The sequence below is a fragment of the Pelmatolapia mariae genome, linkage group LG18 (assembly GCF_036321145.2).
Source record: "Pelmatolapia mariae isolate MD_Pm_ZW linkage group LG18, Pm_UMD_F_2, whole genome shotgun sequence".
Taxonomy (NCBI): Eukaryota; Metazoa; Chordata; class Actinopteri; order Cichliformes; family Cichlidae; genus Pelmatolapia; species Pelmatolapia mariae.
In genome coordinates, this window is record NC_086243.1 from 16,460,097 (window position 1) to 16,579,621 (window position 119,525).

The window sequence follows — 119,525 nt, forward strand, 5'->3', positions numbered from 1 at the left end:
TGGCCCTAGATGGAAATGTGATCATCAGTGCTTATCAGTCTTTCAGCCCTGTGCTCAACAGACAACCAGGGTGTACACCACCTCTAACCCTATGACAGCTGGGGTAGGCTCCGCCCCTGAACGACCCTGAATTGAAAAAGTCATTCGGTTAATAGACAGAAAATGGAGGTATTTATGGAGTATGGTTTCCCAGCATAAAACATGGTATAAATTGACATGGCAGGTGTCTGAAGCTTAATGCTTTTCTTCTCAGTGCAGATATATCATGTCCGTTTACGTGCTCTTCATATTCCTACAACTGGCACAAACGAATTGTGCAATAAATGTGGAGTTTATTCAGTATTGTGCAACACTGCACTGCATATTGGGTAATATTAGACATTACGCTACCAACTTTGTCACTCACTGAATACCTTTGGCATACTTTATTAGTTTGTGGTTTAAAAACATGATTTAATAGTTTCAGAGGATTTTTCAGAGTATTACATGATAATTATACTTATTATTATTGTTGTTGTTGTTGTTTTCTTATAGATTTAACTTGTGTTTTTTTACATTTATTTGTTAAGTGCTAGAATAAACCTTAGCATAATATATGTCTTCTCCATATTTTAGCATTTATTCCACAAAATGAGAAATATTTAGGGGCTTTTAGAGGTTTAATGTTTAAACGCGTGTCAGAAGGGAAATAAGACCTAATTTGGTTTATATAAATAAACACATAAAACCAAAATTGGATGGGGAGTAAAAGATAATCTATCTGAAGTTGTTTTGGATGGTACTTCATGATTTTAGGAACCGATAGGAATGTTGTGTTATTACAACTTCCATTAAAGAGATAAGGAAACAGTTATCACGCCTTCACTGTTAACACATATCATAAAGATTTTTCAAGGAGTTAACTCCCTCTGTGGCAGCTTGTTTTTCTGCCTGTCAGCCTGTTTGCAAATCAAAGAATTTCTAACAGTATCATCCATTATCTTCGTGATGACTTTCAGCTTTGGCATTACTACCAGTAAGTGACGATGATTCAGCTGTCAGATATGTTAATGGTAGCAACTCCAGGCCTGGACGTGTCTGCTGACACACAGAGGCTGTATTGTGTTGACTAAAAGAAGGCCATTGTCTTATTTTGCACAGAAAGTCTATTTTTAAGGCTGAATGGAGAAGCGAAGGGGGGGAAATATCTCCTCCTGTGATGAATTTAACTGGTCAGAAATATGCAATGGAAACATTTTGACTCTATTTAAACTTCATGAAATGTCATACTGTGCATTGACCCAGATAGATAAAGCTGTGAGCATCAGCTGTGCTTGCACTGTGTTGTTTATACTCTCTCTCTCAAAAAAAAGGTACAATCTGTAACATGTTTGTCAGGCTGATTGAACGTTATTACGTCTGTCTCCATTATGTACATATTTACCGAGTCTTTCAGCGATGTGGGCTTAATAATTTGAACAGAAACAGACTTTTTAATCTAATCCTAGCTTACATTCACGTTGCTTTACTTTGGAGAAACTTCATTCCTCAGTCTTTCAGTTTATAACACCGAACCAGGTGATCACTTAGCTGTAAGAATCACTAACATTTACTATATAACACCTAATTGTGAATGATCCTTTAGAATGAGTCTCAAATATGTCTGCTTCTTTAAACCTCCAACCAGCTGCACTCGCTTGAATTTACTTGGAACAAGTCCTTTAACCTATAATGCAATTTTCTCCAAATGTGCCATATGACACTGAGATTATGTTTGTGTTGTGATGACCTTGTTTCAACTCCTAAAGGGCTTTTTTGGAGGCCTGGGAGCTCTCCCTGTTGCAGACATTTAAGAACTGGTGTCTGTAATTATAGTTTGTTCAAGTTTGGGGAAAATCACATAAATCTAACTTTGAAATTCTTTAGATAAGCCTTTTTATCCCAGAGGTTTTACGGTGATTTATATTTTCTAAACGTGGAGGCAGCAGAGTAAACTGTAAACATAACGTGATTTTCTCACAGCACCGCGAGTTTAGGATCAATATTCACTCGCTTTTTAACTCCGAAATGTTCTGCTGTGTTTACAAGTTTGCAGCAGACTATGTGTATTTTACTCACTTATGCTTGACTCATGCTTTATAATGGAGTTTTTCAGTGTGCTGAACCAAAAATGTAAAGTTGTGAACCATAAACAAAACAAAGGAACTGTGGCTTTCTCTCAATTTCTCATGTAGCGATTTAGATTACATCTCTAGTCCTTTGTGGCATTGGTAAATCATGCAGCACTGCTCTCTAATCTCCTGATAGCCCTTCTATTGGCAGGTCTCACCAAGAGCTCAGTAACACGTCCAGGCAGCTGTTTTGAAGCATCTATTCAAATTAATGATGAGAAAGACATAAATGATTATGTCAGATTATGGATATAGTAACCAAAGATACTTTGTAATTACAGTGTGCAGCTACTAATCCAGCCAGGGGGGCTGATAAGCCGGTGTACTCCGGTGTACTTGCAGTTCCCAAGCGGGACAGATAAATGGGGAAGACTGCATCAGGAAGGGGATCCAGCATAAAATCTTTGCCAAATCAAACAAGCTCATCATCAAGAATGAGATTTCATACTGAATCTGCTGGAGGTCAGGTTAACAATGACCAGCTGTGGTGCTGTTGGCTAACAGGGTGCTAATGAAAACTCCTACTGCTGGTGTAGGACAAAGGACGAAGAGAGAGAGAAGGAAAGGCAGGACTGTGGAGGTGAGAGTGGTGACTATGTGAATGTAGGGCTCATGACTGGTAAAGGAAACAAACTTAGAGAGCCAAGGTGAATGTACAGAGGGGGGGTAGTTGATGGATGAAAGATGTTGACTATGTAGTGAATCAGGCCATGCAGGAAGATGCCATGGATACGGTAAGATGGAGATAGATGATCTGCTGTGGCGACCCATAAAGAAGAAGATATGCCTGCCACTACTCAGAATGGATGATAAACTGTGCATGCTTTATCACTGGCTTGCCTTGTGATTGACAAGTTGAGTGTTTTTATTCTGTGCTTAAGCATCTAAACTAACATTCATATACTCAGACGAACACTCTGGGGGCACTTCAGGGATTGGTATCTTGCTCAAAGGTACAGCAACATGCAAACTGGAGGAGTCAGGGATTGAACAACCGTCCTTCTGATTGGTAGATAGCCCTCAGTTTCTTAAGCAGGGACAAAGGTGTCTCTGTGCACTAAACACATAAATAATCACTCCTGTTATACTTTCTACTGAAAGTAGGTCCAAAGTGTAGTTAGTGAAATGTAATGTTGTGTATCCATGGACTGGTCCAGTGATTGTGAAATGTACAACACTTAGACCCAATCAGACACTAGTGTACTTCTAGACCAGGGGTTTCCAATTCCAGGTCTCGAGGGCCGGTGTCCTGCAGTTTTTAGATGTGTCCTTGATCCAACACAGCTGATTCAAATGGCTAAATTACCTCCTCAACATGTCTTGCAGTTCTCCAGAGGCCTGGTAATGAACTAATCATTTGATTCAGGTGTGTAGACCCAGGGTGATATCTAAAACCTGCAGGACACCGGCCCTCGAGGCCTGGAGTTGGAGACCCCTGGTCTGGAGCCAGCTATTACAATGCCCTCCTCGCTTGTAGCACCCAGATTGAAACCCATGGGATGGCAAAAATGCTCAGCTTGAGACTTCCCAGTGGTATCTTACTAAGCAATAGGTGACTCAATTCTTGTTGTGTATGGGTAAAATGATCAGCTTATTAGCAAGTTGCACTAGCTGGAGGAGCTGAGGGACATCTTTTAGTATAAAAGAGACAAAACATCACCCCCTTTTCACCCAAAGTGAGTGCTCATGTCATCAGTGCTTTTAATTAAAAGAAGTCAGGCCATGAGTATTCACTTTTAAGTATTTTTAAACAAGTTCAATAGATATTATTTTCATCCACAACACTCACATGAGCAAAAAAATAAGAGCAAACATTAACAGCAAACATTTTTCACTGGGTGCAGCACGTGTCACCAATGGCCAGCTCACAGTGTGCAGAGGAATGCCCAGCATCTGTTCCCCTTCTTTCTCCCCCATATAATTCTCACTCAGGAGGAGTTAGTGATCACAGGAGACTCTGTTAGCACTGCTGTCCCAAAGCAAGAATGCAAACAGCCGAAGCGCTCTTCCAAGAATCCCCAGTTGAGGACATTTCTGGAATGTCCTAACGAGCCTTCTCCGCTGTGTTTACAGTTCCAGACCGATGGAAACCCTGCAATCTGCCCCCCCAGCATATCATTATCTGGCCTCCTCAGGGGACACGCAGAGGAAAAGCAACAGTTTGAGAAGTTTTCTTCATCCTAACCAAGGGTTCAGATGTTTTCAGAGCTGACCATACTACTCTAAACAGAACAAGCGAGACAGAGATGAGATTCAACCACACATACTGACTTCATGAATTTTAATAAATTGCTGCAAACCGCTTCAAATTAGTGAGACAATAAGTAAAAATAGCTGGACGACCAGGAGCATGTCAGTTTTAATTCTTGTGTGTCGTGGTTGCTCAGCATGTTAGCTGCTTTGTGCACAGGAAAAAAGAAATGGCATTGTTTCAGTGAAGAAAAAAGGGCAAAGAGATCATTGTTTCTGACTTAAAACCACTATTAGGTTACAGCTCGAGCATCACTCAAACCAGGAAGGAAAAGTGGCCATGACATTTAACTAAGAGTGGAAACTTCATGTCAGGAGGGAGAAGGAGGCAAATTTATCTTGGCAAAATTGGAGAGGCATGTGATACAGCTGCTTGTGTGTGTGTGTGTGTGTGTGTGTGTGTGTGTGTGTGTGTGTGTGTGTGTGTGTGTGTGTGTGTGTGTGTGTGTGTGTGTGTGTGTGTAATAGCGTGCTCTGATCTACCTCAGAGAATATCAGAAAACAAATAAGACTTTTTGACTTTAGACTCCTCTTATGCAACACAGGAATGTTGGACTGAGACCAGCATCAGAGAAATTGAAGTAACAGAAAACTTTTATATTTACTCTAATCAAACAGATGTATAGTAAGTACTCGTGAGGTTTTTCACATTATAAACTACTTATGATAGCACACAGAGGACTGAAACCTGTCAGGTTGCAAGTGGTGCCACTATTATCTTTTTAGACAATTTAGACAGTCGTGTTATTTTGTAGATCCACAGTGTTAGAGTTGATTAAGTATTGATTTAGTATGAGTATTATTAATACTTAAATAATATTATTGGGTTATTATTGGTAATGAAACATGTAAATTGCAATTTAGTGTTTTAGCTGGTTCAGGCAGACATTTTTTAATCCATCCATCCATCCATCTATCCATCCATCCATCCATCCATCCATCTATCCATCTATCCATCCATCTATCCATCCATCTATCCATCCATCCATCCATCCATCCATCCATCCATCCATCCATCCATCCATCGCTCATCCAATTCAGGGTACCAGGGGGCCTGTGACAGGTGGAGTACATGCTGGACAGATTGTCAGTAACAATTCCCTATGAACAAGCTCTTGGCAATTGTGGGAAAAAAGAACTTCCTGCAAAACCAGGCTCCTGGAGTGTGGAGTAGAGGAAAAACAAGTTTTAAATGAACACAAGGCCCCTGAAGCCACCAACGAACAGTCATTGGTTTCATTGTGGTTAATGTAAGCGCCGCATTTTGAAAGAAGAGTTTCTATAACAGAAAAATATGATTTCTGTTACTCTGTTATCAATTTGATTCACCTGTGGGAATGAAGTTCAGCACCACTTTTAAACAAAGGTCAGCCATCTAAAAATGATTATCCACACTTACAAAAGCCCATCTAGTCCACAAACAAGCTCCACATAACAGCCTTACCGCTTACAGGATCAAAATCATGAAGAGAAAAACTCAACCACAGTTGCAAATGTAATTGACTTCTCCCTCCATTACTGTCATATCTCTTGAGTGCTAGTCTTATAGCTACCCAGCTGTTGTGCATTTAAATACATGTATAACTTTTTATTAGAACCTTCTGCTTTATGCAGTCATAAATCAGACGTTTTTCCCTGTGTGCAAAACACGGTAGAGAGTGAAGGATTACATTTCAGTGCAGAAAAGGGAAGTCCTTTCTCTCTTTAACTAGCTCATATGTGGTGAAAAGTAGACCCTCGGCTTTAGATTTAACCCAAGAAAGGACAATATTTAACTTGTTTAATATATGTGTGAACACTGCAATCACTGGCCACTTTTTTAGGTACACCTGTTCAATAGATTGTTAGTGCAGATATGTAATCAATCATTCATATGGAAGAACCTCAATGCATTTAGGCATGTAGACATTGTTACAACGACCTGCTGAAGTTTAAACTGAGAATAAGTATGAGGAAGAAAGGTGGTTTGAGTGATACTGAATGTGGCATGGCTATTGGTGCCAGATTTGAGTATTTGACAAACTGCTGATCTACTGGGATTTTCCCACACATTCATCTCGGCGGTTCAAAACAATATCTGAAAAGTAGAAAATATCCAGTGAGCAGCAGTTCCCTGAGTGAAAATACCTTGTTGATGCCAGAGATAAGGAGACAATAGCCAAACTGTTTTGAGCTAATTGGTAGGCAATCGTAACTCAAACAACCACTTTTTACAGTCAAGGTATGCAGAAGAGGCTCTCTGAAAGCCAGAGGTGGGAAGTAAAGAAGTACAAATACTTTGTTGTGGTACTTAAGTAGAATACTGTACTGTAATTTGCTTGAATATTTTTTCCTGACTATTTTTTATTTTTACTCTCTAAACAAATATCTGTACTTTCTACATTTTCAAAACAGGCTTGTTTCTTTTGGTTTAACCCACAGGCCTTCAAACATTAAACCGATTTAAGTCTGAACAGTAACACATGAAAGGCAGTCCTGTTCGTGTTTTAATCACCAGAGGATGTCATATAAAAAAAAAGAGATCAAAGAGGCACAAGCCTTTGCTAAAGTCAGGGGTTAAAGTGGTTCGTGTTGTCTTTTTTCTTTTTCTTATTTTGGCACAACAGTGGTGTTACTTCAGCATCTCACTAGCCCTACAGAAAATGAGTGAGCATAAAGGGAGAGAAGGGAGGGAGAGGGAGAGAAAAGAAAGACGCTAACTTCACTCAGAGATGGAGAAAGATAAGAAAGACAGGACAGGAGAGGAAGAAACGAGGTTAGATTTAAAGGTAAGGACTACTCAGTGGAGTCTGATACACTAGAAATGTAAGTTCTCATGTTTTTAAATCAAATATTGGGTCTGTTTATGTGACATTTTGGCAAACTGAGGTAGATTAACTGTGTTATTTAAAGGTTGTATGAAAAATACTCAGCAGGTTAGTGCAGCATAAATAGGTTAGTTTGCTGTATTGTAATGCAGCGGTCCCCAACCTTTTTTGCGCCACGGACCAGTTTATGCCCGACAATATTTTCACGGACCAGCCTTTAAGGTGTCGCGGATAAATACAACAAAATAATTCTAGTACCGGTACCGAAAAAAAGAAGATTTATTCATAACACACCTGAAAAGACCCAGGAAAACCGAGTTAACGATAAAAACGATAACAAAATAACGCTGAAAACCAATAAAAAAAAACCTGAAAACCATACATTTCACACCTGACCCTCAACTCTCGCGGCCCGGTACCAAACGACTCACGGACCGGTGCCAGTCCGAGGCCCGGGGGTTGGGGACCGGTGTTGTAATGGATTTAAAGTAAAGAACTGTGTGTGAAACATCTGCTTACACCTTGTTAAATTCAGATGTATAAATCTGTAAAGAAGAGCAGCTGATCACAACTGATACATTAAGAGCTCTCAATAGAAATTATTGTTAGTTCTTTTCCTCAGGCTGAGCCATTAAAACTGATTTTAGAGTTCCCCCACCCACCGAATCCCACTGTAACCCCTGACTGTACACATTTTCCTGTTTAGTGGCAAAGAAAATAGAGCTTCTTTTTTTTAAATTGTCCTACTTTTTCTCTGCTCTGCTGTTCTACTAAGTGATTCAACCTGAGTAAATTTATTAAAATGTAAATTTAGATTGAAATAAAGTATTTATTCCCATCTACTGATACTACTTTATTATTACATTAATACATTAATATATCACAAGGCTCAGTTAGCTTTGCACAACAATAGCTAGTAGAAATGTCCTCCAAAAAGCTGCTTTTAACTTTTTTTGAGTACATTTCAGAGACTGTACTTTTTGGATACGTCCTGCTTTGCATCAACAATTTAGCCTGCTGGTGGGGTAATGTGTGGCACACATATTGTGCCCCATTACACCAAATCAACATTGTTTAAATGTCACAGCCTACCTGAGTATTGTTGTCCTCCCTTTATGACCACAGTGTGGCTACCTTCTGACAGCTGCTTCCAGCAGGATAGTGCACCATGTCACAAAGCTCACACTGGTTTCTTGAACATGACAATGAGTTCATTGTACTCAAATGGCCTCCACAGTCACCAGATCTCAATCCAATACAGCACCTTTGGGATGTGGTGGAACAGGAGATTCTTATCATTGATGTGCAGCTGGAAAAACTGTGTGATGTTATAATGTAAACATGGACCAAAATCTCTGAGGAATGTTTCTTTGTTGAATCTGTGCATGTAGACTTAAGACAGCTCTGAAGGAAACAGGGGGCTCAACTTGGTAGTAGCAAGTTGTACCTAATGAAGTGGCCAGTGAGGCAGAAAATCACTAATCAGAGGGCAGAGCTTACAGCCCTAGCAGTCCATACAAATGAAAGACAATGAGAGTTTGCGATTGTAAAAAAAAATGCCTGTGGGGAAGTTAACACCTATCAGAAGATAACCTATGGGTGTTTAGGTCTATATACACAACTATGACCCACATTCACGTGGGTCATAGTTGTACAATCTTAGTTTAGTCATTTAAAAGATTGCTCATTACTCAGTGTGTTAAAATGGTTTCTTTTATTCGCAGTGGTGCTGCTGTTACTCAGGGTTTTAAAGAAGTAGCACATTCTGCTCCGAAGTTTCATGCCAAACCTGAGCAGGGCCCCTTGCAATTTCCTGCCCATAACAATAGTGCGAATAAAGAGCGAAGGGTCATGACTGGAAGTCGCAGAGGCTTCAGCTCTTTAGACCTGGACTGCCGTGGCCCAGCAGGAACACACGCTGGAAAGCTGCCCACAACTTAAACTTCTCCAAAGAGAGAGGATGCCCAAAGCGTGGGAATTTCACTTATCATATTTTTCCAAAGAATTCCTGGCCTGTGATGAACGTAGTTGTAACAGGATGCGTGTGTTTAGACAATTTAACCTTCTGACTTCACACTGACTGACACAGAAAAGTGGGTGTAGACATGATTCTTGCTCCTATTTGTTTTTTTAATCATTGCTCAACCACTTTCAAAAACGTAAAACTCTCATCTGAGAAACATCCAGTCTCGCCAAATAAACGCTAAAACATTCCCATACAAGTGTGATGAAACAGTGACACAATTACAGCAGCTTAGAATAAAGAAACATCTTTAATATTTGTTTAGCTTGCTACCAATAGCAAAACAATGATCCAGTATTTGAGGTTTTTGAGGAGCAGACATAATAAGGCCATGACCTAAGCCTTAAACAACACATTGCTAATACTCCCGATAGCGTCTGTGACCTCTCCTCCTCTTTAGACATCATACAGGAATGCCGTGAAGCAAGAAAAATGGTATGTAAAACTTGAGAAGAGATATGATGCAACACAGGAGGTGAGACACAATCAGACCATTATAACACAACACTACTCAGTAGATAACAGACACACCAAACATCTGTGTGATTTTACACAAAAACATGACTTCTTAGCAGATTTCTGCCTCTTAAATTACACGGAAAATTTACATGTAATCCTGTTATTTAAATTTTGGGCATGAATATTTCTTGAGTTCGGTGGCCTGAGGTATTTTCAGTGTCTGAAACAGCAGAAAATGTTTCACAAACTCACCATGCACCTTTCGTAATGCTGATTTTACAAGTCACCAACAGTTACAGCTGTGACATAAATAGAATCAACAATAGAGTATCTCCATCTGAAATCTATTTCTGCTGTAATGTTATCACTTGTATGGGGAAATGGTGCCTTAGCCTAAGATCAAATCTCGGCAATCCCCACTTCACTACAAGCTCAAACATTGTTTTGTGGGAGAAAATAGCCTACTTCCTGCTATCATGCTGCGGTGAGAATTATGTTCCCATACAAAGCCTCAAAAACAGGTGGGATCCACCTAGTGGCGAGAAGGTGTTTTTTTCCCCCTCTGGACTGAAAAGCTCTTTGAATGTTTTATCAGTTTCTTCCATGTGGTCTTTTATGTGGCTTGCACCCACCCCCAGGAGGATGGTGTGTTAGTAAATCTCAAGTAAAAACATTACTTACACTGTAAAAATTAAGACAGAAAACCTGCAGCAGTGCCAGAATTTGACATTGCCAGGCATAAAATATTTCTCTGTTTTCTCCGCAAACTTTTTCTCTTCTCCATGTCAGATACTGACTTCCCTACAAAGGCACAGAGGCCTCAAGTATGCAAGATGTTTCATGAACCATTTGGAAAGCAGGCTGATAAATAAACAGAGCTGTACGTTCACAGATACACACACACACTGCAAAGAACATGTTTCTCATCCTCTGTTTTGGGTCTGTAGGAGCTCTGAGCCATGGCAACCGAATACCGAGGGGAGAAAAATTTGCCTGGCTGAGCTCCATCCTTCTGGCAGTCATGCTAAAACTCATGAATAGCATGACAAAAACAACATTCCTCATTGAAGTGATATAGTCCTGAAGGAATTCCTGTTAAATAGAGGCATTTCTCAGCGTGCATACCTCATTGTATTGAAACCATGTGGCGTAACGTGTGAATGTGAATTCTACTGCAGATCCAAAGCAGTGAGAGAAAATGATTTTGGGCACATGCAGACATTTACATTGTCTGTTTTTCTTTGTGTTTCACCACTGTGCATGTGTGCATGTGGGTATTAATTTCTTATAACACACTTTCTTCTTGGATAAGCACATCTGTCTGTGATTTGCAGGAAAAAAAGGTGCTGAGACTTGAAATTAGCATACTATTGTCTAGTTTCCCTGTGTGTATAAACACATTAAAGTACAGCACCTGTGGTTCTTTAGAGCCAAAATGCACACACTTGTGTGTATGCAGATACGTATGTGCGTATGACGAGTCTGACAAACAGTTGTTAGGGTCAATCTGTATGAGCAGAGATATCAGTGGCCCATTGCCATGTCTCCCACGCAAGTGCTGAGTCGTGAGGTTAGTATGCAGGGAAAATAAGACTGAGAACTTAAAGATTAAAGAGTAGGCAAAGCATTACAGAAAGGCTGGTATTGGTATTTAACTATGTAACTACATTTATTTTATCAGTTAAGACCAAGAGTAGCTAATGCAAGAGCAGCATTACAAGCTAATTTTGCAGCTGTAACTTGTCACAGGTCCAATGTTAAATCAGGAGGTTCAGGCCAGTGGTTTTATTGCACAGTGCATATTTTCCATCAATAATCACAATAACGCATTATGTCATTAGAGAAGTGCTGGTTGCACTGAAATTCATGGAAACTTGGAGGCAAATGGGTGCATACACACAGCACTGAGGTCAGTGAGCTTGGCTTGGGTTATATACACTCATTGACCACTTTATTAAGTGCATTTGATTAGGCAGTACTTGGCTGGACCCTTTTTTTTGCCTCAGAACTGTTTTAATTCTTAATGGCACAGATTTAGCAAGGTGCTGGAAACATTCCTCTGAGATTTTGGTCCATACTGACTTGATAGTATCACATAGTTGCTGCAGATTCGCGGGCTAAACATCCATGATGTCTCAAAGGGGCTCTATTGAATTGAGATCTGGTGCCTGTGGAAGCCATTTGAGTACACTGAGAGCATTGTCATGTTCAAGAAACCAGTTTGAGGTGATTTGAGCTTTGTGACATAATGTGTTATCTTCCTGGAAGCAGTCATCAGAAGATGGGTATGCTGCAACTAAGCCAACAGCAATACTCAGGTAGGCTGTGATGTTTAAACAAGGTTCAACTGTTCATAAGGGACTCAGTGTGTGCAAACAATGTCCCCCAAACCATTTCACCACCACCAGCAGCAGCCTGAACTGTTACATGGCAGGCATACAAGGCAGGAGGGATGCATGCTTTATTGTGGTTTACCCCAAATTGTGACTTCATCATCTAAATGTTGCAGAAGAATTCGAGACTCATAAGATGAGGCAATGTTATTCCAATCTTTTGTTCAATTTTGGTGAACCTGTGAATATTGTAGTCTCAGTTTTCTGTTCACAGCTGACAGAAGTGGCACCTGGTTTGGTCTGCTGCTGTAGACCATCTGCTTCAAGGTTCAGCGTGTTGTACATTCAGATCTTCTGTATACATGATTAGGGTTCAACTATACATTTCTATACATTTCATATTATGATTTATTCTCACATAACCTTTCATATTTTTTTGGGTGGAAAACATGACTCATGTATGAATCATAGTATGAAACATTCAATCAAAAGTCTCCAAATTGTTTTAACAAGCAGTGAGAAAGAAGCAAATAATCAGCACCCATATTTAGTGAGCTCATTTTAATCAGCTACACATTGATTTCATCATTGCTGATTTACAGTGTTGCATTCCTGGTTCTCTGTCACTGATAGCATCCCTGAGAGCCTGGAAGAGGACGAGACATGTTATGGAAAGCCCACTGTAAGATGCCATCAATGGAGCTCTGCTGCAGTGAAGAGAAGAAAACACAATAGGATTAACTGCTGCACACCTATTTGTCTATTTGTCATAAATTTAGTAACATATTAGGTAAATATAAATCCTTTAATCAATCAGTCTGCCATCTATAATGCAAACCTTCTTAGAGTTCACTGTAACTCGAAAATTTAGCTTCTGAATTGTAAATTATTTAAAACATCAGCAGGTAGGGGCTAAAAACAGAGGCACCCAAATCAAGACTGTGAGCCCAGTGAAGCCAAGAAGAACTCACACATCTGTACACATCTGTAAAACATCTGTACACATATTTCAGGCCAAAATCACAGCTAACAACATCAGGACAAGCTGCTCCAAATCGCCTAATGTTTTGTCCTCGGTGCTTTTTGTTTACCCCGACAGCTCACTGACTGTCTCTGTGATAAGGAAACAGTCATCTTGTGTCTGACGTGAACTGTTGCATCCTGCCTGCATCTGTGATATCGACATGTAACTGATCTCCACTCACGTCTCCCAGGATGGAGTCCAGTTCATCTTTATGGAGGATGGGCTCAGAGAGGGAGGCGCTTTGATCATGACTAAGTGTGTTTTGAACCAGCGGGGCAAGCTGAAGACAAACACAGACACACACACAGGAGAGATTACATAGAGTATTCGGTGGTATTAAGATAATAAAGGTTGTAAATTCTTTTTCAAGGTGTGTACATGTGGAGACACACCTGCCCGCCTCTGGATTCAGCCTCTTTCTCAGCAGAGCTGCCCCACAGTCTGGAGCAGGACAGGCAGATGGACCTCCCTCTTAGAAACACACAAATGCTTTGAGTGAACATTTCCGTGGTGTACAAGGTTTCTCTCAATCAATACGTCATTTCTGACACAGGAAGCCGTTCAAACCCTTCCAGCTGGGAAAATAAACTGTTTACATGAAACTTGGGGTCCTAATTAATTAAAAAAGGGAAGCTTTTTCTTCTTATCGTTTGGCTTTTTATGTATGTATAACATAAAAAGGAGCCACGAGAGCTTATCACATGGATTCGACTTTAATTTGTTGTATCTGTGTTATCGTTGTGTAAAATCATTGTGAACCTCGCTCACATTACTCACTACTCAGCTGCAAGGGCTCCATTTACAATCCATTAGCCACCATTATCCCAAGAGAGATTATTGAAAGCGCACACCCTTAATGCACACTGGTGGTCAATACCAACATACAGGAAGTTCTCAGAGAGCCCCGAATGTTTTTTTTCTTCTAATGTAGATGATGCTGAGATTAGGATTTCAGGAGCTCAGGGGAAACACTCTCTGTCGTCTCCTAAAAATCTTTTTTCTTCAGTCAGAAGAAGAAATTAGTGGTTTTCTTACTTGGAAAAGTGGCAGTTTACATGGAAATGCTTCAGACACTGAAAGCAGTGGGTCAAATCTCCTCCTCCGAGGTGGCAAACACCGCACACCTCCCTCACGCCGACCAGCTCTCCACCTGAGCACTGGAGACAAATTTATACATGCATCAAGTGTGACTATTTTTACATGTTGCAGAGGCAGAAAAATGATGAGGCTGATGGAAGCTGAACTGATTTTAAAAAAAATGGTTGAATGATGTAGAAGGTCACCTGGTTTCTGCCACCTGACGCACTCATCGTCGCCGTGACGCTTGTGAGGGAGGATGACAGCGATGAGTAGAATGAGACATCGGTGATGGAGTTACTGCAGTTTGTGTTTGTTTGCTGAGGCTGAGCTGAGAGTGCCTGAATGCAAATATTTAGACTATGATCAGTTCTAGAAAAAGCATCAGTGTTTACCAAAGCCCTTAAAACTTTTTTTTGTAAACAAGTCTTTAAGTTTTACTGTGACTTATTATCCTGAACTACGTAAATACAAATTACTAAAGTTGGAAATACCAGACAGGGTGTGAGAACCATGAGTTTTCTTTTACACATGAAACGTACTGAGAATATAAGTTGCTATGAGCAGAAAGATTCTCACATTTAAAAATGACCACACAGTACTAGTCAGTACTAGGGGTGACTCAGAGGCTTGGGCCGCTGCTCACTTCTTTATGTTTTTCTCCCAAGACTCCCAGACTTTCTAGGAATGTTTTAAAGTGGTCTTGAGCAATAGCTCTCCAGGCTTTCTGAAGGTCTTTTAAAGTTTTCTTCAGCTGCTTTTTGTTTACTCATTTTCAGTCCAGTCACATAATTTGTTCATTTCTTTTGCTGAATCTATGAAAAATGCTGAAGATAGCACATTTTTGTACCAACAAGATGATTCCCAAAGAGCTACTAGCCAAAAACCAGGCATATCTCAGCATGGTGTGCAGTGTGTCCTTAAAAAGAAATTGACAAGTGGAGGACAAAAGAAAAAACGTCAGGCCCCAAAAACTATCTGCAGCAGATGCAAACGGTCTCAGTGGAAGGGTGGCTGTCAAGAAGCAGTTCTTAAGGAAGGGAAAAAGAGAGTTATGCTAAATTATTTTTTTTAATGACAGAAAGCCAAAGACCTGGAGTGATCCAAATCTAAAACTTCTGGTTCACATCATGTACAGAGGTCAGGATAGAGGTACAACAATGTGTCTATAGCCATCTGTAAACAGTGTTGGGAAGGTTACTTTTAAAATGTATTCCACTACAGATTACAGAATACATGCCCCAAAATGTATTTTGTAACGTATTCTGTTACTTTACTTAATAAGAATAATGTCTTCTGAATTCATTGGATTACTTAATATATTATCATGCTATTTACAACTACATGAATGTACTATTCCTGTGTGATTTACTACTATTACTGAAGGTTACTCGCCATACCAATACCAACTAGAGTTTTAATCTTAATATAAAATGAGTAACAGTAGGATGGACATTAGGTAAGGCTGCACGTTTTGCAGCGATTTTGTATAGAAAACTATTCCGCGCATATATAAAACAGGTCCGCGGCTCCGAACTGTAAAGGCATAAAACTGTAAAGGGACCTCTGGCTAATACGTCGGGTTGCGTGTTGGGCTTGTTTGGGTTTCCACCGGCGTGGAATTACCAAAACTAGAGAGGGCATAGCCTAACATATGAAACAGGAAAAGACCACCGTGTAATCCATTTATTTCAACAAAGTAAATGTATTTTGAATACCACCCTTTAAAACGGTAACTGTAACAGAATACAGTTACTCATATTTTGTATTTTAAATACGTAACAGCGGTACATGTATTCCGTTACTCCCCAACACTGCCTGTAAAGCATGGTGGAAGCTCTGTCATGGTTTGGTGCTGCATTTCAGCTAGTGGTTTTGGGGATCTCGTCAAAAATGATGAAATCTTGAATGCAGAAAAGTAGCAACAGATTTTGATCCAATATGCAGTGCCATCTGGAAAGTGTCTGATTGAGAAAAAGATAATATTTCATCATAACAATGATCCCAAATGATCCCAAACACATTGCCAATGCAGTGAAAGCACACCTGGATAGAAAAAATCACACAATGGAACATTATCAGTCATGGATTAGCCAGACCAGAGCCCGGACCTCAGTATTGCTGAAGCACTGTGGGATCATCTTGACCTTCAAGAAGAACTTTTGGAGAACTATTCCTGAAGACTACTTAAAGAAAATACCACAAAAGCTGGCTAAGAGAGTTCAGAATGTGTTGAAGAATAAAGGTGGTCATACCAAATATTGACTGCATTACAGTATTTCTATGTATGTTTGCTCATGTTTTGATAAATTGCTGAAACCATTTCCCATTTTCCTATCAAAATATAAAGAAATGAGGGTCGATGAAGACTTTTCACAGTACTGTAGGTTATTCAGTGGATTCAGTATGTGCACATTTCCTGCTTCCTTCCTTCAGGAACTTACTTGTAAGGGTAGCTGTGCTTTCTCTTTTTTCACCCTGTGTCCACGGCACCACTCACACTGCCAAGAGCCACTGCAGATAATGTAAAGTTATAACCTCTTTCTCAAAGCAAGACTTAAAAAAACCCCATCTCGGAACACCAGCACATTATTCTTCACCTTGGTATGGACGAGAGTGGAGGGTCAAGGCAGGCCAGATGAAAAGCTCGAGGGCACCCGTCACAGCAGATCAGCTCCCCTCCATCCCTACACACTGTACACTCATCATCATTGTAATGAATCTAAACAAAAACAGATAAATGTAACATAGATAAGCAGACACCCACATTCATATAAAGCACAAGTAACTTTAGTTAAGAGTGAGTGGATTACAGCGTCTACCATGCTTGTGGCTGTCTCCCCCTGGTGGTGAAATGTGCTCTTAGCAGACTTGGACTTTGACGCGTTTGTCTCCTCTGACGGACCCCCACCAGCTTTAGTGGACTCTCTGGTGGCCCCTGTTAAATGACAGTGGGTTTTAAAGGGGAAAATCTTGCATAAAGGTTAAAGATTATTCAGGTCTGTGTTTTCACATTCATAGTTTGATGTTGCTTCAGTTTTCTGAAAATAGAAGTTCACATATTTATTATATGACTTACCTTCCAAACAATATGCCTGCATAACATGGACCTTTTCTTGGTTATCATGGCTGACTGGGGGATCCGTGGAGGGAGCCGAGAAGGAGGAGGATGAAGAGGGCAGGTGGACTCCTCTCTGGATTGTGGAAGACAGTACTTGCACACCTGAAGCAGAATTTGGGTTGGTTATGTATTTGTGGCATAAAAGTATTTAATATATTTATTTATTTTTTGATAATTACTGTTTTCAGATGGCAGCTTGGAGCCAGGAGCTTCACTCTTCACTCTGTAGAGCTTCACTTTACTTCCTTAAACAGAGTAGATAAGACTTTATAATGAAGACAGCACAGTCATGTGCGTTTTAGAATATTCAAGTTAATTCTTAGTGAAACCTATGTATCTTTTGATTGTCAAAATAAGCCTATTATGCTTTGCTTATTTTTTTGTCACATATACTTTAACAATAGTGGATACTCATTTTAAACATGCTCCAAACACTCTTCAGAGAGTTTTTGCTACTCTTGGGAGAAGGGATATCCTCTCAACAACTCTGGGGCTGAGCACAGATGTCCCACCCACCTGCAGTTCAAGGCTTCTGGGGACGGCCAATCAGAAGAAAGTGATTAAGGTCAATAAGGATTATTTGAGCTAATTAGAAAAGATTTGTGACTATAGTTAAGGGGAGCATGCAAAGAGTAAGGTGAGAAGGAGGCAGATGACCCCTAAAGGGAGCAGCTGATTAAATGAATAACGGAAAATGATTCTAATCCAAGAATAGAAAAATGGGATGGACGTAACAGGTCCTATTTTATCTTGTAAAAAAGTGGTCTGCAGTGTCTGATAGAGAACAGATACAAAGCAAGTGCAGTATGGGAGATGACCTCCTCCATCGGTTGTCTTGGCGTGATACTGTGACCGCTGGGAGCTCGATTCTCGATCCGCATGGCTCCTCTTCTTACTGTGAGGAGGTTTGTGACCTCCAGATGGTCTGTTTTCATGTTTGGAACCTGCAGTCTCCCTTCCTGTCAAACAAAATCAGCAACAATGTAAACCATTAGAGTCTAAATGTGACAGAAAATTGTCCTGAGAGACTGTTTTCAGCTCTGGTGCAACAGATGCAACTGAGGTTTTATTGCTTTTGTAAATTAATAAGAAAAAATAGAAAAAGGCTGAGGAATGTCAGTTTGTGCTGAATGTTATTTGACATTGGTACAGTAATGTATTCTTCTGAGGATCCTCAGACGCTTATCATGGGCAGGAACGTCATAGAATTTTGGTCTTTTCATGATTTCTTTGAACTGTTCTTTTAACTGTACATCATCTTTATTGACTCTAAACAAACAAATAAAAAATCTAAACAAGAATAGTGAGCACTAGAAACTATTTATTTATGTTTCTCTAATTCACACGGGTTCAAAAGTATACATACAGGCCAAAATACATGCATACACTCACTAAAGGCCTATTAACTGGTTGACTAGTAGTTCTCTTTGCCGTTTAAAAAGGATTTGTTTGACAGCACTCATTGTATTGGCAATATGACTGGAAAGTCCAAGGAACTCAGTGAAAATCTAATAAGGAGACTATTAGATTTACACAAGTTGTCTTTTGGAACCATTTTTAAACAACTGCAGATTCCAAGATAAATTCAGACAATTGTAAATAGGGACAAGTTATTCGGGTGTGACCACTTTACTAAGGTCTGGCAAAAGACAAGACAAAGATTGAGCTACTTGGCCATAGTGACAAGAGGTATGTTTGGAGGAGTAAAGATGAGGCTTTCAAACCTAAGAACAAGCGTGGTGGTAGCATCATGTTCTGGGGCTGTTTTGCTGCCAGCGGTAATGACAGATTTCAAGAGTGGATGGAATAATGAAGAGGAGGACTACGTCCAAATTCTTTGACTCCACCTCAAATTGGGAATTAGATGGTTGAAACTTGGACGTAATTTGATTTTCCAAACACACACACACACACACACACACACACACACACGTGTGTGTGTGTGTGTGTGTGTGTGTGTGTGTGTACGGGTTTCTACTATCCTGGTGGGGACCACAACCTGACATTTACTATACTGGTGGGGACTTTCTGCACCGTGGGGACCCAAGTCCAGGTCCCCACGGGGTAGAAAGCAATTTTCACACTCAAAATGTGGTTTTAGTGTCAGGGTTACAATTAGGTTATGGTTAGGTTTAGGGTAAGGGTCAGGGTTAGGCATTCATTTTTGATGGTTAGGGTTAGGGTAAGGGGCTAGGGAAAGCATTATGTCAATGGGATGTCCCCACGAGGATAGCAAACCCGCACACACAAAATGGTTTTAGCATAGATCAAACAAGCTAACATTAAGATACTGACCTTCCAAAATTCCCAACAAATTTGTGGGCTAAGCTTAAAAGCCGGGTCCATGCCAGGAAACCAGCCAATTTTAATAAAATCTTCCAAATTTGCCAAGAGCACCATTCAAACATCCCATCAGAATTATGCCAGATGGCTTCCAAAAGCATCTGGTCGAGGTGCATCTTGCTGAGGGGCACTTATTCAAATATTAATGGGGGTGTACGGATCCATATATTTGAGCCTGTGTGAATCTAACAAAAAGTAAAACTTGTGCACTCAATTCTTGTTATTTTGAAGTCACAATAGATGTATGATGTACAATCATTCCACCATGGAAGAACAATAGTTCATTCCTTAACAGGAATCATGAACTTATCATGTCAATCACCATGACAAAATTATTACGACATTCATGCCTATAACAAGTGTATAGATGTAGATTTATTTATGTGTGACAAATGTTTTGTCGTAAACTGTGTGTCACATACGGGAATCCAGGTTAGTGAGCAGGGTCTGCAGCCTGGGGTAGCTGTCCAGATTATAGTCTTTGGATAAGTTGTTCAAGAAGGCCTGGACAGTGGATCTGCTCTGCTCCAACACCCAGGACAGGAGGGAGTACATGGCCTTGTGGATGCCTTCTCTAGCCTCTTTCTCCAGAGTCTCCTATAGACACAACATTAAGTTTATGAGTTTGAAGACTGAAAATTCAGCACTGATATCCTTTAATGGAAGCAGCCAGATGCAACAAATATTCTTTCAATTATAAGCAATTATATTTAAAAATAATACTAATTTGTCAGGTTAACTCAGTATATTTGTAATGTTGGATAGTGCCGTACCCGATACTTGCTTAAAATAACATAAAAAAAAAAAATTTCAAATCAAAATTAACGTTTACACAATTAATACCGATATCTAATCTCTGTTCAGTTTCTTACCTTCAGCAGTTGCTCTGTGATGATGTTTTTATCCGCCAAACCATAGACCAGGGGGAAAGGGTCATCCACAGCCATAGCGATGTCAGTTCGCAGCTCCCTCAGCAGCGAGCGGAGGTTTGTGTCCCTAAACGCCTCGACTCTTGACATGATCTTCTTTTGTGTGCAAGTGAGAAATGACCTGACACAGTCTGAGATCATAAATGAAGAATTTCAGATGTGGGGGGTGTGTCCCTCACAGGGAAGGTGCACTGCTTCATGCTGACTGCATACATGCATAAGCCATATCTTAAAAACTCCTGTATTTTTTTTTCATCCTGTGTTTGTGCTTTTAATAACGCATCTATGACTCTATGGAAAAAAATGAAGCTACCAGCCTTCCATTTCTGAGACTTCCCTCCAGGGAGGCCAGCCCTGGACCTTTTGTCTCTTTTGAGTTCATTTGTCCACTAACAGCACTAACGGCCTTCATCTAGGGGAATACCTGTCCTCTTACATCAGGAGATCAGAGTGAAGTGACCTGATGTGCGACAGTTTTCTTCTTAAAAGGTTCTTTCCACCTCAACTTCCCCTCACCTGTCAGGTTTTCACACACTGACTCACCACAGGGAACTCCGCATTAGTGTGATAATTATGACTTCGCCATAGGCAGGAGAACATTAACACTGTAGACAGTTTAATGGCTGACAGACTGATTGCATGACTGGTAGCCTACTATGCTTTATGACTATTTTCCTCAGTTGTTATTCTGTTAGTTTGTTCCTCTAATTCTCATTATTCTACTAAAAAGGCCTAAACAAAGAGGAACCGGTCTCTCCTCCAAATACACAAGAGATTGATAAAATAAAAATCGTCTAAGGTTAAGGCTTGGGGCTTGCCATTTACTAGAGAGCATTTGCCTGCAGTTTCCACTAATTCAATTTCATGTCATGTAAATATCCATTAAGTCTAAATGCTAGACTATCCAATTACTTTAACTCATAAATAAGGTTAGGAAACAACTGGGTAGCTTGAGAAATATGCTCACTAAGTCCCTTAGTTCACTGCAAAGCCAAAGCCAGAAGATGGCCAACTAAGTTAAGCATTAAAAAAAAGCTACTGCTTTAGTAGCCAAAAAAATCATCTGTGGTTTGTGTGCCAAACCATATGAGATGGAAACGGTCATCCAAAAATGTGACAAGGTCAGTATAAAATCTCCCGCAGCAAAGAATTCAAGTTTTAGATTCTTTAAAAGTTCGTTTGTAAATGAGATACAGAGACCTGAGGCCTGTATTATGAAGCAGGATTTAATCTTATCTGGGTGACTTCAGGATTAACCCTGAGTTTACAGTACTGTGAAGGTGGATCATTTCTTACCAGGATATATGGTAATGGCTAAGGTGACTTATAGTAAACATGATATGCTACCTGTAGTTTCAGGTTAGAGATCAACTAGTACCTAATAACTGCTTGCTGCCCAATCAGTTCGCCAGAAGAACTTTCCGACCTGTGGGATAGTAGGACCTAACGTTTTTTTTTTTAATATCATCAAAAGTCTTTGTGCTTCCCCTGGTGACCATCAGTACTGCTATAGAGTCTTAGGCAACTTAGTTTATTGGGTTTTTTTTCCTGTTGGTTGCAAACAATTTGACAACAATATTATTGTTCCATAAGCAATATATGATCCTAAAACAGAGCACCTGACTTTATACGAAATTTGTGCATCGCTTAAGTCTAAGTTTGTATTTTATTTTTGTATTTATTCTTTACTTTCAGGCCTTTAAACACCATTGAGGGTTCAGCTGAAAGAATAAAACTAGAACTACCTTTTAAACATTAATTTAATGAAATACTTTTTATAATCCATCAGGTTCTCCCATCTCTTAGTGATAGAGCTGCTAATATTGATGAATCTGTTAACTTACACAATCTGCATTTTCACCGGCTTTCGTTCCTGGAAAAACTTTATTAATATTGCTGCTCTTTTCCAGTCTTACAGACTAAAGCACTTAAGCCGCATACTGTTAATATGATATTACTCTGGGGTGTTTTTTCCTCTCATACACACTGTTGTGTTGCTTTCAGACTTCATATTTTCTCATCTGTTTCATCTTCCTTTGAAAAACCATCTTCATGTAGCGGCTTATCCTGATTGCCAATGTTAGGCTAAGTGATTCCAGATAACGGAGAGACACCCTGAGTATGTTGAGCTAATGCGTAATACAGGCATCTGGAAGAGTCTGAGATTATACTGGTCCAGTCTCTTATTCTCAGAGACTACTGTTGTTCATTTTGATTTCATAGTTGTGAGGAAGTTATGAATGTTTTCATGTTTTAGGAATGGGCCATAACTGGTATCTTTCCCAACCAGTTAGACAATTAAGCTAAACTGTAGCTAAAATGTCAATTGAGGTTTTCTATGAGGTAAAGCAAATATAATTTCAATTTATGTCACCAGGCAATGTCACGAAATGGTACTCATAAAAAACATCAAACTGGTGAGGCTGCACTTCTTAGTGTTTTTTACTTGGTTGTTAATGTTAAGAGTTAGATAACAGCTAAAATGGCTAGCTACCAGTTAACAACTGATATCTGCATAAGCACACATGAAGTGCTCGTTACATTTTCATATTTAGTTATTAAAAACACAGAAAACATGGCATACAACATAACTAAACAATAAATATTGTAAGTAAATGCTGCATATCTAAGGTCAGATTGTGTTCATAGCTTTAGCTTAGATGCTATCAGTGTCTTAGCGTATCTTACCCGGTACTAACCCATTTGTTCCCAAGAAAAATATGTGCTGTGTAAATGAAGCTGCGTATTTTATTCAATTACTAATTATTAATCACTTTAAATATATTCTGTCGTTTTCTATTTAATGTAACTAGTGTAGTGGTTTAAGCCTGCTTGTGCAAACTCCCAACAACTTGCCATATCTCACATTTTCTCAGAAAAAACAGAAAGTAAATAAAATAGAAGAGTAGATAATTTTGCTACCAGGTAAATGTTGATGGTTAGGAGAGTGAAGCCCTTTAATCTGTAATTTATTAATCATTAAACATTATTACATTATTCATACTGGTGAACAAGGACCACTTCTACAGAGGGACGTTCACAACATACATATTACATTATTATATACAGTGCGGTGCATTACAGTGGATTGTTATATGTGTATTACCGGGATGGAGGGATGGGGAGACTGGAAAGACAGAAGGATAGCGGGAGGAGAGAAGGAAGAGGAGAGGACTTTTAGGAGGGTTAGGGAGTTGTGATAGTAAGTTGTCTCTTTATTACTTCTTTTTTAACCACAGTACAGTTTGTTCTATAAAAGTTAAACCCATAGAGAGATAGAGTGCCACATTTTCACAGCTACTGTTAGGTGATCCTACTGGAAGTTGTGGGAATATCAAATGAGATACGTCTTGTCATGAGATGCTATAGAGAGATGCTATAAAACATTCTAAGATAGTCAGCCTCCTTCCAGAGCACGGAGACCCTGTAGGGCAGGCCAAAGGTCAAAGATCAGATCAGCGTGCATGCGTGCTGCAGACATTCAGACATGTTCAGCTATTTAGAAAAATGGCCGACCCTCCTGCTATTTCTCCTTCTGTGTTTAGGCATCATTTTTGGTGCTTTCCCTTTTTATATATAAAAAATACAAAACATAACAGCGAAAAGAACTCCATTGGTTTCCTCATTTTTCTCCAAACTGTTTTTTTTCAGTGTGTGTGTGTTCATTTTCATTGCAACAATTGTTTTCTTCCCTTTTCTCCTCCAGTCACTTACATATTGACAAAGTATACAATATTTTACAACTGAACAAGACTGAAAGATAACATTTGATTTGTCCAATCAGATACAAGGCCCACATCCTATATCCAATTGGAGAAGTCAACTGGAAGCTAACCAGTATTAAGCAACACAACAAGCCTATGGTGTGAAGGGAGCTGTCCAAGTGCAGCTCTGCATTAACATGAGCACCCGCCCTCGGGCACAGCTGGTTCCGCTGGTTTGTCCAGCTTGATGTCAATCACTGGAAATTGGCACGTTAAGGAAAAGTCACATGGCGAAGTAAACTACTTGGCCTAGACATGCCACAAATGACAGTCAAAGATTCCCGTAAGCTAATGTGGACTCAGGCCCTGTATGCTACAATTGCTTGTTTCTATCTCCTTCCCCTCCATAGTTGTAGTTTTTTGTCTGATCCAATGTTATGCAGCTCCATCTGAGGCCCCAAAAACTTTGCCCCATGTTTTCCCCACAATCCTCAAGACCTGCAGACAAACCAAAATATGTTGAGCTTCATAGTAAAGTATAGACAAATCCATATGTTATACTACAATTTAAGGGCACTTCTTTAAAGTTAAATGTTTCTTGGTTTGTAAGTTTCCATATAATAATTCCCATTTATTGATAAGAATCCTTCACCTTCCTTACACAACCATCCTCCATCACACACCCTCCTCTGCCGTCATTTCCCTGTCAGCCACTATGTGGTGCTGTGCCTGTGCATCCACACCATCTTCCTGGCTCTGTGTATTCCTCCTCTATTAAGCATAAAAGGTTTAATGGCTGATTCCTCGGCAGTCTATCTGTAGGTGTGCCAGCAGCCACTAAGAGATTAAAAATAAGCTGCCTATTGCTGGGCTGTTTGGCTATCGGCATGGTGAGTCACGGCGGCTGTAAAGGATACTGCCTTCAGGATTTGCATCGTCCAGGCTTTCCATTCCAGGTAGGGCTGCTGCAACTCGACGAAACAGCTAGGAGGAGAACAAGAGGGAGGAGGTTAAAGAGCAGGAGGCAGCGGGCATGAAAAAAATGGTAAAACGTAAAAATGGGGGGGGGGGGGGGGGGGGGGGGGGGGGGAGTGCATTACAAGATGTGTGAAGAATTATTTTTAGGAAGATGGGAGCTTTTTTGTATCATGTTACCCCCTGACTAATACTAGGCTTGATGTTTACTTAATGTATATGCTGAAGGTGATGAAGGAAGTATTGAATAAAAGTAGCAATGCAACACAAAAATGTCCACTAGCGCTTGTTGAAGCTGGCCTGATTTGAACTTTTATACTCTTGAGGAAGATTTACTTTAAAATGTTGAATTTCTAAAATATAACTACAGCAGTAAGATCAATCTATTGAAGTAAAAAGTTTGATATTTTCCAAAATTGTACTGGATGTTAAGTGGTATAGCTAGTAACATTAAATGTTAGTGCCTTCGATGTGTGCTTCAGTGCAGTAGTTGAGTAAATGTACTAGATAGATATCAGTAAACTAGCTTTTGTTTTTTCTTTTCATTCATCTTTAGCCAGCAAGAACTAAATACGGAATGCACATTTTACCAACATTGTACATATTTAAACATTTGATTTATCCACACTGGGTCTGTGTGGTGGCGTGATCACCTTGGAGGGATTTGGGGATTGGCAGAGACTCTGAAATCAAGTGATGGCAAAAATGCTGTGAAATCTGGTAAAACTGCAGGGATCACCTGTTTGACATTGCAGCCTGTCTTGGCACTGGTCTCGATGAACATGACGTTCAGTTCTTTGGCTCTCTGCTCTCCTTCCTCGATCGTGATTTGCCTGCAGGAAAATCAAGCCAGACTCAGCATCTCGGGCTAATTTATTCGGCATAGACGTGTTGCTTCAAACAGCTTTTTTGCTCATTAAACGAACAAAACCTCCATGTCGAAGACTGTAGCTAAGTGTTAGAGATGATTACGAGCCACCATCTTTACCTTTTCTCTTCCAGGTCTGTCTTGTTGCCTACTAGCATGATGATGACATCACTTCCTCTCTCTGTCCTGACATCGTCAATCCATTTGCAGGTCTGCTGGAATGAATTTACATCTGTGGAGCCCAGAGTTTCCTATTACATACAGCTTTTTTGTCTCAAAAACCCAACAGAAAATTATATATTTTTACTCAAGTGTTTGTCTGTTTAACACAGAAATACACAAGTGTATCACGTATATCATACACAGGCTACAGCTTTCCGCTTACTTGTAATGTCATAGACAACCACAGCCACCGTCGAGTCTCGTATGTAGCTCGGAATGAGGCTCCTGAAACGCTCTTGTCCAGCTGTGTCCCACAGCTGCAGCCTTACCTGCATGTGTACACACACACAGACACACACAAACGCCTTCAGCATAAACTGCCACACCACACACAGCCTATAAGTACACTTCCAGGAGGATAAGCCAGTATCAGCTCCTGTGCAGGCTGGCAGAGCACAATAATATCCTGACAAAGAAAAAGTATTAATACTGGCTAAAGCAGATGATCCATGGGTAAGGCTCTGAGTTATTAGGGCCAGAAAAGTCAGCTCACCAAAGCTGTTACTACCAGAAATAACCATAACATAATCACATTAGTGTGTGACGGAAGGGAATAATTAAGCAAATCTAATCAAGGATTAGTCAAAGCAGAGGAGAAATTGGGCTGTTTCCTACTTAAAACCTCAAGTCATCTGCGCATGTATTTAGAAATGAGAATTTTAAAAATGAAGATCAAGGTTTCCTACTGTCCGGTCCTCCAGGTACATTGTCTTCGATAGGAAGTCAATTCCAATGGTCGCCTGTGGAAAGGAAAGAACAAAAGAGGGGGAGAAAATCATCAGCAAAAACCCAGACATTAAAATTTAAATGTTTCTCTGCACCATCTGTTGTCTCTAGCAGAGTAATTTTTGTTCAAATACATAAAGCTGTTAAGAAAGGGGGGGAAAAAGGGAGCCAACAAGCACAGAAATTGAATCAGACTGAAACACTAATTTAATTTGTGCTGCCCTCAGGGCCCAATCCTTCAGACTTGTTATGTACCAAACTTCTGAGAAAGGCGAAGGAGGGAATGATATATTTTCTCTTCTTAAAGAAACTAATAGTGCTGCAATGCTGTTCCTGATCATGTTTGAATAAATGGCCTGATTCAGATCAGGACATAATTCATGAAAATCTAATATACTGAGTGTTTTTGACCAAAAAGCACTCACTACAATAACGGTCCCATATTAACCTTCAACCTTCAAAAGAAAAATTGAATTTCTTTTACAATTATAAGCAATACCACCAATACCTCTTTCATATAGATGCTAATCAGCAACGCCATCAATCAATGCTGCTTAATAATTTAAAATTGTTTTTAGGTTCTGGATCTGTTCCAGATCTCACCTGATATGTGTTGTCGAAGCTGTCATACATGAATCTAGTGATGAGAGACGTTTTCCCCACTAAAACAGAGCACACACAGGTTGGTTTCAGGGTCCGGACACATCGATATATGATCTCAATCAACATAATGAAAATATGCTTCATTGATGTGACAACACCACAGTTATATATGAATATTTAACCAGTGCCAGCTATCAAGCCAGTAAAAATGAAAAGAAACGAAGGAGGGGGGAGAAAAAATCCATGACTCACTGGAACAAAATCTGCCCGGTAATTCACCAAAAATATGCCTGAGTTAATATGTGATTATGAATCAATGAATAGCTCAAAATAAGGGCAGCAAAATGGATTTCAGTTCAAAGTAAGCAAGAAAAATCTGTTATCTTAGATTTCCTGTTATCAAATGTGTAAATGTTCCTCTTCACAGAAACATGTACGCCTCTAAACAATGCAAATAATTAAAGTGAAATTCAAATGTTATTCCACTTCAAGGGTTCAGATAAGAACCAAAATCCCAAAGTAATGTTGCGACGTTGTTTTTTGTGAAATGTCTGTATGTTTTGTGCTAATCGTTTATGTGTTTTCCCATTTAGTCATGATTTATGTGTGTATTTTCTTCGCCTTCTCTTTCTCCTTTGCATTTTCCTTTCTTTTTTGTGTATTTCTGTCACTACTCAGTGCTATAGTTTTACCATACAACCAAAGGTGAACAATTTAAATACAATAAGTAGTCTTCCCCCTCCCATCCTGTCTTTTATCCTTGAAAATAATGTGAGAGGTGACTGCAACGAAAACACAAACTGTGTCCAGAAATGTGACCACGGTAACAAAAAGACCGGCTGTTAATGCTCACTGGACTGATGCCGAAGGAGACTTGATCTCCGAGGATCAAGGTGAGCCTAGTGATCTCCATTTTTATTTACATCCCTCCCAGCAGCACCATTTTACATCAGATCCGCACATGAGTGAGGACAGGACTTTTTTTTTTTTCTTTCCAGAAGGGCCTCATGCACAGTACGCAGACAGCAGTACTCCTGGAGCCAGCGATGGGCAGTGGCCACACCAGGCCTCCTTTCAGCACCGTGGACAGCAACATTGCAGTACAGGCCACGCAAACACACCGTGAGGCTTTTTTCAGTCGACACACAGCTCTGTCTTAGACATGCAGCACACACACACGCACACACACACTAAAGCATCACAATGTAAGACACAAACAGGCCAAGCTGCTGTAATATTAGGCCTAATTATGTGTTTTTCTAGTCTTTGCTGGTGCTTTTGATGGGATAAGGGCTCATCTGCTGCCACTCTGGATGTCTGATGTCTGAACACGTATTCGGGCAGCTTTACAGCGCTAAACCATTATCGATCCGCTCCTCCTGAATTTGTGCCATCACATCAACGCACATACACAGCCGATCACACCCTGAATACACGGATTATTGAATTAAATAACCCTGGTATAATATCGTGGCGCTGTCAAGCTCTCGTTTTTTTTTCTTTTATTTGATTATTTATGGGACCGAATCGGAGACCGCGAGGTTTAGAGATGTTACAGACATCGCCAGCCTAGGGTGTGTCCCGAACTGACACATGGGGGACCGCTTATTATCTTCTTCTTTAAAAAGAAAAAAATAATAGCCATCGAGTGGTGGGGAAATGTTAAACGCTGTCATATAACACAATAAAGGGTCGTTTGTGTCAGAAATAAGCGATGTATGGGGAAATATAGCGTTATCTGGAAAAGGCTGGGCATATTTGTTGGTCACTGCAGCACATCAAAACACCACAATTCCCAGCGCCTGCTTCCAATGATGGCACTTTGCGGCAAGTAAAAAAAAACAACAACAAAAAAGCCCTCTAGGTGATATACAAGAATTTGCGTTTATATCCGAGCCATTTCTCTTTCTTTTTCTTAAAAGGTTAATCAAAATTTCCACAGCTACAAATTATGCCAGGGGCAACATGGGCGTCTAATATAGCAAAGCCACTAGAAACATCTTCTGGATTCACTTTAAACTTCCCAAAATGATCACGGATTGCATACATGGCCCTCGATATATGCGCATATTTGATAAGGATGACCCAAACCCGCCCGAGCTCTGACTCACCGCTCTGCTCTCCCAAAAACACGAGTTTAAATTTCCTCAGGGGGTTCCCCAGGTCTCCTCCAGCGGACATGGTGGCAGATAAACAGCTCGACTTGGATTATTTTTATATGTTTTTATCGCTCGTTGTCTCGTCCGCTATGCCTGCGCAGGGGGATCCTCCTCTCCTCACAGAATGACGGGAATGCAGCTCAGCATCCTCCTGTCAAATTAGGGAGCTTGTGCGCCTGCGCGACCTCACCTATCTCAGTCCCTCACCTTTCTATTGGGCCTGAAGCTGTACTATGTTTTGGTTTTTTGTTTTTTCTTGGACATAAACTAATTAAAAACGCCCATGATTTTTAGTTTAAGGTAAATAAGAGAAACCCCTAAGAGACGATTTTAAAAAATACATTTATTTAATAAATATTGTAATTTTTATTTATTCACCTGCCATATAAAACAGTTAAACGTAACTTTAAGGTATATTCAGTATCATTTCCTAAAATGGGATGTTGGCATGAATGAAAATGCCCAGCAACACTACTAATGACTAGTTCTGAGTTCTAAGAAGTTAATGATCAGTTATCCTGTTTGAAACATCATAACCAATTTTATTAATTTTTGAAACAAAAACATGAGAAATTCGTGTGTTACGACTTCTCCTGTGAGAAGATTGTAGTCTGTTGTCATTTATGACACTAAACTTTACACATTTTGTGCATTTGCTCCATGCTCCTCTATTATAAAAAATTAAATGCAATTCATTTACTCACAAGTAAGTATTTATATATCATAGTACAGTTTCTCATGTTCTCCTTCTTTCCTCTTGTCCCTTCAGGGGTCGTCAACACAGATCATCCACCACCCATTTAACCCTATCTTTAGCATCCTCTTCTGTCTCAACAAAACTCTGTGTGTCCTTCTTTACTACATCCATGGATCTTCTCTGAGGTGTTCCTCTTTTCCTCCTGCCTGGCAGCTCCATATTTAACACCCTTAGTCCAGTATAGCCACTGTTCCTCATTTTGCACATGTCCAAACCACTCAACCTGAGCTGTCCCTCTGATGTACTCATTTCTGATCTTGTCCATCCTGCTCACTTCCAGTGAGAATCTCAACATCTTCAGCTCTGCCACCTCCAACTTTGCCTCTTGTCTTTTTGTCGGTGTCGCTGTCAAAAAGAAAGGAAACCTTGCCTTTCATACTTGCTGCTATCCAAATCCACAAATCACCCCTGACCCTTGTCTTCACCCACTCTAACCTGCCTGCACTCTCTTCTTCACCTCTCTTGTACACTGTCTGTTGCTTTAGACGGCTGACCCCAGGTATTTATTAATGTCATCTACTTTCACTACCTCTACTCCTTGCATGTTCAGCTTTCCACTCATTCACACACATGTATTCTGTCTTGCTTCTGCTGACATTCCTCTTCTCTCCAGTGTATACCTCCAACTCTCCAGATTTTCCTCTTCCTCCTTCTTATGCTCTTTGCAGAGCACAGTATGGTCCATGAAGACTCCTGCCCTAAATAGTATGAAGATATTGTTACTTTAGTATTTGAGGGGTTTTCCATCATTGTACCTTTGATATATTAGATCCAAATTAATAAAAATCACTTCAGATTAAAAGCCGAATAGCTAATGTAAAATGTGTTAGGGGCACTCTGTCTATAGCATCACGTTTGCACATAGAGTCGTGGTAAAAAGAAAGTCCAGCGTCTGTCATTTGTAAGGTTTTACCTATCGTGACATGACTAAAAATTTATCTGGTGATAAAACGAGGTAAATACAAACTGAGATGAACAACAACACTGGGCATACTGCAGGGTGTTATTGTTTATTTAATTTAAAAAAGTCAAATTGTAGAAACAGTATGTGAAAAACTGAGTCAAGCCTATGATTCAGTAAGAAGCTGAACCACCTTTAGCAGCAACAAGGTGAAGTGCTTTCTTCTGTATGACATTGTTGTGGGGGGATTTTGGTCCACTTGTCTTGCATTTCATTGCATTTTACATCTATTCATTTATTCACAGCTCTTTTAAGGTCCCACCACACAACTTTTGGGTCTGTTCCCACAAACCCCGCTAGTTCTAGAGACTTATTCATCATGAAAGAAAACAAGGCAACAGCGTTCGATCGATTACTTGTGCAAGGGAGGCCTCTCATCTGTGTCCAGCAAGACAATGAAACCCCATGATGGCCTCCTCTCGCTGCCTTTTATTGAGAGACAGTTCACACAAAACACAGCAAAGCAACGCCCCCCGCATTGTATGTATATGTGTGAACTTCTATATGTAAGTAGGAATGTGTGTGTGTGTGTGTGTGTGTGTGTGTGTGTGTGTGTGTGTGTGTGTGTGTGTGTGTGTGTGTGTGTGTGTGTGTGTGTGTGTGTGTGTGTGTGTTGCTGATCAAAGGGTCATAAACTCAGGAAGCTTAGATCAAAAGAAGTAGATCCTCCAGATAGGATGTATCTGCAATAAAACCTTACAGCCCCCTACCCAGAACCCCGAGAATCTGGGGGGAAGGACAGTGGAATCCCTTTCATCAAAGTTGGCAAGCATAAAAATGACAAACATTTAACAATCCACTCTAACAACAACCTTTCAATCAGGTTGAGGCTTGGACTTTGATTTAGCCATTGCAACATCTTGATTCTTTTCTTTTTCAGCCATTCTGTTGCAGATTTGCTGCTATGCTTGGGATCATTGTCTGTTACGTGACTCCAGTTTTAGCCAAGCTTTAGCTCTCAGGCATACAGAGGATTCACAGTCAGCTCAATCCCTGCAAGATGCCCGTGACTTGTGGCTATGAGACAAGTCAGGTCAAGTGGCTTTTTATTGTCATTTCAACCATGTAAAGTGGTACAGCACAGAGTGAAACGAGACAATGCTCCTCCGAGACCATGGTGCTACATATGACATATAACAGACAATCAGCACAGGACTACATGTAAGTGCAATGAGCAAAAATTGCAAAAAAAAACCCAAGACAGTCCAACACTAGACATAACAGGACAATACAGACACAAGACAGTGCAGTGGAAATGTGCAAAATACTGAGTATTGTGCAAAAGTAACTTGGTGTCTGAAGGTGTGTGTGTGTGTGTGTGTGTGTGCGTGTGTGTGTGTGTGTGTGTGTGTGTGTGTGTGTGTGTGTGTGTGTGTGTGTGTGTGTGCGTGTGCGTGTGTGTGTGGGTGTGTGTGTGTGCGTGTGTGCCCAAGAGAGAGATTCTGCAGATAAGTGCTTGTAGTGACATGTATGAAGGTGTGCGTGTATGTGTGTCATTCCAGTCACTGAGTGTTCAGAAGTCTGATGGCTTGGGGGAAGAAACTGTTCCGCAGTCTGGCAGTGAGGGCCCGGTACCTCTTGCGAGAAGGCAGCACGGTGAAGAGTGTGTGTGAGGGGTGTGTGGAGGTTGGTGTTGAGGGACCAGGAGAGGTTCTCCGCCAGGTGGACACCAAGGAGTTTGGTGCTCTTGACGACCTCCACAGAGGATCCATCGATGTTAAGTGGACAGTGATCTCTGCGTGCTTTCCTGAAGTCAACAATCATCTCTTTTGTTTTGTCCACACTCAGAGACAGGTTGTTGACTCTACACTAGTCCGTTAGCTGTTGCACCTCCTCTCTGTATGCTGACTCGTCGTTCAACCCAGATGTTTGTGCTGCTATCCTGTGTTTGGTTTTTGCCGAACGTGGTGCTGTGCATTATGGTGAAACATCTTCACTCATCGGTCCTAAGATTATTGTTAAAGATACAACTCTGCAAACCTAAGCCATGCAGCCATGTTCTTTTTAAGGAGAGGCTTTCTCTTGACAACCCTTTCTGCAGTTTGACCTTGGGCTGTATTTTCTCGAACATCCACTCCTGGGAAGATTGGCTGTTTGGAAAAGGCCTTAAACTAACACTTCCCAGATTGATGGGCAGCAACAGTTGCTATTCTACGGTTACTGCTTATTTCTTTCCTCTTTGGCATTGTAATAACAAACACCTCAAAGCTCAATGTTCCAAAGCAGCAGACTGCCAAAACTTCTGCTTTTATAGAGGCGCTCACACTGGCTGATTATCAGTTAATTAAGTGTATTTGATTAGTAGCACGTGACTGCTACTTAACCTCTTAATTCCATTGAAGATGGTGATAGTGTACTACATTTCTCCTGCATCTTGGCTTAATGTTTACAGTGTAATGTGTCATGTTTTGTATTTCTCTATTAAGTCGCAATACATAAAATCATAGAACTGACAGGAGATGCACTTCTATTCTAACATAACTGCGGTTTGAGAGGCACATGCATCTTTTGCAAATACATATTTTATCAGATCCTCCCTGCCTTTCAAACTCAGCACTTTCTGGTTTCTAACACAGGGTAGCCGACTTTTACACAGTGTGTGTTGTTAATAAGAGATGCTGTCACTTTACACAGCCGAGAACATATTGTTTTCATGTGCTGGGACACATTTAACATGATCATCAAACTCCTTTCGATATGTATTTTTACTCCTTTTAAATAGGGTCCAAACAAATTGCAATGACCCCTCAAATTATGTAAACTGCAAACAGTATCTAAACTGTATGAAATGTTTGCTGTAACTTTGTCAGTGTAACAAAATGGAAAATCACTTTTTTTTTTACATTATTTTCTAGCTACACAATAACTACATCTATTTATCAGTCACACCTTTTAATACTGCTACAACGCATTCCGTATCAAATTTTATTAGTTCAACAAAACAAACACACCAACATCAATCTGTGCAAAAGCATCACGTTTAACAAGCAGACTTAATGTTCAAAGTCAAACAGCTCTGCCTCCTTCTCTTTCCAGAAAGCAAAACTGCGGTCGATATATTTACAAATGTCTTCGTTGTGGAAGCAGGAGAAGTCTGTATCACTGCAGCGCTCATCCAGAGTAGCACTTTGAACTATAACTTTGGGTACCAATTTGGAATCTGGCAGCAATGATGATGATGATGGTGGTGGACAGTGGCATGGATTTGAATCACCAAAGAAGTGAAATTTGATGTCCTCGAAGCCGTCGCTCCACTGTCGCCTCCCAGCCTGGATCTCCTGGAGGACAGCCTTATGGAAGTCCCGCACCTTCTCCCAAGGAAAACTGCCAACATGGTCAAAGACCTCGAAGCAAAGGAGGTGTCTCATCTTCCTCTCCTCAGCTGACAAATCTTGCTCTAAGATGTGAAAGTAACCCAGCATAAAGAGATCGAGGGTCAAGGTGTCGTGGCTCACTGCAACACCATCCACACCTGGAAGGAATTGTTCTGGGGAGTAGGTTACACAAAGTGGAGGATTTTGTGAAACGCTAAAGGAAGGTAAAGGTTGCACTTCTCTAAGTTCTAGTTTATTTCTCCAGGAGTTCAGCATTTTATCCACAGCACCTCGTTGTTGGCAGAACTGAAACATTGAGGGGATTTTCTGTTGGGGCTGTGCTTCTGTCACTCTTCCTGGCGCTGCAGCCTGTCCCTGCCTCTGCCTTGCTGCTCTTACTGTAATAGCATATGCAGATTTCTTCCAGTGGCTCAGGAATAGCACCACGATTCGCTCTTTTCTTAAGCTGGTCGTTTCCATTACAGGTGCAGCTGTTTTAGGAGTGTCAGGTTGGCCGGCCTCACATTTGAAGCTTGTATTGACATCGCTGTTCTTTCCGCTTGAAGCTCCATCTACAGCCTGGTTTGTCAACCCCCCTCCTGCTTTTATAACCCCAGCAAAGGGATAAATGCCACCAATCTGACCCTCAAAGGTTGATCTGAGGTTTCTAACTGAGACTCCAGACTGCTGGATCTCCCTTTCCACCTTTTCCCTTTGTGCTCTTCTGTAGCTGTTGCTCTCCAAACGATGGCTAAAAGCAGATGCCATCCCTATGTGAGGTATCCTACATACACTGGAGGCCTCTACATGGGCTTCCTCTGAGTTGAGACCTGGTTGCACTAATCCCTGTCCCAGTTCAATTCCTGGGCTACCTTTTATCTTCTGTAAACCCTTCATCCCTTCCACCATGCCCTCCACTAACCCCATCTCACCATCTTTTTCTGTGATTTGAGTCAGATTAGCCACCAGGAGAGACATATTCTTGATAATCTCTGAGACACGGCTGCACCAGATTGGCAAAGTCAGCTGCATTTTCCCCTCAGAGTCCATCTGCTGCAGAACCTCTCTGTTGAGGGAAATGTTGACAATAGGATCAGGTAAAATTGCCCTCAGCTCCTCAGTCAGCCTGGTCAGCTCCAGCTCATACGCCTGGCAGCGTTTCTGATGTGAAACAGACTCAATCTGCTGCTGCAGGTACACCAGGTCATCCTCTGTTAGGAGCTCACCGAAGGGTCCCAAGACTGCGTTGTGGGCTTGGGAGTACTTCCAGCCATCCACTGGCATGTAGCCATTAGCTATGTCCTGTTACAGGGAACAATATGGATTTCAGGCGAGGCGCTCAATGCTTTGGGAATTTTCCATACACAGTGCAGTATAAAAGCTGAACAGTACCTGTCTCCTCTGTTCCTCATCATCCTGCAGCCTGAGCTGCAGCTGCCGCACCATCACCTGTCGTTTCCACTCGGCAATAGGACGGCCTGTTTCGTCATGTGTCGGCACGAGGGAGTCAATGTCAGCCAGTATCACGTCGGCAATCGGTAACTCCTCCGGCACCTCCCCACTGTCAAGCTTCTGTCACCGCGCAATAATGTGAGACAGAGGGAAAGTACTGAGCTCCGGCTCTGAAGATAAAATCACTGAAATTAAATCCTCATAAACATTTTTCCTAATAAAGACAGTTTATTCTTTCACGATGATGTCAGACTCATCAGACTGCTGCGTTAGCTCACTGGGTTGCACAGATAACTAATTTCTTGAAAGGCTATTGTAGAGGCAGGTATTTCAATTCACCGTTGTCCATTTTCTGCGTATCTTCCCCCTCAGTTCTCAGCTTTTCTGTTATAATAAAGTCTAAAAACAATAATTGACAAAAGGTGTTTACTGAGGTCCAACACAGTTCGAAATAATATCATTCCCCTATAGACTCAGTCTGCGTTAGGGTTAGGTTAGACGATAGTCTGATTTTCTGACGCCAGAGTCGCCCCCTGTTGGTCATTTGGAAGAATTCAATTTAAGGCACTTCACTTTTGAGGTTACATTTTGTTAACGTCACACAGTGTTATATAGAGGACATTGCTGTCATTTCCATGGGAAGAAGATCATGATCTGTGAATAATATCCCAACATCCATTGGGATAGGCTCCAGCCCCCAACAACCCTAAATAGGAAGCAGAAGGCAGAAGAGAATGGATGGATGGATGATTAAAAAAAAAAAGGATGAATGTGTCCATTTCAGGTTTCCATCAGCAGCACCAGGGAATCCACTTTTCAGTACTTTGGCATGCAGACTGGTATCGAACCATCAACCATCCAATTAGCAGATGGCCTGCTCTACCTCCTGAGCTACAGCCACGCTGATATGTAACACAGTACAGTAGACTACATAACAATGCACCAGCCAGCTCACCGCTTGTCCAGTGAAGACCGCAGTGAAGCCGGCATGCCTCAGAGACTTAACAGACTTCATCTGAGAGAACGGTGTGAGGTCCCTCTCTGGAGGCCTCAGATGATTGAACGATGTCACCACTGTAAACAAGTAAACAAACTTTATATATACATACATATAGATCTGTATGTGAAATCCTGTGTTACCTGCAGATATCTAGTGTGATCATGAGTATAAGAAAAGAATGGGAACAAGGCTGTCAATTACACATGAAATGGCTGCATTTTCATATTCTTATATTGCTTTAACAAATACATAAATAAATGCAAATATGCTGAATGTGTTAATCACCTGATGAGGCCACCTGCACATGCTGGATGGAGCCTGTGGTGTGGTGTTTTGAAGTGACAGCAGGGGTCAGAGAGGAAGAGGTCACAGGAAAAGGGGCCGGGTGGCGAGGCAGGGGGAGCACCTCCTTCACTGGCTGCTGGGGACATGCACACAGCGGGGATGAGCAATGCTTTAAGGGACAGTTCAACACATGTAGCAAAAGGCTTTTACAATAAATCTGTTTTGGTTTTTATTTAAATAAACAAACTCTATAAAAAGGGAGAACGCGGTGACTTTCCAGTGTTCAGTCATTTCATCAGATCATTAAGAATTTCTGCAAGACAGACGTTAAAACATGTACGTTTTACATTTCCTCACGGCGCCTTGAGGCAAAGGTTGTTGTGATTTGGCAATATATAAAATGAACTGAAATGAATAGGTATTTCAATTTGCCATAGGAGTGAAACACAAATGCTTCTTTTCAGTTATGTCTACAACACTGTGCAGCAATTAGTGACTTTATTAGCCAGTGACTGCTCTTAAAAACACTGCACGTTTGTTCTGAGGTAAAAACTTTCATTTTAGGCTCTACACGGACGATTGGTCACCTTGCTGTTCTCCATGTTGATTGTGCTCATTCACTCCATGCAGAATCTCCTCTTTCTGAAAATGACAAGGGTAGATACAGAAAAGGCAAAACCAGCAAAAGAGGATCCCCACCAGTGCAGAAATGTGACACAGACCACACAACAGCAAATAGCTCCCAAGTAATCTGCTAAAACACCAAGACCTTCTAAAGGCACAAACACACACACACACAGGCACACAGACACATGCACACACATTCACAGTTAATGTAAAGATGCAGGCATCACTCGTAGAACTTGGAAGAATAGGCGGTGAAACTAGAAACTGATCAGCGAATGTAGCGTAGCCCACACAGAGTGCAGGAGAAAGCATGTTAGAGTTGGGAGAGACATGATATCCTGCTTCATGCCATCCAATACGCTAAATACTACACAGATAATTACAATGTTTGTACCCTTTTGACAGCAGCGAGTGACTTTTACAGCCTAGTAGCTAAGGGTTTTATAAAATACTTGTGAAAAATGTAGACAGCCTGTTGTTATTGGTATTTCTATCCTTTAAAAGCTGTTTGTATATGCACCAAATTTAGTGCCTTTTCTAATAACTATATATCAATTCCTTTAATACTGACATTGTATTGCAACTCTCACCAGTTTATAAGTGATTGCTGTATATCTTTCACCCCACTTATAAAAAAGCAAACAAAACACAAGAAATTCTCAATTTAGGATTTCTCATCTAAGGTTAGTGGAGTAAGTGGAGAAAAATATATATATTCAAAAAGTTGTCACACTCTTATTATGCACTCTCTATTTTCCTGTTGTATTAATCAGCCTTTGTTTTTCAGAATGCATTTTGTACCTACCATATAGTCCTGACAGTCCAGTAATCCGACACAAGATGAAAGTTGGATCAAAGTTTTCTTTTGTTTTTTTAAAAAAAAGAAATAATAGAAAATAGAATAATGACACAGAGAACCCAGAAACTGATGGTTGTCTGTTCACTCAGTACCTGCCAATAAATAGAAAGACCAAGGAACAACATCACCTGGACTAAAAACACAGATGGGGGTCCTTCTTGGTGTGCATAATTAAAGCAGTGGGATAGGGTGACCTGGACCTGGAAGTAGCCTATAGACTGATGGCTCTATGAATGTACAGTTGTCCTCAGAAGTTTACATCCACTCGTCATGGGCATGAATGTTGTGGTAATTTGGGATTATAATTAAAACAAGAAAAACAAGAATTGGCTGCACAAGTGTGAATTTCTTTTTAATTGTCTCTAATCCACATAGCGTTAAAAGTATATACATCTATACATCCCTTAGCAAATTGCACCTGAACCAGACACTCAACAAGCTTCTGACATACTTCTGGCTGCATATTTGACTACTCTTCTTAGCAGAACTGGCAGAGTTGATTTAGCTTCCTGGCACTGACCCAGCACAGTCCTCAAATTTTCAGTATAGTCCTCCTTCATTTTTTCATCCACTTTATCCAGTGTACAAGCACCGCTGGCAGCGAAACAGCCCCAGAGCATGATGCTACCACCACCATGCTTGTCAGCTGGTACAGTGTTCTTAGGTTTGAATACCTCACCTTTATTACTACGAACATACATCATGTCATTGTGGCCAAATAGCTCAATATTTGGTTCGTCTGACCCTGAAACTTCTTTCTTCAGCTACCTGTTACCAGTTCATGTATAAATGTGGGCAGGTGCAAATTTCTGTCAAGCACCCTCTCAGTCCATCAGGATGTAAAACTTGTTTCACTGTGGACAGTTACACTGGCTTTCCAGCAGTTTCCAGTTCATGGTAGATTTGAACTTTGGTGGTTCCTGAATTGCTTAAGTCTCTGTGTATGTTTAGTTGTGCTTACCACCCTTTCTTTGTTGGTTCATCTGATGTGCTGCCCTATCAGTGCGCCAGTGGAAATTTATTCTCCTCCTTTTTGCTTCATGTTTCTTTTGAACTTTTTGTTTTTTTGGCTTTTTCATCAGCCCAAACAAAGCCTTGCTTTTTTAAATTTAATCTGCCTCACCATCCATTTGTGTCCTCTGTCCAGATTCCTGACAGATGGAGAAAGGGTCTGTAACCTTACACTAAACCCTGCCTACAAAAAATATACATTCTATGATTACCTATGATATGACAATATATGTATAAGTAATGTAATTAGTACATTTCATTTTGTAAATATCAAGGTTACGGTGGATATTTTGTCACTCTCACAGTATTTAGAGATTTGTGAATCGAGTTATCGCCTAAGCTTCTTGAAAAAGAAGTTAACCTCAATTAACCAGCGGCTGTCTTTAAAATTTCTTGGAAGTGTGCAAAGCGTGCATGCATATGCATATATATGTGACATGATGATATGAAAAGAGAACCACAACACAACATGTGAGTACCTACAGTACCTTTATAAACATACTGGTTGGTGCTTGGTGACAGACAGCTAAACCAGTCCAGGGCCTTTGTGTGTAGCCCAGTTTTCCTGCCTCCGTTATTAGGGGATTAGCCTGACTGGCCCTGCTGCACATGGTAAGCACATGATCAATAATGGAGGGCTGCACAAAGGCATGCAGATGTGCTCACCCTGAGCAAAAGTACAAACTATTATGTAAAAGAACATAGAAAAGCTTTATGATAATGTTATCTGTTTATCAGGTTGCACTGTCAGCAAAAACAGTCTCTCACTGGGGTCATGTTTTATCAGACACGTTTCTGGCTCTTTAGACATTCAACCTGCCAAAACTGGACAGAGCAAGTACAGTTATATACAGCATTATGACACATGGCAGTCAGAAAAGTATGATTAGCTGGAGATAAGCAATCAACAAACTGAAATTAAATAACCTACTAAACTGGTTTGTGTCATGATCCTGAGTATGTGACTCAGTGATTTTGTGTTTGGTGTATTTATTGTTATTATTTGTGGGCTGTTTTGGGATGGTTTGTGTTTTGGATACTGGGTTTCTGGGTTTGTGCTCCCTCTGTTGGTCCCTGGTGTTAGTGTTCCCCTGTCTCGTCAGGTTAATCAGGTCCAGCTGTGTCTCCCACCTGTGTGTGATTTCCCAGTGTCCCTCTGTGTATTTATAGTGTGTGCCTGCCTGTGTTCCTTGTCGCGTCGTCTGTGTTCATCCTCTGTGTCACCCTGCGTGCTCTCCCTGCTGTCCTCCCTTCATATTCAGGTTTGCTGCTCTTTGGTTTAGTTTCTCCCAGTTTAGTTCATCCTTAGTTCTGTTTTGCCATCTCCACTTTATGTTTGGTATTCTTAATAAATCACCCTCACATCTGAATAAGTACTGCATTTGAGTCCTCCTTTCCTCACTTCACACGGCCGCTGCCCCGAGCCGTGACAGTTTGTTTCTGTTTTCCTTAAATTTGTAAGGACACACAGCACAACATGCTGAGTTTTCTGCTAGCAGCTCCTTGGAAATCACCTTGTAATTGCAAAATTGCTATTTTATGATTGTCAAACAGTGCTTTACATTTTTCAGAGATTCAACTAAATAAATGGGAGTAAACTGTGTCTTTTTGTGACAGGCTGTTAGTAACAAAGTGCCTAAATATTCAAAACTGCTTCTTTATAACTTATCTGTTATGTGTAGACACAAGAATGGCTCATCCCTCGAGTTAGACACCTTTTCTATGCTTAAATGATTTCTAGGTCAGTGTTAAGTGGCTTAAAAAATGCCACAAGGACTGGATGACTAAAAAATGATATGAAACTCTGGCTACTGAAGCAAAATCAAAAGCAATTAGGGGTGGCTCAAGACTTCTGCATATTACGGTATATCAAAGTTTAAAATCAGTTACCTATTCCTTGTATAAATGTATTTAGTATGAGACCAAGAACTGATAATAATGTCAAATAAATAATGTGCATTGGTGTGGAATTAGAAAATAAAAGCTTTGAGGAAAATGTAAGACTTATTTTTTTAAACATCTCTCATGTATCCACACGACAGTATTAGATAGATGACAGTGAAGTGTTACCACTGTAGTTATGATCTCCTACAGTACACTGTAACCAGATAGTCAAAAAATATTCAATAATATCCAACTAGGACAACAAGAGTCAACATCAGGGGACCAAGAATAGATCCCAGGGGAACTCCACACTCAACTATTGATTTAAACTGTGCACGGTAACAATTAAACACACAAGATTCAAATGTGGACATGTTTTTCAACACATTTATTTATTTGCTTGATTCTTTTTTTTGACAACTTTGTTATGTGTCCACAGACATGAGAAAGAACTCCAGAACACTCAAAAGATAAACGTGAGCACTGAGTTTAAGACTTTATCACAGGCTGCGACCTGTTTCTGCTTCTGTCAAGCAACTCCAAGCAAGAGCACAGACTTGGGGTCACGTACCCAGTCCAGGATGACCGTCTCACTCACACTGAGCCGAGAGGTCCGAAACTGCTTCCTGATCCGCACTCTGTACTCTGCAGTGACACTTAACCAAGCAGCAGGTCAATTATTCTTATTCATCATGGTATACAGAGTAAAAGAGAGTTAATATCATCTGTGTAATGAGATCCAAACAGAGAAATCTCCATTTATATACAAGACAAGAGCCAAGAGGAAGGTTTCCAGTAAATCATTACAGGGATCATGGATGACATACTTTACAAGCAGCACTTTCAGGAGTGGAAAGCTGTTGTCATTAGCAAGCGGTAAGGCAGGAAAGAGGGGACAGCGGAAGATAAGTGGACCTGCATGCTTTGATCCAGAGTTGTGACAGGTAAAACAGCCAAAGGAAAAGAAAAACAAAACAATCGACTCATGTACCGTTCAACAATCACTGGCAGGCACACTAAAACTACCTCACAAAGTGTTTCTGACACTCTTCAACTGTTAGGGTTGGAAGCCTTGAAAGCCATGTGCCAGTGTTTGTGTATCGACTACCTTGACGTATATATATATATTTTTTTAAGTCCTCTAGATTTTCTAAATGCTTAATACAAAAATCATATTAAATAAAGATGCTTTGTGCGTAAGTGCATTAATTTTCAAGAACATAATTTATGCTTTGATATTTTACAAATAAAACTTTCCATTTGTCTTCTGTACCAGCAGACATGTTCTACCCAACACATTCAACAATAAATAAACTCAATTAACTCTTTGCTTACAGACAAAGTAACATAAAAAACCCAAAGTGGCAAAAAAAAAACAACCCATAATAAAACTGTAATAAAATGCTAAATTTAACTAGTCAGATTTTCCACAAACTTGTACATGATTTTGGCTGTGTTGCTCAACAAGTTGGCTGGCCTGTGGCACACAAAGTCCTAAATTCTGCTTACAGAGTGTAGAAAACTGATCATTAGCATTTAAATGGAAATGAGACAGGCAGACCGGCTGGCTGACCAGGCCTGTGTTGAATGCATTATATGCCTACTCGGTAAATTTGACCCAATGTTGTCACTCTTGCATAACAAGATAAAGATGTTTTAGATTTCAAAGCAACATTATCGATAGATTTTTTTAAAGACCTACAAACCATTCCTTGTCATGACAACATCAAGTTAGTCATGCTTTACCGATGTCCGACACAAGCGTCAGGCTGTCAAATACCGAGCAGCTACGGTACAAAAGCTGGCAGGGAGACTGCTGTCAAAGGCAACATTTACAGTCTGTTACAGGCAATAACTATATGCTATAGAGGATCATTGATAATATTCACTCTCTAAAACATTGATATACATAATGAAAATTAAAAAAACAAAGATTAATAGCATTTACTATAACTTTACATAAAAGCTAATCATGAATGCATGTGAGTAACTTTATTTAGCATTAATGCTAAAGACAAGGATCAAGGAGGGAAAGAAAAGAGAGGTGAAGAAAGGGAGGCACTATCTGGTGCTAGGACAACGCTCTCGTCCACTTGAAGCAACCGCCCTAAAAAGACTGAAGGTCCACGGTCGATTATAACTTTGTCCTTTCTATTGAGCTACAAGAGGAGTCTTCACAAGTCAGCTTATCGAACGGAGCAACTCTGCTGATCCATAAAAATAAAAATGACAACCACACACAGTACAGTTGTCCTCCCAATTAGATCAAATCTGGTGCGACTCATTGGTTAAAAGAATAGTGTAACCTTTTGGGAAATTCACCTTTTTTGCCAGAATTGTGGATTTATTGTGTGAAAACTGATTAACTCAAGCAACAAAATCACCTACTAGCACTTCTAAAGCTCACTAATTTGCGTTTTACTCCATGATGCTTGCAGCTCTTTATGCAAGATTTAGTCACGCATTAAACGAGTCCTATTTAGTTCGCTTCAGACGTGCTATTTTCCCTTTTTTGTTAATGGCCACAGCCAAGCTTTCTGTTTCCTACATTTTTGCCAAGCTAGGCTAAAAAAATCTGCTGGCTTCAGGATCATAAGTGCGCTTTTTGTCTTCTCATCTCAGTCTCAGCATGAAAAGTATTTTCCCAAAGTGTCAAACTATTCATTTAAAATCCCACTAAAATAAAATAAAATAAAAAAAAAACTATCTTTGCACACAAATGCACAGTAAGTGAAACGATTACAAAAAGCAAAAGAACGCTTTGGTTAAAATAACAGAGTAAATGGTACAAGACATTAACTCAATAAAGTGCCATGCAACAAAACTGTCAGTGGTCCTGTCACAATAAAATACAGTGCAGAGAGCTTCAACAGCAACATTAAACATTTTCCTTCAGGGTTATACCTGCAAGGGGTTATGTAGAAAAAACAATATAAATAATAATAGAGAAAGGATGAAGCACATATCAATAACAAGGCGAGCACACGTGTTATCTCTCCTGATCGTGCCGTCCTAATCTAGCAAACAATCTCGTGTTTTCATAGAACCAGATCTTAAAAAAAGACACAGAAACAACAGCTTGGATCCCTCCTCATGCTACTTCAAGGTTAAAATGATGAGCAACAGCAATGATGAATCTCTCCTATCTGAAACCTCTTCAGTGAAACAAATACTCTATGCTGCAGAGCACCAAGCCAATGTACATTATTATGTACATTATATGTATGGAGGATGGATATGGAGCTATCATCGCTGCACTTAACACACCTACACAGAGAAAACATCCAATAAGATGTTTTTACCCCTCCCCTCACTTGATGCCGTTAATGGTTGATGTTCAATGTCTGCTTCACAGCTGAGACTTATGTCTTTACTGGAAACTGGCAGCCTCACAGATGACACATCTACAGGAAACATGAAAACTAATCTGAACTAGTCCCAGCGCCCAGCAGAGGTAAGTTATGTAACGGGTTTTGGGTGGTTAGATTTTCTTAGGAATTCTTCTAAAGGTCGGAAGGGAGCACACCATGCAGGGTTAGTGTGGTGGTGACGGCAAAAAATGCTTTTGTCGGCTTTGTGGATGAGCGAGTGAGTGACATTTGGGACTGGGGCGGTCATCACATAGAGGGATATTTAAATGGTTCTATGTGTAAGTCTGCTATATGGTCTATGCTCGATTAAGCAGGATGTTGAGCTGAGCTTTTAGATTGTATTGTTTTGTTCGCTGTTTTTCGCCAGGCCCCTTCAACTCTCACATCCGCTGAGCCGATGGGTACGACTGGACCGACTTTCTTCTGGAGAGCTTTGACCTGACAGAAGGAGAGTAAGAATATGTTAGGCAGGAAAGATAAATAAAGGGAAAAAATAGCATTTTATACATCTAATAAGCAATATAATAATAGGTTTCATTTTTAGGGGATAACTGATCATTTCCTGAAAAAAACAGAATAATTAAAATGTCAAAACTTTGTGTGGGTGTTTGGAGGTGGACAAAATATAAACTCTGGGTCTCTTTTCACTCATAGTAAACTATTTGTATGCTTTACAGATTCTCCACCACTCACCTGATGGTGCCTGCTAACAGAGGGTTAAAAGCATACAGCCAGTCATGCATCTCTTTGTCATTGGCTGCCTGCAGCAGAATCCCACGATGCTCGGTGCACACAGCAAACGTGTTGGGAGTCTGAAGACAGCAAATACTCCGGGGTTACTAAACCTCATTCAAATTTATCAGTTAAATGGTCATATGTCTTTTTTGCAGTGAGTTTCACGACTGAAGTGAAGCGTACCCGCAGTAACGTCTGTTTGTCTTCACTGTATTCCACCTTTGCAGATGACAGGTTGATGATGGCTCTCTCGACGCTGTCCCTCTCGCTGCGGTAGAGGTACACATAGGGCCGGCGCACCACCACGAAACGCCTCACCCAGCCGCTGGTGTGAGGCTCCAGGAAGTGCAAATAGCCCTTCTTTGACACAATAGGGCTGCGTATGTTGAAAGAAATACAAAATGAATAACTGGCCTATGATTTGAATACTAAGGAAAATAATCCAGAGGATCTCCTAACATGTGATTGCAGCTGGTGGTGCATTAAACATATGGAGTGGGATCTGACCTGACACGAATCTCCTGTATGTCGGGAACAAAGGTGCATCCTCTGAGGACTTTCTTTCTGTCCACGGGGCTGTACGGATCTAGGTCCGGTGTGGATGCTCCAGAACTGGGATCAGTGTGTCTAGACAACGCAAACATGTTCACACTGCATCAAAAAGGGAGTAACGGTCAAGACACAAAAGAAAACATTTCAGGCCCCTTTTCTTAGTTCTGAATTAAAACACATTTGCAATGTGTAACAAAACAACAAGGTGTATCTCTGTAAGCAGGTTACTTCCTATGAAAATCTACAGGGTGGCTTTGGTGCACTTTTCTGACAGTTGTGAATGAATTACAAAGCTGAACTTCAAAAAATTTCCCCTCCCTGAAAAAAACTTAACCTAAAGAGCAGTCGAACAGGTGTACCTAACAAAGTGGCCAGTGTGTGTACATACCTTCTTCTGAATTCTAATTATTACAGTACAGTAATTATTTTGCATAGTTATTCTAAATGTTGTGACTGTTGAAAAAACAGAAAAAAAGTCTTCTGTGGTGTTTTCATCACCTGCCATTCATAATCTGAGAGCCTACACTGAACAAACTGAGGACATGAATGTTTCTAAATCTTTAAAGAAAAAAAAAATTCTGCACATTATAGAAAATACTACAGCATTTTGCTTTTACTGATACTACCTGGCCCCACATGAGACTTACTGTTCACTGAACAAAGCACCAAAAAGCGAAATGACGTTTTTTCCTCACCTAATGTCATAATGTCCCTCCACCAGTGAGGGGCAGGTCGAAGACGGGGTGAGCGTGCTCAGTGTAGAAGAGGATGACTCCCTCATCAGAGACGCAGACATCTCAGAAAGCTAAAACGCACACATGTGCACGCACGCACACACAGAAACCAGAACAACAGCAAGGACACGCAAGACAAGAAGAGAGACAAACACAGACAAAACAATCCAGCAAACAATTAAGCACAAACGACACAGACATGCATTCAGAGAACAGCTTGATCAGTTTGTCATCTTCTAGCAATGTACTACAGAACCAGCACTGTGGTACAAATCCTCGGTATGTCTAAGAGCCCCTCGCTGATGTTAAAGAGGACATGCAGGAGAGTTATTAAGTAAGTGGAAGCCTCACAGTGTCTAAGAAAAAGGGACAGTGAGGGGTGAGGAAAGTAGGAGGGGATGCATGGTGTAAAAGAGTAATCAGTAGACCTGAGTCAGTACTGAAAGAAATGGTTGTCATATTAGGCATGTTTTATCCAGCAACTATCTCTGAGTAATGTTTAAGCCAGGTTAAACATTACATCTGGTTATAGAGACAGAGGAGAAGTGAAAAGTATGAAATTCTTTGCAACAAGGAAGAGTGAAGTGTTTAAAAAAACATGAAAGAATGATGAACAGATGTAGCAGAGGGAGTGACTGGAAATAAGGACTGCGGGGCTTAAATATTTAGTGAAGGCTGTAAACATTAGGTTCAGAAGGACTAAAGGACTGGGTTATAGAGGGCCTAGGCTGGGGCTCACCTTGCTCTCACTGGCACTGCTGCTCACCTGGCTGTACTCCCTGTTGAAGGTGTGCATCAGCAGACGCAGACACTGGAAAGCGAAAAATATTTTATTTTTTTAACAGCATGAAGCTGAATGAAGCTGTGTGTAAAAATAGAAAGAAAAAAATCTCTAATAAACTGAGGTGTAAAATAGAGATGAGGGGAGCAGCAGTCACCTTAGCAGCCAGCTCCCTCTGCCTCTGGTTGGGGCTGTCGGGGGCGGGGCTGCTGCTGGGGCTGTGGCTGAGGACGGGACTCTTTGCAAAGTCGATGATGTCGCCATTCTTGTAGAGTGCATCCTGTCCAGCATGCAAAGTCGCCTCCAGCTTCTCCCTCAGCAGCAAATAGTGCCTGGTCTTTTCCACCTTTAGAAGAAAGCAAGAGAATTTCACTTGAAAGACAAAGTCCAAGAGTTTATTTAGCACATGTCAAGTAGGCAGTCGTTTCACTAATCTTCAGGAATAGTTCTCCAGGCTTCTTGAAGGATATTCAAAGCTCTTCTTTGGATGTTGGCTGGCTCTTGTTCCGTTGTCAAGATGATCCCCTTCAATAATATTGAGGTCTGGGATCTATCCTGTGCTGAATGATGAAGCTGTTGCCAATCAGATGGTATTGCATGGTGGATGAAAATCTGATGGTGCTTCTCTGAGTTCATAAGTCCATCAGTTAACAAGACCTCCAACACCACTGGATGAGATTCAGCACCAAACACTGACAGAGCCTCCACTGTGTTTTACAGATGGCTGTAGACACTCAGTGTTGTCCCTCTCTCCTGATCTCCTGCACACATTTTGACGGCAACTTGAACCACAAATGTCTAATCTGGATTCATCACTCTATGAGATCTGTTACAAGATTTCCCTTCCTTAAGAATGGTTTTGTTGGATTTTTTCATATTTCATAAGGGCATGACTTTCTGACTTTCGCTGTTCATCTGCTGTAGATAGTTTTTATGCCTGACATTTCTTTTTTTTTTTGTCCTCCACATGTCCAGTTTCCTCAAATTTTTTTACGGGCACACTGCACAAAACCCCAAGTTTTACTGTGGCCCCCTGGAATTCATCTTATTGATGCAAAATACAACTTCATACCTGTGAAACCATGTTATCTTTGGGATTTTTCTTGCTATCAACTAAAGAGATGGGAACAAATGATGTGCTTCTGTTACAGGCTGCTAGTAACAAAATGCCTAAAGACATAAATATTATAATTATTTCTTTCCTAAGTTGTCTAATATATGTAAACGCTGGTTTATCACTTGGGTTAGTTGCTTTTTATGCTTGAATGATTCATAGTTCAGGGTTAAGAGTCTTAAAAAACAAAACAAAAAAACCCCACTCCAGTCACAATGATGAGGTACCAGGACTGGACTGATAAAGAGTGCAAAAGCATCCAATGTCCAAAGAAAAACCTAAGATATAAGAGACTATTATGATGTAAGCACTGTAAAAATAAACTATAATGTAATTCCAATAATTCCACTGACCTCCTGCAGTAAGCTAAGTTTCTCCAGCTCCCACTGGTGGTCGAGGATGAGGCTGTCACTGCGGGGCCTCCATCCAGCCAGGTTCTCCTCGCCTCTCACGTAAGCCACCGAGGTGTCCAGCACGCGCCTGCGACGACGCTGCATGCCTGACGAAGGGGAACAGAAGTGCCCAGCATTTAGAACGACAAAGGACAAACAAACGTTTTTGTCATTTTCATTTATTATTGATTTTTATTTTAATTCTGCTTCACCTGGACTTCCGTTGTCAGCCACGTGGCAGAGAGTGATTTCATAGACTCCAGTGACACGGTTACTGAGGAGAGAAAGCAGAGCAGATTGTCGTAAACTCTCAAACTCTGAAGCATGCATCAACCTAGAACTTTGATCTGAAATGGTGCCAAACCAGTGAAACTACATGATAAATGTGTACAATCACAGCCTCCCAACTTTCTATTAAAAAATAGAAAGTTTTCATTAAGTCACAGAAAATATCCTTTTTTTTTTTTAAAGCTGTACAGTGGGCCGGATTGGAGTCTTGGCCAGGCCATTTCTGGCCCCCCATCCTTATGTTTGACAGCCCTAGTTAAAATCCTTAATCCAGTACCTCTCAGAGGGCCGGAGGCAGCCGGTGCTGAAGAGGTTTCTGATGGAGCGGGATGCCGGCAGCTTTGTGTCACGGGAGTAAAACACCATACAGAAGTCTTTGGTGATAACTGTCGGCTGAGTACAGTTCTCCATCTAGCCCAAATATACAAAACATTAATAAAGTAAAAAAAAAAATTAAATTTTGCAGAACAATGCACGAACACTCTCCCACCTCTAGATAAGTAGAGAGGGTGATGTAGATCTTCTCCCCATAGGGTGTGACTCTGTTCAGAAGCAGAGAGTTGTGCATGGAGCTGTCCCATGCGGCCTCGAATCGGTAGAAAGTTCTACAGAGAGGAAAAACAGCATCTATCATTCTTTTGTGAAGTTTATGGTGGAAAAAAGTCTTTCATTGCATGAAAAGCTTAAGGAACAAATGCACCATGTTGTTTTTAAGAAACAAAGATGGAAAAAGATGGTACCTGTGATCAACTCCCAGAGAGACACTGCGATTAGCAAAGAGAAATAAGGTGAGTTATAAACTTTTCTCTCCAGCTTTCAACAGTTTAAACTCAGCAAACAAAGAGAAAAATGCTTTGAAGAAAGACTAGAAAAACAAATTCCTACTTCTCATCATGTTTTGGCCAGACGTATCCAGAGGTCAGGATGTTGAGGGAAAGGATGTTGGGGTCTATGATGGTCTCATCAGCCTCGGGCGTGTTTCGAATACGACCTGCGGGCAAACCATTGACAATGAGACTGGTCATTTTTTTGATTTTTGAGCTCTTCCTGCAAAAATCTGACAAACGTGGCCATATATATCATACTCACCAATAACGAGCTCCTTCACTTCTTTCCACTCAATATCATTTCCTGTTTCGTGAGCAATTGTGACTCTGATCCTTCTCTGAATGCCCTGTGGAGTCGCAAGAAGATGAGGAGCGGATTTAGTATCTCAGTGGTTAAAATGAAGAACTTAGTCAGCACTGTGACAGCAGAGGTAAACACGGTCAGACCTGATGTAAAAGGAACGTCCCATGGCAGGGCATCCCACCTCTGTGGTCAACAACAGCCGGGATATAACTGGAGGCAGAGGGATAATACATTTTTAAACATGTATTATAACATTATAACAAGTGAGATGCATGTGTTTGCTTTCCCTTTTACATATTTAAGCAGCAACAGAAACAGACAGGACTCACTCTCCGTTAGCTTCCAGCTCGCAGATCTCAAAGAAGACCATGAGATCGTATTTGGCGTGACAGGGTCCCGCAGTGGAGCGAGTCAGAGTGTTGAGCTTGGTGGCAGGCACTGGATGAATGAAGAGGATGCAGATTCATTCATTTATTGCTAAGAATATTAAATCAAGCACACACGGAAATCATTGATAGATGATTGAATTAAATAATTATCTCATTAAAATGGAAACAGGCAGAATCAGAGGAGCCTGCAGAGCACTCGTTCATTCATTCATTTATTCATTCATTTATTAATTTCCCCTTTTTTTGATAATTAGATTAATGTGTAGGAGTTAGATTGTGGTGGCTATTGTTAATACATAATAAAATACATCATGAAATGTCATTGCTAACCTGGTTTGGATAACGGCATTACCCGAGGGAACTGCCTCCTGGAAGGTCTCAGTGGGCTGAAAAAAACCCCAACATGAAACTGTGAGAAAAACTTTTTTCCATCAAATTATCTCAAGTCACCCAGTCAGATTTCTTCCTGACCTGATTAAATCTTTGCAGAGTGGAGGGAACGGCTGTTTCTGATAGTGTCCAAACACCTCAAAGACGATGGGCTGAGTCTTGATGTACTCCGTGAAGGACTTGGTCACCTCCACTGTGATCTATCACAGGCAGAGAGAAAAATACTCAAATGAACCCTTGAGAAAGCTGTTTGTACAAATGGACTGCTAACATAATGTGTCAAATAACAAGAGGAAGTGAACAGTAACGGCAATCAGTTGTCTTTGTTAATATAAGCGTTTAATGCTGCTTACATTTTGGACATGGTAGAAGCCCAGGGGCGGCCCTCTGCCGGTGTTTTTCAGCGGCTCAGTAGAGAAAGCTTCGTCATGACGGTGGATGAAGCTGAAAACAGTGAGGTCATTTCATCAGCTGACCTGCCTTTTTGTTTTTCCTACACATTATATCACCCAAAGCATCTGGCTAACAACAGCACAGATTATTTCAGCTTCTCAAATTACAAAGACTTTAATCCGTAAATTAGAAAATACATTAAGTTTGATTAGAGTTTAACCTCTAAATCATGTGACCTGTAAGGTAAAATTTGTCAAATCTTTGTATCTAATTGCATAAAGACAAAAGAGAGAACTAGGAGAGCCATTCAGCGAGAACTGTTAAATGAAATTCCCATCAGGTATACGATGTTACTCCAGGAACTTTGCTTTAACTTACTTGAACTGGCAGAAGATGTCGGCGTACTCTGCAGAGATGCTCGAGGCCTGTAAGACGGTAACTCTGAAGGTGAAAGTGCTGCCGATCTTGAGGTGGGACAGTGCTTTCTCTGGAGACAGGTCCAGAGGAAGATCCAGACCCAGACCTAAACTCTTTACTGGGCTTGGAGGAGCATCCAGTGTGGCTGCATGGCACAGAAGAAGCAGAGACTCAGAAACGCATTGACATTTTGACATTAGATGTGCCAGCTAGGAAATATATTTCCGTTCATGAGGTATTTCTAGTAAGACCACCATGTCCCTGTCGTCGACCCTCCCCTCACCTGCACAGGTGTTGTTGTTAACTTCATCTGCAGAGATTCCAGTCTCAGCATTTTGTCCTTCTCCCTCCACAATTCGCAGCTCTTCCTGCGAGGTGTTGGAGTGCGACAGACTTGCGGGACACGACTCAGTCTGAAACTAAAAAGAACATAAAATCATCAGCTTTTGCCTCTTTTTACAATCACTAGAATTTCTTTTTTCAGGCTCCAAATTTCCACTTTAATCTGCCAAGAAGGAATCAGCTGCACAACACCAGCCCAGACGTACCTTCTCAAACTGTTTGTCTTCAAAGGAGATCTTGGCGGTGCCTGACTGCCTCACGCCAGAGCCGTAATCAGGCGCCTCCTCATCAGCTAAATAGAGACACAACAGCACAAACCACGCTTATAATTAACAAGCATTTCCAAAAACACAAAACAGCACAAGAGGACATGTGTGCAGCATCTGACAGCTAATTTTTATTTGTACCTGAGATGGCCTGCACTGCCACTCTAAGGAAGCCTTTCACCTCTCCTTTCTCGCTTACAATGGCCACACGATGTACCAGAGGGACCGGATACAGCAGGTTACTCAGATACACAAAAGCCCTGAGGAGGAGGGAAAGTGGTGATGGGTTTGTGGGCGTCCTCACTGTGCAGTAAAAGAACTTAAATCTGTGAATGTTACTGACCTGCCGACCAGACGGAACCAGGGGAAGCGGTCGTAGAAGGGGTCGCCTCCTGTCAGGGCGTGGTCACAGTCCTCCACGGCGCTGCTGGGCAGCTCTGCAGCACGATCATACATTTCTCTCATCAGGTCCAGCCTCTGTCTACAAGGGCCAGGAGAAAACAACAGGTCAGTATGTGCTGACATGGAGACATGTGTATCAACTGTCAGCTACTTTGACCAGTGCTTTGAATTAAAAGAACTGCACTGTTTTCTACAGGGATGAACGTTAAATTGTGACCATGAAACGAGCTTCAAGCCAGACTCTCAAAACCTCTGAGTACCTCAGTTTTTCCAGAGTCCAGTAATGTGTGGCTCCGTTCTTTTGATCTTGCACTTCGACGGCCACTATCGTCCGAGGGAACGGTCGCCTCTCTCTCTCTTTAGCCTCACTGGGAGGCAGCAGGTCAGGGGGCAGCGGAGAATAGAGAGTGTCTGTCAAGAGGACAAACTGGAACTGCACCTGTGAAGAAAACACAAGATTGCATCATAATTTAGACTAGAACAGCAGCTCACAGTTATTTGAGTAATCCAAAAAGAAAATGAGAAAATGAACAGCTGAGAAATTGCAGTATTTTTCTAAATACTTTAACTGGATATATGACATCTGTCAAAGACCTAAATCCTTCATGTGCCTTTTTTATTAGTTAAAAATAAATAACTAATAATAACAACATGCACAGTAATGTCAGTGTCAATGAGTACAAGACACATATTTAAAGTCAGGGAAATAATATAAGATTCGAGTCCAGCAATCGAGATTTTCAGACATCATAGAGCAACGACCTGCATTTTTTTTTGTTTACAAGAAAATTAACACAATGTGCAATGAAACATAGCACAAAAAATATCATTGCACTGCCAAAGCACATATCTTACAACAATAATAACATCTAACCTTCTTCTTCAGCTCCACGCTGATAGCATTGGCCTCTTTGAGGAAGATGGCGTTGCCCCAGAGCAGATCCCTGAGGGACGTGAACTGATAGAAACGCCACTTTCTGAAAGCCCACAGCGCCAGCTCGGTCTCACGCTTCGTCCACGGCACTGGAGGGTACACGAGAACTTGATGTGAATAAAATGAAAGTCTGATGCCAAAACTAAAAGAAAAAAAAAATTAAAGTGATAGTATCACCTTCCTCTTCAGGCTCCTCCTCTTCCTCAGGTGACTCCAGGTACCGAGAGTCCACCTGTTTCTGAAGGGCCTCCAGTTTACTCTCATAGTCCTGAAAGAAAACATGCAGTACAGACCAAGAGGAGGTGCGGATTTACATTACACCTAGAACTGATTAGTCATTTTTATGATCGATGGCGATCTCGCGAGCACCCACCAGCCGCTGTTGTTCCAGCAGGTTGCTGGCTTCCTCTCGTTCTTTGCGGTACTGATCCTCAAGCTCCTGAAGCCTGCAACATTTCATTTTCGTCAGCACCAAAGAACTTTCCCAAAACATATATTCATATCATTAAAACAACTCATGTGACCACACCCACCTCTGCTCCATCTCCTGCTTCATGTCAATGCCTTGTTTCTCCAACAGCTCTCGCTGAGCAAAGGCCCAGTCGACGGGCTCCACGGGTGTCTCGGCGCACGGCGTCCTCTCCCGCTCCAGACGAGCCTGCTCGGGGTCGTTGAAGCGAAACACGTGGCTTTTGCCCATGATGATGCGATTTCCTTAAAAATGCAGCAGGAAGCATGAAAGTTGAAACATCTGACTCAAGCATTAAAAATTACACCGCTGCTTAAATAGACACATATTTCAGGACTCGCCAAATTTATTAGTAAATCAAAGACAATCTAATACTTACCAGACCTCAGGACAATGGGGGAGGTCACTCTCTTGCCATTGACATAAGTCTCTGCTCCCTCACACGGCTCAAGAATGACGCATCCTGTTGCAGAAAAGCGTTAAATGTACGTGTGACTGAAAAGAAAGATCTTTATAGCAGATTTGTTTACAGGGAGAGACTTTACCTTCTCCCTGAGGGCCAGTGGTGCTGCTGAAGGTGCAGTGTTCATCCTTGATAAAATGGCCACTAAGAACAATGTCTTGGCGAGTTTTGGCATTTTCACGGCCAACCCTGAAGGAAGATTAAAAAAATATATCTAAATTACTAAAAACTGCACAGTATCCGGATGGATTTCATGTCAAATTGAACTTAAAGAACTCTTTACTTGGTGATGCCGTCTTTGATGTAATAGAGCAGACACTCAGACATCAGTGGGTCCTCGTTGAGGTTCACCAGATGAGGCGTCTGAAAGAGAAATATGTTTCAGTGTTTGTGTGAGTTTGGTCTGATCGTTCAAGAGGTTGAGGAGTTGTTTGGCCGATGCGTGGCACAGACTGAGGACCTGTACCTTTTTGGGGGAGAAGACGCCGACTGTGCCTCCATCTTCTCTCATGGCAACGCCCATCTCAGCCAACAGTGCCTCTCTACAGAGTTAATCAGAGTTGGAGTCAATCCATGAACTCAGATGGAAATTTACAATAATGCTAATTTTTTTTATTTCATTAAACTGACAGTCTATCCATGCAATGCATAACATTTTGTGTTCCTTATACAAACTGTATAAAATCTCACACTTTTCATGTGCTTCTTTGTTTTTGTAATCAATGAGTTCCATAATTTGGGTAGGAACTTTAGGTAAAAGCATATCATGTCAAGTCTGTAGTCCTCTGTAAAACAATCTGAATTATGTTTGATAATGCTATACAAACAAATTTGACTTGTATAACCCTTCAGGAACGATGTCAATACAGCCTTAATGTTGGAACTATTTTTCAGTTGTGAGGAAGGACGTTTGGATCACTTGACGGTGAGAGAAATTCATCCTCAGAAGATATGAACAGGAAATTTCACTAAAAGCTTTCAGAGATGTCAATCTCACGGTGTAATAATTAATTTTGCTGTTGTCATATGGCCAAAAACATTGTGAATTTCTACTGAAAATTCCGCAATGTATAATAAAAAAGAAATTTAGGCAATTTGATTTGGTAGATATTTACATGAGATGCATTCCCGACACAACAACCTGTACTGCCTCCTGGTATCAAAACAGAGATCTTTTGCTCATTAGGCAAATGTGTAATTTACTACACTCATACTCACTGCCGTAACATGTCCATGAAATAAGTCCAATCAAAAATGGACAATTGATTTTTTACTTGTAGGTGCACTGCCTTGAAAAGCCAGGCAGACACTCAAATGTTAAATTTAATGATAATTTCAGGTGGTTTTGCATTCACGGAGTATCAAACAGGATAAAGAGCTTGGACAAACCTCTCCATACGGATGGCCTCAGTACGGCGCAGTTTCTCTTCCCATGTCTCATTGAGCTCTGCGATGATTTTCTCGGTTTCCTGTTGGTGATGGAGAAACAGCCTGCTCTCAAAATGGAAGTATTACCTCTGCTCATTCTCGTATTCATCAAGGAGTCTTCCCACCAAACGCCTAAGCCCCTCTCCTCCCTTCATTCCCACTCACACAACCCGGATCCATTTTTGCTTCGGTGAACTTTTTCTATTTATGCATCGTCATCCCCTTTTTTTTTCCTACCTTGAGCCTTTCAATGGCTTCCTCACTGGCCGGGCTAAAGATGCGATCGTGGAGGTTGCTGATGGAGCCGGCTCGACTGGATAGGGCTGAGAGCGAGGGTGAGGGGCTCATTCCCGTCATGGCGTGGGTCACTGTGGAGAGATCACCCCTTTGATTGACAGCCTGGCGATTATTCACAAAGTTCTTGTAATCGCACAGGTCTGCCAGAAAGAGAGGCGTTGCATGGAAGAAAGCAAGGAAGGAAGGAAGGAAGGTAGGAGCAGACGCGAGGTATTCAAGGAAAGACATCAGGGATTGAGAGGACCACGCAGGGATACGGATTTAAAAGGAAAAAAAATTAAAATAAGGGAACAACAGGGAGGGTAACAAAAAAAGAAGAGAAAGCTCAAATAATGGATCAAAGAAGCAGACGTATTTGCTTTCCAAAGCCATCGCAGACGGAGAAAAAAAGAGCAACTCAAACTGACACAGCATACAATGTCAGAGACTGAATGCTAAATACCAGAGGGATTTTTTTTTTCTGACACTGAACTGCACACAAACACACGCAACAAGCTCGCAAGCAAGCATGGTTAGGACAAAGTGTACTAAAAATAATAATAGATAATCACTACAATGCATGAGGACCGAAGACAGAGTGTTGTTTTTTTATTTTCGTGAAAGAAGAACTGATGTTTTTAAGTTGTTTAGCACAGCGTTTGTAGCAAAGATCCCGGCGGTGCAGGCCTCTAAGCACCTGACTCACAGCATCGAATGCAGCAGCTCCACACACAGAGGACCAGACTGCAAAACACAATCTAAAATGGCATCCTCTCAGTCAGTCCTTTCTTCCATGGTCACTAATCTTGTTAAATAACAGCAAGATTCAAGACAACCCTGAATCTGACAGTTTCCGCTGTTCTCCTATCGGCATCTCTTAAACAAAGCATCACTGTGGGGTCACATACTTTTGTGGCTAAAGGTATTTCGAGGTTTGGGGAGTAAAGGAAATATGTAACACCATGGAAATCTGACTGAATGGAAAAAAGAAAGGAGGCCATTTTTTTTCTTATAAAAAAAGCCAATGGATTACAGCTTTAACAAGATTTAACTACAAAGATAATTTTAGTTGTTCTGTAAAGTTCATTTTATTTTTTTTAATCAATTAGTGCATCGTCTGACTCCATGTACACTCTCTCAGGATTGTTAGTTTGGTCTCTGGTGTGGTGGAGGAGGAAAGTCGGCTCGGGATTCATTTCTTTTTAGCTGCAAAGCGCAGGCTTGCTACAGTTATACACACATTTCAAACCAGTGATGACAGGACCAGTGCAGCGATACGCTGATAGGACAGAGGAGAGAAGAGACTGTGTGAGAGTGGCGCTCACATCCCAAGTTAATCCTCTGTCTTCAATGTACTGAGAGAAAAAACATAACCTGCACAAAAGCTCTTAAGCAGCAACTTCCTGTGCACGTGTGTGTCACGTGTGCGTGAGCTGCTATGACACTCACTCTCGATGATGTCGCCCAGGCCCTGTGCATACAACAGGTCTTTGAGACGAGCCACCTCCTCTTTCAGCTCACGCACCAGGCGGTTGTTGGGGTCCTCGTTGATCACGGCGTTGCAGCGGATCTGTTTGGCACGATCGGCGTACCTAAAAGGTGGTCAATAAGTTATCATTCCTCAGCCTCTCTGTACTGAATAACAGTGAGCAGATAATATGAAATACAAGTGAGGATGGTGTCTCACAGCTGGTTGAACAGAAAAATACGTTTGTGAAGTGTCCATTAATGGTTTTACCCGACAGAGCTACATGAACTCCACTTTTCTGCAGATGTATGCAGAGTTTAAAATCTAATCTAATCAGCACTTCTATTCATTTGCTTGACCCTGCAGTATGACAGTGTGACTTTAGCTTTAAAATGCATTTACAGTAAAAAATGTCAAATTTAATGATCCGAAAAACAGAGCTTTAATATATTTTCCTTACCGGAGGGTACTCAGGGTTTCATCATAGTTAATATCAGCAGGGCTAAGGGCAGCCACCATGGCTGTGCGAGAGTTTCCTCCTAAAACAGATACACAAATATATTTCATTAATTAACACAGAAAATCTTTTTCTTATGCTAAAACCTCTTTTTTTCTGGTTGCATTTGCATACCTAAGTTCTCCCTCAGCAGCCATGTGAGCACCGAGTCTCTGTAGGGAATGAAACTCTCCACCTTCTTCTTTTTCTTGTTCTATCAACAAAGGAATCACAATAATATTTGAAGTTTACCCTAAAAAAAGATGCTCCATATACCCTGCGTGCTGCTGTATACTAACCTTGTTTGGTGCAGAGTCCTAAGATGAGAAGAAGAAACAACAGCATTTGTAATTGAAACACACAAAATAGGAGATTTTAGATTTTTAGCAAAGTGTAAAAGTTCATACCAGTTCAGCCAGAGCAGAAATCACTTTTCCCAGAGTGGTCAGGGATTTGTTGATATTTGCTCCTTCCTGCAAACACACACACACAAAATAGAAATCAGCCATTTCATGTATTTTTCCATCTAATCATGAGTACATTTTAGACATATTACTTCAAATTAACACTAAAACCACCAAAGGGGTCCTTTTTACTCTCTTGGCATTTTAAAAGTCATGTAACTCAAAAGAAGATGAAATTAATTGGGGCGTTCAATCATTTATACCTGGAACCAATGATGGAGTAAATTTGACCCCTAAATGAAATCAATGTAAAATGCTGCACTAAACAATAGCAACAGGCTTGGGTGTATAGCGACACATATTGTTTATACTATTTTTTTATATAAATGCTGCTATAACATGAGCTAGCTAGATAAGGTTGAGAGATGAGTATATAGAAGACTCCAATTGAAGTTGGCAAATTGTTGCAGGGTGGAGAGGCTCAGGATGGGATTTCTGAGTCGGGGAAGAATGCGGCTGAACCCATTACGGACACATGGAGAACGGGGCACAAAGAACCACCGCTAATCCGAGTAGAGAGTTCAGAGTAAGAAACAAGATGCAGGTCCGGGAAAGCAAAAAAGGCAGATGACTTTTCACTGTTATTGAGGTGATTTATGCAGATATTCTGAACTTTTTTCTCATTAAGCACTGCCGTTAGCTGCTATTAGCCTCTGTTAGCCTTTATTAGCTTCTGTTAGCCTCTATTAGCCTCCGTTAGCTGGCATTAGTGAAACTTTACTTGAAGTTGACCTAACATTGTTGGACACGGACATCTAACAAATAAACTCTCATATGATGTGAGAATGTAATCAAACTGTTTATCAGTGTCAAAGTGTGAACAAGCCAGTTTGAGGCTTGAGGTGAGGAGGAAGAAGATGAGGCGGAAACGATGGAGGTGAGAATGCAGTGGAGAAGAAAGAGAAAGGCATACTGAGATGATGACATGTACATAATTTGAAAGTGCTAGTTGTGATCTTTAAATTAAAAGCAACTTACAAGGCGTAACAGATATGTAGCCAATCTATAGTTACGTACATAACACACAATTAAGTGAAACAGCGACATCTATCTCAGCCACTGTATTCAAGATGGAGGGGCAACATGGCCGTGTCCAAAATCAGCGCCCGCTGCTATGTATTTTTAATTCTAAGTTTATGAAAATGGATCAATTTGTTGAAAGATGTAATTAGGTACCAATCAGTGCATATTTATGAGTACAACTTTACATTGTAAAGTTAAATTATAACTTTAAATTATGTTTCTTATTTTGTTGTAGAAAACTGTGGAGTCTGTTTTAAAATATAGGCAATGAGCTTTTCAATCTGTTTTTTACTTTCCTTCTTTATCCTTGTGTATTTATTCATTTTTTACTTTTCCATGATCATTTTCTTCCACAATGTTTACATTTTTGGTGTGTTACTTATTTTATATTATAATAAATATATTTTAACCTTACAATCTGTAAAGAAATACTCAAAATCATTTGTAAAACCATTAAACCGCCTGAAAGGGAATATTAAATACTTATTTTGTCAAATTTTACAAATATTTAGAGAAATTAGATGAAAATGAACAACTTCTTCAAGAAAAGACTTGTTTGCCATTGCATAGCACTGAAACAGCAACATCATCTCACCTTCAGCCTTGTTCCTTTAGCTCCAGTTGAGTCTGCTCTCTCGCTGCCAGCCAAGTCAACCAAACTGATCTTGCTGACCTAGGAAGACAATAATTTTTTTTTTTTTTTCAAAATAATTCACCCTCTCTGAAAAGGACTAAATATCCACCGCAGCAAACAATCCACCCAGAGCTGAAAAGGAGAGCTGGCAGTAAAGCGTGGTTTATCAGTCAATACAGAAACACATTCAACAGATAGCAGCACCGCATACACAGGCCATAAAAGGTCATAAAATCATTTCTGCCTCAACTCTCCTTATTGATTTGTTTGTGGTCAGAAGCATGGAAAAATAAAATCTTCGTTTGTGGGTGATTTGCACCGGACCTTCTCTGACGTGTTGTCCGTCTCCATGTCGTGTTTCTTCTGAGTGAAGATAATGTTGAAGACGGCATGGGAGCGGCTGCTTGTCTCGTTCATGTTGGTAGCAGCCACAGTCCTGAAAAAAACAAAAATACATGCTCATGGGCTTTTAAAAATAACAATTATCAAATCTAAACAACTGATCTTAAATTTAACACTTTACCTGGCCTTGTTTCCAGAATCCATCAGGTCCTGGATGTCATTGTAGGAGGTGACAGCTAGCTTTGATAGATCTTCAACATAGGGTCCCATCAGCGGGTGCTCTCTGACACGCAGGTTTCCTTTGTTTTTGGGATTCAGCAGGTCACGCACACGCTCACAGTAGATCTCCATGTAACTCACCTGCAGGGAGAAGAGAAGGCAGTCATAAAAGATGTTTAATGACTAATTAATTAGTTATAATAAGTGACTTGCTGCTCCCGGAACAATAAAAGATTAAAAATGAATGAATTAGCTTCTGATCATAGCTGGACTGGCCATCGGGCATACCGATGGTGATTTTTCGTTTTTATGGGCCGATGGGGTTTTTTTCTTCGTTTTTTTCCGTAACGGTATAAACACTGAAAGGCGGTGGATTGGCCAGATGAAGGGAGATGTGTAAAAATAACTCAGTTGTTTGGTGATGGCTATTGCGGCACTTCTACAGATTCAGTAACATTAGCAAGTGGTGGAGGCCAGCAGATGCAACACGCTGGCAGGTGGATGACGGAAAGGCAGGAGGAGCAGAGACCCGAGGCGGTGAACTGAACTTCAGGTAAGAAGTTATGACCTGCAGTCTATCTGGGTCAGATATAAACCAAGTTTAGGTGGAGTTTATTTTCGTTATGCTGACTTTTTACAGTCAGTTACAATAACTCGTTTCTATACTGCTGGGCGCGTGCTATGATATTATTGATGTTGAACTTGTTTTATCTTATTTATAAGGTTAGTTATTAGAGTTTCCAACCATCCCGTAAAAAACGGAATCGTCTCGTATACAGAGAAAATATCGCGGAACACAGTTTTTCCCATATTTCAGCTACATTGAAAAAGACACAAAGCTGGAGTTATTCTGTGTCTTTGCTGCATAGCTGCCTCTTCTCCTCTCATTCTCTCCCCCTCCCTTTCCTGTTTCTACTTCAATCATGAAACTGATCAGTGATCAGCTGATCGGCTTTTCTCTCTTGTTTGTTTATCGCTCTGAATCTTACAACAAACGTTTTCATCTGATGTAAAATGTATAGAAATCCATTACTGTACATAGTATTTTTTTAGGGTCCCATCATAATTTCTTCAGAAGTAGCTAAGTACTGTTTATGATGCCAGCATTTTCCCACATTTTCTAGATACTGTACCAGTACTGTGTGTAAAATGCCATCAAAAAGTCAATTAAGTTTTTCTTTCTCATCTGTCTTTCTATCTCCTTTCACTTTTTAAAGGTTGCCATGTTAGAAAAAATATTTTGCCCTGCCATGGTGTTTATTGATGTGGCAAATGAATGGTTTATGAAAATATATCTAAATCTGTCATCAGTAATCAGTAATGATCATGTCTCACCTCTAGTCTTCTCTGTCTTAATTTCAGGTTTTCACCATGTGTTGTAGATAGTTTAGGAGGTAAACTCGACCAAGCAGTCTACTTTCGGGTACTGTTTAGAATATCAGAATAGGGAGGATGGTTGTAGATTTAAGTTTATTAGATTGATACATATATACCAACAAGACAGTGTACATCACTGTGACAACAGCGTTTGTTTTCATTCAAAGGCTTTATGGTTTTACCTATAATACCTGGTGGGCCGGTCTCTAGTCAAAATGCCCGGGCCGATTTTTTGTCCCAGTCCAGCCCTGCTTCTGACTATCTGATACAACAACACGATTCCAATATAACCTGGTTCTGTTTCACATGTTTCAGCCAAACTACCTGAAAAAAGTTCTTTAAATGCAAACAGGAAAGCCTGCCAAAAGGTATATCAGAGTTTAGCATGACTCACCTCCACTGAGTAGGACATGCTGTTGTCATTATTGCTGTCATTGATCTTGGTGAAAAGGTCCTCGCACAGCTAGAAAACAAAATGCCACTGTCACTTTACAACTTAAGGACTTCAAACTGCTTTGTTGGAGTCAAATCAGCACAAAATTGCCTTTCATTAAACTGTATTTAAAACTGCTTCCTGCTTTACCAGAGGAATGATTCCCTGCTGGTCTTTTTCCTGTCGGCCCATCATGGTGTAGCTTTTGCCTGCACCTGTCTGCCCGTATGCAAATATACACACATTGTAGCCTTCAAAGGCGTGGAGCAGCATCTCCTCTCCGATGTCTCTGTACACCTGCATCTGGGATGCATAGTTGACGTCCTCAGGCTGCAGACATGGAGATAGCGGAGTGATAACGAAGGGGGGGGAGAGAGAGACTGAAAATTAGCATTTTTTTAATAGCATGAATATTCATTATTCTAACACACATTAAATATCAAACAGTGTGCTGCAGGCAAAAAAAAAAAGAAAGAAAAGAAAAGTTAGAGCGATTAGTCACTGGGGACTTGTTTAAGAGCAGATCCTTCTATTTTCTAATGCAGATGTATTTCCTTTGATGAAAGCTGTAAGACTCACCGTGGTGTGTGACCAGTAGGAAAAGTCAAAGTTGAAGCTCTTGTTTTCTTTCGGCTGTTTTGGATTCAGGATTGCTAAAAAGATCAAAACAGATCAGTTAGAAGCATCGAAAGGGGAGTTGCTTTGATAGGCTGAATGTTCTTCATTCGGTCTTCCTTATCTGGCTTTTTAGTTTACATACAGTAAGCCAGAAGGAAACTGAAAAATTTCATATCTGCTATGAATCTATATCAGTATTTTATCACACAGTCTTTGTGACCGGTTAATTTTGTCGCATACCCACACTCTATATGCATGCTGCGTTTAAATGCTCGTGGGTTTGCTTTGATTTTCTTCTTTTCTTTATTTTTATGATTATTTTCACCCAGAGCAGTGTGTCCAATAATGATCCATACTAATGTTTGTGTGTGTGTGTGTGTGTGTGTGTGTGTGTGTGTGTGTGTGTGTGTGTGTGTGTGTGTGTGTGTGTGTGTGTTTCCCCCACAGTTAGTTCAAGTCCTGCCTTATCATTTGTATTATTTACTGGTCTTTTTTATGCATATTTCACGGATAATTACAATCCAGTTCTTATTATAAATAAAAGTTTTGTTTAAAACCTTCATTTTACATTAATATGCATACTCACTGGCCATTTTATTAGAAACACGTGTTTAGCTGTTCATTAATGCAAATATCTAATCACTCAATCACATGGCAGCAACTCAATACATTTATGTCTGTAGACAAGATGACCTGCTGCAGTTCAAATTGAGTATCAGAATTGGGAAGAAAGTTTATTTAGGTGACTTTGAATGTGGCGTGGTTGTTGGTAGACAGGCTGGTGCGAGTATTTCAGAAACTGCTGATCTCCTGGGATTTTCCCACACAATCGTCCCCAGGTTTACAAAGAATGGCCCAGAACACAGAAAACATTCAGTGAATGGCAAGGGTCAAAGAGGAAAATGGCCAGACTGCTTCGAGCTGATAGGAAGGCAACAGTAACTCAAATAAAAGCTTGTCACAACCAAGGTATGCAGAAGAGCATTTCTGAATGGAAGGTTAGATGGGGAACCTTGAAGCAGATGGGCTGCAAAAGCAGATGACCGCACTGGTTTCCATATCTGTCAGCTTAACAGAAAACTGAGCGCACCAAAATGGGACAATTTTTACCATTAAGGGTTGGAAAAACATTTCCTGGTCTGATGAGTCTCAATATCCGCTGTCACATTCTGATGGTAGGGTCAGAATTTGACATCAACAACATGAAAGCATGGATACACCTGACTCAGGTTGCTGGAGATATAAAGTTGTGGGGGATATTTTCTTGGCACACTTTGTGCCCGTGTCAACAGGGACCAAAATTCCTGAGAAATGTTTCCAGCAGTTTGCTGAATATATGCCACAGGCCATTAAGGCAGTTCTGACAACAACTTGGTACTAGTAAAGTGTCCTGTACCTAATAAAGTGTCCAGTAAGCATATTCTTTCTATCACTTTGAATTATATTTACCAAAAAACACAAAAAATGAGAACATTCTGGATCAGATAAGATTTACAGTTCTGCTCAATAGCAGCTTTTGTAATTATACACCACAGCTCTCTTTTCTGAGGAGAAGCAGCTGCTCTTCTGGCTGCAAATTAAATAAACCGCATCACCCCTTGTGGACGAGTTCAATAAAGCAGCAGCGTCAGTGAAGCAGTCCTGTTAAGAGGAAAGAAAGCTCTTAGCACTCGATACATGTGAAGTTACCGAGCTGAAGTAATGCAAGCCTGAATCTTCTGGCTTTTAATGAGGTCATTAAAAACAGGCACAGCAGGCTGACATACCCCTGCTCTCTCCTGCACCCTTACATCAGCTGACCTCGGGTCTGGACTCGACCAGAACAACGGGCCCTTGTTGGTCCATGCAGCTCGTATGATGAGAGAAGAGAGCCGTGGCTGTCGCTACGTCCTACACACACTGACGGGTTTCAGGCCTGACTGAAGCTTTTGTTTCCTTCTCGAGCTGCCAAAATGCTGCATGCCTCCCTGCCCGCTGTTATATCGCCGCAGGACAACGCAGCCCGCGAGACGAGGTGAAACACTAAAAATGCTTCAAAGTGGGTCACAGAAATGAGACCAAAACAGCATCAGAGGATCACTTTAAACACAACTCAGACTTTCAATGAAGCACCTCAGACGCAACCTCGTAATCACTGAATCGAATTGCTGTAATTATTCACATAAACACATGTCATATGCTCCGTCTGTTTTAAAAATAGAGTGCTATATAATCAGTGTACTGTAAAATTAAGAAGCTAAGAACAGCCTTATCCTACTGGCCAATTAAAAATGAATATTCAATATTCTTCTTGTTATTAATTATGCCTACATTTACATAAAGCCTTTTATTCTGAAGCACAAACAGAATAAAAATGCTCCATAAACACCTCATACAAACTAGTCAGAATTGCTGAATGCTTTTTTTAATCTCTTATATTAAGGGATTTTTGTTTTAGAGATTGCAGCATTTTTCCAAGTATTCTGTTTATATTTTGTCCTGGAAAATTACACAACTTGACTTAAAGTTGGTGGTTATACAGTATAGAGCTTTCAGTCGACTGATCTTTAAGACAAAACACATGTAAATATTCTGCAATTAATAATAATTTGTCTTTTTTTCCACAAAAAAGGCCACTTGCCTTTCTTAAAAACAAACACACTTATTATTCCTCAATGAAAAGCTAAGATGGCATTCTTCTTTAATGATTAAATGCACATCATAGTGCTCCTCTGGTGCTTTTCAGTCTAAGTGAACCACAGGTTTAAGTCTCCACCTCATACTGTATATCTACACCTACACCTGAGGGCTTTGATTTTTTTTTTTTTAAAGGACTATAAAAGTTAATTAATCAAAATGTCAATGATGAAATGAATAATTAAGTAATTGAGGTAAACTTCAATTAAAGCAGTGCTATTGGGTCAACATATTCAGTGTTAGATCCTCAGTAAATTGGGTCTTTAATGCTTTTACCTATTTTTTTGGTCATACATATACTCTTACATGGCTGGATGCTCGTGTGGATACAGTTTCAAATAAAGAGCACCACAGCTGAGAGTTTTTTTTACTCTTGGCTCTGTATGATGTCATTGAAAGGGGATAGTCTAAATTTGGTCATCACAGGCTGTTAGCAAAGATAATTTATCCACTTGCTGTTCCAACCTTTCATTTGCGAGGGGCAGCCAATCAGAAGAAAGCTGGGTTAAAAGGGAGGGTGGACTTAACCCTCCGAGATCTACATCATCATTGGTGATGAGTCAAGCGCGCACCCAACCCTAATTCTGTATTTTGGAGAAAAGAAAAATGACTCTTCTGGAACAAATGTGAATAGTTTTGGATGGCTGTCAGTTTTTTTTTTTACTTGATCGCCAAGACTGGGGAGAACACACACAGACAAACAAATTATATATTCATAGAGTTAGGGTTATGATGACTCAGACCTCACAGTCTGGCTTTAAAGCAAATGAGCTAAAATGTGTAGTTTCAGAAAGCAGATAAACTGACACCTAGTGTAAGATAAATAAGGATTATTTTTAACCTTGAAATGTGTAAATCTACTTTATAGGTTTGCATAATAACTACATTTTAAGCACCTCTCTCAGTTGAAAGGCATAATTAAACTCTCAAACATTAAAGTCAAGCTGACTCTAAATCTTCACTGAAAATTCTCGGCGATACCAGCTGAACTCTCGTATACTCACTCGTGGTGTTCCCAGACATCTGAATGATGCACTTGCTCTCCTTCCCGATCTCTCTGGAGTTGAAGGGTCGGACCCTCACCGCTACCTTCACGGAAGCCCCCGCCATGTTGCAGGTTTACGTGTGAGTGAGCAGAAGAGCTGGAGATCCCCGTGGCTACCAGTGCGCACCTGGCACCTGCACAGGTAGACAATGACAGAGGAGTTCATTAGCAGTGACAGCACATATGTCACCATAAATCATTAAGACTCCATATTATAGACTTTAATCCAGGAATTAAACATCTTTTAACATATCTTTTAATATTTCTGATTTGTTTTTTGTTTTTTTGTCATTTTGTTTTGTTTTTTTAATAATGGTGATGCAGCTTTCTTAGCCACAAACAGCTGAGACATACACATGACACCATTTTCCATTTTTAGGCCCTGAATCACAGTCAGTTTGTCTTCAGGCAGAAACACCCAGTTCCTACTGACTAAATGGCTGGGCCAACATTTGGCAGGATGATCATCAGCGTCTCTGCATTTCTACAGTAAAATGGCTGCTTATTCCCTGCCAGCAACACCGCCATGGATGAAGGCCTGACTGCTTCAAACCAATGAAAATAATGCACAACCCTGAAATATGAGGCGCTTCTCACTGCGTCTTCCAAAATAAGCTCGATATTCCATTTTTTTTTTCTTCCTAACCCCTACAATATGTTTTCCTTAGTTAATGAGCTAATTTACAATCATTTATAAACGTATCATTGCTTCCAGACAGCACACCGCACATCCACCGTCACATCCAAGCCTCAGTCGATTAAAAAGGGGGCAAATCTTGCTTAACATCCAAACAATAAGCCATTATTGATACGTTATAAATTTGAGGATGAGAAGAATTTTAACCGATGACATTTCCTGGATATTTCCTAAGCCATGTAAATAATGTCTCCTCCATCTTGCTGTTCCTGCCGCACCTCGACGACAGGCCGCGTAAACATACACAGCTCAGACACCAATTCATCCCAGACTGCGTCAGAAAGGAGGTCAGCACACATTATTACAGCTTACATGACAGTCCCAGCCTTTATCAGCGCCTTTGCTCGTCCAATTCACTCAGTAAGATGGCAGATTTGTGTTTTTTTGACAGTTTTATTTTTTTTAAACACAGAATCATACCCCAAACACCCTGACGCAGCGTCTCTTAAGCGCACAAAAGCCTCGAAATGACCAACACGCAAAAATACCCTGTCCTCACCGAGGCGTGACACCCATTATTGCCCTGAAGAAACATGCCGTGTCTTACCTCAGCAACTCAGACTCGACAGCCGCAAATGGTGAATCCCCCTTCCCATTCAAAACAGCGGCAGGATCCTCTGGTGCCTCCTCCGATTCTCCTCTGCAGCTCGTATTTTGGTCCTTCGCTCTATCCTTTGGTTAGCCTACAGCATCATTTCCCCTCACGCACCCATACATGGAGAATCCGCCGTGCCTCAGCTTCAGCAGCGGTGCGTCAGTTAGAAAAGAGTGGGAGACTTGGAGTGGTGTGGAGGGAGGAGCGGGGTGCCGCACGGATAAACAGGAGGATGGGTGCGGGATGCTCCGACGGCCGGCCGTCAGTCTGTCCGTCAGGCAGTCTGAAAGCAGGGAAAATGGCGGTGCAGCTGTGCCAGGGATGCTGGGAGGCGGTGATGACATCAGCTTCAGCATCATCAGCGGCGGGCGGCCACGAGGCAAAGCGATGCAGCACAGGAGGAGAGGAGAGGAGAGGAGATGGACCACAGCAGAGCTCAGAGACACAAATATGACTGACAAAGCGTGAGTCTGGAGGTTTGGAGAGACACAAATCAGACACGAAGCTCGACTCAAGCACAAAATTTACATGAAAGTTGAGCAGAAATTGTGCAACGAAACAAACAGACGAATGTAAAGGAAGTCTATCAGTTTCTATTTATATATCACCAAAGCATCTGACAGTGCATAAGAGAGGTGAAGAAGAGAGTGCAGGCCGGGTGGAGTGGGTGGAGGCGAGTGTCAAGGGTTTTGTGACAGAAGGATAGTGAAGAAAAAAAACTACACTGAAGTTGGTGATGTGGTGTGTACATTTAAAAATGCAGAATTCATGAGATTTCTTTGTGACCAGTGGTAATTTGGTAGATTTAACAGATGGAGTGATTAATGGGTGGATGGATGACTTTCTGTTAGGTTCTTTGTTCTCAGGCTGGTGGTAAGAAGGTACCAGGTCAAAAGGGTGGAGCTATATAGACTCCTGGGTGTGTCCATATTTTTTTGTTCACCGCTATTTTGGTTGCTGTGATTATTTTGAATATATTTCGTGCACGTTATTATGAGTTGAATTTCATTGAATAAATCATTTTTGTGTTTGCTGGACCAGCAGAGGATTTTTTTTGGCAGCGTGTCAGACAAAGTCAACAAAACCCAACCTCGAACTCTCAGTGACATTTTGTTTGTTTTCCTGTAGTCACTGCATTAGGTGTTAGTTTCTTGTGTTTATGCTTATCAGTTATCTTTTGGGTCATTCCCTGTTTTATTTTATTAGATAGCTGTCTCTTGTGCCTTGCTTGCAATCTTTTTAGTTTCTACTCCACAATAATCCCATCTCTTCTCTGCTCAATCAGACTACAATGGTAAATGAGGTGTGCAGAAAAAATCACTGCAAATTTAGGATTTATAAAAACCCGGAAGTCAGAAAATAAGCAGGTGACATCACTGCAGACCCATCACACCCTGGTCACCACCTGTTCCAACTCCTCCTCCATTGTCCGCACTTGTGCTGGTTCCCTCAGCACTTCCCTAATCACCCTCTGTGTATAAATAGTCCTGTCTTCCCTTGTCTCAGTGTCTTGTGCCTCTCTCTGTGATTGAGTCACTCTGTGATCTCCTGTGGTTGTTTGGATTTTTTTATTGCTTTGTTTTTTCTGTGTTCTCTATTTTGTGCTGTGTTTACGGCCTCATATATGACTTTTTTGTTTTTGTTGTTAAGTTTGCCTCCAGCGTCCTTCATTTGGACCATAACTTTTGCACTCCAGTTCTGGACAAAATGCTAATTTACAGAGCAGCTAAAAGTGGCAGAAATCGCTTGCCAGTGTCTGTCAGTATTGTTCCACTACAATGTTAGAAAATCATGGGTCTAATTGTCTGTTTTGGATATGCTGCACTTTGTCCTGCAGGAGTTTACTGGAGGGTAGTCATATGTACTATGTGTTTGACTCTGTGTGTGTGTGTGTGTGTGTGTGTGTGTGTGTGTGTGTGTGTGTGTGTGTGTGTGTGTGTGTACTGGTGGGGACCAACAGCCCTTGTGGGGACCAAAATCCAGGTCCCAATGAGGTTGAAGGCATTTTTCACACTCAAAATGTGGTTTTAGTATCAGTGTTACAATTGGGTTATGGTTAGCTTTAGGGTAAGGGTTAGGGATATGCATTCATTTTTGATGGTTAGTATTAGAGTAAGCGGCTGTGGAAAGCATTATGTCAATGGGATGTCCCCACGAGGATAGCAAACTAGACATGTGGGTGTGTGTTTGCACATCTGGGCACACAAATCGCATATTTGCCTGTAACTGATTGGCTCCACTGAATAGCGTTGTCAGCCAACGGGGTTCTTTCTTTCCATTTCCACATATACTGTCACTCATCCATACTGACATGCTGACAAATAATTTCTTATAGTTAGTTAGTTGTGTTTTTATAACTAAATTATCTCCTGTTTCTTGCCACACTATTCATGCCAGGATTTGCCTTTAAGGCAAAGCTTCAGCTCCAGTGGCTCTGAAATGGTCACGATGGTGCAGAGACGTCTCACAATTTCTGTAACTTTCTGAAAGAGGTTTGATATTTGTGCCTCAATAATCTTTACACACCTATGATTTGTCAGCTGAACATGTGACTGGACTTTATTTGGAACAATCTGGGTCTGTTTCAAGAGACTGTCTGTCAGTGCTGGTCATTTATCAGATGAATCATTGTCCATTGAGTTAAACTTTAATTCTGTTTTCTTGTTTGCACATCTTGTTTACTTATGAGGTTCCATTTGGGCCAGAATCACACGCATGCACTGTCTGTTGACTGTGTGGCAAAATATTTGTGTTCTCATGAAAGTTGTCCTTATGCATCATCGTCCGCCTCTCCTCTTGCAGTTGACATCTGACCTACTGGTAGCCACATGCACCTCAGTCAACTGTCATTTCGATGTTTTTTGCACTTTGTTTGGCAAAAAATCTGTTATAGGTCTGTTAATTATCAGTTCACTATTGCTCAAAACTTCCCTTTCACCCAGGATTATTGAGTAACTCATCTAACAGACTGCTGCATTACATAATAATACTAAATAGGTTCATTTTCAATGTGCTTATTGTGCTATGAAGATACTAACTCAACAAATTTAAGCAATGTCAACCCACTGTCACTGGAAGAAGCATAAACTGAGTTACTTAGAAAACAGATCATTTTCAAATTCAACATTTCAAATAGCTCAAATATGATCAAGCACACAAATTGTTTCAGTGCAGTTTAGCACACAGTTTGCCTCCACCATAAAGAGGCTGGAGAAGAACATCAAGCTTGAAAAACTAGAAATATAAAGGCTGGGCTCCATGTGATGTCCATGTGATTCATTTTACATTGTTTTACTCAGACATTTGATCTGTGCAGGATTTGTTGTTGATGTTGATATTTTGGTGATTTATGTACTATAAAACAGCGGTCCCCAACCCCCGGGCCTCGGACCAGTACCGGTCCGTGAGTCGTTTGGTACCAGGCCGCGAGAGTTGAGGCTCAGGTGTGAAATGTATGGTTTTCAGGGTTTTTATCAGTTTTCAGCGTTATTTTGTTATCGTTTTTATCGTCAATTCGGTTTTCATGGGTCTTTTCAGGTGTGTTATGAATAAATCTTCTTTTTTTCGGTACTGGTACTAGTTTTATTTTGTTGTATTTAGCCGCGACACCTTAAAGGCCGGTCCGTGAAAATATTGTCGGGCATAAACCGGTCCGTGTCGCAAAAAAGGTTGGGGACCGCTGCTATAAAATACAACATATTGAATGATAATAGGTTATTGAAAGACTGTGTGAGAGTACTGGACAGTTTAAACAAGTGCAGGCTAAACTGAGTAGTTAGAACTGGTGTGGGGCAGCCTGTGTGAGTAGCAGTCATCATTTTCAAGTTCAGCCTGATGAAAGCAAGATTTCCATGCAAGAAAGCAGTCATGACAGCTCATGTAACATCTCCTATACTGTAGACCTGTGGCTGTTAAAGTAGTTTTTCAGTGCAGTGTTGGACAGTGGGAGAGAAAACTCACAAACATAGGCATGACCTTCGTATCAACACAGTCAGATGACAATTTGGGAAAACCTGCAGGATGACGTCTGGTGTCAGAATAGTTTTAACACAGCTGAAGTAAAAGCCAAAAAGTGTCACATGATTTGTCACATGTTCGGTGAACACAGAGGGTGCCCAGGGGAAGAAAATTTTAGGACAAATTGAACGTCACAGAGTATGTTCACGTCATGGTCAGTCAGCTGCGTGAAGATGCGAGAGCCCAGGCCTTTATCCCAGCGTCCCACACACAGCTGGAGCCCTAAAAGGCAAATGAAAAACTTTTTATTTTACCACTATATCTTGGGTATATCAGCTGAGATTAGTGGTCACTCTCAAATTCCGCTAACTATGGCAAATACAGTATAAGATGCCAAATAACAAACAAACAGGAATGCCTTTTTGGAAATTGCATTTTTTTGTTCAGTAAATTCAAAATGAAAACATTAAAGGTCATTTTAAATTCACTGAGAGACTCAGTAAGATGAAATCCAAGCTAATCCAGAACAGCTGTCTCAGCAGTTCATAGTCATAGTGGATTTATGACCTGAAACTCTGGCTGGATCTGAATGAAGAACCCAAAGGACCGCACAACAAAGAAGCAAGTATCCTGGAAATATTTCTGCTTTGCCTGCATTTTTTTTTTTTGATAAGGAAAAAATGTTTATTCCCATCCTAAAAGTGGACACATCCCTAAAGAATACTTTCACGAAGCTTTACTTTCACATTAATTATTGTTTTGAGACTCATCCCAGAGAGTGATACAGACATACAGAGAGAAGAGGTGCTGAGCAGAGTGATCTCAGACAAATGGCTGTGAAGCTTTTCCATGCCTGAGTCACATGCAAGGCTTTTGTTTTAACTGTGTACTTTTTGTTTGGACTCAGAGGACAAAATACTTGTGTTGACACTGTAAACCTGCGTAGTTCTCCTTTTCACCTCCCTCACCTGAATCAATCAGAGAATCAATGCAGAGTCTGACCCATAAGCAGAATCAAGGGTGCAATCAATCAGATCTTATCAGGGTCCACCCCAGCGCAGGAGTTGGTCACCCATGATCTTTTGGGGGAGTGAATGGGGTAAAGTACAGACTGAGGGGAAAAATATATATGCTTCAAGTAAAATATAGCATGCTATTGGCTGCACCGGACTGTGATAAAAATCATATTTAAGGGTCTACTTTCTCATCACAACTGTTAGCAAGTATTGTGATTGTTAGTAAACATAAAAACAGCCATTTTCAAAAAGGGAAGGAGCTCACAGTCTTTATTTTGTTGATCACTCCCCTGCTCCTCCTGCTGCTCTGTTTTAGTGGATTCTGAGTGTTGGGTCCAGTGCAAAGGCCAGTGATAGGATAAACCAAGTCCACCTATTTACGAGTGGTTTAATTATTTACCCAGACATACTCGGGGAACCTTCTACTGACCCTGCTGAAGAAAAACTGAGAAATGCTGCAGAATTAGTCAAAGTAAAGCAAAGGAATAAAACACTAGATTTTATTTGTAGTCAATTTGTAGAAACGTTTATAAAGTAGGACAGAACAACTCCTGATCAAGTTATACAGGGTGGGCCATTTATATGGATACACCGTAATAAAATGGGAATGGTTGGTGATATTAAAGTCCTGTTTGTGGCACATTAGTATATGTGAGGGGGCAAACTCCTCAAGATGGGTGGTGACCATGGTGGCCATTTAGAAGTCGGCCATCTTGGATACAACTTTTGTTTTTTCAATAGGAAGAGGGCCATGTGACACATCAAACTTACTGGTAATGTCACAAGAAAAACAATGGTGTGCTTGGTTTCAACGTAACTTTATTCTTTCATGAGTTATTTACAAGTTTCTGACCACTTATAAAATGTGTTCAATGTGCTGCCCATTGTGTTGGATTGTTAATGCAACCCTCTTCTCCCACTCTTCACACACTGATAGCAGCACCGCAGGAGAAATGCCAGCACAGGCATCCAGTATCCGTAGTTTCAGGTGCTGCACATCTCGTATCTTCACACCATAGACAATTGCCTTCAGATGACCCCAAAGATAAAAGTCTAAGGGGGTCAGATCGGGAGACCTTGGGGGCCATTCAACTGGCCCACGACGACCAATCCACTTTCCAGGAAACTGTTCATCTAGGAATGCTCAGACCTGGCACCCATAATGTGGTGGTGCACCATCTTGCTGGAAAAACTCAGGGAACGTGCCAGCTTCAGTGCATAAAGAGGGAAACACATCATCATGCAGCAATTTCAAATATCCAGTGGCCTTGAGGTTTCCATTGATGAAGAATGGACCCACTATCATTGTACCCCATATACCACACCAAACCATCACTTTTGTTGGTCCAACAGTCTTGGAGGGATCCATCCAATGTGGGTTAGTGTCAGACCAATAGCGGTGGTTTTGTTTGTTAACTTCACCATTCGCATAAAAGTTTGCCTCATCACTGAACAAAATCTTCTGCGTGAACTGAGGGTCCTGTTCCAATTTTTGTTTTGCCCATTCTGCAAATTCTGTGCGCCGATCTGGGTCATCCTCGTTGAGATGCTGCGGTAGCTGGAGTTTGTAAGGGTGCCATTTGTGAGTAGCTAATATCCGCCGAAGGGATGTTCGACTAATGCCACTCTCCAGTGACATGCGACGAGTCTTACGCTGTGGGCTCTTGCTGAATGAAGCTAGGACAGCCACTGATGTTTCTTCTTGCGTCCACATTTTGGCAAATCCAACACTGAACCAGTTTCAGAAAACTTAGCAAGCAGTTTGCTAACTGTAGCATGGGAGATGGGTGGTCTCGTAGGGTGTCTTGCATTGAAATCTTCTGCAATGACCCGGTTACTGCGTTCACCAGATATCAACACAATTTCGATCCGCTCCTCACGTGTTAACCTCTTCGACATGTCAATGGCTGTGAACGAAGAGAAACTTGTAAATAACTCATGAAAGAATAAAGTTACGTTGAAACCAAGCACACCATTGTTTTTCTTGTGACATTACCAATAAGTTTGATGTGTCACATGGCCCTCTTCCTATTGAAAAAACAAAAGTTGTATCCAAGATGGCCGACTTCTAAATGGCCACCATGGTCACCACCCATCTTGAGGAGTTTGCCCCCTCACATATACTAATGTGCCACAAACAGGACTTTAATATCACCAACCATTCCCATTTTATTACAGTGTATCCATATAAATGGCCCACCCTGTATGTTCAGCTTAATGCTTTGGAAATTGCTGTCCAATATGCATCTGTTGCTTGAAGCATAGACGCTGTTATGTTGAGGTTCAGCTTGGAGGAAGCAGTGAAGAGTGCCCAATAGCTCTGAAAGTTATAAAAACTTTTTTTTCTTAATTTAAAAATATAATATCGCTATCCTACCTCCTGTATCTGGATTTCAGATATCCAGCAAATCTATAGGTTGCTGTTCTGTTTGGAAACAAGAAAACACTTGTGTAATAACCATGTGCTCATTTATATTTTCATATCTTATCAAGAGAACGACCCCACATAATAGCATATGTCACTTCTTATACACATTAGATAATAAGCCCGAGTTGTTTGTTAGAGTGTGTGTCCTGGCGTGTGTGTTCATATGGGTGGATGGGTGGGTGGGTTGGTAGGTGTGTGGCTGTTTGTTTTCCTGCCCCACTTCTTCCTCTGAGAGAGCAGATTGGCTCTCTGAGAGGAAACTCCTCTTTACAGACTGAATACTTGCAGTTACAAAATCAACTAACCTACAAACTCACCTCAACTGGTTCTAAGCTGCCAAGTGTAGGACTTCATTTTTCCACACAGTTCAAGAATCAAGTGTGTCGATTTAGACCAGAAATGAGTCACCAAAACCAGTTGTGGTGGATCCAAACTGTAAAAGCTGTAGTAGACCTCTCAGTCGTTACAGGACAGTCTTGGCCGGACATAACTTAAATATAAATTACACTAAACAGTATTGAATAACTTGTGTCACTAGGATGTTTAATAGTTCTACCCACACACGTTTATTACTAATGCAATGAAAGGTTTCCCAAAATGGTTTTTAATCTCCACATATAGTTTTTCCAACATTAAAAGTCCCTTATAAAATTATGATATGAGAGGCTAAAAAGTTTAAAACGTTAAAAAAAAGTTTAAAAGCTTCCACTATCGCTAACATGAGAATGGGAAGCAACAAAAACTAGGCTATAATAAATAAATGTGTAAAACATTCTCATTACCACATGCATTGCTATTTGGTGTGTCGTCATGCACAAGATGCCAACCCTTAAGTGTGACGCACAACACTCCGTGGCCACCAGGTCAAAGACCTGTTTGTTTTAAATCTTCACCTTATCACACACTCCGGTTCAGTCTAACTGTCTCGCAGAAGTGACCTCACCGGGCGCAAGCTTCTCAGTATCGGGTCATCAGCCATGATGCAGCGGGCATTTTTCAGCCGGGGCGCCCTGCTCGCCCAGCAGACATCAGCGGCCCTCGATGGTCCGCTGGCCGCGAGGAGCGCGCCAGTGCTGCTGCGCCTGGACCGCTCCATGTCCTCCGTCACTATACCGCCGCCGGCATGCATGCTGCGACCACTGGAGGTGCCTCTTCGTTACCTGTTCGGACCGGGACCGTCGAACGTTCCTCCACGCATCTTAGCTGCAGGGTCCAGGCCAATAATTGGTCACCTGCACCCAGAAATGTACGAGGTAAGTGCTTTTTGTTTGAGTTAATTTATACTGGAAATTCAAATTATTTTTATCTGAGAAATAGGAACGGCTTCCTAATGTGGTGAATCTGGACTAGCTCTGTAAGTTTGTGACCAGTGGATATTCTTGTTTTCCATCTTTGCTTTGACAAAGCCCAATCATCATTTTTACTACTAAAATCTTTTTTTTTCTTTTTTTCATGTTAAAATTTATTTTTAAAAAAAGAAAAAAAGACCAAATGTATCCTTAGGACATGAGCTTGTGCGTAATTACGCACAGCCCACCCGGGCGTCAACAGTGACCATTCCTGACAAATTAAAATTGTTTCCAATTTTCACTTCGTGTCACAGATCATGAATGACATCAGGGAAGGAATCCAGTATGCCTTTCAGACAGAGAACAACATGACTATAGCTATGAGCGGCTCCGGGCACGCGGCTATGGAGTGTGCGGTATTCAACACGGTGGAGCCCGGAGAGAGCGTGCTCATAGCTATCAACGGGATCTGGGGAGAGCGCGTTGCAGAAATTGCAGAGAGGATGGGTAAGCGTTTACGCACAGGTTTACGCACACTTAATAAGTACACTACATTGATACTGATTGTTTAACTATTAGCCAATGTATGTATTTATTCAGTAGCTAACAGAGAATAATTTTTTTATCTGTAGGTGCCAATGTACACAGAATGGTAAAAACGCCTGGAGGATGTTTCACCAATACGGAAATTGAGCAGGTATTTAAACATATTATTGAAGGAGAAATTATTACTATAAATTAAAAAAAAAATCAGCCCAAGCCCATGATGCTAAAGGTGAGATTTTTAATCCTTACATATTGTTCAAGTCTTTTCTTTCTGCCCTAAATTTGATGAATACACCTAAAGCGAGAATTGTAAAATGTCAGTGTTGGTCAAATAAAGGAAAATGTTGGTTTTAGGGAATCTTGAAATTGTGAAACTGTACTTGCCAAGTGTGTGTGTTTTATGTCTGTGTGCACAAAGACACAAAAAATACACGTCTGTCTGTATTTTTTGTATGGGCCAGTGGTGACAGAGTTAAAGGTTGACCATGACACTGTTACCAGAATTGTCCTGCTGGTCTGTGAAGGATCATGGAGGGGATCTCAAAACAGTGAAGTAGTAAAAACAAGCTTTGCAGTATTCAGTGATATTTTGTGCACAATAGGAAAAAAAAAACCTAGAGAGGTCAGAGGGTGAATTTAGACATGGTGCCTTGACACCAGTACAAGATTTGAAATAGGGTGGTTAGCACTGTTGCCCCACAGAAAAAAAGTTCCTGGTTTAAATCCTGGCTGGGGTGCATGTTGCATGTTCTCCTGGGTATACCAGGATCCTCCTGCAGTCCAAAGACATCCATGTTAGGTTAACTGGTGCTATAATGAATAGTTAAAGTGTAACTTTCAGTTCAAAGCACTTTGAGTAGCCAGTAAGACTAGAAAAACTCCAAATAATGGAAAATATGTTACATTTACACCTGCAAGCACGCCACCCATAATGAAACTACTCAGTGTGAAAAGAAATGTATTAGAATCTATTTATTCTGCCCTAAGTGAGATTAGAACAGAGACCAAGACCAAAATAGGCCTGGAGGGCATCATAAGATAATAAAGGCACCTGAGCTGCCATTTCAGAGAGTGTGTGAAACACATGTGCAGGTCCCACGCACTCCTGTCACTACTGTGAACAAACAGGCTAGTTTGCAATAAGCACATTTTGTGTTCAAAGTGTTAATTAATGTTAAATTAATATTGTTAATATTCATTATTATGGTATTATATAATATATGGTGGTTATTGAGATTTTTTAATCATATAGCAGTGATGAGTGTTGTAATGGTTATACAGAGTTGTATAAGAAATCCTAGCATTTCAGGATGTTCTTACCATAGTCACTTTCAATAAAATATATTAAAATCATTATGGCTGTTAGTGTCTTCATGCCTTAGATAAATCAGGGCATGATATTATGTGATAGTAGATGTTTTTCCTAAAAAAAAGGGTGCTATAAAACTTCTGAAACATTAACTAAGGTTTAATCATCTATTTATTAATGTCAGACAGGCTATCGATACATCCTAAATAGAGCTGTACTTTAAAATGTTGTATATTATGAGGGAAAGCTTGGCGTGGCTGAAACAAATCTGTGAAGGCATGAAATTTGAACCGTATGTAAGGGTTAAGTTGGGTAAATCACTAAGATTCACTTACACCATGCACGCATGATTAAATTTGTCTTGACGTCTCGCCGTAGGCCATAAAAAAGCACAAGCCTGTCCTGTTTTTCCTCGCACATGGGGAGTCCTCTGCTGGTCTGTGTCACCCAGTTGATGGCATTGGAGACATCTGCAGAAAGTGAGCCTCCTACCACATCAGTCTAAAACAGCACATAACAGAATATAGTGTCATATTTCTCACTGCTCGTTGTTACATCTCGCACAGACATGACTGCCTCTTCCTGGTCGACACAGTTGCTTCACTCGGTGCGGCACCAATCTTTATGGACAAGCAAAGTAAGGCGGTGATGAAAGATCAACTTCCTCTCCTACCATCAGACGCGCCTGTGTGGGATTTAATCCATCTTTTATTGTGTTTCCAGATATCGATATCCTCTACTCTGGTTCTCAAAAGGCTCTGAATGCACCTCCTGGTACAGCACCCATCTCTTTTAATGACAGAGCATGGTAAGGAGGGAGACAGTGGAGTGGTTATGCATGCATCTTATCCTAAATTGTTACAAATATTTAAAATAAAAAACACACAAAAAAAGCAAAAAGTAGTTCAGGCAATGCTATCTCCTCTGCACAGCCACAAGATGTTTAACAGGAAAACAAAACCAGTCTCCTACCTCTTTGATATGACACATCTGTCCAACTACTGGGGCTGCGATGGTAAACCAGCAAGGGTGTAAGTCCACAACAGATAACTGATTACAAGCTGATTGTTGGTAGTTCCAAATACCCTCTAAACTTTAGTTTAACGTTAAATGTTGCAGGAAAACTCCTAGAATGAGAAAAAAATTAATTTTTCAAAAATATTATTCAAGCTACTAAACCTTGAATTGTAAAAGTGTCATTGTGTCATGTGTGCTCTGGCTTTTAGATACCACCACACCGGTCCAGTGTCTGGATTCTTTGGCCTGAGAGAGAGTCTGGCCATTCTTGCTGAGAGGGTAAAGGGATATTTCCCAACTTCTTCAGTCACATTTCTGAACAAAAAAATCTGTAATTTCTAGATACTGTTATTCTTTGTATACAACTCAGATTTCCAAAAAGGTTTCGGAAACTATGCAAAGTGCAAATAAAAACAGAATGCAATGATTTACAGTATCATAAAGCCATTTTTCATTCACAGCAGAACACAGAAAACATATCAAGTGTTTAAACTGACAAAATGGACCATTTTAAGAAAAGAGGGTAATTTTTGAATTTGATGGCAGTAACATGTCTCAACAAAATTGGGATAGGGTACTGTTTATCACTGTGTAGCAGCCCTTCTTTTAAAAGCCACCTGTAAGCGTTTGACAACTAAAGAGACCAAGAGGAATGCTGTCCATTTTTGTCCGATATCATATTCTAGCTCCTCGACCATCCTGGCTCTTCTTTGTCATGTCTTTTGTTTCATGATATTACGTCACAAGTCTGGACTGCAGGGCTCTGCTACTATGAAGCCATGGGAACATATGTTGCACTCTAAGATGCTCTTTTTATACCGAATCATGTTACTGATCTGTTGCCAATTAATGCACAGTGCCCCAGCTTTTTGAGAACTGAGGTTGTGAGTTGTCTTTTGAAATGATCTAACTGAAAAGTATGTTATACAGTCAGTATTTTAGTGAGTGAACTGCCTTCTCTTTTATGTTTGTGCTAACTAATGGAGTAAATTATGTGAGGCAAAATGTGCATGCTTCCTTTGGTAGTTATATGACCTTTTAAACTCCAGGCATTTGAGTGATCCCAGTCAAACAAAATAAATGTTATCATCCTTGTCTGTTTAGTAACCTCTGAGTTGGTACTACTGACAGGAACACTAACAATGATCAATTCCCTACCCTTTTAGGTAATTATTTCTAAACACAATAAATCTTTGTCTCCCTCTAGGGGCTGGAGGAGTCCTGGAAGAAGCACAAGGAGGTAGCAGCCTACCTGTACAGAGGACTGGAGGATCTGGGCCTCAAGTTATTCGTCCCCGAAAGAGTGAGACAGAAATACAAGAAAATAGCATCCCGGTGCCATGAAAACATAGATACACAGAGAGAATAAAGGGGATATTTACATGAAACAAAATAACAAAGACAAACAAAACAACACTGTACAACTTAACTTTATATTTGTGTTGCTTTTAAACTCACTGGAGCAGTTTTCCTTGTGTTGTGACGAAAGCCATTTTTTATATGTGTCCTGCAGGATTTGAGGCTTCCCTCCGTCACCACCATTGCTATCCCTGAAGGCTACGACTGGAGGGAGATGCTGACATACATCATGAAACACCACCACATGGAGATGACAGGAGGACTGGGCCCTTCCATTGGCATGGTGAGTTAATTTTACAGTTATTATTGGTGGCAACTAATTCAGATGTGTAGTGGTAGTTTCAGGGCGTTCTAGCTTTTCAGCTTCCTGTCCTGTTGTCCTTTTCTCTTAAATTAACATGCATATCTTGTCTTGAATCAAACTAATCCAGACAAACAAAGATATAATGTTTAAGGACCATTTCCAGGTACTGTGTGACAGGTTTAATTACAATGGCTTTTTAACAACAGCAAAGTCATCACTTTGGTGTCTGAGCAGCTTTCTGAATCATCCTGCTGAATTGCTGCAGAGTATACTCATATAATGTGCTTTCCATCTCTCATTTAATTAGGTGATGAGGATTGGATTGATGGGGTACAACTGTGAGAAGACTAATGCTGACATGGTACTGCACGCCCTGGCGGATGCTCTGAAAAACTGCAAAAAGAGCAAGCCTTAAGAGCCTATATTCCTAAATCACCGACTATGTACTAATTCATATGGAATTTAAAGAAAAGAACATTCAGTTGGAACTGTGCATACATTTTGGGAATGTTTATTTGACTACAAAGATTTTAGAAAAACACAGGTTTTTCTTGTATAAGTAGGCTAATGATGAAATAAATAAACGGATATTGTTGGGCCCATGGTGAGTGCACTGAAAATGTCAATAAAGTGAGCTTTATTTTATCAAACACCCGTTCTGCATGGTATGCTCTGGAGAGAAGAGGAATGAAAGCTGGACTGGTGTGACAGAGGAGAACGCTAGGGACAGGATGAGGTGGAGGCAAATGATCCGTTGTGGCGACCCCTAAAGGGAGCAGACGAAAGAAGAAAAAGAAGGGAGTACTTCTCTGTGCATACTACGTTTCCCAGGATGCCCTGCGTAAATCTACTTCATTCTGCGTCAACACCGCGATGTGCGTGCAGTGACGTTTCTGTAGTACTGGCTAAGTTTGTCTGTTTCGAAACCGACTGTAACCTCCTTAATTAATGGCCTGTTCTGTCAATAAAACGGGTAGGTTATTTTTATTTTTATTTTAAATTGAAAAAAATAACAACAACATTTTAACAGTTTAATACTGGTAGTTTTATTCTCAATCGTCATCAGCTTCTGTCAGCACAAGCTAACTGTGCTGACTTTTAATGTTACTTATTAAGACGTTTTTAAGTGTAGTATTTTTGTTTTCGTGTCATTCGAACTCTCTTTGCACTTTAACTCAAGCCAACTGCACAGTTATTTTTCTATCTTTAACTTAACCAAGCTAACTTCAAAGTTAGCCTCGTTAACAGTAAACAAACTACCACCGGAAGGACGGAGCTGCTCCTGTGACGGTCCTGTGAGGACAAGTCCTCAGTTTTATCTTTCATGTCAACAGCGTTTAGTTTTAAGGTTTCGATTTACATGAGAGGTTGTTTTAAAACGACGACCTTCGTTTGCAGCAACATTACGCCACCTAGTGCAGGGCTCTAGACTTTTTTCTTAGGTGCACCAGCACAAAAGTTAGGTGCACCCAAATTTTTCAACCGCGTCGCTTAACACCACAGTTTTACATGTTCGCTTAAACAAATTCTGTCCATACAGATAATATTGATTTGTAAATGATTAACTAACAATCTTGTCAATGCAAAGTTCTTTATTTGGAGCACAGTTCTACCAGAAAGATAAGTTACTGAAAAAGTGCTTGTGCTTAAGTGCTTTGGCACTCTTTGGCAATATTGTAGGCAATGTCAAACGTAATCATCATCTCGACCTCCTCTGATGGCCTGTTTGCTGCTGCCTGCTGCTAAAAAGCATGGGGAGAGGGGACACTTGGGTAGTGCATTTATCGCATCATATAATGTGTTTTCAGGATACACTGTGCGTTTTTAGCGTTTTGATTTGGAACGTATTAGCAGGACTGCCATGGTCTTTCCAAACTCATGACAGTAAATGCAGTGCATCATGTTGTCAGCTTTACTGTATCTTAACCAGGAAAACTGGTCAAACCACTCTCTTTGAAATACTCTGCATATACACTTTCCCCCTTTTACATTCAGTGGGCTCTGGCTCGGAGTCGATTGTATGTGGCTCATTATCTGATGCCGTCTCCAGACCAGTGTTAGACATAACCTGAGAGGTTGATGGTTCCGTGTCAGAGCACTGGCTATGAATTTCGGATGGATCAATCCTTAACTTAATGAAAAAGTTATAAATCGTTCTTTTCATCTTTTCTCATTACCCACAGCTACATTCACAGCCTAGGCTACTTACTAGGGCTGGGTATCGTCAATGATTTCTATAATCAATACGATTTGATTCAATTTTGACTCTGACGGGTTTAGACCACGATATGGGCATAATGTGTGTCTGACCACACAGACTTTGTTTTGGGGGTTTTTTTACTAAAATTTCAGCTTCAAGAACCAGCTCCTGCATATAAGATTCAGTAACAGAAATCCAACAAGAAACTACTAAGGAACAGTGAGGCATAAACCCTTTACGAGAGCAGCTCCCAAATGTGGGTCACAGTTTTCCTGCTCGACCTGGATACCTCACTGTGACCTGACCTGCAGGTCCGGAGGCAAGCACTTTCACAAGAGTGGCTGAACGAGGCCAAAGAGAATTACACAGCAGAGCTGATTTTTAGTGTGCTGAGACGCAGCAGTGCAGCAAAGATCTGAAATAACTTTGAGATCCTGCAGCCGAACAGTAAATATTTTGCAGTTTAGATCAGAGTGCTGACCATGTGTGCACAATCAAGCATGCGCTGATTAATGCATGTGGAGTTCTTTGCACTAATGTGAGACTAAATGAATACAGCACATTCGAATCAAGATCTGTATTCAGTGCATCATTACGGCCCTATTGTTGATTACTATTGATTACATTGTTGATTACTAGCCCAGACACTGGGTTTGTTTTCAGTCATTGTCTTGCTGTAGGATGAATCCCTGACCTACTAGGTGCATACCAAAGAGCACTGCAGAATGCTGTGGTAGCTGTTTGGGTTCAGGGTGCCTCTTACTCTGTACAAGTTACCGACCTTGGATCCAGCAAAACAGCCCCAGACCATCACACTTCCTCCTCCATGTTTGACAGTTGATGCCACACACTGTGGAACCATCCTTTTGCCTACTTGAAGCTGTACAAAGATTCTGCGTGATGAAGCAAAGGTTCCAAATTTTGATTCATCAGTCCATAATACCTTCTTCCAGTCTTCAGTACTCCAATAGCGGTGTTTCATGGCCCAGGCAAGCCCCTTTGTTTTATTCTGACATCTTAGCAATGGCTTTCTTGCTGCAACTTGTTCTCTCGCCCTGAAGTTCAAATTCATAATGGTTGTTGTTCACAACCATGGGTTGTGAACAACAGGGTTGGGACCAGAGTAGATGAACTGGATGGACAATCAACTTTGTCAAGTCAGCATTTGGCTTAAGTCACTTTGCTATGTCATTAAAAAACAACATCATACAGACTGGGTCCAGTAAACTAAAATCAACACTAATACCCGTTAAATGTAAATTTTAAAGGGTACTTACAAAAGTCAGTCTTATAAAACTGTCCACCTTTACAACAAATTCAAAGAAAAAAAAAGTTGCCTTAAACCACAATTATGAACCGGTATGCACGATTGCAGCTATACACACATATGGAAGGAGACACTACATAAATATTTGTCTCAGATTGCAAAGGCAAATCACGAGAAAAACAGAAAAGATATCACTCTGGGTGCAGAAGTGGACCCATGAGCAATGTTCCCTCTAAGCTGCGCGCGTGCGCAATTGCGCACTGCTGGCACGGTCTCTGCGCACAGAAAATCTGCGTTGCGCCCAAAAAAAAAAAAAAATCTAACCTGGATTGAAATTAAAATTAATACTTTAACAATTCTGTTTTGCAGTGTTAGTCAGTAAGTGACTGGCTGCTCCCGTATGGGATTAGAACGATGCCACCTTATCCCATAGTCCAGCCAATAATGCGATTCACATTCGTATATACGCAGCTAATCAATGTCGTTGACAGGCTATGACAGCGTTCTTATGTGCCGACACTGGTGTTTTAGCTAGCAAAGCGGCGTGGCTGATGTGGAGTGAAGCCACTTTAATGACAACGTGTACAACCACTGGAGATGTGAGCAGGACAGACGGAACAATTGACGGAAAAAGTGTGGACTTTATACCAGTTTTTAAATTGTGTTGATAGGCCACGTAAAACCAGAGTTATGATAAAAATATATGCAATGTTTGTTTTTTTCCTGAATACTGTCGTTGTTTATATTTACTGAAGGAAGAAACGGTAAAAACAGCGTTTTATAAGGAAAACGCTCAAAAGCGCTCTCCGCCTGTGAGCAAAAACAAAACCAAAAAACCCCCACTCTTTCCTATTGGTCGAAAAATGTACCATGTCAACCAATCAAAAAATGATAAGGCAACATGGCATTTAGCTGTTTAGGAAGGGGGAAAGTTTTAGGAGTGACGGCGGTGTTTTGAGATGTGAGAGATTTGCGACGTTTAGCGCAAATCTTGTGTAGTTAGTGTGTAGTGTAGTCAATAGTTTTGTTGTGTGTGTCAGAACAACGAGGCGACTACTGAGTGCTACAGGTGTTACAGGAGTGATACATCTCCTGTTGTCAGGCCTGCAGGTATCAGGCTGTTGTTCTCCTTTATCTCATAGTGGACAGAAATTATTTTTTGGAGTGGCACAAATAATTTCTGTGGCATCAAATTTGACGCAGAACAGCTGATTGTTCTGTAAATAGTTTGAAATGTTTATTTTAAAAAACGCCTTGGCTGCATTTTTAGGTAAACAGCTGCAAAAAACTTTGTTTGCATAACTCATTTACTTTTTTGAAGAAGTAACTATATAATTAATTGCCCAAAATTGGTCATTATATACTGTATTTTGCAGACAGAGAGTTACAGGACTCTCTCCCAGACCACAGACTCATACTCATAATACAAGTCAGAGCTTTATTTAAAAAAAAAAGAAGAAAGAAAGTTGTGTTTTCAAAATTGGAGTTCAAGTTATTTTTACTTCCAATAGTGTTAACATACTACACAGGTCATGAACAAGATTTTTTAAAATTTTCATTGTAAGTGGGCTAAAGCAGTTAATTAAAAGTAGTCTAACATAAATGTAAATGCTGTAATTTGATTATTTTAATAAACCATGTAACTTGGATGGACTAGATGCTGGCGTGACCACAGTGCACACGTATGATGTCACTCACAGTGGTCCAAGGGACCGCTCAGGGAGTTTGTGTGTTCGCTCAGACACATGAAAAATTAGAGGGAACATTGCCCATGAGGCACGTGCGCTGCATTTTCTGCACGTTTTAAATGGTGCCATTGAAGTCCGCCAAGTGAACAGGTGACTTAAAAAAACCACAGAGCTGGTAAAACATAAGATCAGCTGTGAAACTATATAAGGTACTGGTAAATTTTAGAAACCAGAGAGACAAGTGGAGAAGAACCAAAGGTGTTTTAGTTGGAACACTGAGAGCAGCTAAACTGGTTCTTCAGTTCACTTAACGGAGTCTGTAGCATGCGTGTGAAGATAAATTTAATTCTATTTATTTAGGAGGAGCGCTAACTCTAGCTGTGTTTTAAATAACACGTTAAATGCCTGTTGCGTTGCCTTATTTTTCTCGCACCTCTAAGGGAGGACCTAAGACGCCAAGCAAGAATAATAAGAGAGGGTGTGTATGTAAATAAATAAAGTGATTTCGTTCAGAGACTGGTTTAACATTAATTTCTCAGAATGGGCACTGCCTACCCCAGCCACCACTTCCAGCAGTTAACAAGTCTTGCCTCTAGTGAATTCCTCTTGATGTCTTTACTGTTTCGCTTTGTAGCGTGCAGCCTTAGTTGACTTTCTTCCACGCTCAGCCCTTTCCCTATGATGATACACCTCAGCTGCACTTTTAGAAGAAGATGACCTTCAAGGCTTTCTGTCCACAAAACCAGTAGGATGTCTTTTAGCTTGTTGAAAGGGCATATTTTATCAAATTCCATGACCTTTTTTCTTTTTCTTTTTTTCTCCACTAAATCCTACTGAGTAGTTTGGGTACTTAAACCTGACCAGACTCACACTGCAAACTCAAAGGAAAAATGGAAATAGGTGTCAGAAGGTATCAGATGATGGTGGTAAACTTTAATTCTCAAAGCTCAAATAAAGAGGGGTATAACATCTAAAAACAACATGGCTGAACATCACAAAGAAAATGTGAATCGGTGAGTTTATGGAAAAAGCAGATTTGCTGTAATGCCAGAGACTTGTAGTGCGCTCGCCCATGAAGAGTTCCACTATGCAGCGGACATTCCCCTTCACAAACTGGCACATTTGTACTCCAGTCATTTGCCTTAAAATCATCATTTTATTATTACAGTTTAAAAAGCTGTGACATTGTAAAGAGTGGGAAAAATAAGGGTTACAGCTAATAAAATAATTAACAGATGTCTCCTCCTTCCTATGCGGTGACTACAATAATTTTGCTTACAGTGCATCCAGAAAGTATTTACAGCACTTCACTTATTCTACATTTTATCATGTTACAGCCTTTTTCCAACATGGATTAAATCCAGTGTTCAAAATTCTACCCGGAAAAAAATGTGAAAAAAAAAAAAAAAAAGTTTGCTTGAGCCCCTTTGCCAGCAATTACAGCCTCAAGTCTCTGAGTTTGGTGCTACAAGCTTGGCAGACCTACTTTTGTGGAGTTTCTCCAATTATTCTTTGCAAAACCTCTCAGGCTCTCTCTCTCTCCATATATATATATATATATATATATATATATATATATATATATATATATAGATAGATAGATAGATAGATAGATAGATAGATAGATAGATATATATATATATATATATATATATATATATATATATATATATATATATATATATATATATATATATATATATATATATATATATTGTTTTGTTTTCTTTACCCAGTCATGTTTGTTGGCGGTTTGCTTGGAGACAATGCATGCCATGTACATCATGCTTCCTAAAATTGGTTAAGAGTGATTTGTGGATATTATCAGTCTCAGTAAATCTTAATTTGTTTTTAATGCTTTGTTCCACTGCACTGAATGACGTGACAAATTTAGCTCATCTTTTGTTTGCTTGGGAACATTTCTCTCTGGTAAAGTCTGCCTGTCCAAGTATCTGGCTCTCTATTATACCCATTTCTCTAAATGTGACATATTTTCCTGTGATTTAGCCTCAGACTTCTTCTTCTGGCTAAAAAATCTCCACATTTGTTGAAACTGGCCAAAAAGCTCATTCTTTTAAAGCCATTTTGGATGGAAGCTACTGTTTGGCATGTAGTGTTGTGTTTTCCTTCTTCTGGTTCCCTAAAAATAGATGTATGCAAGTTTGAACGTTCCTGTCAGAGGTTTTTTCCCTGCCTCTAAATGGTCTTTGAGTCTGCACGTAGTTAAACAAAGAGCGTGGGTTATCTTACTTAACGAAAGTGTGTGCAGTTTGCTTTTATCTCTGTCCATCTGATAAACAAAAATGTGTTCTGTGCTTGACTTTCTGACTGTTTTTTTTAAGTAATAAGAAAAAATTCTAGTGGAAGTTTAAAAAGTTGAAAAATCCTAATCTTTTTGATTAAAGAGAGCTTCTGTTAAATATATTTGGTATTAAACATTATCATGCCATGATAATGCCATGACAATAAAGACATTTTTCTTTTAACTGAAGATTGTTTAGATTTTAAGTCTATCCGCCCAAGGAGCAAATCAAACAAATCTAGTTTGAATCCTTCAGAAAATGATTCTGTTACATGATTACATGATGAAGCTTATTTTTTCTTTTCATTTTTTTTATAGTAATGCTGCGTAATTAGTTTGTTTGTGTCTTGTGCTTTATCTTTTTAACCATCAGTGGAGCTGAACCCCACCCTCCTCCCTCTGGAATGGCTTCTGGGTACCTGGGAGTGTGATGAACCAGGAGAGGGCTCCTTCCCCACCATAAAACCTTTCCGTTACACAGAGACGCTGCATTTCAGTCATGTAGGACAACCAGTCATCAACTTCATGTAGGTTATATGAAGAAGTGGCAATTCAAGTAATAACAGATATTTATAGATTGGAACATTTAGTCAATATAACTGCAAGATCACTGGCTGTTCTGCACGTCAGAATATCTTGCGAGTGAACTGTGTGACTTTGAGTTCAGTGTTTCAAGAGAACAGACTCATAAATTATGCTTAAGTTTAACACGCTGGAAAATGTCTTTTGTGTAAGTGTTAAGTTTGTGTATTTCATGTAAATTCAACTGGAATAAAATTAATAAAATCTGCCGATAACGAGAGTTCGTCGCCGGACGTCACATGATCTCCCACTGATGTCGTGTTTTACAGGTTCAATGCATTTCATGCTGAGTCTAAGAAGCCAATGCACAGAGAGTGCGGGTTTGTTCGAATGCAGCCGGGGACTAACAGAGTGGCCTTCATCATTGCACAGAACTCAGGTGAAATTCACGTCATTGTATTCACCTTTTTTTTTTTTCATCAGATTGGACTCTGGATCAGTTGTAAAGGTCATGTGATGTGATGAGTCCAGATGTACCTTTTGTAAATGTGCATCAGCCTCGCTCGTCATCACCAGTACCCACCCCACAAGCCTGTAGCCCCTACAACCTGATGGGGTGTTGTCGTCACAGGATTTTGAAAATGATACCATTGATGTGTCCACCAGGAGGCTGAGGGGTAACACTGGTCTCAGCACTGGTGGCCACCAGTATTTTTAAATGAAGGTGAACTGACAAAATGTTTAAAAATGTTATTACAGTGCTGGTAATTTTCTTTTTTTGCTCTGGATAAATCCTGTTTAGGGGACCAAAAGTGTTTCTCAGTGCAAAAAAAAAACCCCACAGTAATGTCTGGATTGTGTTTGGCTGGCTTTTCCTGGTATTCAGGCTTACAGGGACATGGCTGAGTAAATGTTGTTGAGAACATCTGTGTTTTCCTGCTATGACATTCAATAATAACAGGAAAGCAAACTATTTCAAACAGTATTTTTCTCTTATTTTTGTCTTATCTCAAATGTCAACTTTTTATGCATTTCACGTTTGCCCAAAATCTTACTGCAGTGATAAAAAGCTTTTATTAGATCACATTTGTGGCAAATTAATTTTTTTTTCCCAGTGATTTACCCTCCTTTCAATTCCCACACGATACCCCTTGTGTCGTCTGCTGCAGGTCTGGTGGAAATCGAGGAGGGAGAGCTGACAGGGCAGCAGCTGAGCCTGCAGTCCCAGCAACTAGCCCGAACCTCTTTTGCAAAAGAGCCTTACGTAAAGCAGGTAAAGCTAATCCCGAGTCTGCAAGACGCACTCACTGAGCTGCAGAAATAAGAGGATTAAATATGACACTTGGCCATCAAACCTCTTGTGATCAATAAAATGACTCCTGCTCGCTTTTCCTTCTTCTTTTAGATTTGCAGAGTGTTTCAGCTCCGGCCCGACGGGAAGCTGGAGCAGACAGTTTCTATGGCAACAGACAACCAGCCCCTGATGCAGCACTTGCGCATCACCTACCGTCGATCGTCTTGAGCGAGCAGGAGGGCTTCTCATGCACTGAAATAAGTTTCCAGATACATAAATATATCTGGAAACACTCGATCAATAATTCCAGCTGTGTAAGGGAAACATGAACAAATCTACAGAGATATACTTCTATACTGTTATGTGGTTAAAAGGCTGTGGTATAACCTGTTGAACTGAAATAATCAAACTTAATCTTAACCACTAGTTAAACATCACAGACAATATCAGGATGTTCATGGTGTATATTTAATCTGTAAAGCTATTTCAATGTGAAGATAATAGAAGCTAAAGCAGCTGGAGGCATTGCACTGTCCTTTGAATGTGGGCTTCAGGGTTTTTTTTCTTTTACCGAGTGGCACTATGTAGAAAACAAAATGACTATTTAAGGCCACTGTTTTCACATGTGTGCTCACAGACATCCATGTCTGCGAGGGGGCAGCTTCACTGTTCGTGTGCTGGATAAATTAAATTACTCATTTTGTCTTTGCTTGTTTGAGTCTATTAATGTGTTTCTGTCCTGATGGATGATACAAATCTGATTAGCCTGTGTTAATGCACTGCAACACACAACATCAGCACTGGAAACACGAGAAGACACCGCAGGCTGACACATGATGACGGTTACAGCCATGGTTTTTAAATAGAAAGAGCCATATGATGTAAACACAGAGCTGAGATTGTGGAGCACCTTGAGGAACAGTTAAAGTTCTGATGTCTTTAGTTGCATGCTATTATAAATCATGTAAACTTCTATTTGTCTCTCTATTTTCTTACCTTTGTAAGAAGAGGGACAAATTGGGTAAAGGAAGCGACTAATTCCCTGCAACAAAGGGGTCCTGTTAACACCTTTTCCACCAGTTGTCTGCCTCGGGTTTTCAAAATTACCTAAGCCGCTTCTTTTTAACCAAATCCAACTCTTCCTCGGTGACCCAGGCAGCAATAAACACCCTCACCTCTTCACCCTACAGGGCTGTTCTTTACCACCTCTAATTCCTCACAGCAAGGGTAACGATGCGCCTGTAATAACAAAAGCATCACAAAAGTCCCGTCTGCGAAGGTTGAAGTTTATTATAGGTTTCATAAAAACTTTTAGACACACACATTTATAAGTTCACACTTAAAGTGACACCCATCACACGCAATCATCCTAAACAGCTGCTGTAGTGGCGTCCTCATACTGCAGTGGTTTGAAATACAAGTCATTAAATAAAAAAATAAAATCATAAATAGACTATTTACAGATCTAAAAGGAAATCAGTGTCCACAAAAATATGCACATTCATGGTAACATTTATATATTACCATTCCTCGAGTTCTTTGGCCAAAAATAAGCGCAATGAGATCCAACGTTTCTCTTCGTTATTTTTAAATGGATCATATTTGTAAAGAGACTCTTTGTGCTTTGGTGAAGTACAATAGAGTTACTCCATGAAGTGTAAACAGTTGAATCCACCTGACATTACTCTTGAGGCGTGAACTCACTTTTTCAGACTCAAACCTCACAACAGGACCCAGCCAGCTGAGCGTCAGTTTCATCACAAACACAGTTTTCGCCTCTTTAAGTGTGAATATTCTGAGAAACACCACATTAAAACATCTGAGTGTTTGTCTCTGGAGTATGAACAGCCTCACGTTACAACACTGGAGAAGCCTTGCTTACTACACCGGTTAAAGCAGTAAGATAATACATAGAGGCGGAGTGATATGCTCTTAAATGTCACGGTGACTACTCTTTGGATGAAGGGCAACCACTTCACGGGCTCGGCCGACACTGAGAGAACACAAACATTTGTTGGTCAAACATTTGCTGATGGCCATACATAACAGCAGACTGAAATCTACCGGCAGGCTCAATCCCCATCAATCACAGCGACCCTCTCCACTCCAGCTTTTTATTGACAAGTCTGAGATTTTAATCCCACACATGACACCCCCACCGTCCCACCTCCCACATGCTGTTCGTTCATGGCTCCTTCATGATGTAGACATACATCGTGGTGAGGAAGCACTTGAGGGACTCAAAGGCAGAGGACAGCCAGTTTTCTTCAGGGGAAAAATCCTTTTTCACCACACATTTTGTGATCTCCACCTTAAAAAAAATGGAGATAAAAGGGATATTTAAAAAAAAAAAAAAAAAACTTGTTAAATTTCTTGAAGTATAAATATTAAAAGGGAAACTTTGTGCTTCCATTTATTTTCTGATATATACAAAATTTTACACATACACTTTCAGAATGCACTGCAGCAATGGTGGACACTCATATTGAATAGGAGGTGTTTGTGCAAGTAATTCCTATGAGCCAAAGAGCATCAGATGCTTTGCACACTCCATTTCAGATGAGGGGTTTTTTTTCCTACTCTTGAATCTGTATGACGTCAGTGATAGCAGATTTTTTCATCAGTTCTGGCTAGTCGCAATTGGAAACAGCCAATCATAAGAAAGGAAGAGAATTAGATAGCCGACGAACTAAGGAGCTACTGCGAGGACTGATCTAAGGTCAATAAAGATTATTTTGAACTGTGAATCATGCAAAACTACCCTAGTACAGTCCATGAATAGACATAGGAGCTGGAAAAGAGCAGACTAGATGCATTTTAGAGAAGAACAGAGTTTTTAGCACTTAAAAATCACACTTAATGTGTGATTAAATTGCAGTTATTGGAATTACCTTTAAAATCATAAACAATGCTGCGCCGTGCTACCTCGTTGAACTCCTTAGTCCATATACCCCTAGGAGAGCTCTAAGATCATCAGGACAATTACCCTTAGTGCAGCCTAGATCCCGGCTAAAAACCAGAGGTGACCGTGCTTTTGCCCTGGCAGCCCCGAGCCTCTGGAACAATCTTCCTGCTGCTATTCGCGCCTCTGATCCCCTCTATTCATTTAAATCTCAGTTAAAAACTGTTTGACCGAGCGTTTTCAGTTAGTTAGTGCACATTCCCTATATTTTACCCTTATGTTATTTATCTTCTACTAATGTTCCACTGTATAAAAACCCCCCACCTTATATTTTATCTTCTAAACTATGCTCTAATGTTTTATTTCTTATTTTGTCTGTATTTTTTTTTTGGGGGGGGGGGGTTTGTACTCTGTTGGAGCCTTTTATCTTATATCTTATGTTTTAACCTTGTTGTGAAGCACTTTGGTGTACCTTCGGTTTTAAATGTACTATATAAATAAAGTTGTATTGTTACAAATAACAAAATTAACTGTTTTATTATCTCAGTATTTTACTTCTAGTCTATAGATGTCACTAGTATTACAGTTTTTGTTTTCTACCTGAATTTGTGAGTCTGAAAGAAAAAAAGTTGTAAAATTAATGTTACTGAGGAAATCAAATGAGTTAAATGTCATAATGCCATTTTACTAGTGGCATTTATTATTGCAATCTGTTGCCTCTTTTGTCAGTCCACTAAAAGTAAAAATACTGTCTCACACACACTAAAGTAAAATAAAACCGAGTTTAAATCAAGCATGAGAATGATCCACTTTACAGCAGAAACTTTTCATCAAATCATCCAGCAGGAAGCCAGAGTAAGCAAATAACATCCCCGTATCTCAGACTGCTGAAAGCAGACGACTGAAAGCTGACTGAGCTTCATGCACAATCAGCATGTTTGTCAAGCATGTACAAAGCAGTGCATCAAATTCAAATCCCTCCCCCCCCCCCCAAAAAAAAACAAGCAAATGCAAATCGCTGTTGTATCTCAAATTCCTTTTTATGCATTTCATGTTTGCCCAAAATTTTGCTGAGGCAGAAACTTACCCATCCTCCCCGTCTCTTCAGCCAGGGAACCAGGAATTTGCGGACAAACTGTCCCAGACTGTCCACTAAGATGTGCACTGTAGCCGGATGGCCTTGTCTGACACAGTCCACTGCCAGGGCTCCAGCTACCGCAAACATGGACACCACCTTACCCCATGTTATGCCTACAGGAAAAAACAGACACCAGTGGATTATGGTTAATTATTCTATATCTGTGTATCTGTGCTTCCACAGTTCAAGCTGATCTGGATTTTGTTTATCTGCAGCCACCGAAAATCAAACTGCTATCTTTACCTCACTGTAAACATTCCCTCCCACACAAAGCAACGCCCGTCACTTTCCAGCTACATATTCTGTGACCTGACAGGAAACACGGAGGGCAGTTGGTGCACCTTGTAAATATGAAAGTCAACAAAATGGTGTTAATGCTATCGATAAGGCCATGCCAGGCTGTAAAATAAACAGGTTTAGACTGCACTGCGACTGACGTAGTTTCAGATACGGGAAGGTCAACAGGTTCAAAACTGAACTGTGAATGGAGCAGAAGCAGCGGAGCTGGAAAAGACCAAGTATTTGTCCCGTTACTACTTTAATTTAATTCCAAGAGGCACCGACCTCAAAACAGTCCAATATGATAAATGACAGCATCCGGCCACTCCAGGCAAAGTTTCCAGTGCAAAGAGGGATTGTTATAACGAACGTCAGTGATGCAGTGCAGGGCTTAATGGCATTGGCCCCCTTTAGCCCTGCTTGCATTGTCATGGTTGCTCCTTAGAGCTGAGCCACAGCCTCTGAGTGTGGCTATTAAAGGATAGAGCTCTGGGTGAGCTTAAATGAGATAACTGTCCGTGGAAGCTGTCAGAGCACGTCATGTCTCCCTCCCTACTGAGAAGCGGGCCAAGAATAGAGACAAGATTGCCGGGGATAAAGCTGGAGAAGAGGAGGGTGGAAAGAGAAAGAACAGAAGTGGGAGGCAGGTGAAGATGGATGGAGGAGAGATGAGCCGTGTTGATTTTAACTGAAGGCGACCACAGAACAGATGACTGCTTCCAAAGAAAGATATGTGGATATGATCCACAGATGCCATAAAAATGTCATTCCTTTATGTCCACCACAAAGTAATGGCTAACTAAAAGCTTAAAGGGTGGTTTTAAAACAATCTCGAGACTGCAGGAAAAACACACATGCCTTTTTTTTCCTTTTTCTTTTTTTATTTATAGTCAAGTTCCAACCCGTCCCAGAGGGCTGGGACTGCCTGGGTTCACCAGTTTGTTGTTCTTGAGGAGGAATCCCACGCCGTTTCTAAAAATGATACCCTCGTGACGTCAAAAAGAGCAGACATTTATCCAGAACACAAGCATGAAAATGTCATTAACCAAGTCTGTGTTTGATCTTTCCTGGTCCCGCACCAAAGTTTTACCAGACTCTCTAATCTATTCCCGAGGCGCATACAGAGGACATAAAGTCACTCTTTATTTGGATCCTTCAAAATGTCATTCCTTCTTTGGACGGTTTACAAAACACAGCTGTTGTCAAGACAACTTAAAAAAAAAAAGAAAAAAAAAAAAGAAAAAAAAAAAAAAAAGCACAAGACCAAGACCAGCATGATCGACTTCAACCAAATAGACTCAACTAGAATTTAACCGACAGGCTTTTTGACACATTTGTTCTGCAATGTTGTCACTAAATTAGCACAAATCACTCCTAGCCAGGAATAACAGGAAGAACCACTTAGGCTGTTTAGCCAGAGGTAACAACCGTGAATCAAGTAAGAAATTCCACATTCAAGCCAGAGCCAGCTGCTGTTGTCCTAAGCCATTTCTTCTTGGTTTTAATCTAATGAACCACAGGAATAGCTAACCATATATTTTTTATTAAAGAAACAAGTACATCAGAAAGTGACAGCTGAGGCATAGCAGTTTGGTGACAACCTTGGACACATGCAAAGGAAGGATAGTGGATATACTAGGCAAAGGGTGTTGAACATGGAGCTGCCAGGTAGGAGGAAAAGGGCAAGACCGCAGAGAAGTTTCATGGATGGCACAATGTTATTTATATGACTTAATATGGGAGAGGGTGAGACAGAGGAGGATGCTAGGGATAGGGTGAGATGGAGGAGATGACCTGCTGTGGAGCCTCCACGGGAAGAGCAAGAAGAAGAATATGAAGAAGAAGAGGTGCAAGGAAGAAGATGTTGCTAAGCTACATCAGCATAGACTGAGACAGGATAACATTTAGCAGAGGAAGCAGAGGATGTTTATCTGTTCCCAGCTCATTAACTTTGGAATAACTAACAAAGATGACTCAAAGTTCACTTTAAAAAAAAAACAAAAAAAAAAAAACTCTAGATCTTAGCAAAAAAAGAGGGAGTAAATAAACAAAAATTAAAATAACAAAAACAACAAAAATATTTTCACCTATTGGCCAACTTATTTTAAAAATTATGGCTGGTATCATCCCAGAACTCCACTGGTGTAGCCTGCAAATTTTTACATAAGGGTATTAAAGTAAGGCTGTGTCTATGTTAGACTGGATGTAATAATAATAATAATAATTAATAATAATAATAATAATAATAATAATAATAATAATAATAATAATAATAATAATAATAATATTATTATTATTATTATTATTATTATTATTATTATTACATCCAGATGAATTATTTGCCAAAAACAACACCTGAACTATGTGAGGACACAATTACAAGATTTACTCCGAATTTAAAAATCACACCACCAAAGAGCACAGCTGGAGCTCGTGATTTTCTTTGTGCACAACAGCAGTTGCTTCTGTATCTGTGCAAAATTTAAGAACAAAAAATCAAGAAAATGCAGACAAAATTAAGCATCAGAATTATGTTACATATCTTATAATTGCCTAAATGATTCTTTTTTCAGCTTTAGCCTTATTTGGAAGAGATCACCACAGCGGACGGATGAGCACACCTACATCTACACTCGATAACTATCCTGAAGGAACCCACCCAGGGATTTGTGTCTCCTAGATTTTGAACCATCTTCGTTAGCACACTATGGAGTTAGCAACTAGCTTTCTTAGACTAACAGTGACTACAATTCAACCTCGTACAGCCATCCGTCCTTCATTCTATTTTCTTAAATGCCCATCCAACCAGACTCGAGCCTGTCCCGGCTGACAGCGGGCGAGAAGCAAGCTACCCCTAACGTAACATACACATTTTAGGGTTACAGAAAGAAACCAGAAGTAACATGGAGGAAAACTCAAAGATAACCTAAGAACATGTAGGCTCAGAAAGGTCAAAACTCAGAAAAGCCAAAAACCAACTAGAGAATCCAAAATCTTTTCTTAGGCAACACCGTTATCCCCTGCCACTCTGCATTAATTTTCCTTCCTGTGCATCTTTTTGAGAGGCCCAAGATGGGACATGCTGGCTTACACTTTAACACTATGCTACATTAAGCCATCCATCCATTTTATACTGCTTATCCAGTTCAGGTTACACCCTGTGCAGGTCGTCAATCTGTCACAGGACTACTCTATATTAATTAAAGAAAAATATTTGAGTTCTCTTAGCAAGACACGACAACGCTACCAACGAAGCCCTTTTATGTTCAGCATCCACATCCCAAACTTGGGCTCAATTTAGTAAACTAATGTCTAAACATAGAAACTTGGATGTAGGACTAATTATGTGTTTCAGATGGAGTCTCACTCCACCTACATCTGATTCGCACCCACTCGCTCTGAGCCGAATGAGTCTGGTGAAAGCTGCAGAGGTCCACAGTCAGTGCCTCCATAAGCAGTCAGCAGTGAAGGTCACTTCCTGTGCTCTTTTGATTTCTACTGCGATGCATCATCATCATCAACACTCTGAGCTTCATAACAGCCTTGTACCTGCTGAGAAAATCTCTGTTGCTACACCGATGAAGGCATCCGAAACCATGTTCTCCATGGCAACAGAAATGTTGAGCTGCCGCGCCACGTTCCTGTACAAACTGGGCTGTATACACTCCAGCTCATCGCCTAGGTAACAGAGGGAGAGCAGAAATAAAATAAAAAAAAAGAAAAGAAAAGGAGAAAAGTCTGTTAGGATGTGAATCTGAGCGAAGGAGATTAAAAACAGGTGAAAGTGTACCACGTCACACATTTTAACCTGCTTGAATATTGAATTCAAACATTTCACGTGACAAGAGTTCCCTCAGATACCCGTGTGCTGAGAAAAGATAGATGTGAAGAGGAGGGCTGGACCACTGCTGCCTGGTTTTGGTTCAAGCTGTTCTCACACATGCAGATAGAATCCTCGACTCATCATTTGGTCTGAGCTCATCAGAGCTTCAAATGCTCAGTACAGGCTGTATAGACATGTGGAGTATAAGCCTAAAGTGTTGCTTTAATATATTGCAAATGTAGCAAATACTCCAGACACAGGATCATAATGTAGGTGATCAGCAAATTCAGTCTCTAATCATTCACAATTTTCTGGTTTCTTTACCATTCTCTGAAAGCAGGTGTAAATTCATTACAGCCATTGCTACTTTCTGACATTTTATGGGCCAAACAAATAATCAATTAGTTGAGCAGCTAATCGGCAGATCGTGAAAATGGATTGCATGTTAGATTGCAAATGCATGAAATGTAATGTCAATCATTTCTGATATGCTTAAACACAACATTTTCTTTCATTTTAAGTATGGACAAGAAGAAAAAAATATCCCAAAGATACCCTTTATCCTTTTTTTATCCTATTTTTGATAAGGATCTGGATTTCATGTCCCAAACTTTACTTAACTCTGATAATGAATTCTTAGTCTTCCCGCCTACTTACTTGTAAATGTCATGCTATTTTCATGACAGCACTAATAATGAAGCAATCAGTTCAAAAACTGGCAAATTCCAACAAGGCAATCATGGTTCAGAGGTCATTGATAAGGTGGCATTTATGGAAACTTACCAAGACAGAGAAGCACCATAGACACTTCAGCCAGCGCTGCATTTGAGGGAGAAAAATTGAGATCAGTTTTAGACCATCCCAACCCGTTCTGGTTGAGCCTCGACAAGATGTAGTCTCTGCACAGCGCCTTAGACTGGGTCACCAGCTCCTTCTCGGTCAGTGATCGGTCAAACACATCCAGGACCTCTGCAGCAAACACTGAAGACCTGCGCAGGACCTCCATGTCCTCATGAAGGGTGAGGGGGATCTGTAAGTCAGAGAGCCTCTGACCTCTTTCAATCAGCTCAGAGTTCAGTGGTGAAGATAATATGGCAGCTATGAGGAATAGGAGTAGATGAAAAGAGGTCAGATAAGAGGAAAACGAAGCAGGTGATTAAAAATCCCTGCTGCTACTACACACTTATTTTTTTTTTAATTCACAAGAATGGTGGGTGAGTGTATAAAGACATTTGGAGTCTAAAACGGGAGCAGAAACTTACATAAGAATATGATGGAGGCGTTATTGTTGTGAGTCACATGGTGGGATAGTCAACTTATTGCTACACTTCTTGGATTATGCAACAACAAGCGGCGATACCACAAAATGACTGAGGAAATATTTTGTTTCCCAGTCTCAGTATAACACACACACACCCATCGAGCTTTTTTCACTGCAGTCACAACTTAACCCTAATTTTGAATCCCTGAACCGCTTTAACACGCGAGAAAAAGACCACGCTTACCATCAGCATATCCACATGATGACAAACACCCGCGCCTGATGTCGCAAACGCGATTTATCCGATAATGGACCTCCGATTTATTAATTAGTAGACGTTTCAGAGCGAATCTCTGAGGTCTTTCAAACAAAGCTGGACTGTCAGAGCAAGCGCATAAAAACTCCTCCACTGTTCAGACAAACCGGCCCAGACAATCAAGCAAACAACAGGCGAAGTTCTGCTCTCATTTCCACGCAGACAGTGGGTCCACTTGTTTCTCCGAGACGCACCGACCGAGGAGAGGGAGGGAGGCGGGTGGAGGACGCCTACCTGTTGTTCCACCTTGCCATTGGCGCGCGGTGGGTGTGCTCGTTTCAGAGCCGGGAAAAGCCCGGATAAGGAGTTTGACAGCCGCCGCCTCCCTCCCACCACAAGCAGCTTCTCACCCCGGCGGACAGAGGGAGACAATTCAACTGTAACTACTTTCATTCACAAATCTGAGGGGCGATTAGCTCGGCTTTAATAGAATAGCCAGTTCGTTTGAATTTCTAATAATATTCAGCCTTTTAAAAATAGTTTTCAACACACTGATGCAAATCACCATTATGCTGTGATTTGAGCACAGGTGTGACTCAGGAGACGATCACCTGCCAAAGTTTATGTAACTGTTCCTGAAGCCAGAATTGTGCCACTGTCAATCCCCTGCAGAGCTCCTACACGCCGCTAGATGTCCCACTCTGCATGTGAGAATAAGCTCATGGGTGTTGTTTGGTAATATCTATGTAGATTTACTGCATTGCATCCTGATCTTTTTATTTGTTTATCTATCTAAGATAATGACATAAGATAGGATAACTCTTTATTGTCATTGCACTGTCATACTTCGTACAAATACAAAGAAATATTTGCTACAGTCATGGAACACAAAAGAAAAAACTCTTAATGTCTTTATATTTTCTGTCATCTATTCAGTCAAAGAAGACCAGTTATTTTTGTTGTTGTTGTTTTCTGCTGTGTCTGCATTTTTGACCAGGACATGTCCTTCAACGCACATATTAAACAAATATGTAAGACTGCTTTCTTCCATTTGCGCAACATCTCTAAAATTAGAAATATCCTGTCTCAGAGTGATGCTGAAAAACTAGTTCATGCATTTATTACTTCCAGGCTGGACTACTGTAATTCACTATTATCAGGATGTCCTAAAAACTCACTGAAAAGTCTTCAGCTAATCCAAAATGCTGCAGCAAGAGTACTGACAGGGACTAGAAAGAGAGAGCATATTTCTCCTGTATTGGCTTCCCTTCATTGGCTTCCTGTTAAATCCAGAATTGAATTCAAAATCCTGCTCCTCACATACAAGGTCTTAAATAATCAGGCCCCATCTTATCTTAATGACCTTGTAGTGCCATATCACCCTATTAGAGCACTTCGCTCTTGCTCTGCAGGCCTACTTGCTGTTCCTAGAGTATTTAAAAGTAGAATGGGAGGGAGAGCCTTCAGTTTTCAGGCCCCTCTTCTGTGGAACCAGCTTCCAGTTTGGATTCGGGAGACAGACACTATCTCTACTTTCAAGATTAGGCTTAAAACTTTCCTTTTTGCTAAAGCATATAGTTAGGGCTGGACCAGGTGACCCTGAATCCTCCCTTAGTTATGCTGCAATAGACATAGGCTGCCGGGGATTCCCATGATGCATTGAGTTTTTCCTTTCCAGTCACCTTTCTCACTCACTATGTGTTAATAGACCTCTCTGCATCAAATCATATCTGTTATTAATCTCTGTCTCTCTTCCACAGCATGTCTTTATCCTGTTTTCCTTCTCTCACCCCAACCGGTCGCAGCAGATGGCCGCCCCTCCCTGAGCCTGGTTCTGCCGGAGGTTTCTTCCTGTTAAAAGGGAGTTTTTCCTTCCCACTGTCGCCAAAGTGCTTGCTCATAGGGGGTCGTATGATTGTTGGGTTTTTCTCTGTATTTATTATTGTGCTATCTACTGTACAATATAAAGCGCCTTGAGGCGACTTTTGTTGTGATTTGGCGCTATATAAATAAAATTGAATTGAATTGAATTGAATTGTGTGTGTGGATGTGTGTATGTACTTGTTTAAACATCTTTTTGAGGACCAAAAATTAGTATCCCACTATACCTGTGGGGACAACAGTCACTTCTGAGGACAAAATGCCAGTACTCACAAATTTGAAAGCGTTTTTGAGGCTCAAAAATTGTTGTGCAAACATGGGTTCAAACAATGTGGACACAGGAACTCAAGAGAAAACTGGATTTTAAGTGTAGCACACTGAAACTGTTAAAAAAAAAAGTTGTAAAAAACAAATACAAAAATTCAGTATTGTGATAAATGTTAGTGTGAAGATGCTCTGGTTATAAAAGGTTAAACTATAGCTGGATTTGAAACTATGAATGGTCTCTTGTATCCTTGCTTTTTCTCCTTTATCATGATTCTATATTTCAATCGGTTAAAGACGTAATTTTCCTTACATGTTGATTTTTTTGTATAAGTGTAGGTGTTAAATAAGCTGTAGTTTTAACCTACATCCTTTCACATTTCTTTTTTCTTTTAATCCTTATAAATGAACCGAATAAAGATAAAGATTTTATTATTTTTTATTGTAAGCTAAATGCACAGAAAGATGATTTACAAAGTCAAATCTCAGCAGAGGATTGCAAATGAGCTCCTGCTCAAACAAGGACGCCATGCCTCCGATGATCACACTACACATGCTTAATGTTTATGTAACACCTGCCAAGTTAAACTCTGACAGTATAAATATTCCAGACATGAGGACTAAATGCTCAGAGGCCAAAGGAACATTGTGTCACTGTGTTTGTCTGGACAGAAAGATTAGAGAAAGACCTCAGAGTGAAATAAAATCCCACGAGAACCAAAGTGATACAAAAAATAAACAGAAAACGTTTTTTTAATGCCAAAAACATAATTGCAAAACTTGACACTCGACAGACAAAAAGCAACTTGGGGACCTTTTTTCAGTTTGGTCAGGGATACAGCTCTGACACATAGTCAGTCTGAATAACTTCTTGCTGCACATTATGTAATTTATTTGTTATTCTACACTCTTGTGGAATAAAGAAACATCTTGTCCTTTAGGTCTGCAGCAGAAGGGCTGGAAAACTACAGTTTCAGGAAGACAAACGCACATGTACAACACACACATATTTTGAATTTCTTCTTCTGTAACTCAGAAAGCAATCGCACACCAGACGTGTGTCTTGTCTGCCACTTTTACCCCCCTTTAGACAAAAAAAAGAAATTAAAAGTGGCAAATGGTGGCCCTTCCTCCTCAAAACCAAGCTAATAATCTGCAAACAGATTAGACTTCTGCATGGTGATTCCCTGAAAGAGTGTTTACCTCTCTTGGCATGCTGATTATTGCTGATGCAGGCTTTATTCACATAAGGATTAGATGAAGCATTATAAAGTTAAGTCATTGTTTTCACTGGGAGTGCACTTACTTGTCCAAACTCAGGTGAATGGGAACATATGATCTCAAAAGATTTTCAGTGTGGCTTCTTGGTCCAGTCAGTTTTGCACAATAAATTAATTTTCAAGGCTTTAACGTTTAAATGCATGATCAAAAATTAAAAAATAAATACATTTATAGGGTCAGACACCTGCAATAACTTATTAAAAGTCCAACTTAAATACTTTTCTATATGTAAAGGGAATCAGAATAGGTAAAGTGAGACTATAATGTGTTTTGCAGTATTTTGTATAGTATTTTGTTTCTAAATTACTTTCTGTATACTGTTTACATGATCAAAATTAACTGAACAAATCCAAAAAAATTAATAAATAAAACCAAGCTTGAACTCAGAGCACTGAATGGATTTTTGTAGAATACCCACAATATGAAAAAGTTTTGTCAGGCTTTTGAAATTCCTCACCTAAAACTTGCCACTGAAATGTTACTCAAGATCACAGACTCCAGTTATTTTCCATTGCAGACAGGCACCTGTCTCAGTTATTAGCAAAACAGTTGCCAGATAAGTGATTTTATTGTAAGAAAACAGTGATAAGAAAGAAAAAACCTTTTCACACATATGATCAGTATCACAAACCTGAATTTTCACATACATGGGGAGGGGAGAAGAAAAAGAAAAGTGCCTTTCAGCTCCAGTGTTTGGTAGTGTCTCTACAGTTTTGTTTAGATGGGCTGCAAACAAGCAATGGATTAAAAATGACAATGCTGGGGTATTTATACATAAACGTAACGAATTGCATAACTCGGTCACTGCTAACCACACGTGAACTCGATTGTGTTTCTTCACAAACAGCACAAACTGCTCTGGAGTGCCGGCTTCCACAAATGACAGAATCACTGAAGAGAAAATGTATGAGCATGGGCGACCATATGATTTCTTAAGCAATCCTCACTGCTATTACATAAAGCACAGAGCTGAGAATTTAAAGAATCCCCCCACCCCCATTCATTCATTTTTCCACATCCAGATGAGGCCCATCCTGCCTAATTTTCCACAATTGGCTAAGTGAAGGAAACTATTATCTGCGCTGCACAGTGGGACTGAATGTCAGCTTGTTTGCCGGTCTGTTAGCTCATATGCGATAAACTAAAGTCAGTGTTTAACAGTCACAGGACCAAGATGGACAGGGAGTGTGCTGTATTATTTAAGAATATGGCAGCAATGGAAAACAGCTGACCACGTCGCTGGAGACAAAAACACCAAGTCTCACATTCATGTCAGCTTATGCTTAAAAAGGGCAAAAACACTCCAATAAGCAACATGTTGCTCTCACGCTGCATCCCTGCACAGTTAGACTTGGTTTGAGTGATCATTTTAAGTTCAAAGTTTTGTCACATTTCCACCAATGCATGGATGATTTAACATAGAAGTGTCATTGCATAGAGTTCTGGCTGCATGTGAAAGTGACTGCCCATAAATGTAGCATGCTCTTAGAAGAAGTCCTTCACTTTTGCAAGAGCCCTGTTTCTGGGTGAAACTGAACTGTTAATATGTTAACAAGATCAGGATATTACACTTACAATATGGTGCCTACCATGAATGTGAATGGCACATTCAGGAAGCCACCTGTCGAGTTTTTAAGGGGCTCTATCTGAAACTAAAACTGCCCGTGTTGGAAAGTCTTTACTTTCTGACACAATGCGTTGCATTTCCAAAACAATTTCACTTTTTTTTTTTTCACTTTATGTTTTCATGCTTTCACCTGAGTGCACTTAGTGTTAAAGTGTCTTACGATATGTAAACAGACAGCACTGATTCCCTCCTCCCCGCTTCCTTCTCTCCCTCTTTCATGTGCACGGATGCCTTTCATTCCTGCCTGCCTCTCCGTCTAATCTTGTGGTGCCGAGTAAATTTCTAACACTATCCAGGCCTCACGCCCAGCATCGCTGGTGCTTGGGAAACAGGTAAAACGAGAGGCACCAGAGGGCCTGTCAAATAGCTGCAAGGGTTGGGCAAATCCAAATGTGTCGTTAGGTTTGTAAGTGTATTGTGTGGGTTTGCAACCTTTAACCTAAATCAAGTATGAAGAATAACATTATTACTTTATCCTCATGTACTTCTTTACTTTATTTATTTCATGGATTTGGCAATCTGTATTTTTATATCAGTTCACTTTTTTCACATAACTCTGTTTGTTTTCTTGCATTTTAATGAACTTATTAAGTAACAATGGAGGTATTCGCCTTTGGCTCTAGGTGTCTTATGCAGGGGGCCTTTAACTCTTTCACCCTATCGCCTTCACCACTTATTGATGAGGCAGTCCAATCACAGGCTGTCTCAGTGTGGACAGAGAGGTGGAGCCAAGCACTGAAACAGGGTGTGGTTGTGAAACTACAAAGTAGAGCCATGGGGTTTAAATTGAGCTGAATGAGCCCAGTCCCATAGTTGTCATAGCTGTTCTGTCACTTTTACTCATCTCTCTCTCTCGGTTTCTTTATCAGTCTTTCCTTAAAGCATTTTAGCTACTGTTGGTCTATTTTCTGTGTGATTTTGTAAATATCATACATCAGAGGACAGCTGGAGGCTTCAACCCACGGAAAATCCCTTCATGCTTCTGGTTTTTCTGCCTGATCGCTCTCACGGGTGTCGCAGATCTGTTGGATTCACTGGATTGAGTGCTGCCGGCTGTGGCTGAGGAGCCGCTTTCCTCGCATACAGGAGTGCTCAGAGGGTGAGTCACTTGTTACACCTTTTAGCTTTTCACCTTTGGCTTCTTGTCAAAACTGAAGAATAAGCTTGATCTAGTTCAAAACAACATAAATGATCTTGTCTCGTTCTACAATTTTACTACCTGAGCTTCATGATCTGCTCATATTTCATTCACTCATTTGGCCACATGGGCCAAGTTCTTTGCCTCACCTGTTTGACTTGCTCTGTTAGTCCCAATGAGCATTTCATTGTTTAAAACCTGTCATCTGAAATCACGTTTCACAATTCTGCCCAAAATATCTATGAAGGACTTCTTTTAAAAAGTCTGAGCTGTCAAAGAAGTTCTTAAATTCGCTCTCTTTTTTTCCCTTGTATATCTGTTTGAAAAATTGGAGCCGAGGGCACTCAGGGGTGTTTGTTGAGGCTATACAGCTGTCTCCTGTTTGTTCAGTCAGTGAGAGAGCAGGTTGAGCAGTCATATTATTGCTCACCTGCCCAACCAACCTCTTTCAGCTCCGCTTCATCTCTTGTTCTCTGACTCTTTGTCTTTTTGTACTGTTCTTTTTTTCTTTTTTTTTTCCAGGTGTTTTGAACGGGTAAAGAGGAAGCAGTCACCATGCTGCGAGAGGCTATAACAAGCGTTGTTGAGTTCCACAGTTATCTACAATCAAGAACTGGTAAGTGTCTTCATTTCTCTCTTCACACCTACAATCTGCTCAAATCAGAACATTGTATTTCGTCATCATCATCAGGTGTGAAACGGCACAAAAGTATGTATGACCTGAAGTGCCGGTGGACCCACCCAGATATTCCAGTATGGAACCATGACTCAAGGACTAAAACATGCCTGTGTTTCCTGTATGCGTTTTCCAGATGCCAGAGTCAGAGATTACCCTCTGATGCAGAGCCCCGTGCACATGACGACCATCCTCCTGGGTTACATTGCCTTCTCCGTGTACGTGGGGCCTCGCGTGATGGCAAATCGCAAACCTTTCCACCTCAACACTGCCATGATAATCTACAATGTTTCCATGGTTCTGTTGAATGCCTACATAGTGTATGAGGTAAGACAAAAAGGTATTTGTTTGCTCTCTTTTGCTACAGGTGTGATGTCAGTGCTAAAAGCTGCTGGTGTGGGGTTTTTTTACACGTAGTTTATGATGTCTGGATGGGCCACCACCTTCACATGGAGATGTGACCTTGTTGACCCTTCCACCAGCCCACAGACTCTTAGGGTAAGTCAGTAAATTTTTACAGGGGAGCTTTCATTGTCTCAAGCTAACTTTTTTTTGTTGTTGTTGTTTGGCTTGGGTTTTTTAAATGTAATTTATTTTATTTTGTTTCTGATTGAGTGTCAGATATCTGACATCACAGCCCTCTTCCTTTCCACAGATGGTTCAGGTGGCCTGGCTGTTTTATTTTTCCAAATTCATTGAGCTTCTTGACACAGTAGGGGCATTTTCTTTTTTTTAAATTTCCTTATTATTTTGGCTTTTTGATCAGTTAACCGTGACTGATCCCATGTGTGCTTTTGCAGGTATTCTTTGTGCTGAGAAAGAAACAAGGTCAGATCACATTTCTTCACGTCTTCCATCACTCCTTTATGCCCTGGACGTGGTGGTGGGGCGTCACCCTGACACCCGGTGAGCTTACAAATGCATGTAAACGCATTGTTTGACAGTGCAAGACTAGCACAACTTTTCTGTGAGATGTTGCAGGTGTACATTAACATAATCTTTTATTACCCCCTTCTTAAGCTGGAGGAATGGGCTCCTTCCATGCCATGGTGAATGCAACAGTCCATGTTATCATGTACACCTACTACGCACTCTCTGCTGCAGGGCCTCGCTTCCACAAATACTTGTGGTGGAAGAAGTACATGACCGCAATCCAGCTTGTACGTTGATTTGTTGTTTTGTAATTTCCACAGCAACAAATTCAAATAAATGGCATATCTGATTTTTGGCTACAGCTCAACTGTTTTACAAAAACTAATGTTTGGGGGGGATGGTTGTTTTTCAGACGCAGTTCATTCTGGTCTCCATTCACATCAGCCAATACTACTTCATGGAAAAGTGTGACTATCAAGTCCCCTTGTGGATCCACCTGATCTGGATGTATGGGGTCTTATTCTTCCTCCTGTTCTCCCACTTTTGGGTGCAGGCCTACATAAAAGGCAACAGACTTCCCCTCACGCCCGAAAAGTCGAAACAGAACGGCTCAACCAGCGAACCGTTCACTGTGGTGGCCAACGGAAAGCACCTTCAGAATGGCACCAGTCACCACTGCACCAACGGCAAAATCTTCATGGGCAAAGTCAAGGAAGTCTAACTCTGTGACCCTGCCTGGAAAATGAGAAGGACACACAGACTGTTAGTTCGAATTAACACCATTAAATTCATCATTCATATCTACTGGCATATTGGACTGACATCAATTTCAGTATGCTTCATCTAAACTGCAGTTTCTTTGTAAATCTAGTCTTTTGTGAAAGCACATCCAGTGTTCTTGGGATGTGAATGGTGATCTCTACCTGCCCACGTTGTGTTTGTAAGTTGTAACTGTGATGAATACTGTATGAAGATTGGTGCTTATTTTTGTCACTGATAGTATTCTTCGACTCGGGCTCGACCCACACTGCTGTTTTTGCTAACATGGGCTTTGTTGCTTGGGAGTACGGCACAGTTTTCACACAAGACTAGAACATGTAAATAACTGCAATTATCTGTTAGCCCCCAAAAAAGAATTTCACTGTAAATGTTAAATATTTAAGTTTTTTTTTATTTATCTTTGAAATAAAACTAAATTTAAAGGTCTGTGTAATTTGAAAAACAGTTATGGTGTGCACTGACCGAAAAGTGTTACACCTAAACTAAATTTCAATTTTAAGAGTTGTGGGAGAGCAATGTTATACTGTATATTACAGTTTTGTGTTGTTTTTAAAGTGCACATACACTGCTGTGCATGTTCATCTGTATTAATCCAATCTGAGTTTTACAACTCTGTATGGTCTGTTCTCTTTGCACACTGTGCTTTAAGTTAATAGGCTTTCTATGCTGTTGGTTGTTTCTGAATTATAACTAAAGAAGTATGAATATACTGAAACCCATCAATGTTTGCTGCTATTGATTACTTTAACGCAGGGGTCCCCAATCCCAGTCTGCGAGGGGCCGGTGTCCCTGCAGGTTTTAGATCTCACCCTGGGTCAACACACCTGAATCACATGATTAGTTCATTACCAGGCCTCTGGAGAACTTCCAGACATGTTGAGAAGGTAATTTATCCATTTAAATCAGCTCTGATGGATCAAGGACACATCTAAAACCTGCAGGGACACCAGCCCTTGTGGACTGGGATTGGGGACCCCTGTTTTAACGTGTATGTGCCCTCTGAGGAACAGAGGTTGGGCCTTTTATGCTGGTTTTAACTCTTGGTCAATTAAAGATAACATTATGGGACTTTTCTCAAAGCAAATGATTTATAAACTGTACTAGTAGCTGCAGTTGCACATCTATTAAAAAAAGAAAGAAAAAAAAAAGTACATGACAGCAAAAACCCAGCTTATTCATTTTTGCAATATGATGACAAATATTTTAAGGAAAATATTCTGCATATGAACCCAATCAGCATTCCTTTTAAATAACTTAACTGCAAGCACTCAGTTCTGTATTCACTGAGCCACCTTGTGGCAATATTTGGGCATTTGCATTTACATTAAGGGGGGAAAAATTCAATGAAATACATCCTCAGGCCTTAGATACTTGAGACACATCTACCAAGTTATTTGCATTTTACCAACACTACAGAATAACAGAGCAAATTCAGTCCATACTAGAGGAAGGTAGAATAAAGACAAAATGTGAATCACAGGAGGGAAGTGATCCATTATAATAGATCAACTTTTGTTACATCACAAAAGTCAGCTCTAGTCTGATAATGAACAGCAGATTTAGTTTTACATCATAAGCATGATGTATCTGAAAACATCCCACCAGTAAACGTTTAAACTGGTCCTGGCAACATGAAGCAACACAAAGGGAAGCAGATGTGGTAAAGTGTTTATTTTTAACCCAGGTATACAGAACATCCTGATTAAAAGAAACTAGGCTATAATTTTAAAAACTGACTGGGGAAGGGGAAAAAAAAAAAAAAAAAAAAAAAAAAAAAAAAAAAAAAAAAAACCCACACACGTACTGTACACACAACAGCAGACCTGCATAAATAAACATGAGGCCATCAACACTTTAAACCACCAACTGGAGCATAACAGACCAACACCAGGTGGTTCCCTTTATTGTGGATAAATTAAGAAAAAAAATATATATATCGCAAATAACTCAGACTCATTATAGATGTAAAATCTCTATGAAGCAAATTATCTGATGGACTGATGAATGACGCTGCTGGTTGATTTAACCATCCTCTCTTTAGCCTTCTTCTTAATGGGATCCATTTCAAAGCTCTTCCACAGGCGAATGGTCTCATCTGCAGCAACAGTAGCAACAGAAGAGCAGTCCGGACTGAGAGTCAAACTCAGAACTCTGTCGTCATGGCCTTAAAGAAAAATAAATAAATTATACCAGGAGAAAGGAGGAACAGCAGGTTCTTAGTTCACTGGATGTGCCTTTATGTGGACGGGACTTGTTTACCATTGAGCTCTGCGACTTTACTGAGAGAGGGATATTTCCAGACAACAACATTGTTGTGGGCATATCCATGAGCAGAGACCAGTTCCTTGTAGTTAGGTGCAAACACCAGGGATGAGATCTGAAAAGTTGGATTGGATGAGACATGTAGTCAAACGCATTTTAGTGGGAATGACCATTAAAACTGAATTGTGTGGAACAGGGATGTCAAACAGGTGCAGGGGCCAGAACCGACCAAGCAAAGTCTCCATTTAGGCCCACTGGACAGCTATTGAAAGTGAAAGAATAGATTTTGAACTTGAACCAGCTTTTCCTATTGATAAAGACCTTCCACATCGCCATTCATTCCACACTATAGTAGCTCAATACTATATGCACTTAAATATTAATACAGAAATGTTCATTTTAATCCTCTACAACTATTGAAATCTGTTGTGCATTAACAAAAAGTGGAAATTTTGGGTGAGGCCTTTATTTTACAATATAGAAAAACTGAAATGCGCTGTTGAAATTGTATTCTATATTAAGACACCTCAGGGATTAAATGTTTAAACATCTTTACACTGCCAGAAAACAGAGTTTTACTGATCCGGCCCATTTGAGAACAATGTGAGCTGTATGTGGCCCACAATGTAAAATTAGTTTGACATCCCTGGAAGGACGCAGTTACCTGGGACTGAGTGTCAAGTGAACTGATACAGGAGCCACTGTTTACATTCCAGATACGGATGTGGCGGTCGCTAGTACCACCTCCAGATGCAAGGATATTGGGCTGCCATGGACACCAGGCCAGAGCCTAGAACAATGGAAAAGCATACACAAGTGGCAACGAGAATATTTAAACTTCAGTCTTCATTAAATTTCCATAAGAAGCAGGAAGGGAGAGGAAAAGGAAAAAGGAGAAAATTAGCATATTGAACTTCTGTTTGCTGCTCACCTTGACTGCTCCCTGATGTTCGCTCCAGCAGCGGATCAGCTGGCCGTCGTTGCCTGCGCTGCCCTCCTGTGCACGGGGCCATATGCACACCAAGTTATCATTGCCTCCACTAGCCAAGTATCGCCCATCAGGGGACCACTTGAGGCCGCACACCTCCTGTGTGTGAGCAGTGAGGGTGCCGATGTGATGGTCTGCCACCCTCACATCATGGTGGTGGATGTGTCCTGATCTGGAGCCACTGCAGGGGGTGGTGAAAGAGGAGAACACACACTTGAGTGCACAAATGGAAAACACCAGGGAGATATCACCACTGTCTTTGGTAGGAGAAACATTTTTACCTGGAAAGAATATGGTCATTCCAGCTCAGACTTCCAACCCTCGCTGTGTGGCTGGCCATGCTGCGCAAGCGCTTCTGATTTTCAACATCCCACAACTAAATGGAAATCAATACAATTTATTTAAAAAAGAATTTATATAAAACATGTTCTGTTAATGTCCCATATTCATTTGATCCCAAGTGGCACGATGATCTCCACACGGACCTGAACCTTGCAGTCACTGGTGCCGACAGCTAGGTAGCTTCCCTCTTTAGTCCAGGACAGGGAGCAGATGTAGTCCTCTTCACGCTCCAGCTTCATGAGAAGAATGATGTCTCCTTGAGTGGCATCCCACAGGTAAACACTGTTATGAAGAGCAACAGCGAGAAAATTTCTACTGCTCCAATCAAGTAGATTCAAATCTAGAGGGAATAAAAGAAAAAGAAAAAAAAAAGCCTAAATTAATATTACATGTTAAAGTATTCTTCATTTACTAAACTAGGGTGTTTATGCAACACTGAATTCCAGTTGCCTCAGAAATCAGAGCAACATTCCCAAGTTAGGTTCCTATTTATTAAACTGGAACATATAAACTGGAAAATATTTAAACAGGAAAACAACTTGGGAATGGTGTTGCTCTGAGATACAGAGATCTCTCTCTCAAATGCTGCAGCGCGTTCATGACAGAGCCTTGTCGTGATCTGGATAGTGTTTATACAGCCAGTCATGGACAGCAATGGAAACAAAAATTACTTGCATTGCCATCTTAGCTTATGAGGTTGGAGGGCTGCTTCAACTGTCCTAGTGGGAAGACTGACTTAAATATTTCAGCTTGCAAGTCACAAATAAGGACTTCAAAACCAAGCTTACAAGATTTCCTCATTTAGAATCTATTGATCAGCGTCCATTCTCTGCCTTTCTGTAATTATGTGGCATCATTTAAAGATTCACTGCAATTAAATAAAGTCAATTGTATAGAGATGTAAAATCCTCTTAAGTGCCCAACTTACAGAAATCATTTCTAAGATCAGGAGCATCCAAGATCCTGTCAGGAGTTGAGGATATGTATCTGGACTTTTTAATAGAGGCAGGGGTTGCTGTCTGAGTGTAGAGGACTTTTAGGTTGTTTTGGTAGCCTGTAAACAAGACAGAGCGACAATGAATAAAAAGAATTGCCTTCAATACAATAATATTTATGAAATGCACATATTTCTACCTTCTGGTGCATTAAGTGGTTTCCCTCCGAGATGGAGGATCTTTGCATCTTCAACGTTGTATCCATTCAGTGACACAGACCACGCTTTCTGGGTTTCCTTCAGACACAGAGAGCCACACTGATTGATATCCTACTTGTACAAATAGAAGCTTAAGTGTTTGTTATACAACTTACTGATGTAACTGATGTGTTTGTGTCCGCTGGCTCATTCTCCTTTGTCAGCAGGAAAGTTGCCACATCCATTTGCTTGCTGTTTCTGATGGGAATGAAGCGATCACCCCCCATCTTGGATGGGGTTTGTTTCTTGTTTTTGCCTATGACCCATAAAAAAAATAAATAAAAAAAATTTCCCAGTGGTTAACATTTGCAAAGCTAACTGCAAAGGTTTCCCCGACATACGAGTATGAATACACTACCTGGCGTTTTGCTTGGTGTTTTTGATGAGCTCAGGGACACATTAGCAGACTTTCCCGGCGACAAGCCGCTCAGGGCGGATGTGTTTGATGAGCTCGCCTTTCTCTGCCACCTCGCCATGGGAGCGTTTGTGATCGGCATGTCCAGCTTCAAGATGCTGTGGATGTCGTTCTCAAACCCAAACTGCGCCATTTTATCTACGTTTTCATAGACCTGGACATCACGACAGATAAACAGTAAGTCCCTATCTGATGTGAAACAGTATAAAGGTTTACTGACAGCTACGATGCTCAGTCTAATGCTAGGATAGCATCTGTCGAAAAATGTCTTTATTTAAAAAGTAAGTCAGGTCCGATTGAAAAACTTCGCTATGCTTCTATTCCTGTTTTGAACGTTAGCTTAACGCGACCAAGCTAAACGACTGTGTAGCATGAATCAAATGAGAAACGCGTTAGCACCATCGCTTAACCGATTAAAAATGATTTCATGTATAAACAAAATAAACTTAAAACTAGTGATCGAATTTAAAAGTATATTTCTGCAATTTCAAAATCAACACAATGACCTCACCTCGTCGAGAAAACGTGAAATGCAGAGAAGCACAAACTCTTGTCTCTCTCGAGTTTGAATTTCGTGCGTATGACGCCACGACGTTTAAATGCCACAGAGCGCTCATGCGATTGGTTAGTTCAAGAAGCTGCAGTTAGCTCAGCGCATTGCTATGGTGACGTTTACGAATGCGTTAACGTGATTGGTCAATGATACTTTCTTTAACGTCTGAAAAGAAACCTCTCCACTTAAAGGTGTCGCCCTCTATCTGTAGTTTAGGTCTGCGCTGTATGAATTTAAAGAGCGACACAAAACTAAAGACCTGTAAGATGCTTTACTTTAAAACACGAGACCACTATCAAGTATATTTTTCTGTATTTGAAGGCTAGTAAAATAAATAAATAAGTGCAGCAATTCATTTGCTGATTAAGCAAAAATCTTCTCATAGTCTGATAATATATTGTGTCTTTGCTCTTTGACTGATGTGTACACGTTGGTTTTCAGTCACCTTGACACACCTGTACACAGGTCTGGACCACACCTTAAAGGAAGCACCTCAAACAAACATCTTTATTATTGAACAAATAAAATATTTATTGTTTATTGTGCACTCTCATTTAGATTTAAAGTCATTTTCTTGTTTGCTTGGCATTTGGTCAATTGATTTACATCAGGGGTGTCCAACTCTACAGTTTTAGATATCACCCTGGGACAGCATACCTGAATCAAATGATTAGTTCATTACCAGGCCTTTGGAGAACTTCAAGACATGTTGAGGAGGCAATTAAGCCATTTAAATCAGCTGTGTTGGATCAAGGACACATCTACAGGACACTGGCCCTTGAGGCCTGGAGTTGGACACCCCTGATTTACATGATCAGGATTTACTTTAAATAAAGTGATAACTCTGACATCACAGGTTAATGTGAATTCCAGATTATACTTTTATTCTGCTCTCCTCTTACACCTGACATGCCAACAGAAAAAGTAACTAAATAAGGCAGTAGGAAATAAAAAAGTAATTTACTTAAATAATCTCATGGCCAAGGAATCCCAACAGTGTTTGGTATAAAGAGACATGTAACTACACTGAAAGCTTTTCAAGTAAAGATGCTGCAGTCACATTTTTAGTTTAAAACAACCAGGATTTGACACTTTGATCAGTCTCTCAGTAGCAAAACAACATAACATTTAAACATTCTACATAAAACAGAGTACTGTGCAATTTTAATGCAAAAAACAAAAGCTTTTGTTTCACTGGAGGCAGGAATGTTACCTAAAGCTTGAATTACACATCGCAAAGGCCTGCTGACATTCATGGAGCTACGCTATCAGTTTTCATACAGAAATATGCTGGAAATATCATCAGTTTTTTTTTAGTATTATTGCAGTTGTGAGGTATTGTAACAGAAGACGTCTACACAATTTCCCGATCCTTTTCAGTCATTTCATTCATATCTCTGTGGTAATGGACAATTGAGCCAATGACACCTGTGGGGAAAGGAAAAACACAGATCATGGTATGTGACATGTTACTGAGTTCATGAATATGTGGTTTTAATCTCTAATGATACTTTTTATGCAGAAATTTGCTGACTAGGTAGTTACAGCCATTTTAGACAGACCACATGACTGGGCCACAAACACCTTTGAAAAGCAAAGGGAGTCTGTTTGACTTCACTTAATATTTAACTTTCTGAATCTTTCACTAGGACTCCGAGCAGAGAAATGCATAAAAATAAAGTGAACACATGACGGTTGTAGTTTTCTTACCTCCGGGGTGCCTGAAACCTGGACAGCAAGTGTGAAAAAGACAAAACACAGGAACATTGTTTACATTTCTCTTGGGTATAAGAGTCATTAAAATCATGTGACAGTTTAAAGTTAGGGCAGAGATAAAGGTCAGCACATTCTGTTAAATGACAATGTGCAACACTGGACTGCAGGCACCTCTTAAACATGCATCTTGTTGCTACATTAAGCCTGCAGTGAACTGTGAATAAAGGATGCACAACTTCATGTGCTGACATCTAAATGGAAAGAAAGCAAAATTCTCATTGCCCACCTTTTATTTTGTAGATAACAATGCTGACCATAATTAGTACACCAAACACAATGAGCGCCAGGATTGGGATCAGAAGATGAAGGTGAAGAATTCCTGGAACTAAGAAAATATGTTAAATTTGTAACCCGACAGTCAATAAAAAAAAATTCCGCTGCAAAACACGTATGTCCCGTATGTGGAGGTGAATTCTTGTAACTGCATGAAACAAAGTTGTTTTGTTTGAGTACATGCCCATTTTTCTGTTTTAGCGTCATATATAACTGTGCAAAAGTCTTGAGCTGCCCCTTATTTGTTTATATCTTGTTTTCAAGCCTCTTGTCTTTTTTTAAAAGTGGTCATGAACAACAGTTCAAGTCCAGGATTTCAAAGTTTTTCTTTGGACATTGGCTACTTGACAATTTCAGACGAATCTGTTGTATTTTTTTATTGTTGTTGTTTGATAAGCTATGTAACACTGACCTATGAATCATTTAAGCATAAACTTACCTCAAACAATAAACCGGTATTATGTTTGCTTATAGAGCACTTATAACGAACTTAGCAAAGAACCAATTTTAAATTGTGTTTTTAGGCTCTTTGTTACAAGCCGCTGTTCCCATTTCTTTAGCTGATTCTGAACAATGCAAAAGACAACACAGTATGACAGACATAAAATAGTACCGTCTCAGTGAGTGTCTATTTGTAAAACATGTTGGAGGCTCTGTCATGGTTATGGGTTGTATTTCCACAAATGGTGTTGGAGATCTTGTCAACATTGATGAAATTATAAATGTAGAAAAGTACCATCAGATTTTGAGCCATCAACCCTTGAAAAGAATATTAATGAGACCAGTTTCCCCTTTCAGCCTAAAAATGATACCAAAGGAGTAAAAACACATCTGAATAGAAAAACCCACAGTGGTGCACTAGAAGAAGCCCAGAGCACTATTCCTGAAGACTATTTAAAGAAATGACCGGAAAGCTTGCCTAGGAGAGTTCAGGGTGTGTTGAATAATAAAGGCTGCCATGCCAAGTATTGACTTTCAAGCTTCTAATAATTGGACAAACTGTTTTTTTTTTTGTTTTGTTTTGTTTTACAGTTTTTCTGTGCACACTTGCACATGCTTGAATAAATCATTGCACCTATTTCAAAAAATGAGGGGTGGCTCAAGACTTTTGCACAGCACTGTACTACATTCCTTTACTACTACTTTCATAGAAGCTTTTAAAACTAAATAACTGAAATGATTATGAGATACATTATTACGCATTTTCTGATATTAAAAAGATTAGCATTAAATAAATAAATGTCCTGTTTCTGGATAAGGAATTTTAGTATATCCTTAATCAAACATGACACAGTAAGGATAAAGTTAAGATAACTTTATTGTTTTCTACAGTAGCAGGCTAATCAAAGTCGACTCAGCAACATCGTCTTCTTATTCTTAACAAAGTCTGTTCAACTGTGATGGAAATGTAAGTACTCAAATGTTCATTTTTTTAGGTCTGTAATCACTGGAAAGGAGTTAAAGATATCAGCTTAGTGTTTGTTCCAGATAATGACTCACTGTGAACAAAGGAGTCAAGCTTGAAAAATAGAGGTGGTCATACCAAATATTGACTTTCAAGCTTGTTAGAAGTGCACAGAATTGTAGAAATGTACATTTCAATAAGTCACTGCACTTATTTCCCATTTTCCTAGAAACACATAACAATAAATGAGGGGCGGCTCAAGACTTTTGAAGAGCAGTGTATCATTCAAGTATATGTGATTGAAAATATTTTGTTATTTTTGTATTCAGACATGAATTACTGCATATTATACTTATGGGTTGCTT

The 119,525-nt window shown here is 40.4% G+C and overlaps 9 protein-coding genes across 12 annotated transcripts; 3 read left to right on the forward strand and 6 right to left on the reverse strand.

Annotated features, from left to right (window-relative positions):
* Positions 1-12,625: 12,625 nt before the first annotated feature.
* aire (autoimmune regulator) lies at positions 12,626-20,606 on the reverse strand. Its single transcript, XM_063462797.1, has 13 exons — positions 20,460-20,606; positions 20,010-20,184; positions 18,063-18,203; positions 17,424-17,489; positions 17,203-17,346; positions 16,946-17,061; positions 16,724-16,845; positions 16,568-16,637; positions 14,330-14,464; positions 14,082-14,203; positions 13,439-13,517; positions 13,228-13,326; positions 12,626-12,729 (listed from the first exon to the last, which is right to left on the reverse strand). The coding sequence occupies exons 1-13, from the start codon at positions 20,604-20,606 to the stop codon at positions 12,646-12,648; spliced, it is 1,500 nt and encodes a 499-aa protein (XP_063318867.1). The 3' UTR covers positions 12,626-12,645.
* Positions 20,607-23,431: 2,825 nt separating this feature from the next.
* On the reverse strand, positions 23,432-29,816 carry rab6bb (RAB6B, member RAS oncogene family b). Its single transcript, XM_063462679.1, has 8 exons — positions 29,726-29,816; positions 27,615-27,673; positions 26,972-27,025; positions 26,449-26,554; positions 26,184-26,295; positions 25,935-26,028; positions 25,138-25,204; positions 23,432-24,477 (listed from the first exon to the last, which is right to left on the reverse strand). Exons 1-8 carry the CDS (start codon positions 29,793-29,795, stop codon positions 24,413-24,415), a joined length of 627 nt encoding a protein of 208 aa, XP_063318749.1. The 5' UTR covers positions 29,796-29,816; the 3' UTR covers positions 23,432-24,412.
* A 4,668-nt stretch (positions 29,817-34,484) lies between these two features.
* Positions 34,485-38,144, reverse strand: espnlb (espin like b). The gene is made up of 6 exons (XM_063462516.1): positions 38,130-38,144; positions 37,543-37,678; positions 37,213-37,331; positions 36,198-36,377; positions 35,728-36,107; positions 34,485-35,598 (listed from the first exon to the last, which is right to left on the reverse strand). The coding sequence occupies exons 1-6, from the start codon at positions 38,142-38,144 to the stop codon at positions 34,485-34,487; spliced, it is 1,944 nt and encodes a 647-aa protein (XP_063318586.1).
* Positions 38,145-42,296: 4,152 nt separating this feature from the next.
* On the reverse strand, positions 42,297-69,585 carry kif1ab (kinesin family member 1Ab). 3 transcript variants are annotated; one of them, XM_063462340.2, is made up of 48 exons: positions 69,230-69,585; positions 67,945-68,119; positions 64,226-64,299; positions 63,797-63,976; positions 63,608-63,676; positions 61,799-61,977; positions 61,600-61,711; positions 61,237-61,314; positions 59,562-59,627; positions 59,454-59,471; positions 59,290-59,368; positions 59,119-59,197; positions 58,640-58,782; positions 57,152-57,282; positions 56,876-56,955; positions 55,953-56,028; positions 55,770-55,849; positions 55,569-55,675; positions 55,403-55,486; positions 55,088-55,268; positions 54,928-55,000; positions 54,732-54,822; positions 54,495-54,643; positions 53,881-54,059; positions 53,562-53,699; positions 53,360-53,478; positions 53,159-53,244; positions 52,894-53,029; positions 52,572-52,755; positions 52,154-52,244; positions 51,882-52,000; positions 51,741-51,796; positions 51,351-51,459; positions 51,165-51,231; positions 50,980-51,064; positions 50,776-50,881; positions 50,631-50,654; positions 50,381-50,495; positions 50,168-50,301; positions 49,815-49,876; positions 49,564-49,709; positions 48,254-48,442; positions 48,055-48,126; positions 47,277-47,386; positions 46,537-46,680; positions 46,213-46,405; positions 45,988-46,106; positions 42,297-45,732 (listed from the first exon to the last, which is right to left on the reverse strand). In XM_063462340.2, the coding sequence occupies exons 2-48, from the start codon at positions 68,048-68,050 to the stop codon at positions 45,675-45,677; spliced, it is 5,076 nt and encodes a 1,691-aa protein (XP_063318410.1). In that variant the 5' UTR covers positions 68,051-68,119; positions 69,230-69,585; the 3' UTR covers positions 42,297-45,674. The 3 variants fall into 3 exon arrangements, with proteins under 3 accessions (XP_063318410.1, XP_063318408.1, XP_063318409.1); XM_063462338.2 differs by having other exon boundaries at positions 57,152-57,351; XM_063462339.2 differs by having other exon boundaries at positions 46,537-46,656; positions 57,152-57,351; positions 69,230-69,583.
* A 7,791-nt stretch (positions 69,586-77,376) lies between these two features.
* agxtb (alanine--glyoxylate and serine--pyruvate aminotransferase b) lies at positions 77,377-83,082 on the forward strand. The gene is made up of 11 exons (XM_063462325.1): positions 77,377-77,931; positions 78,282-78,474; positions 78,600-78,664; positions 80,201-80,301; positions 80,389-80,459; positions 80,546-80,630; positions 80,755-80,853; positions 81,049-81,118; positions 82,047-82,142; positions 82,353-82,481; positions 82,810-83,082. Exons 1-11 carry the CDS (start codon positions 77,656-77,658, stop codon positions 82,915-82,917), a joined length of 1,293 nt encoding a protein of 430 aa, XP_063318395.1. The 5' UTR covers positions 77,377-77,655; the 3' UTR covers positions 82,918-83,082.
* A 283-nt stretch (positions 83,083-83,365) lies between these two features.
* On the forward strand, positions 83,366-92,484 carry thap4 (THAP domain containing 4). The gene is made up of 5 exons (XM_063462840.1): positions 83,366-83,475; positions 90,333-90,486; positions 90,811-90,920; positions 91,651-91,754; positions 91,887-92,484. Exons 1-5 carry the CDS (start codon positions 83,451-83,453, stop codon positions 92,001-92,003), a joined length of 510 nt encoding a protein of 169 aa, XP_063318910.1. The 5' UTR covers positions 83,366-83,450; the 3' UTR covers positions 92,004-92,484.
* Positions 92,485-93,045: 561 nt separating this feature from the next.
* On the reverse strand, positions 93,046-101,742 carry bokb (BCL2 family apoptosis regulator BOK b). Its single transcript, XM_063461903.1, has 5 exons — positions 101,423-101,742; positions 100,701-101,015; positions 99,644-99,772; positions 95,765-95,928; positions 93,046-94,086 (listed from the first exon to the last, which is right to left on the reverse strand). The coding sequence occupies exons 2-5, from the start codon at positions 100,921-100,923 to the stop codon at positions 93,961-93,963; spliced, it is 642 nt and encodes a 213-aa protein (XP_063317973.1). The 5' UTR covers positions 100,924-101,015; positions 101,423-101,742; the 3' UTR covers positions 93,046-93,960.
* Positions 101,743-107,308: 5,566 nt separating this feature from the next.
* elovl1a (ELOVL fatty acid elongase 1a) lies at positions 107,309-111,084 on the forward strand. Of its 2 annotated transcripts, XM_063462486.1 has the most exons (8): positions 107,309-107,586; positions 108,148-108,241; positions 108,438-108,628; positions 108,719-108,799; positions 108,957-109,013; positions 109,102-109,207; positions 109,322-109,461; positions 109,587-111,083. In XM_063462486.1, the coding sequence occupies exons 2-8, from the start codon at positions 108,181-108,183 to the stop codon at positions 109,893-109,895; spliced, it is 945 nt and encodes a 314-aa protein (XP_063318556.1). In that variant the 5' UTR covers positions 107,309-107,586; positions 108,148-108,180; the 3' UTR covers positions 109,896-111,083. The 2 variants fall into 2 exon arrangements, with proteins under 2 accessions (XP_063318556.1, XP_063318557.1); XM_063462487.1 differs by lacking the exons at positions 107,309-107,586; positions 108,148-108,241 and having other exon boundaries at positions 108,438-108,519; positions 108,669-108,799; positions 109,587-111,084.
* Positions 111,085-111,753: 669 nt separating this feature from the next.
* cdc20 (cell division cycle 20 homolog) lies at positions 111,754-115,717 on the reverse strand. The gene is made up of 11 exons (XM_063462430.1): positions 115,665-115,717; positions 115,097-115,307; positions 114,855-114,994; positions 114,681-114,777; positions 114,475-114,600; positions 113,690-113,886; positions 113,486-113,580; positions 113,148-113,385; positions 112,881-113,006; positions 112,214-112,331; positions 111,754-112,118 (listed from the first exon to the last, which is right to left on the reverse strand). Exons 2-11 carry the CDS (start codon positions 115,284-115,286, stop codon positions 111,940-111,942), a joined length of 1,506 nt encoding a protein of 501 aa, XP_063318500.1. The 5' UTR covers positions 115,287-115,307; positions 115,665-115,717; the 3' UTR covers positions 111,754-111,939.
* Between the last annotated feature and the right edge of the window lie 3,808 nt (positions 115,718-119,525).

What these genes read in the sequence shown, in the direction of transcription:
- aire (XM_063462797.1), bottom strand. Translation starts at nt 20,606, where the DNA reads ATGTCAAGAGTCGAGGCGTTTAGGGACACAAACCTCCGCTCGCTGCTG. An exon ending in CTGAATCCAGAGGCGGGCAG is followed by an intron (nt 13,327 to 13,438) that starts GTGTGTCTCCAC and finishes GTTTGTCTTCAG; the next exon opens with CTTGCCCCGCTGGTTCAAAA. An exon ending in TGGACTCCATCCTGGGAGAC is followed by an intron (nt 12,730 to 13,227) that starts GTGAGTGGAGAT and finishes TCTTCACTGCAG; the next exon opens with CAGAGCTCCATTGATGGCAT.
- rab6bb (XM_063462679.1), bottom strand. Translation starts at nt 29,795, where the DNA reads ATGTCCGCTGGAGGAGACCTGGGGAACCCCCTGAGGAAATTTAAACTC. An exon ending in GTTTTTGGGAGAGCAGAGCG is followed by an intron (nt 27,674 to 29,725) that starts GTGAGTCAGAGC and finishes GCTCTGTTTTAG; the next exon opens with TGGGGAAAACGTCTCTCATC. An exon ending in CGATGCAAATCCTGAAGGCA is followed by an intron (nt 24,478 to 25,137) that starts GTATCCTTTACA and finishes GCCAATTTCCAG; the next exon opens with TGATTGACATCAAGCTGGAC.
- espnlb (XM_063462516.1), bottom strand. An exon ending in TGTGCAGGTGGCCTCATCAG is followed by an intron (nt 37,332 to 37,542) that starts GTGATTAACACA and finishes ACTTGTTTACAG; the next exon opens with TGGTGACATCGTTCAATCAT. An exon ending in GAAAAAGATGGTGAGATGGG is followed by an intron (nt 35,599 to 35,727) that starts GTTAGTGGAGGG and finishes AGAGGCCTCCAG; the next exon opens with TGTATGTAGGATACCTCACA.
- kif1ab (XM_063462338.2), bottom strand. Translation starts at nt 68,050, where the DNA reads ATGGCGGGGGCTTCCGTGAAGGTAGCGGTGAGGGTCCGACCCTTCAAC. An exon ending in TAACAACAACACCTGTGCAG is followed by an intron (nt 52,756 to 52,893) that starts GTGAGGGGAGGG and finishes TGTGCCATGCAG; the next exon opens with CCACACTGGATGCTCCTCCA. An exon ending in CCCTCTCTACTTATCTAGAG is followed by an intron (nt 50,302 to 50,380) that starts GTGGGAGAGTGT and finishes TATTTGGGCTAG; the next exon opens with ATGGAGAACTGTACTCAGCC.
- agxtb (XM_063462325.1), top strand. Translation starts at nt 77,656, where the DNA reads ATGATGCAGCGGGCATTTTTCAGCCGGGGCGCCCTGCTCGCCCAGCAG. An exon ending in TGGCCATTCTTGCTGAGAGG is followed by an intron (nt 81,119 to 82,046) that starts GTAAAGGGATAT and finishes GTCTCCCTCTAG; the next exon opens with GGGCTGGAGGAGTCCTGGAA. An exon ending in AGTTATTCGTCCCCGAAAGA is followed by an intron (nt 82,143 to 82,352) that starts GTGAGACAGAAA and finishes TGTGTCCTGCAG; the next exon opens with GATTTGAGGCTTCCCTCCGT.
- thap4 (XM_063462840.1), top strand. Translation starts at nt 83,451, where the DNA reads ATGGCCTGTTCTGTCAATAAAACGG. An exon ending in CAACCAGTCATCAACTTCAT is followed by an intron (nt 90,487 to 90,810) that starts GTAGGTTATATG and finishes CGTGTTTTACAG; the next exon opens with GTTCAATGCATTTCATGCTG. An exon ending in AAGAGCCTTACGTAAAGCAG is followed by an intron (nt 91,755 to 91,886) that starts GTAAAGCTAATC and finishes TTCTTCTTTTAG; the next exon opens with ATTTGCAGAGTGTTTCAGCT.
- bokb (XM_063461903.1), bottom strand. Translation starts at nt 100,923, where the DNA reads ATGGAGGTCCTGCGCAGGTCTTCAGTGTTTGCTGCAGAGGTCCTGGAT. An exon ending in TATGGTGCTTCTCTGTCTTG is followed by an intron (nt 99,773 to 100,700) that starts GTAAGTTTCCAT and finishes TCTGTTACCTAG; the next exon opens with GCGATGAGCTGGAGTGTATA. An exon ending in AACAGAGATTTTCTCAGCAG is followed by an intron (nt 95,929 to 99,643) that starts GTACAAGGCTGT and finishes TTTTTCCTGTAG; the next exon opens with GCATAACATGGGGTAAGGTG.
- elovl1a (XM_063462486.1), top strand. Translation starts at nt 108,181, where the DNA reads ATGCTGCGAGAGGCTATAACAAGCGTTGTTGAGTTCCACAGTTATCTA. An exon ending in TCATTGAGCTTCTTGACACA is followed by an intron (nt 109,014 to 109,101) that starts GTAGGGGCATTT and finishes GTGCTTTTGCAG; the next exon opens with GTATTCTTTGTGCTGAGAAA. An exon ending in ACATGACCGCAATCCAGCTT is followed by an intron (nt 109,462 to 109,586) that starts GTACGTTGATTT and finishes GTTGTTTTTCAG; the next exon opens with ACGCAGTTCATTCTGGTCTC.
- cdc20 (XM_063462430.1), bottom strand. Translation starts at nt 115,286, where the DNA reads ATGGCGCAGTTTGGGTTTGAGAACGACATCCACAGCATCTTGAAGCTG. An exon ending in CACTTGACACTCAGTCCCAG is followed by an intron (nt 112,332 to 112,880) that starts GTAACTGCGTCC and finishes CCAACTTTTCAG; the next exon opens with ATCTCATCCCTGGTGTTTGC. An exon ending in TAAAGTCGCAGAGCTCAATG is followed by an intron (nt 112,119 to 112,213) that starts GTAAACAAGTCC and finishes TTTTTCTTTAAG; the next exon opens with GCCATGACGACAGAGTTCTG.